The following is a 118994-nucleotide window of genomic DNA, read 5'->3' as shown; positions in this document are numbered from 1 at the left end:
CTCGGAGCCGCTACTCCTCTGCGAGAGGAGCCAGTTGAGGTGGATCGGGCATCTGGTAAGGATGCCCCCTGGGCACCTCCCTTTGGAGGTATACCAGGCACAGCCAACTGAGATGTGGCCCCGAGGTCGGCCCAGGACCCGCTGGAGGGATTATATCTCAGTTGGCTGGGGATCCCTCGGTTGAGCTGGAGGAAGTTACAAGGGACAGGGATGTCTGGGCTTCCCTGCTATCCCTGGTGCAACCGCAATCCTACTAGGACAAACGGGGGGGGGGGGGGGGGGGGGGAGATGGATGGATGGATGGATGGAGAATCACACCAAGAATTGGCTTCTGACAATTCTGGATGGTGCTTGAGTGTAGGAGTAGAACATAGGCTCGTTCACATTTCAGATTGTTTTTATTTCATATTCAGGGTTCTCTGATTACGGGACTCCATTTAGTCTTGGCTCAACACAAGTGGCTGGAGGTGACAGGTGTAAGTCTAGCAGCACAGGGGGTGAGTTTATATATAAAAAAAAAAGAGAGAGATAGAAAGGAGGGGGAGGTAGAGCATTCCCCTCTACCAAGACACCATCAATATGTCAATAGGTGTATGATTCAATGTATCCACAGCACTGGAAGTCACTCACAGTATATGAGGTGATCTCCACTCAGGCTATGGTACTTCTACACGGCCGTTACTGCACTACTCTGCATCTTAGTTCACTGGGAAACTGCTTTTATTTCACAAGTCTAACAATCAGCTAGAAAAACGGCTCAGCAGTAGAGCAGCAGCACCTTTCCTAATTGGAGCAGGAAATACCACGGCACGTGTGCAACACACACAAAAGGAAGCAATGCACACTGGGTGAAATTATAGGGTGGTACACCTGGCGGGTGGGCATCCAGACAAAGTGCTGACATACACACATAGTTAATGGATGCTGTGACTTCACAGCTTACCTGTAACTTACCTTTCCTTTCACTTGCATGTAAGAAGTGTGTTTAAAATGGTTTTGCCTTCATCTTAGTGGCAGTTACTTTATGGTAAGTTGTGAATCACATCTGCAGCTATAATGCACCACATTCTTTTCATATGTAAAAAGTGAACTGAAAGTTACATTTATTTAAGAACAAGTCCCTCCATAATGACTCCCAACTTGAGACACAAAAATTAATTATGAGGAGGGAGGAATCTACACTGAGTACAAGCTAAGTCGCACCGGAAAATTGGTTTAATACAAGAATGCAGGCAGTTACATTTGACAGTAAACAGTTGAATGATGTGAAGCTACGCAGATCACCGGACCACAACTAAAAGGATGTTCCCACACAAACACCAAGCAGCCCCAGGCCATCTCATCATGGAAGAAATAAAAACAAACACCACGCAATATTTCATCTGCTAGGGCAGCAGTAAGAAATTCACATACAGGGAACTAACACCTTGATGAGTCTGCAATGAATGCCAAAAAAAAAAAAAATATTTTTCAGAATAGGAGGAGTCCAGGGAGTACTGCGTATAGGGGTTTGGTTAAGGCCAGAAGTGTGTATGAGAGAGAGTGTGTACACGCATGTTTTCATGGGGAGTCCTGAGGATGGAGGTACATTTACTGGTGCTCTTTAAGGGAGGGAGTCATTTCCCAGCTCCTCTTTTCTACACTTCCAGCTCAAAGCCCATTCCCACCTTGTGTCCCCCAGCGCTGAAGTTCTTGCCATCAATCAGTGCAGAGAGTGTGAGCTTTACACCTAGGAGAAGACATTCCAGTTAGGCTCTTCTTCAGCATCACCCTTCAAATACTTCATTAAGAAACACTTGCACGTGTGTGCTGTTACCTGGTCGCAGGCTTTGCGTGTACCCCACTCCAATCAGACTAGCATTGTTGACTTTGGCCTGAAAGGGACAAACGTCAAATTCACACACTGAAATACCCATTTATTGCCTAGGAACATGGGAGAAAACTACAGTCCAGAGGAATTCAGAGCTCAGACCTCACAGGAGAGAGAGAGGGGGGGGGGGGGGGGGGGAAACTCACAGAAATGGAGGAGTCTTTGTCCAGCTGGTATTTCGCCGCGATCCCAAAGCGAGTGTTATTGCTGCCTGCTGTCCAGGCCAAGTTGACCGCAGTCTCCAGTTTACTGTTCACCTTCTGGTAAATAGAGCCACCAAACTCAGTGCCGTCGTTCCTGCACAACAGACAGCGGCAATCGTCCAGCAACTCAAGACTCTCGTTTGCCACATTTGTGCAAAAACAGAGAGAAAACAGCGACGTGTGCAAACGGAGCAAACAAAAAACAGTGCTACAACAAACTGAAGTGAGACGCACTGCCCGCGGCGTCGTCCACAGCATATGCTGCCCTCTGACTGTAACGGGACCGGTGGCTCCTGACAACGCAGATGTCGCGTTAACCGTTTCACCTTGTGAAAGACTGGTGCAAGAAGCAAAACGGCAGCCAAGCCATTACAAACTAGACTACAACATCTGACAAAATCCAGGCTCAGAAGGTGCAGCTGAGCCCATAGCACCTAAACCAAAGAAGCTGAAGCACATGGGGCGCAGCAGGTACGAGCACCACTGTGGGAAATACTCACACGTTGGTGTGCAGCTGGAAGTCACCGGCCTTGTAGCCGAGCGCAAAGTTGTTCTGAGCCAGCTTGGACTTGGCTGTGTCGAAGGCCATCTGGTAGCCGGCCAGCCAGCCCTCATAGCCAAGCACCGCGGCCGCGTGGATGGTGGGGCCCGCAAAATCAAAGTCGATGTCACAGCCCACGTTCATGTAGTCGCGCTTGTATCCGGTCTTGAGTTTCCCACTCTTCTTGCTAAGGAGAGCACATGACAGAGCATCCACCTGAAAGCATTGCTAATCAATGTTTAAGTTACTAATGGCCTTCACACTCCTTGTACAGCGATGCTGAGCTGCAGCTCACAGAGCTCTTGGTTTCACAGCTTAGGAGCCATGTAGCCATCTACAAGAACACTGAAAAGAGACTTGTTTAAAAGAACGTTTCCAGTGCACCAAGTGATGTCCTCAGTACTCGCTGCTGGACACGTTTTCAGCCTAATTCCGCTCCTTCTCGAAATGTCCCCTCAGTGTGGTCATCATTAGCTATACTCATCTCAATCATGTCCATTTCCTTCCGTCTCAGTCGTGCTGGAGAGCTCAGCGCTCTCCCCCATCACCACCGAGTCATTTGGAGACATCTAGGAGCAAAGGAAGGAGCCGCCCTTGGAGGACCTACTGCAGACCTACTGTACCACACTGGAACACCAAGCAGAGGTGGGCAGCTACTGCTAGTGCATCCCCCAGAGGGGTGTTTTCTCCAAAACCTGTAGCCTGGGACTTTTTCCTTTTCCTTTCCTCAATTACCTCCATTGCCCAAAGGTGAAAGAGCGCAAAGACACGAGTGGACCGTGATATGACCTCTCTTGCTTTGTAAAAGCAAACAATCGATACCCCTCAATATGCTTAACACCCAATATTGCATATTTAAACAGCATTTCCAACATTTAAACACCATTACTAAAAGGCAGTCAAGACAGACGCATGGCAATCTCGAGTTTGCCAACACCCCTCTGCGTGTGTGTGTGTATATACACGCACGCCTCGGAATCCACATGCCCACTGCTATTACAGACTTTTCATTCACTTTTTTTTTTTTTTTTTTTTTAACTGCGAGCAGAAGAAAGTACTTACCCCGTGTTTGGCACAAACGATGTATCGAATGTTAGTTTCAGTCCCTTAGCGAGCTGTACAGGAAGGAAGGGACATCTTTCAGTTTTACGTCACACGACTTGATACAGAGTCTTGTCTATGATGTCTGTGTAAATACAGCACCAGACAAACTGTTGAGTAAGCTTGCTGAGTAAACTAGTTTTTATCTCAAAGCACCCGGTTAACAAGTTTCAGCAGTAAATCACTTGACGTATCTCCAAAGCCCTTCTGCAACATTCCCAAGACACACGACACATGGAGGTTCCCTCATTTTCACTCTTCTGTAAAGTTCATCCCATGTAAGTACTGCCGGGTGTACCCAAACTTTTGACTGACACCAGACCTCTATAAAATTCTGCAACCACGTTTTCGCATTTATTCAAAAATTGTCCAGACTGAATGCTGACCGTATGTTTTGGTGACCATCCTACACACGGGTCTAGAAAGGAGTCTCCTTTAGCAAGTGAGCAGAAGTTATGGTCTGAGACAGTGGGTCTTCACTTAGTGACCAAGAGCAGGTGTCCAGCGGCCCATGCCAACGGTTTACGTCCATATTTCTCCCAGGTCGCCCGCTGATGGTCACAGCAGGCCCGAGGGAGAGCCGTCTAAACTTCTGACCAGGTTCCCATGAGGGAGGTCAGCAGGTCATTCTTCCAGGACGGCTCACCAACCTGGTCCTCCAGGGTGATCTCGGTGGAAAGCGTGTTGTCCGTGTTCCACTTCTGGTTGAAACTCAGGCCCAAGTCTGTGAGTTTGTACTTGGTCTCCAGGTGACCGCTAGCCTTTCCTGTGTCTGTGTTACTGGAGCCAGACGTGGTGAACTCCTGAGGAAAGGATGGGTGGAGGGAGAGAAGGAAAGAGACAGGGACAAGAAGGGTTAGTAAATGAATGGAAGAATAAAGAAAAGGGAATTAATGTTTTAAGGACAGGTGAAATGAAAAAGGATGGAAGCAGATGAGAGAAATGAAAAAAGAAAGAAAGAGGGGGTGAAAAGACATCCCAGCAGCAGCAGTAGACATGATGAACACAGGTACCAACAACGGTATGATGCATGAGGTACACAAGGACACTGGAGCTCCAGAGAGAGAGTTCCAACAACGTCCCTGTGGTACACCGACCGCAGTAACAGGCGGTGCGTGCCACAGCAGTGGTGACACAGGGGCCTATGTGAGCCACACACGCCACACACAGCCTTACCATCTGACAGAGAGAGAGAGACACATCCACAGAGGGAGCAGAGAGACAGAGAGAGAGTGAGAAATCAGTTCATGCACATGCAAAATATCTCATCAAAAAGTCAAATGCAGGAAATGTATTAAACCTCCATTGCAAGGACTATGAAACTGTTTATTGTAGCCTAATCTCCTAAAAGTCCATTAAAATGTAAACCATCTGAGAGAAAGAGCTCTCGGATGTCTTCCACGTTAAAATCTGTCACTTAAACTTCATGCAGCAATTTAAAGGGCGTTTGTGAAGGACAACTCTGCGAAGATACCGTCTCCAGCAACTGCGATTCAATCCTACCTGCTGACCACACAAAACATGTAAACGGTCATCTTTCAATTGAAGACAACACTCAAAAACACGGGCTCTAAAGAAGAAACATTTACGTTTCAAGATTGTCACATGAGCTGCAAGAGATGTGTAACGTGTGTGTGTACTACCGTTAAGCTCATAATTGCTACAGCGAGACATTTCCGCATCTCTGAGTGACACTGCTGTCAACTAAAGGTACTCACAACTCCACTCTGGGACTTGGTCTTCAGATCCAGTTTGATCAATCCGAAGCCTGAGAGAAGGGAAGGGCAGAGGGTGGAAGGGAGAGAGCAGTAAGGACTCGCAGCAAAGAGGCTTCCGTCCGTTCCGCATCACGGTGGATGGCTAACGAGCGACGCTCTGCTCATGGGACTGCAGCGCGTCCCAGACCCCCCGTGGCGAAGTGAGCTGCCTGTCCCTCAGAGCGCTACGAGCTTCTACAGTTTTGACCAACAAAGATGCTTTCGTTTCTGGGATTTGACGGGGACGTTTCGCAGCAAAGTAAATGCATGGTAAATGCTGTGCAACAACTCCCCGCATACAGCTCGCAGCTGTTTAGGGCAAAGGGTTCCACCAGCCGACCTCTTCGGGTCAAAACCTGGGCCACTTGATGGGCCAGTTGCTCCATCATCAAGGACTCCGCAGATTGCGATGGAGGTCAAGAGGACGGCACAGCTCGAGGTTTGAACAACCTGCTCTCAAGCGGTCTATGAGATCATTCTGCAGCGAAGCGGGTGGCTTTAAATGTGAACCGAGCGAGATGCAAGAGGAGCGCGGAGGACGATAAGCGCGGCGCGGCGCCGCGCCCTGGCCTGCCTTGCCGGAGCGCCCCTTCTCTACGGTGCTAACACGGACCGGCGGCGTCGCTGCGAGCGTGCTGTACCGTAGCCCTTGCTGAAGACGTCTTTGGCAGCCTTGCCCAGGTCAGCGTATGCAGGAGGAACAGCCATTGCGTCTGCAGAAAAACAGTGAAAATTAAAATCGATTAACTCATTTCTACAATGGACGCATTTACAAAACAAAACAAAACAAAAAAAAAAAAAAAAACCCTGATTGCCAAGTACAATTTAAAAAAAAAAAAAAGGGTTGAAACAGAACATCTGTTCCTAAGCAAACACAAAATACACTTTATTCATATTTTAATTAATACATTCTACACGTGTCACAAATGGCTCATCTAACAAGGCCACGAACATTGTTTCCCGGTGCATTTGTGAAGTATGACAGAAAGATGTGGTACAGCTCAGAGAACACGCTCGAGCTGCAGGCCACACGGCAGCAGTGTATGAATGTGACCCAGGCCCCTGTATGGGGCATCAGTCTTTTCCCCAGAGCAGGAGCAGAGCCCTGCCAGCGTCCCCTGCCAGCGTCCCTTCCGCTCCCCTACTTCACCGATGGCTCCTTTACTCGGTTTTATGTCGGCAAGAAACCGGTGTCAAATCATCTCGGTGTCCAACAGAGGATGAGAGCGGCGCGCAAGGGCAGGTCTCCAGGACGCCTGCTGGGAAGGAGATTCACCCACAATCCAGCTGTGCTGCTCTACACTGCTGTGCTGACACAGTACGTTACATATTAATACTATATTTTAGGTCTTTGGGTTCAACGTAGAGTAAATTTGCTCGTACGACTGCATTGCCTCCCAAGGGAGATGTTCAAGCACTTCAAGTGTCACTTTCACCACACTCGTGTCACTTTAATCCCTACATTTCAGCTCGCTTCTGAATGCTCTTCATTCGTAACAAATACTGTGGCGCATTCTTTCTGAAAACCCGCTATTGTCCATATTCCAAAGGGCAAAATGTGCTGCATTACACTTTCCTTAATCATTATTGAACTCACACCTTCTGCCCAAGGGGTTGTACATCGGGAGCTCGACGCACAAACGCACTTACGACGATTCGCTCTTTTAACCATCATAGTGGAGCAATTCTGGGAAAGCACTGTGCTCTGTGCTGTGTCGCAGCGCGGGTTCGAGCCCAGGGGAAGGCAATCGCTCCAGCCGCTGGGCTACACGCTCCCCGCTTGGGATTTGATCCAAAATCACACGGAGCCTGAGGCCCTGGGAGACCAGAGGACCCCCCCCCCCCCCCATCACAAGGCAGGGCTCAAAGTCACCTGTGAGTCGCTATTATTAGACGGGTCAAATATGATACTGAGCTTCATGTGACCACCCGCTTATGAAAGGAGGTGCTTCTAAAAAAAAAAAAAAAGTTAATTTGCTGTCATGTAGGAAAACGTTGTCGGTTTTGACAACATTAGTAGCTCTTTGAAGACGGAAACACTAAAGAACTTACACACACACACACACACACACACACACGTCTCTAAACTACAGTCCAGTTCCTTCTCCTGCGGAAAAAGGGAGCAAAATACATCTCGTAGAAAATGTAAAACGTAATGATGTTTTCATTACATCAGCAGGCAGAGACACTTAGATTAGTGATTCTAAAGTGCAGTTTGTTACTTTCCACCACATGAACCATTTAGGTGACACTTTTCACCAAAGCGACTGACAACACTGGGGTACTTAGAGTTATTTAGCCATTTATACAGCTGGGTAGTAATTTTACCAGAGTAATTTAGAGTAAGTACCTTGCTCATGGGTTCTACAGCTTAAGGTGAGATTCAAACCTGTGAACTTTGGGTCCAAAGGGAGCAACGCTACTACTATGGTACCAGTTGCCTGCGAGTGAGTGAGTGAGTGAGTGAGTGAGTGAGTGACAGACAGACTTCACTGCTGCTGTTGGCCACCTGCGACATGTTTCGCTGTGCAGAACACATAGAGTGCGATACATTTCCCTTACGTTTACATTTATTCACGTAGACGCTTTTCTCCAAAGCGACTTACAACGGACACTACGTAGCGTTATTAGCCCACACACCTTATTCACCACGGTAACTTACACTGCTAGATACACTGCTTACAACTTGCTACTCGCACACATCAGTGGAACACTCTCTCTCTCTGTCACTCACACACTATGGGGGGAACCTGAACAGCATGAGTGTGGGAGGCAACCAGAGCACCCAGAGGAAACCCCCACAGATAGAGTCTGAGCGGGGCTCGAACCCACGTCCTCTCGCACCACCGGGTGCGGCGTGAGACAGCAGCGCTACTAACTCGCCGTTCCGCCCCCTGGCGCCCACGACACAAAAAGGACACACACGGGACACACACTCTTCACACTCGTCCCTTCAGGCCAAGTTAGTGAGCGGCGGAAACGGGAGCGGGAGCGGGAGCGGAGAAAGGCCGAGGCCGAGGCCGAGCTCGAGCCCCTTCGAGCACACGCCCGTGACAGTCACAGTCAGTGTCACCGAGGGGACGTTGCGAGATCAAGGCGCGACGGTTTGAGCGACTTCCTCAAACGGAGCACGACGAGGCAGGCAGGCAGGCAGGCAGGCAGGCAGGCAGGCAGGCAGGCAGGCAGGCAGGCGCAGGCAAGCAGGCAGGCAGGCAGGCCGCAGCGCAGATGAAGATGAAGAGAAGCGACCGGCAGCGCGGAGCTCAGGCAGTGGATTCGAGGCCTTGCGGTGAGGCGGCGGCCCTGCTGCTGCTGCTCCTCCTCTCTCTCTCTCTCTCTTCATTCTCCTCCGCCCGGCGGCGCTGCTGCTGCTGTCAAAACACGACCTTGGAGCGCCAGCACAGGCAGCTGTCTCTCTCTCTCTCTGTGTCTATATTAATATTATATATTGTCAGCCTCAGCCTGCCAGAAAAACAGGCGCTCAAGACATCGCGCAGCAAGCAAGCAAGGCGTCCCCGCACCTCCGTGCGCTCCAGCGGGCGGCGCTCCGGCTCCTTACCGTTAAGTTCACCGCCGCTGTACGAAGAACACGGCGCTTCTGCGGGTCCGGCGCGAGGAGAAGGAGGAGGAGGAGGAGGAGGAGGAGGACACAGTAAAGGAGAAACGGGCGCGCAGTCACTACTGAGCATGCGCGACTTCTCTCCCTCGCACGCACTGCGTGCCCGCGTCACGTCGTTGTGCCTACGTGCGGCGTAACGTGCGAAAATGGCTGCCACGTCACGTGAGCCGCCGTCGCCACCAAATTATTTCTCTGTACGGTACGCGTAATAAGTAAGTATGACGCTTACGTTGCTATGCAGTGTCCTCAAGCCATCTTGTAACTGACTGTGCACGTAAATGCAGCAGAGCGACTCTAGCGATACGCAGTTGTTTCACACGACACGACATCTGCGGAGCTATCCAGGGCTGCATTCTCGCGCTGTTCTACCTGTACGTACTTGTAGCGCCGAGAACTGAGAGGTGCGCATGCGCATCGCAAGCCGTTACCATGGATACGGCATAGTGTCCGTTGTGCGGTGACGTCTCCTAATGATCGGTGGGTAAGAGCGAAGTGCGGCTCCTTCTTTACCGTGTTTACGCGCTCGGACGGACACTCAGCGCTCCGTTGGTCCTCATACGTTCCGCTCTCTGTCTGTAGAGGAGCTCCGCTTGCAGCCTGGAGTAGAAGAGAAATTAATCACGTACAGCATGAGAGATTGTGTGCGTCGATTATTATTATTATTTTAGACTGTGCTCCCGTTGCCGTCCTCTCGTGAGCCACAGTCCCTTGTCTTTAACCAAGGGCAATTTGGCCAAAGAAAGGTCAAAGTTCTTACGTACAACACCTGCAGTTTGCAACAAGTTCATAAATAATGCCGGCGTGCGTGCGTGCGTGCGTGTAAAGTCACAAACGTGAATGATGTTTAAACAGCTTGCTAAAGTGTAGCACTTTAACTGTGATTTGTCCTGTTGCAGCCAATAATGTGCGAGGGTCCCTCTTCGATCTCCGGCCCGATCCCTCCGGACCCCTCGCTCTTTCCGGAACGCTACAGACAGCCCGCCTCCGGTGAGAGACGTGCGGAGTTTGGTAACCCTTGCGCCCTGGAAAGGGGTCGATGTAGAAACAGCAACTCGAGTGCATCGCTCGCCAAACCGCCCGAGCTGCCGTGCGCCCCACTGTGTCGCCGTGTCATTGTTTTTCCCCTGTACGCTGCTCATCCCTCATACAGAGGGAGCCAGTACTTGAAAGTATAGTGGCTTCAGTGGAAAAAGGCTTCTGTGAGCATGACAGCATGAGCGTTACATTGTTTGTCAGTCGAGTAGCGCTGCGACCGCCACAACGTGTGATGTGTAAGGTGAGGCGTCGTCTCCGTTCACTCTCGTGTCTCCTATAACCCACACCTCATGTGAATGTCGAGGTCAAGCATCTCCTTCATCTGGCTGTTCAGTCTTGAAATGAACGTGAAATCCATCCTGTTGCCTGTTCTACTCACAGGGGCAAACGATTTCATGTATTTTTCTATTTTCTGCGTCCTGTGCATCATTACGTGGCATCATACTGCAGCTCCATGTCAAACCCTTCTCTCTGCTTTGCGTTCCAGCAAGAGGGCGTCTTGAGGGGAACCAGGAGCCGCCGCCGCCGCATCTGGCCCTGCCGTCAGGGCCCCTTGCACCCGATCCTTTACTGTATCCCGGATACTACAGCGCTCGAACCCCCGCCCCCCCTCGCGCCGGCGCCGCTGCCGCCCACATCCGCGAGAGGAGCCAAAAGGGAATGGTGGGGCTGCTGCTCAAGATGGAGGGCGTTTCTCTCGGCTCGACCCCCCCCAGATCCCGTAAGAACGAGCGATGCTGCGATCCACATCTTGCACGAGAATTTCCATGCTCCCCAGCATTATCATGATCCTCGTACCTGAAGAGGACGTGGAGCCGCCGGTATACGATACGTCCTCAGTTACTGTTCAGCATGCAGCTGGACCGCAGGATGTTTCTTGCACCTGACCTCATAATTATTCAGAACAGAATCCGTGACCTCACCTGTTCTGACACAGACCCACAGCCACGAGATTATGGCAAGGAGAATGTTCGCAGGCTGAGGGAGATCCAGAAGCGGTGCAGGGAGCAGGAGGCCGAGAGGGAGCGCACCAGGCCCCTGCCTGTCAAGGCTCTCTGGACTTCTTCCAAATACCAGAATGTCACGTCCAAAGTGATGATTCAGCTGCAGGTAAGAAATGGTTTTGTCGGAGCATCGCTGTACTTCTGCAAAGTAAGAGTGTATTGTAGTAGGTCCATTTTTGCCTAATTGTTAACGTGGGGAATTTCTAACTTGTTCCCTTGGTTGTCTATAAGATACATTATCTGATGCGTAATATTCTCATTTGTGATTTGTTCCTGACTCTTGCAAAGCAAGTCATCATGAAACAAACACTTCATTACTTTTAATTTAAATAGGAAAAATATACATTTTCTTCCTGAGGCACAAAAGGTTCACCCATTTTTCTCCCATATGTAGAAAGTTCCTGCTTTATCTTAAACATGGCTGAAAATCTTCTTGAAAAACACTGGTGGCTTAGTGGTTACAGCTGTTGCCATTGGACCCAAAGCTCGCAGGATCAAGTCTCATCTCCTGCTGTAGTGTACTTAAGCATTGTGCTTACCCTGAATGCTCCAGTAAAATTACCCAGCTGAATAAATGGGTAAATAACTGCAAGCAACTTAGCATTGTAAGTCGCTTTGGGAAAAAGCATCAGCTAAGTATGTAAATGTAAAAGTCCAGAATATCGGAACTACTGTGGACACCTTTAAATCCAGCCTTAAGACCGCCGTGTCCAGAATTACTTACACATAACACTTTAACGTGCTCCCTTTTTCTATCCCCCTACCCCGTGCTGTCAGCATTTGTCATTATTATATTCTCTTTATTTTGATGTGTTTTATTCCAGCAACCGTACTCCTCACTACCACCCATAACACAGAGAATCGGAAGTACAGCAGGATTGTTTTAAAAGTCCCATTTAGCTATTTGAGGTTGGTGAAAACGTGAAGGTGGTGAAGGTGATACTTAGACAGACATGGTGTGCAATCTGTAGATTTCTGTTGCATTTGGACAAAAACCACAAATTAATCAGACCTATTTTTGCCTGAACATTACTGTTTGAAGGCTGCGGATGGCGAAGCAGATGGAGAGATGGAGAGCGCTCTAACGTCTTTCCCGTATTCTTTGTGTGTGTGGAAGGAAGCAAACCCCCCCAAGAAGCCAGAGTGCCAGAACTTCCTGAGAGCTCACTCTGGGAGCAGCCCGACGAGGTCTCTCCTGCTCCAACGCTGCCCGTCATCGCAGAGCCTGAACAGCTGCGATTCGGAGGTGAGACCATGGCCGTTTTCGCTCTGTCGTACCAGGGAGGATCGCTTTCAAGTCACGAGAACTACGAAGGAGCTGTTTTCACACAATCGTGCAGCGATGTCGCTCACGACTGCTGACTGCAGCCACTTAGGTGGGGTTTATAAAACGTTGGCTGTGTTCTCGGTGCAGCACAGGACTGGTGCGCTGCTCAGCTGTACAGCAGCAGGAACGCACTTGGGTTGTGATCCTGCGACCTTCAGCTTCCAGTGCTGCGTTCGTCACCTGCCTGCTGCCTTCGGTGTGAACAGCATTGTTTTGGGAACCTTGCGTCCAGAGCTTGGCAGTAGTGCCCTACTTGTACCCCATTAGCTGCACTCTGCAATGTTCAGCGAAAAGTGTCTGCTAGAAGAATAGTTGAATAGATGAATAAATGCGACCTTTCATTGCTGCATCTCGTGCTGTCTCTGCGTTAGATGCAGGTGTGTGGGAGAACGGTCGATTTCGTGGGCCTCAATGCTCGGGCTGCGGGGAAGACCGCTCTGCGTCGCTCCCGCTCCTTGCAGAACATTTCAAGGGAGCAGCCGAAGCCCGTCTGTGCACCGCGGGGCCTCGTGCCGCACTAGTGAGTGATGCCCGCGCAAAGCCTGCGTGGCTCCGCTTCGCCTCCGAGAGCTGGACCAGCCCTGACCATCTCACTCGCTGTGTTTCTCCTCTCAGCCTGGAGAAGAGGAAGAGGCAGTGGCGGCAGGAGGAGGAGGACAGGAGGAAGAACATGCCTGATCCATCAGTCCCAGCTGGTCATACTCTAGTACCGGAGAAGGAGAGGCAGGAGATGCTCCAGTCGCTTAAAAACAGTAGGAGTCTCCTGTACCGGCACACCTTTCACACCCTTCACACCCGTCACATTACTGGCAAAGTCCCCTCCGACAGCACGGTGTCCTCAGGTGCTTCAAGGCGCTTTCAGCAACTGAAGGGGGACAAATTAAAGAAAATGTGTTCCTGAGCCGCGAAAAGTCGGCCAATTTTTCCTGTTTTGTGAACGCCGAGATGGTCTAATGCAGCACGAGGTCCAGAGGCTCATATTCTCGTATCTACTGTGGACACCTTTACGTGTCAAGAGTCACACGTTCGAAAGCGCTTACAAAATTTCTCCCCTGGTGCTTCCAGCACAGCAAACCCTGGTGAAGGAGCTGCTCGCGCTGCCGATGCGCACCGACACGCTGAGCGTCCGGTCTCGTCGCGCGCACCTGGACTGCAGGCTGTCGGAGCTGGACGAGGCCATCAAGGTCTTCTCCCGGGACAAAGTGTTTGTGAGGACCGACTCGTAGCAGCTTCTGCTTCAAGAAGGACCAAGAGGCCCAGAAGCGCAGTTGGAACACAGATATTTTGTCCACTTTAGTTCGGGTAATTTAAAGTGTAATGTGGAGGTGTCATTCCTGTCGGCCTCACCTGAGCTCTCCGTCAGTCAGAGAGGCGTGTATCTGGACGCCGAACACAGTGAAAAGTTTGCCGAGCGCATCGCGAGTTGTGCGCTAATACCCTCAAGTATGAACGTACGTGTCGCGTTAAAAACTCTGTAACTTCATAACTGCTTGTAAGGCCGCTGTTTACACTGTTTACATGCAGAAGAAGCATCATGAGCTGTTTTTCATTAGCGCTCTTGCTACAGTCCTCGGGACACCTGGTACCCTGCGGTCAGTTTGTCGCTACGTCACGTTCAGAGGCCGTTTTTTCGTCTCATACGGTGAGAAAACCACACCTTCATTATGACATTCAAAGCGTTGGCGTTCTGCTCACGTCAAACATGAGAAATGTGTCGCTTTCTACGCGTACAAATTACAGCAGTGCCATAGTGTGACTTTTTACCCCTATGAAGTTCGCGGGGAGACAGAGACGCAGACGCTCGATGCTCAAAGCACCTTCCGTTGGTCTACGCTGCTGTTTGAAAGAGCCCGCAGTACAGGGGCAGCGGTGCGCGGCGCTGGTGGAGAACCGTCGTTTTTGGGGGACGGATAATAACGTTACACGAGTAGCAGCCCATGGAACCGCTAGGAAATACGCAGGTAATTATGAGAGAGGATGGAAGGCGAGGGAGAACGTAGGGAGAAGATAGGAGATCGGGAGGGAAGTGGGTCTGAAAGGTGGGTTCTGACATTTTGACGCTTCTTGAGTCGGGGGGGTCACAGATATCACGTCTTATTTGTAGATGCTGTATGTGCATAGATATTGGGGAGTAGATCCATCGATGCTTTTGTAGACTGCAGTTATAGTGCTGGACTCGATGCGGGCAGATATAAGAAGGCCGGCGCAGAGAGACGAGGAGAAAAAAAACTAGTCGTACCGCGGTATTCTGTGTCACGTGGACGGGTTTTATGGCAAAGGCTGGAGGGCCTGAAAGCAGATCAAACGGCTGCATCGTGGGTTTCTTCCAGGTGCTCGTTTCCTCACCCACAATAAATAAAGATGGGTTCCAAACTAACTGTGGATTCTATATTGTTGCCCCCTTTTTATTTTAATTAATAAGAAGTTATCGCTATATTGAACACACAACATGTCATGCTGGAAAAAACAGGTTCATAACATCATCACAAACTGAGTAGCATCAGGATTTAAGCTATTTAAGTATTATACAAATTAGGAACTAGACAGTTACTGAAAAATGACAAAGGAAAAACGAACTGACAAGGAAAAGATGAATAGAGGTGAGTAAATAAGCTCTCCCATAGAGAAGATATCCCTGTGGGACCAAAGTTTCAAGACATTTCTGCAGTTTTAGCAGTTGCCTGGAATGAACATGTTCCGTAGTAGAAATTCCTCACCGACTGGGTCCGCCGGGAGAGGCGCGTTGGGCTGCTGGGTTGCTGCGCCGTTGCTGTGCGCCGCTGCTGTGCGCCGCATGGCCGGAGGGGGGCAGCATGACGCTGCTCGTCGCCACAAACTACCGCAGAATCCGCCGAAGAAGGACGGACCGTTATGGTACGTCGCTTTGTGACGTCATTGACGTAGCTACGTGTCACCCCATTGTTGGAGTTGCGCCTGGAGAAGCGAGCCGACGAGTATTGAGCAGTTCGGCGGAAAAAAGCTGTCAATTCTACACTGGACTGGGTGTATAGTGAGGACAGCGATGAGTAAGAGAAAGGCGCCGCAGGAAACGTTAAACGAAGGAATTACAGACTTCCTAATCGGTAGGCGACTTTGTGTGTTCGGTAGCTAACACAGCTGCTAGCCGCGGCGCGTGCACGCGCGTCGTCAGTCAGTCAGTCAGTCAGTGAGTGAGTGTTTGTGCAGCCAAGTTATTAATTATTCTACTTTCTTAAGATAGTTCTCGTGTGACAAACGCGCTTCAGGATCACGGTCGGTGTTTCACAGACTAAGACTACGTAGTCTACATGATAAATAATTACTGCAGCTACGTTTCTTTCGCGACCGGAGACCCGAGACTCGAGTCAGTCAGTCCGAATCCGAGTCCGAATCCTTCTTTCCTCTTCGTTATTCTGTTTTTCCCGCAGGAGAAGCACAGATGGTGCAAAGAAATGTTCAGTTGTCAGTCAGTGATAGTGGTTGGAGCCAAAAGGTGATTCCGAAATGTTTCTCTCTCTCTTGATCTTTTGTTTTAAATTCCTTTCGCTACTATATATCGTTAGAAAATGTGAAACACGTCGTTGCGTGGCGAAGGCTGGACGGAGGAGGGCGTGCGTGCGTGCGTGCGTGCTTGTTTGTTTGTTTGTTTGTCCGTCCACACACTGCTCCGCTCCGCTCCGCTCACTCTTGTCTGTCTGCTCTCTCTCCAGAGTTGGCCAACTATGAGAAAAACGTGAACAGGGCCATTCATAAGTACAACGCTTACAGGTGAGGTGAGCTTCCTCAGTGCTCTCGTATGTTTGTTAAACTTGAAGATGCCGATAGTGCAGTGCGGTGGTTGGAGCCGCTGCCTTTTGGAGCCAGAGGTCACAGGTTCGATTCCCACCTTTGGCTCTAGTACGCTGGAGAAAGAAGGTACTTACTCTAAATTCCTCCAGTAAAATTACCCAGCTGCATAAATGGGTAAACAACTTTAAGCATGTTAACGTGGTAAGTGGCTTTGGAGAAAGCGTCGCTTAAATGAATCGGTGAATCAATCTGTGCGCGTGTGTGCATCTTCGGTGCATGTAGCTGCGTTCCTGTTGAAACGTACAACTTGTTTCGATTTCAGGAAAGCAGCTTCTGTTATTGCCAAGTACCCAGAGAAAATCAAAAGTGGCGCCGAAGCCAAGAAATTGGTATGTGTGACACATGTTCGTTATCAAGGCATCTTTTCGCGTTTCCCACCTTGTAAGTTAGAGATAATATTTTCCAGTGATCTTTTCACAGGATGGAGTCGGAGCAAAAATAGCTGAAAAAATTGACGAGTACTTGGCCACAGGAAAGCTAAGAAAGTTGGAAAAGGTAATAAAGATTTTCTTAAAGATATTATGTCTAAAGGTGTACATTTTGAATGTGTTTATAAATGATTAGCATTCTAATGTTCTTCAGCCAGTGTCACTTGTTTACACCTGCTTTGTATTGAAACATATGTTGAGTTAAAATACCTCCCAAGTTTTCATGTTATTTTATTGCTCTTTGCAGATCCGGAGCGATGACACCAGCAGCTCCATCAGCTTACTTACCAGGGTTACAGGCATAGGGTAAATGTGGGTGATTGTTTGTTGGTATGTGGGCTGGACAATTCATCACATTTTAGATTCTCTACAATAATTCACCAAAGTAAACAGCTGGGTAATTTTTATTTGAGCAATTTCTTTATTTTAAGTACTTCTACTATTAATGTGGAATCTGCTCCTGTGTCTCCAGCTTGTTCGTTGCCTTGCTTTGTTTGGTCTGTTAATGTACATTGCAATATATTATTAATATCACCAGTCTTACATTTGGCCTCTTTCTTGGTTATTGCGCTTGCTCCTATGATGAGTATGGAGTGAATTTTTTTTTTGTAGTCATGGATCAATTGATATGTCTATATTCTTTCCCCACGCTTCGCAGACCAGCCGCTGCTCGCAAATTTGTGGAAGAGGGTGTGAAAACTCTGGATGGTTTGTTCTGTTAAATCTTTACTCCTAACAACCTGAATGTTCAAGCCTGGTGTTATACAAAGTTGGTCTACCACGATAAATGTGTGACAGTGTGAAATAATAAAACTATCCAGGGTGTTTTTCCTTTCATTATTATGAATTTGGGTTGTGGAAGGTCATGAAATGGTATACATCGAGTAAATGTGCATTATGTGTAGATCAATATCTTATATTAATTTTAAACATTGCTGGAATGGAAATGTATTGGTGACATTGTACAGATCCCCTCGTTTTCTACTTGTTCCACTTGCAGATTTAAGGAAGGTTGAACACAAACTCAATCACCACCAGAAGATTGGACTCAAGTAAGTGTCACTCTGAGTTGTTTTGAGGGCACAGGCCAATTATGTAAATAAATGTGTAAGATAATGTATTTTATTAACTGCAGTGATTCAAGTAACAGTAGCTGTAGGTAGCTTTGAAACATTGCTCTGCTCGTCAGGTACTTTGAGGACTTTGAAAAGAGAATTCCACGTGTTGAAATGGAGAAGATGGAGGTGAGTTCCACAAAGCCACTTTTCCTTGGTTAATATCCTCAAGTGTTGATTGTTAATATTTAACTGTTTTACGTAACTGCAAAGAAAAGATGAACTGGAAGGAAAAGCATAAGATGTTTGTTGGTGAGATGCAGTGTGATTTAGTGGAATAATTTCTATGTTCCAGGATTTTATAATGCCACACTCATCATCAATTTAGGGGAGCTTCACTTTAAAGACCTTGCAGTGTAGGTTGGCTCATGCAGTTCAGTTGCACCATACGCACGTTTGACTTGCGGGATGTCTGCTTACCCCAGTTTGTTGGGGGTGGAGGGGCGGGATCACAAATGAATTTCCAGTCTTCATCCTTATGAACGGGTAGAGCAGTGTGTTGCACAGGAAGCTCGGAGCGATCCGTCGTCTGTGGGCATTTGGTGAACGGACGGGGAGGTTGAGCCAGTCTGTCCCCGTCACCTTCACCTGCTTTCTTGTCTTCTGGTTAGCAGAAGCATACTCTCCTGGAAGCCTTCTGTTTGTGCAGGGGTGTGTGTTTTGTCCCGCTGTTGAAGCCAAAGTTGTCTGAGGTTTGTGGTAACAGCTGAAAATGTCTTGAGCAATGCTGCTCGGTCAGGGACTCGAGAGGCCGGTCATCTGTTCTCCACAACGCTTTGTGCTGCTCTAGCACTTGGTGGAGCTGTATGACGTCCCTTCGAAGAAGCAGCCGGATCTCGGTAGTTCTCTGGCTTATTGTGGAATGCCAAGGTGGCACTTGTGCTCCTCTGCTCTCGCTCACCGTCAGCTGTTGTTTGTGCCACACTGGGGTGTTTGGGATTTTACAGGGCCTGTAGTGTGCGTATGTATGCAGCGTGTAGACTCTGCGCATCACTATGCGGAACAAGTCAGAGGGATACTTTGGTCTCCTCACCGCTGACAATCTGCTGTCACTCTTTACAGTTTATGAAAATGACACTGGACACATGAAGTGGGACAATGTGGAAGTTGAAGTTTACGAAATACTGCTTCTCTAGACTGGATTTGTGAAAGCCCGCATACTTTAACTGTGTACAGCGTTATTGAAGCATGTCATACGTTTTCTGAGTGGCGTGTGCATCCCGCTGTTAATTCCTGGACTTGATCAGACAGAACGTGGATTTGGATACTGTTTCCAACTCAGTGAAGGGTGACTTGGGGGAATTTGTGTAGCAGAGCCTCCGGCTCGGCGGATGACTTCAGTACGTCCACAAATCCAAAAAAAAAAAGCAGAGGGCCAGGGTCTGTGGCAAAGTGTTGAACCAGTCACTGTTTTTCACCTATCTGCTCACCTGTATAAATGCGCATGCACGCGCGCACACACACAGAGCGTTAACCTCGACTGGTAATGAAATTTTTGCTCGTAATCCTGAGCGTAATCATAATCCAATCTTCTCCTGGAGTAGTTTTTTCTATTTAAATCAATATAAATAGAATTAAAACTTCACAGAAACCCACCTTGGGGCCAAATTTTGAGGAACAAATTGGAGATTGTTTTTGTGCAGTACTATCTATTGTTTCTGTCCATAATCTGTGAAGAAGCACTCAAACAAGAATTTCGTAGTACTTTGTACACGGTACTTGTACTTATGACAATAAACCTTGAACAAATGCTAGGTGGGTCTTGAGGGTTACTTTTTCTAAGCTGTCTCACTGCTAGAAATCCTGAGGGCCTTTTTGTTGCACTTTTTGAACAAGATGCTTAGTCTGCTGTAATTTACAGTGTGTCGTTTACAATTATACACAGACATTGATTTTACTGTTAGTGTTTTTTTGGGACAAACCATTATTTCAGTTCAGCAATTAATTTTACCCATATGTACAAAAGTAAAGCTCGTGACATGTTCTTACAAACTTTATTATGAAGTCTTCCATAGAAAAGTGCACTTTGACCCATGTATTTTCCACTCTGTGCCTGATGGGTTGTGTCATTAGGCTCTAATTCATGGGGAATTGAAGCTGCTGGACTCTGAATACATTGGGACCATCTGTGGAAGCTACCGGCGAGGTGAGCACACACTGAGCTGTCACGCAACTGTGGTAAAAGGCATTATTTACATGAATTATTAGAGAACACGCTGTAGACCTGGTATAGTGGGGATTGCTTAAAATGCAATGGCTGGACCCTGATTCCTTGGGATATGGGCTCACTTTATGATTCCTCGCTATACTGGTAATTTCATGTCTATCTGAGACGAAATGGACTCGCTTATAATGCCATCGCTCTGCGCTCCCATCTTCAGTGCTTTAGGAAGGAGGCCAAGGTCAGGGTGTATGTCAAAGCTGACTCAGCTGACTGGGCCTGTCATGTTCGAAAGCTGCTCTTGCTAACTGTTATTGTCATATATTGTCAGGAGCTGCGTCCAGCGGGGATATTGACATCCTGTTAACTCACCCAAGCTTCACCTCCCAGTCTGAGAAACAGGTAATGGCTATTAAAAAATGTTTTGTCATGTGATACCTAGAGACTTGACAGAAGGTTATGATGTGTGATAATTTTTGTCCAACGGAGGCAGAAAGGCAAATATGTCAGTTCAGATTCCTGCCCTTCAGTGCATGTGGAGAAGAAAAGTGGGCCATTTCATTTTTGTTCTCATTTTCTTTTTCCTTCCATAGCCCAGACTCTTGCATGCCGTAGTGGATCACCTGGAGTCAGTCGGCTTCATCACCGATACTCTGTCAAAAGGAGACACCAAGTTCATGGTCAGTCTTGCTGTTGAGCACTTCTATTGATAATAAGTTTTACTGCTCTCTATCTCTTCACAGCATTGCTCATTTTTCTCAGTTTGTTCTGCCATGTGCTCATGGTTCAGGGTGTGTGTCAGCTGGATCGTGGTGAGGAAGAGGAGGAATATCCTCACCGCCGCATTGACATCAGGTAGACTTCCTTTAGGGTTTGGCTTCTTCTGAAGTCGCACGGCCAGCACTGTTCCGTCCTCTAGAAGCATCAGAGGCTAATTTCAAGAGACCTAAATACAGTTTAATAAGGTGGTTCTAAGAAAATACTGATTAAAAACTAATGGATCCCAAAGGAAATTGCACAAGGCAGCTGCGGCAGCAGCAGCAGCATACATCCAGCAAATAGACGGAAAACACCTGAAGACTGCGCGTGCAGTAGAGGAGTGTTTTTGTTCTTCAGAGAGGCCAAGAAACTCAGGAACTTGAAAAATGTTTCTGTCCAATCATGTTTTCCCCCAGTGGCATTCACATCCTCATCTTCTATCTAAGGTTAATTCCCAAGGATCAGTACTACTGTGGTGTGCTCTACTTCACTGGGAGTGACATCTTTAACAAGAACATGAGAACTCACGCTTTGGAGAAGGGCTTCACTCTTAATGAATACACTATCCGTCCGCTAGGAGTCACTGGTGAGTTCTTGCCACATGATTGCTCATCTGAGCTAATGGCCTCCTGTGGTTTGGGGTCAGTCTGCAGCGTGTCATGCAGTCACTTGCACTTCGTTACTTTGATTGTTTTGCTCGACATGTGGAACGTTGGACCCGTCATGTTCCCTGTAAATGGCACATTTGTGCACCCGGTGTGGTTCTGGTACATGGTAGACTCATAGTAAAAAGTGTTTCTACCTAAATGAGACAGGCACGAAAGCCCACATACTTGAAATGTACACACTGTCACTGAAGCATGTCGTGCGTTTCCTGTGTGGCGTGTGTCTCCCGTCATTAAAGCTTAGGCTCTTGTCGTAGGTGTAGCGGGAGAGCCGCTCCTCGTGGACAGTGAGAAGGACATCTTCGACTACATCCAGTGGAAATACAGAGAACCCAAGGATCGCAGCGAGTAACAGTGGAATGGAGATGAGGAGGAGGGAGGCGGTCTCAGGGAGATGCTTTCGTGTGCCCCTTTCATGTTGTTTTAGCTTATTATTACTGGAATCAGTGTCGTAGGCATTGACAAATGGTCAAAGAGATGTGCTAAAATGGTCTTTTTTGCTTTTCTGGTGTGTGTGTGTGTGTGTGTGTGTGTGTGTGTGTGTGTGTTTTACTTTAGGATTAGGTCTAAATCGTGTAGCACTGAGAGCGTTGGGGTGGGAAGAACAGGAAAAATAAGAAACCTCATACAAAGTTGGATTTTAGTCACTTGTTTGTTTTTATTGCCTTCATGGATATTGAAGGAAATATATTTATGGTCTAATTTATGCAGCATTATTGAACATAATTTGTCATTTAGGATTATAGTGTGTTTTGGGAATTTCACATTGGATTTCTGTATCTGTGACTCGATTTGAGCCAATTAAGAAACAGAATACACCCGTCCCTCACATAATGGGGTCGCGCTCTATGAATTACATGTTGATGAGGGACTCGATATGGGGAAGGTCTGGGAAGCTGATTCTGTCATGGAGAAGCACTCTAGTCTAATGCTCAGGTTCCCATGTTTTCCAACTGCCAGGGAAGGTTCAACAAATGACCATGAGGACCTGGCCCCTCCTCACTCCACAGCCAAATACTGCTGCAGCTGCTTCTGTCTGGTCTTCCAGCTCCTGCCATCAGCCCTCTCTAGCTGATACAGAAAAGTGCGGTATGAGTTGTTTGAGCTGAGAGAGTGTTCCTATGCACCTCCCTCCCCTCTCCTTTGGCTTCCTCTAGCTGTCTTAATAAGTTCCAAGACTGGTTACAGCCTTTGAAACCATCAGCGGATCTGTTCTGATCACTTGTGCTTCTCCACCTCTGCCCCCTTGGTGTTCCCATGCACAAGTACAAAATCAAAAACTCACCCAAGCATCGTGGTTCAGCTGTGGCATAATGATCGCCCTGTCTCACTCGGAACTGCTGAATCCCTCTCAGCATTGAAGAAGGGTCTCGAAGCACATGTTTCAGACCCACTTTTCTCTTGATCTCCTGTCTCTATTATGAACTTTGCATTATCTGTGTAAAAATACTCTGAATTCTCAGTGCAGATTTGAGTGAAAATGAATGTGGGGCTAAGTGACTGCTCTTGGAGAATCACGTGTCTGCATCTCTGTCTGTTGGCAAAAGGCACTTCTGTTTACTCTTACTTTGCTGTGGAGAAAAGAACCTGCTAAATGGACAAATGTAAAGAACACCCTTAACACTAGCATAAATAAAGCTTTGATGTCAAAATGAAATGAGGCTCATCTAGCGCGAGACCTTCGTAGTGCTAGGGCGCAGCTGGAAGAGCCTGCTGTTCATGTGAATCACAAGGTGCCAAAGACGATGTTCTTAGTGACGACACTTCTGTGAATCATCAACGTCTCTCAAAGTTCTAGGGAGGTGGAGCTCGCCCTCCCCAGCCCACTGCCACCTTGCAATGGGCAAGGGCTCATTCGTTGTGAATGGAAGTGTGACGTTAAATAGCAAGGCATAATAATGTTACAAATTGTTGACACCACTCATGCATACAAATACCTCTGTTTAAATTTAGAAGACATTTTTCTTCCGGGAACCAATTATTTCTCCCGAACAAATGCAGACGTTAATTGTATCCCCTCCCGGGGGCATGAACCTAATGGGCCCGTTTCCCGGACCACTCCCCCCTCCCCCCCCCTTTTCAAACATTAAGAAAGTTCTCAATAAAATACACAACCAAAAACAAACAAACAAATCCACAATGAAACGAACCCAAAACCATTTTCCTACAGTGGGTCAACAAAATTACTAAACAGCCATTACATAAAATACATGATGATTGTCAAGATGGTGAGTGACAGAGTCTTTCCCATAGCTGACCCATGTGACATTTTCCCCACACCAACATACCCACAGGAAAAGACCACATTAACCCATTAAGCAACAGATGGATGGGTCATGGGTGCAACAGTGAAATGGCATCACCTGTGTATAAATGTATTTATATTGTAGCGTCCCCCACAGAGCTACCACAAACTGGCTTGACAGACAGTGTAAAAGAAACGTGTTCTTTATCGAAAGCGTACATATCTCCAACAGCAGTCTTAACAAAGACGCTTCAGACAGTACAAGGCACAGAACACCTCAGAATCCCCCTGGGTCACTCCCAGCCCCCCTGCCGCACCCTATGGTTAAGGGGTTCCCCCCGGGACTCCCCAGAATCCCACTCTTGAACACTGAACATAAATAGGACGACAACCAATCAGAAACCACACACATAAACACTAACGTCAACTATTTACACATTTACTCCCCTCAGCGCTGTTACAATATGTATGATGACCTTTTAACTGCAACGCCAGCGATGTCGACGTTACGCAAACAGTTAGCGACTGACGGGAAGAGCGAGAGCGAGCGCGTTGCGTCATCAGATGGCGACGGGAAGCACTTCCGGAGGAAGTCAGCTGATGGGCATCTGTGGGGCGAGAGCTCGGAGTGCAGCACTTATCTTATGTAAGTACGAGTTCTCCTTCCTCCAGCACTTGTACGTGTATTTTTCCTCTTTGCTTGGTCTTCAGAATAAACTCGAATTAACTTTTCACTGTCTCTTGTGTCGAATCCATGATTCAATATTGTACTGTAAGCTGCCTGCCCTGCTGCTACCAGTAACCGTAAGTAACCAGGCTGCAGGCTAACGCAAATTATTATCCGCGCCAGCTGAATGACGGAAATTATGCGCTCACGTGCCCTTTTTTTTTGTTATTGTGTGCAGTTATGCATTTATAATTTATTATTAATATTTCGCTGACATTGAAGATTCACACTTTTAGTTTTAAACCCTAAGATCTTGTTCTATTATTAATAATCCTCTAGGTGAGACACTGACTTGTAAGTTTCTCCAAACGCGCAAGTTACAGTTATTTACCTTTCTTTCTGTGCGTGAGCCGGGTCATTTTGTACTGGAGCACTTCAGGTAAGTACCTTGTCACGAGTAGAGTAGAGCAAGCACATCACGTGTGATTCGAACGTGCAACCTTGGGGTCTAAAGAGAGGCTCTCTAAGCGCTGCGCCACCTGGCGTTTGCCCTCACGTCCCTGCGCCCCATCCTGCAGTCCAGCATGTCCGCGTATCCCAGGAGCCGCAACCCGTTTGCCGACGATGGCGACGAGGAGGAGGACGAGCCGCAGGACTGGGCCGGAGAGCGCGAGCGGAGCCCGCTGAGCGAGGCGGACCGGCGACAGCGTCAGCTGCAGCAGGAGGCGATGCGGTCCGCGCAGTCGGCCACGGACAGCAGCAATCGCTCCCTGCGCCTCATCTACGAGTCGGAGAAGATGGGCACGGACACGGCCGAGGTACGGGGACCGAGGGGGTCTGGCGGTAGCCCGCTCTTGCCGATGAATAAAGACACGCCGAATGAGGGCTTGTGAGGATCATAAGCATCAAAGAAAGTAAATTACCACTTTAGTATACTGTCCTATTTGCAGTGCACTACAATGTCTACTGTTCTGCACTCCACGCTGTACCATTTGCTAGGCTTCGAAGCCTGAGGACGAAACGTTGTTGACTAGACGGCACTTAACACCACATACGGTGCCCACGCTTTCTTGCCACAAACCCAGGTCCTCCTTTCACGGATCTTTTTGGTCAGTCGTAACCTGATTACTCTGGTGGGTGGAGGAGGAGAGGTGGCCGTGTGGATCGGATAAAGTTGCCGGACAGCAGGCTTAACCTGCAGAACGCAAGCTTTACTGTCAAACCAACGATAAAGCGAAAGCAAAACGGGCAACGTGGCCCCTTTACATGGACGCACGGGTCATAACTAAAACGAGCACAAAAAAGCCTGATATTCAGCCCTCATTGGTTCTTGCAACTTTGCCATCTGATGTTTTATATGACAAAAGCTAAAGAAAAATTATCTGAAAGTTTATGAGTTGTGAAACCAGATGATGAGTTTTGAAACAAGCAGACAGCATGTGGTTCTTGAAAATACTATAAGCATGAAGGAGAGAGATGCTGCAATAAAGTGCCAGTTTAATACTGCTTTAGCCGAAGTGTAAGTTGTGCATGAATGACCTTTGCTGCACATTTCTACTGACTTCTGCTTTAAGAAATGCATCGGTGAAAGCTTGTGTGTGTGTGTGTGTGTGTGCGTGCGCGTCGCACACGTGCTTTAGGGCTTTTGAAATGCAGTCATGCCAATCACAGTATGTAGCATAAGTACAGTAGGCACACATACAAACTCATTCAATATTCAAATTGAATAATGCCAAAAAGGTCAAGTTTTCAAAGTATATTTTCTTCTGACTTCTTTGCTTGTTTTTCCCTTTAAATTCTTAACTTGTGACACAACAGGAAAACTCTCCTTGTGGTGTTTGTTGTTATTTTGTCATTATTATTATTCTATCATCCAACTAAAGGACATTGTCTTGGTCAGGTTGAGCAGCACTAACAAACAGCAGTTGGAACCAGCTGTGGTGGCTGGTGCAGGAACACACTGAGTTTCTTACAGTACCATACAAAACTGGTACCTGCATGGTGAGTGAGTGGGTGAAATTTTATTAACTGTAGAGGGAAATTTACTTTGGTTGCTGCAGCATACAGAGTACAACACACACACACACACAACTTATAGGCACATACACACAAAGCTAAAGTAATCAAGCATATAGTTAAGAGTGATTACAAATTAGAGGTTATACCCAGTTTGATTCCTGCTCTTGCTGTAGTACCCTTGAACTGGTACTTGCACTGAATTACTCTAGTAAAAAAATCAACCAGCTGTGTAAGTGGTAAATAGTTGTAAGTAGTGACTGAACTTTATAAATTGCTTTGGAGAAAAGCGTCAGCGAAATGAATGTATAATAAGTCGTCCCAGTCGCATTCACTGTGAAGAACCGCCCGCTCCGGTCAGGGTGTTGATCTGGAGTGTATCGCAGAAACACAGGGTTCACCCTAGATGGAACACCAGTGTATTATAGAGCAACCAAACACACATATTCACTCACATAGTAACACACACAGGGCAGTTCAAACACACTGCTTATCCTGAAACACATGCCTCTGGACTGTGGAAGGAAACCAGAGCAAATTCACACAGACTGAACCTAGCTAGTCAATAAATTAAGCGATATCTCTGTTAACCATTTCATTGTGTAGATAATGAAATAATCAGGTTCTGGCCAATTTTTAACAGACACGCATAGATGTTAGTCTGCTGTTCGGAATGCTGGAAGGTTGTAGAAATGATGGATTTTTTTTCATTTTTGGTCATATATTTTAATGTTATTTGGAGTCATAATCAAATAAGCCTGACTGAATTAGTTTTAAAAATATATTGTTGTGTTAGGATTTGCAGAACCTGTCCAGTGAATAAATCAAGTGGTGTCTGTATTAAACTTTTATTGATTATGACTTGGCTGTAAAAGTGACTTTGGAGTTACTTCTGGTCCCGCTTGGATTTGTAAACCCAGGAGGCTGTGTATTATTTTTCTTTGTGTGCTGTCTCTTTACTTGTGTTTCAACTTTGTTACAGTGTTTTGTTGTTGCAACACTAAATGTGGAAGCTATCACTGTAACTCTGGAATAATTAATAAACACATTAACGCATGAAAAGCAGTTCACAAGAAGGTAAAAGCCAGGAAGGTCTATTTCAAGATGCCCAGTTCCCGGTCTGAGTTTGTATGCGTGTTAAATAAGGACAACTGATGAGCTCTGCTGTCTTCAGGAGCTAATGCGCCAAGGGGAGGCCTTGAGAAGGACTGAGAGGATGGTGGACAACATGGAAGAGGACCTGAAGACAAGCCAGAAGCACATAAACAGCATCAAGAGCGTCTGGGGGGGCATTGTCAACTACTTCAAGGGGAAGCCTGAGCCCAGGGCAGCCCCGGAAGAGCCGGTCGGGTACCAGGCCAACAGCAGGTTGGCGCGTCCACTTTGTGTGTCCTCTGCTTTTTGGCTGAAGTCCTTCTAAAGCACAGATTGTTGTGTGGGGCCTGCTGCATTTGTGCCTGCGTGTATTCTGAGTTGTACTTAGATTTACATTTATTCGTTTGGCAGACGCTTTTGTCCAAAGCGACGTACATCTCAGCAAAAGTACAATTTATGCATTACGTTAAAAGGAGACATAGCTGCAGACATGAAAGTCTCAAGTACTCCATAAGAAGCTGTAAGGAGCCCAATACACGTTATTTCAGAACAAGAGAGGAAAAAGATTTAACATTTTTAAAATGAAACGTGTGTACAGAAGTGTTTGACAAATGGGAAATGCAGCAACTGTGACTATTACGGATGGACAGGATTGGTTAATTGAAGCACATGCTATATTGTTTATTTGCTTTATCTATCCATCCATCTATCTGGCTAGCTAGCTACTCCTAAAGGAATTTCTCGTCTGTGTCAGATTGCAGGCTGCACTTAATGAGAGCAAGGAGCACGAAGACAAATACCAACAGAGCCATCCCAACCTGAAGAAACTGGACACATCAGGTAAAGCCTAAGTTTGGAACCCGTGCGGTTCTGCCCGTGTGAACAGTGCCCTCGTGTAGATGCTCAACACTGTGTCCTTCTTGTTCGGTCCAAAGGCTTTGGGGTTTCTGGGATTTCTCCCGAAGGACCCACATCAAATCAGAATGGCTACCCGTGGAATCAGCACCTCAGAGCCACTCACCAACAACTGGACAGCAACTTAGGCGAGTCATCAGCAGGCAGCACAGTGGTGCATGGGCTGTGGCTTCAGTCATGGGTTCGAATCTTGCTCCATTGGTGCAGTTTACTGTCCTTTCCTCACACGCCCTAAAACAAAGCTCTTACTGTACCAGTGTAATTTCCGTGTATGTTCCACTGCTCCGTTGTTTGGATGTGTCGATAATTTTTAAGTAGCTCAGTGTAGTGTATCTAGCATGGAAAGTTACCTGGTACCAAGGAGTCTGCTAAAGACAAGTCAATAATAATAGTCACCAAATGAGTGGTGCCTTTGAAATATACACACACTTGTACAGATTCTGGACACTGGCTTACCAAGTGCTGCTCCTGAAAGAATCATTAACCATCGATTTTACGCTTACAATCAAAGTATGGTTATACTGCATTGAAACTCAAACGTCAATGATAAGAAAATGGTAAAGATAAGAAATACTGCAAAATCTCGGTGGCAGCACTCTAATCCTCACCACTGTTGATATGAGTTGCATGTGTTCTACCTACCATAATCTTTCTCTGTTGCAACTAATGGAAAATCTTTAGCAAATAGCCACAGCACACATGAGGAGCCATTGTTAATGATTAGCTCGTCCTTGTTGTGCCCTCCAGATGAGATGAGCCTGGGCCTGTCTCGGCTGAAGAACCTCGGCTTGGGCCTGCAGGTGGAGTTGGAGGACCAGGACTCCAGCATTGACAACCTTCTCGGCAAAGTGGACAGAATGGATGGCAAGATAAACGCCACAAACCAGCAGATTAAAAGTCTTAAGTAAACCAGAGCCTGGGACCGGTGTGCATTCTTAGAATTGTACATTTTTGAAGCTTCCTTTTTAAATTAAGTCGGGCTGTTATAGAAGAGCACAGACACAGAACTGTTTTAAATATATTTCCATGGAATAAAAAAGAATCATCAGTACAGTTTCATGTGCAAAAGCAGGCAGGGAAATGTCATAAACTGTGCTGTTATTGTGCATTGTAACACCAAAACGGATTTGGCCGGAATTGAAATTTTTGATTTTATTTCTGTAGCGACTGAGTCAAAAGCTATGATGCTCTAGTAACACGGTGTGTAATATTTTTTTGTTTGCCTCTGTATAAAATGCTGGGCAGAACCACACATGCCACGCTGTAACAGACAAGCACCCCTTGCCTTATGCTTCTGGTTCTTTTCTCTTATAATACTTGATATATACAGTGTACTATCTTCCACTGTTTCATGTAACTCCAGTCATTCCTTGTACATTAATGTAAACTCAAAGTCTTGATCTCATAACTAAACATAAGTGAAGTTGAACTTGTTAATGGAAAATACTGTGTCTGTTCATTAAAGGCTGAATGAGATGAGCTAATTGCACTTCACGTTGAGTTGTCTACTGTTACTCTGTGGCATGTTACTGTACATATTGTAGCGGTGGCACGCTCAATATTCAGGTTTCTCTTTTACGATTAAGGCTTCTTTTACCAGGGTTAGACTGAAGAGCAAATGCACTTTTTGGCATGTCAGCTCCCTTTTATTAAAAATGTCTCGCAGAGAGCAGACATCTTAACGTCTCTATCAGGAGAAAAATGGGTATGAAACGGATGGGTTTTGAGACCCTTCTAGAATACCGGGAAGGATTCAGCAGTTCTGAGGGACAGAGGGAATCGGGGCAAAGACCAAGAACCAAATCATGATGTTTGATTTTGGATCCCCGGTTAACTGAAAAGTTTTGAGAGTCCTCCGAGGTCTTCTAGTCATTTTGAGCGTAGTGAAGCACCATCAAGTCTCTTACCTCTTGGCAACTGCTCACGTCTATGAAATGCAAGGCTGCACCTCTCACACTATGCTACGTACTGGCCCTTAGAGGAAAAAAGGCCTTCGCGCTGCCTTCTTCCGAGCATGTCGTTGGCGTGTTGGAGGAAAGGCACGCTCACGTGAGAAGAAGGACATGCAGCAGCAAGTTCTACATTGAGAGTCAGAGCTGGACTCGATCCCTGATCCGAGCTGAAAACACAAGAGTTTTGAGGCACCGACGTTAGCTGCTGTGACAACTTTACACTCACAAAAGTTTCCTCTCTCTTCTTCAATCTGAGTTCTTCCACTATATTTTAGTACATTCGTGTAGAAATACCGAAGTCACAGTCAAGCCAGTCAGATGAGTTTTTCCTCTCCACGTGCACGCGTTCTGTTTGGCCCCCCAGGCTCTCCGTACCGCCGAGTCCGAGGCCGCTCTTCCGGCTTTGCGCTGCCTCCGCTCCTGTCTTCCGGTGTTCGATGGAGACGCAGTAGTAATGTCGGCGAAAGGGGCTATGCCGAGAGGCTTCTATTTTAACACGGTGTTGTCCCTCGCTCGGTCTCTGGCCGCACACACACCGGCTCCGCTCGACAAGGTTTGTGTTCATCGGAGCGAAAAAAGGGTTTCGTTTCGCTGCCTTAGACTACTAGTTTCTCTCTGTCTTGTCTTGTCTGTTTCGCCCACGCACGCGATGAACGACGACGTCCGACTCCGTCCGGCGGCTCTGTGACAGACAGAGAGAGAGAGAGAGAGAGAGAGAGAGAGTGTGTGTGTGTGTTTGCGCGTTGTGTTGGGTGCCGCGCCGCTACTAATTCATTTGCTTCGGCTTGAGAAACTGCCCCGCCTCTGTCCTCTCCGAAGCAGGACGAGCACGACGACGAGCCGCTCGAGTCGCTGCTCCATCATCGTCATCATGATGATCACGTCGGGACGGAACGGGCGGCACCGCAGCGCAGGTGGTCGCTGTGAGGTGGCAGGACTCGGACTCAGTCAGGCCAGGGCGCCCAGAGTGACGCGTTCCGGCGCGCGCCCAGTCACCGTCTAGTCTGTCACTCACTGTCACCGCGTATCTAAATGGCGCGTCCGAGCGGTGCTGCCTACTACTGTCGGACCCCCCGCTGACCCGCCGCTGACCCTCCCTGTGCTGCAGGTGCAGAAGCTGCAATGCATGTGTCCCGTGGACGTGCGAGGCGTCTTCCAGCTGGACGAGCGGCGCAGGGACGCTGTCATTGCGCTCGGAGTGTTTCTGCTGGAGTCTGAGCTGCAGGTGACACGTGACGTGCGTGCGTGCGTGTGTGCGTGTGCTGGATGATCGCCGTGTGTGTAAGCGTGCGGCGCAGCTCATTACAACAAACAGGGCTTCCCGTGTTGCGCAGCACAAGGAGTTCCTGGTGCCCTACCTGCTGGGTCTCCTGAAAGGACTTCCTCGCGTCCAGTGGATCGAGGAGGGCTCGGCAAGGAAAGGAAAGGGTAAAGACGGCCGCTCTTGCCATGCCTGTCGCACGCACGCACGCACGCGAGCAGAGCGGCGTTTAAGCTGTTTTTCGTTGCACTTTGGCCTCGATGGGCCGTCCCGTCATTCTCTTGTCCTCCACGTGGCAGATGTCCTCCCGGTGGCAGAGAACTTCACTTTTTGTTTGCTGACGTTGCTGTCGGACGTGGCCCAGAGAGACGCGTCTTCCAGGGGCCAGGTCGGTGCTGCCAGGGGGGCCGCTGGAGCGCGTGTGCGCGCGACTTGAGCGGTTTGATGCCCAACAACCGTCTCCCAAACCCTCTCACTTGGTGTTTGCACTGCATTCTCGCGCACTCTTATTTTAATCCATTTGTTGAAGGGTTATTTCGGTTTCTTGTGGCTTCCCACACACCCAAAGGTTAGGGTTAAAAATTTGAAAAGCCAAAAGGAAACGGTACAAATTAGTTGGCTTTATAAACAAGATTGTTTAGTAGACACTCTAGTATTTTGTCACCCTGCACAAAGCTAAACGATGTAACGAGCTGAAATACGAAACAATAAAGACAATTGTCGTTTCCCATACAAAGTGCAGTGGAGCCCGTTTTCCGACTCGTTTTCCATGCGTTGCACTGTAACCGACTTCGCTCTTATCATCATTGCCAAACTATATACAATTGCCATTTTGCATTTCCATATTTCACTTTGACGTTCGATACACTTGAGGTCCGTTGCACTCTTACATTCCTTATACAGTCAACAAGAGAAGCTGCTCAGCGGGACTCTTGAACCGCTGCTTCTGTACGACTGCAAACGTTGTCGTGAAACTCTGTTGGCAGTATATTTATGGTCCATCAAGCTTACACCAAAAGTAGTGCCGTGTGAAGCTTGATCATATTTGCAGATAATTGAATAAGGAGGCTGTGTTTTATAAAGCTTAGAATAATGTTGTCAATGAGTGTCTGTTTCGTGTCCACTTTGAGTGAATTTGCATCATTCAGGGAGCCATTTTCCCACAATAAACAACAGGAATAGCTTCTTTATCATCCAAGTGAGGGCCTTACAGATGGATTTTCAAGAACAAATTACATTTTGGATAAAGGTGGACGGCTGTATGTTGTGAGTGTGTCCGAAAGAGACACTCTGTGATGTTCCGCTTTTGTGTGCCGAATCCAGCTCAACACTCATGTAACTTGACTGTTTTTGTGCCTAATGTAGATTTTGGAAGCTGTCATCAGTGTTATGCAGACATTGCTTGAGATGTGCCAGGCGCCAGAGAATCACGATAAAGGTGATTGACTGTCTGTTCATGGTTTCCAAGTGTTGTGGGCTTCGTTTTTTAACAGCCTTTTAATTTTTACAGAATACCTGTGCAAGTACACCATTCCTTGTCTGCTGGGTGTGGCCAGAGCCTTTGGTCGCTACAGCAACACAGACGAGTCTTTACTGTCCAAGCTCTTCCCCCGGGGGGCGCCGCAGGCCCTGCGGGTGACTGATGAGTTGGAGGGTGTGCGGCGGCGTTCCTTCAATGACTTCCGCTCCATCCTTCCCAGCTCCCTTCTCACAGCGTGCCAGAGTGACACGCTCCGCCGCAAGACAGGCAGCGCATCAAGCCTCTCCCAGGTACACGCCGCCTTGCCGCCTCCCACACAGCTGCGGCGTGCACACACACACACACACACACACACACACACACACACTTGCGCAGTCCTGGGCCAATGAAAGGGACAGTAGGCTGATTACTGGAAGAACTGATGGGTCCATTTGGTCTTGAAACAACGGTCTCAGAAAAAGTGCTATTTGAAGTGGGTTTGGTCTGTTCAGCGGCACCGTGGTTCACCGCATTATGTAGCTCATTCACGGCTCCGGCGCTGTGGTTTTGGACCTGGGTTTGATTCAGACTCTGCGCGCCGAGAAGAAAGAAATGCTCGGCCGCTTCTGCGGCTTCCCCTACCTTGAAAATGATGCGAGCGGGCACCTACAGTCCACCTTGACTCGACGACACTGACCGTCCTCTTAGCTGCCCTTGCTCTCTTTCTTTGCTTCGTCTGCTGGAAGCCTTGGGGAAACGCAGAAGATGCGAATCGTGAGCCGAAGTATTAAAGTACCTCATAAGTGACGTTTCGCTCTGCCTTGTCTCTGCTGTGCAGCTCAGTCCAGAACGAAGAGGCCCGTCTCCCATTTCCCCGACTGGACTGCCTGCACAGTATTTTGAAGGTAAGACTTGCAGGTGCCGCGTGTAAATTGGGGTCCGTTCAGATGGTGCAAGACAACAAGAGATCTCTTGACGCCAAGTAGGTTTGTGTGAAATCCTCCATGCCCCCTTCGCAACCCTTTGGGCAGCAACGCCTCCCTTGGCGAGTAGCAGCTGTGCGTCTCCTCTTTCTCACGTGGTAAGAAATGTGCCGAGACCACTGGCCTTGTGGACGTTGGGGCGCTGCGCGCTCGTGAGAGGGGACTGTGCTGGTGCCACCCGCATTAAGAACATTTCTTAGCAGATTAGAGTGTATCCTGAGGGAAGGGACTGCAACATTGCAGTGAAGGGAGACACTGGTGTGCTCTGGGACAGAGGAAAACAATGGTGTGTTGTGAGAGGGAGAGCCCCACCCCCCTCCCCCTTCTCTTCAAGCAAATCCCCTTGTTTTGCGTGGGGTGGGTGGAGAACTGAGAGCTACTAAATGCGTTCATTTAATTTTACTATGAATCTGCTAATGGAACAGCAAGGGACAGCTGGTAGCGTAGTGGTTAGAGCTGCTGCCTTCGGCCCCAAAGGTTACAGGTTTCAATATCGCTTCCGGCCGTTGTACACCTGAGCAAGGTACTCACCTGAAACTGCTCCAGTAAAATTACCCGGTTGCATAAGACAAATTCCTTGTATGTGTAAACATACTTGGTAATAAAGCTTATTCTTTTTCTGATAACTGTAGGTACATTAACAGTGTAAGTTGCTTTGGACAAAAGCGTCAGATAACTGAATAAATGTAACATCAACTGAATACAAAACGGACGCTGATACTTGAACAGCTGAATACTGAGTCAGTCCTTACTGCATTTTATAGTGGTATTTTATAGAAACATGGGCAAAGTGAGAACACTGGAATTTAGCAAATTTGCCATCAAGTTTTATCACGTCTTAATGAAAATAACTGTTTATTCCAGGGTGCTTGTAGAATATAACCTGTAACAACCAAATGAGCATGCAGTCCTGGTCCTGGAGGACTGTGTGAGATAGTTAAAGCTGCTCTTTGCTCTTTTAGTTAGTAACATGACTCGGCTCATGTCAGACTAAGGCAGCTGGGGACTGTTTTCTGGTGCATGAAACAAAATTTGTTCAATCTCCTATGCACTGTAAAGAAGATACTAGGAAACTTGCTGGTACGTTTGCCCTAAAATGTAAGCATCTGAGAGTGAATTAATATTTTACATAAATGAAGGATTGATGCGTAATCTCTCATTGCTCAGATCCCAACGATCGTGTGACTAGTGGAACTTAGGTGCCCATTACTCACTGTGTGCTCTTCCTTGTAGGAACCTATCTTCCTGATGGCAGTGCCTTGGATCCCGATTACTACTTCTCCACCATCAGCTCGAGCTTCTCTGTCTCTCCGCTCTTCACGGGTAGCAGCAGCAAGGAATTCGATATCCCTCTGGGCGTGCTCAGACTGCTGCTGCACATGGTGCGAGAACTGCTCCTGCAAATGCCTCTAGGCACTTATACATTAAAGAGCACGGGAGGCCGTCATCTCGCACCAAGGTTTCATAAACCCGGAGCTCTTTGGAGCTGCATTCGCTCATCTGTTTTGTACGCCTGTCTCCATTAGTTACTCCAAAGTGTCCTTAAATAGCGATTAGTCCCTGAGCAGTAGAATGGGGCAAATTCAAAAATCTTTACCGTTTTGTGTTCTTCATCCGATGCTGATTTTGTTCTGTGTAGGTGAGACAGTTTGTTTCCGAACCTTTTCTGAAGACCCTGGATGCAACCATGGCAGATGTTATGGCGGTGTGTATGGCTATCAGGGCCTTTTTCCACTTCTGATTGGAGAAGTTGTATGGAATATGAGCATTTTGAATGTGTTTTATCTTGTCGTTTAGGCGAATCTCAACGTTGATTTGCACTACAAAACCTTCAGTGACCCTCTGTATGTGGACATGTTTAAAATGCTAAGGGATACCCTGTATTATATGAAAGGTAAGACTGTTTAAGGTGTCAGTCAGTTGCAAGTTACTGGAATATTGTGAAAATGGAGGCCTCACAGACTGCTTGGTTGCTGCTTTGTGTAGGAGAGTGTAGGACTTTGTTCTTTTGCATGCAGATGAGCTTGAATCGCTCTTACGCTCCTCTCCGGCAGACCTTCCCACCGCTTTTGTGAAGGAGGTGCATGACTTTGTGCTGGAGCAGTTCAGCAGCAGTCAGTCAGAACTGCAGAAGATCCTGCACGATGTGGAGCGTCTCAATAACGAGCTGAGCCCCCTGAAGCTGCGCTGCCAGGCCAGCGCTGCCTGTGTCGACCTCATGGTGTGGGCTGTCAGGGACGAGCAAGGTATCTGCTGAATGTCCTTTAAACCCCGGGGGGAGGAACAGACTGGACACTAACTCTCGAGACCCCTCTGGAGCAATTGAAGTCTGCGGTTCAGCCAATGGTTTTGAACCCTGGACCTGGTACCTCCTTGTGTAACCAAGGTTAATCCGACAGACGTGTTACTTGCTCTCGGTCTTTCCTTTAAGTGAATGGCACGATTCAAATGATCGAAAAGCCAAAACTCTGTAACAATCTGCCATATGTATTAGTCATTTTGTTTCCTCAAATATGAAAGGTTTTTACCTTTTTGTATTTAGCTTCGATAAGTTTTCGGTACCTGTTTGATGCAGAAGGCCCATGTGCAAGCATGCCTTTAGTGCCTCTTCCCCACACCCTAGGTGCTGAGAATCTCTGTACCAAGCTGTCTGAGAAACTCCAGTCCAAGACCTCTAGCAAAGTTATCATCGCCCACATGCCTCTGCTCATCTGCTGTCTGCAGGTGAGTGGTATAGGATGACAGGTTGCCATGGGGATACAAAGGAATTGCAACGAATTAAGACTAATACTTTTACCGTGCATAACACATGTACATTGCACTTCAACAGATTATGCTGATGCACATTTTCATTGAAATGGTTCACATTTAAGCTGCTCGCTGAAGCTGTTGTCGCAACTCCTTAACCACTTTCCTAACTGCAGCACATCATGAAGTTGCGTAGTAATAAAGATACATATTTTTCACGTACAAGTGCAAGTCAGGTTAGTCTGGTGTGTAGTTTTGTAATAGTATAGTAATAAGCTTGGTGGTCTAGCCTGCACTCTCCTCTGTGTGCACCCCCTGTTGCAGGGTTTGGGGCGACTGTGCGAACGCTTCCCTGTTGTGGCCCACTCTGTGACCATGTCTCTGCGAGACTTCCTGGTGGTGCCCTCACCTGTGCTGGTGAAACTCTACAAGTATCACAGCCAGTATAGTACAGGTGAGGTAATGTTTGGGAAAATGTCAGAGTTTGGCCAGTCGGTATTTTCTTCACGTTACATCATCAGTTACCTTGGACTGTACGAAGAAACTTGATTGGACTCAGTGTTTTTGCTTTTTTATATCTGCAATATCCTTAGTGTCGCATGTTTCTTGCAGGGACAGGAGAGATCAAGATCAGCGTGACCAACGAGCACTCGCAGTCTACCCTCAACCTGCTGTCTAACAAGAAAGGTCAGCCCTCCATGTACGAGCAGCTGAGGGACATCTCCATTGACAACATTTGCAGGTGGGTGCCCTCAGTCATCTTGTGGCCAAGTTTAAAGTTGCACGGTACTCCAGAACCTCTGAACCTGCACCCAGCTGGTGAAGAGTAGTCTTAGTAGTCCTGCAATACCCTTTTCCGCTGGAATGTTGCTCTGCTGCCACGAATCAATAAGCGAATCCACCCCTCCAGGAGTATTGTCAGGGTGGGTTGTAGCAGGAAAGCCACGTGGAATTTTGCAGCAACTTCTGACTTCACGCACTGCCAGTTTGGAATAATCTGATGAGGCGAGATAAGGAAGGCAGTGTCACAGTGTGAATGTGTGTATTCAGTGGCTGCGTGCTGGTTGAAAGAGTTTGTAACCTGGCTAATTGGGTTTGATTATTCTGAGATCTTTTTCTTTCTTTTTTTTTTTATTTATTTAAAAAATACCCCATTCCCTTTACAAATCGGATCACATCTTTCTGCTTTGTCACACTCGCTGTGTTTTACAGAGGCGTTTGTCATTCTTTGCCACATTTTTGTCAAATTTCGAACCGTCTCCACTACTTTTGTCAACCTTCATGTAATTGTCCACTTAATCAACCCCTGAAATCTTTGACTCACCCTACCCCTAAGACCCTGTTAAGACATTGAACAGGGGTAAACACTCATGACCTTGCTGACTTTACAACCAAACAGGCCCCTAAAGTGTCTAATGCTAAGCCCCCCTACTCTAATGATGGCAGGATTTTGTGCTGGGGGATTTGTCGTCTTGGATTTTTACTCAGAAATGTGACACTGCTGCTCTTTTCAGGTGCTTAAAGGCAGGACTGACCATCGATCCAGTGATTGTTGAGGCCTTCCTGGCCAGCCTGTCCAACCGCCTGTATATCTCCCAGGAAAATGACAAGTTAGTCTGACTTCGTAACCTTTCAGCTCTCTGCTCAGCTCGCGGTCCCAATTAAATTGGCATGGAGAAATTTGTCTACAGAGCTTGATATGATGAGTGTAATGAATGAAAAGGCTATAAAAGACTGGCTTTATGATTTGATTCTTTTATGGTTGAACAGTAGCAGTACATTGAAAATATACAGAGGCCACACCGAAAAGTAAAGGACACATCTAAAAGTGAAGGCCGATGCATTTTTATCACAGTATTCATATGTGAATATGGCTAATAATGGTGCTGATTGAGTTGTGATGTTGACCATGATGATGATGATGATGGTGGTGGTGGTGGTCATCCTTAGGGAAGCTCACCTGATCCCAGACCACACAATCCGAGCACTGGGCCACATTGCTGTGGCACTGAGGGACATGCCTCGTGTGATGGAGCCCATCTTACAGATCCTACAGCAGAAGTTCTGCCAGCCCCCCTCCCAGCTGGATGTGCTTATTGTGGACCAGTTAGGCTGCATGGTCATCACTGGCAATGTGAGTTCTCAGAAGGAATACTAGATGTGCGATTACCTCCTACACACCAGTATGCACAATTAGACCTTGCTAATTTAAATCCTACATGTTTAACCACAGCTGCTTTCATGGAATATTTACCTTTCTCTGCTCTGCATCCAGCAATTTATTTTTGTGAAGTTAGAATGTCTTTAAAATTGTAAATAGAAGCCAGGGGGTTTTTAAAAGGCTGAAAGTCAAAAACACTAATCTTAGAAAGTCTTGGGCAGTGAAAGTTTTAACCACTTACAGAAATTTGCCTTTTGCCGTCAAAATTCCCATCGGTCTTCCACATCTAACTAAGAGAAATGGGCAGAAAAGTTACTTCTTCCTTTTGCACTGTGGATTCTCTTGAAAGACTGAGCTGTTTGTTTGGATCAAGACTGTTCACCTGCCAGTTTAACCAATTTTGTGAATGGCTTTGGAAATCATGTAGTTGGGACTGAACGTGGGATTCGCACAAATCATGAATCAAAGCTGAATCAATAGCTACCCTGGAGAAAACTGGGACGGCTGGTAGCGTAGTGGTTTGAAGTGCTGCCTTTGAACCCAAAGGTCACAGGTTGAAATCCCACCTCCAGCTGTAGTACCCTTGGCAAGGAACTTACATTTACTCATTTATCAGACACTTTTCTCCAAAGCCACAAACATCTCATAGAAAATACAATGTGTTCATTACATGAGCAGAAAGAGACACTTGGATACAGACGTGTGATTCTTAAGTACAGTTAGTTTTTCTTTCACCACATGAACAAATTTTCATCACATGACTAGCTGCATAAAAGTTGATCCAAACTTACCCTACCTACCCTAAAATTGCTCCAGTAAAATTACCCAGCTATATAAATGGGTAAATAACTAAGTATCTTAACATTGTAAGTCTCTTTAGAGAAAAGAGTCTGCTAAATGAATAAATGTAAACATAAAACATTGAGCTGTACAAAGTGGAACGTAAAAGCCATCAATTTCATTTTAGAAAGTGTTTTTCAGTCAGTTTGATGGCTTAGTCCATTTGTTCCTTATGAGCAGTCTGAAAAAACCTTTCTCTTTGCAGGACTACTTTTTAAAAAAATTAATATGATCGTATGTCCAGCCCTAACTTGTCGTGTTTTTTTGATCCCTAGCAATACATCTACCAGGAAGTGTGGAACCTCTTTCAGCAGATTAGTGTGAAGGCCAGCTCAGTAGTTTACTCTGCCACCAAAGACTACAAAGACCATGGATACAGGTGATTCCCCAAATAAAGTATTACGTGTGAGTGGTATTGCTGATGGGTCTTTGTGTTTCAGCACAGATCTTTTTGTTAAACTCTGTGATTTATAGAGCTCATCTTTGACTGACCCACTATGACTGCCCTCTGGGTCACTTAATTTGATTGTAGTGCAATGTAGGAATGAAAAAATCCTCTGATGGATTGAAATGTGTGCGGACAGCTCATCGGAGTGATGGGTTTGGATTATGTGTAATTGTAATGTTAGATATGTGGACAGTCAGTGCTGGGCAGGAGTCAGATCATGTGGAGAAGAGCATCAATTGCAATGAAACCCCTTTTGGGGGGGGTGGTCTGTGTGTGTGTGTGTGTGTGTGTGTGTGTGTGTGTGTGTGTGTGTGTGTGTGCGCGCCCACACAGGCACTGTTCTCTGGCTGTGATCAATGCCCTGGCCAACATCGCCGCCAACCTTCAGGGGGAGCAGATGGTGGATGAGCTGCTGGTCAACCTGCTTGAGCTGTTCGTGCAGCTCGGCTTGGAGGGAAAGCGTGCCAGTGAACGGGCCAGCGACAAGGGTCCCGCTCTCAAGGTGGGGCCTTGCACCTGCTTTCATATACCCAGTGCTTTGTGAACACACTAGTGTCAGCCTGTTTCAGAGAGACATGAGCAACCAGGATATCTCTTTTTTTTTAAAAAAAAAAAAAAAAAAAAAAGTGACTTTAACATGAGCTCAATAATAAATGCAGGTACTTCTGCTACAAGGTGTGTTTCTGAAACGTGTGGTAAATCGCACACCCCGTTCCCCAGCACATTCACGTTTTATGCTGCCAAGAGGAGCTGAGCGCAGCAGGATGTGGAGGAGTCCTGTACGTGGTGTCCACTCGCCCCATGTTCTTCATCTTTGCTCGTTTTTGTGCCGTCTTGGAGTGCTTGTTGCTCTTATTGTACCATATTTTGCTAAAGTTCTTTTTATTTCACAAATACAGCGGGAGCGAAGAAAGTGCAACAGAAGCATCCAAATGGTAGAATTTGTGCTACTGAGCATAAAAGTAACAAACAACAATTGCAGAAAAGCAGTTTGAAACAAATGACAGTTTATTTACGTACCTGCTTGTGTTTTTTTTTTTTTTTTTTTTTTTTTTTTTTTTTTTTCTCCTCTCTTCTTACTGAGAGGTCTGCTCCTGTTTTTCCCACAGGCTCTGTTGTTTTCAATATGCAGTTTTCATAAGTCAAGAGTTTTCAGGAGCACCTCTGTGTGTAGCAGAGTATTGCGTTGGAATTCCGTTCACCATCACCAGCTGTAGGGCACTTTTATGCATGTCATACACATGTGGATGTATGTTACTGTGCTGTCGCCTTTGCTGCCAGTGTCAAACATAGAAATTGGCACCAAGGTAGTCCTTACCATACGAAACCGTCTGTAGGCCCTTGTTATTGACTCTACTATGTAATACCTGGGCAGCATATTTTGTGCTTGATCTGTAACTGAACAAGATGGAATTCCTTTCTTTACAGGCCTCAAGTAGTGCGGGGAACCTAGGAGTGCTTATTCCTGTTATCGCTGTGGTAAGAGCACTTTTCCTCTGGTCTTTTCACTGTCTTTCAGTGCCTCTCTATAAGGCCACTGGTGTGATGGTGACAGAAGACTTGGATGTTAGGAAAGCTGCCTTCTTGGCCCCAAGCGCTATGTATCTCCCCTCCCCCCCCTGCCTGCCCGCACCCGGGTGCAGGAGGTCTCTGGTTTTCCCTGGACTCGCTGATCCCATCATGTACTCAGTCCTCCTGTGTCAGTCAGTCACCCTTGTCGATCCTTGCAAACACTTCATGGCGTTCTCCCACATTTGTGATTGAATCATGTCGTCATTTAAGTGCAGTTTTCACAAACAATTGCTTTCAAAAGTTGCATACGGGAATGTCACTTGTATAGGTACAGAATGTACTTTGGTCCCGTGTAAGATTAAAAAAGCATAAATGAGTAATTTGTCATTTGTCTGTTAAAGTCTAAGAAGTCAGCAAATTTGAAAAAGTTGTCCAGTGATAGTTTCATTCTGTTTGTTTAAACTTTTTCAGATCAGCTAATGTTGGTGAAACCTTGGTTACTCTTTAACTGGTTTGACAAATATTTACTGAGCTTGCAAAACAAGGAGACTTGCTGTGCTGTTGATATAAAGTTTATTATGTCAACACTTGAGCCTCACAAATTCTGTAATGGGTCTTGGTAGAAATGAGATTATTCCTTTTTATGAACATGTTTTGCTGAGAGGATGTGAACATTTGTCATATGCAAGGCATTCCGAGAACCTTAAATGAGCTCTTTCTGGCAGAGGGCTGCTAAGAATCTAAATCGGTATATATTTTTTCAGTGTAAAGCAGATGAACACATTTTTCTATATACTTGAATAAAAGACACTTTACTGTCTTGAAGAACAGCTGCGCAGCATTGCAGAATGACCTGTTTCCAATGGTAACGTGCTTTTAATATCATAATAAATGTGTCATATTTGTCTTATCATTTAAGGCAGCTAATAGATACGGTTCTCAGCACAGATGTTAAGGTGTAGCTCCCACCATTTGAACTAATGTGGCAACACTATCTAACAGCAGCTGGATATGAACACTTGAACTCCTGTACAAGAAGCGCTACCAGACTGAACTTACTTTAGAGAAATGTGGCTACAAGTTGTAGGCCTGCTGTGAACTCTTTATAGGAAAAACCTGTAGCAAAGGGCTAGTTCTTGGTGGGGTTTACCACTCGACCCATGAAGACCAGACAGTTGGTGCGATGCTCATAAATGAGGAAGAGGAAAGGGCGGTCAACCATAAAGCGCATTTGAGAAGACAGGGGCATAAATCCAACGTGGGTAAGAGATGCTGCTTCTGTCCCCTCCTCATTCACTGTGATTTTTCCCTGGTGCTTAAACTGCAACGGGAGGAGAAGCCAATCAATCCGTGAGTTCAATTCTACCCATGCCCCAAAAGTTAATGTCTTACAAGAAAAAGTCATCTCCAACCAGGTCAACTATTTCTTGCGTGATTTCAAAAAACACAGATTCAAAAGATGTAGGAAGTTATGTGACTCATACAGTTTCTGAAACATAATTAGAACTGGCCACAATTCCGCCGATTCAAGGTTAAACTGTGGCTGTTCCTTTGACAGCCTGCCTATCAGAATAAATTATTATGGTTAAAGTTTGTTACCCAGTTTATTGTGATTTTCTCCGGTGACATCCCTGAAAAGTCTCCTTTCTCTTCAAAGGTGTCTTTGAGCCCCATTTCTTTCAGGGCCTCTATCAGATCATATGTTTGTTCCAGGGTGAATTTTGGAAAAATAACTTCCCTCGTCCTGTTGGTGGGGCAGCAGAAAGAGGACAGTTAAAGTAAGGTATATTGTGTCACTGCTTCGATGTCCCCCTCCAGGGGCACCTGTCTCACTGGATTCCGTCAAAGTGGCAGTACCGCCAGTTCTGTGTATTCCAGGATAAACCTACTGTTGTTGTAGTCGATGGCATGACTTACCTGTTGGTCATATTGCTGAGCCATTTCTTTATCACGGATGGGGAGATCTCTCTTTCCAGCGTGCGCATGCCAGAAATCTTCCGTGGCATGGCCACCAGCATGCTGATGTTACCTATGTATGGCATCTGTAGGATGTCGCACTGCAGCTCATGATCAGCGGCAACCTGGTAGTTTCCCCGGTTCTGCATCATTGGCACTCGTACTTGCTGTTTCTCGTTGATGCGGAAGTTCTGGTAATGTGTCATGTCTTTTGGGAACTTCTGCTCCCAACTACCTGTTTGGAGATTCACCCCTGCTGGTTAGTTTAATCTGTCCACACACACACTGTTTCTTGCTTTTCCCATAAGTTTGACATGAACGGCTGGGACACTCATTTTAACTCAGTCTTTACAGTTCAAGATTTGTTAACGCAGAGCTTGGTGGAGGTCATTGCTGTGTGATGTACAGTTAATCAGACTGTGGAGACAAAGTGGTGTTTTTCAGAAGTACAAATGTCTTACCTTTAAAATAGAGGTAGTTTAGCAGAATCATTACCGTGTTAGGGTCTACATACTTCAGGGGTTCCTTAATCAAACCTTTGGTCAGTTTTTGAATTCGCTGGTTCGCTTTCTCCAGGAAGCCTGGGTCACTGAAGTCCACAGACTGTGGCTCAGCAAAGTAGTAGTTTTTCACATTGCGTTGAAAGGTCTCTTTCAGAGCAATATCTTTCTTCACATAGAGGTCATTGACAGAGCGCAACATGTAGCCAAAGTTGCGGCGGAAGAGCCGGTGAGTGAGTTTCCGGAAGAGTTTGTGCACAGTGATGTCCTCATAATGTGAACTGGCATTGACAAAGTCTGCAAAGCCCAGGGTGTGGAAGAGCTGCTCGTGTGTGCTAGACCCCGTGCCGAGGGCCATCATCCCCATGGCAATGGAAATACCCACCGGAGCCAACAAGATGTTGTCTGTCTGGTTGAGGTGGTTGCGCACGCTCCGATAGAGACTGAAGCCAAAGCGGGCGTTGACCGTGCTGAGCCTCTGAATGCGAGAAAGGCCATGGAAGAGGCGTAAGAGCCGGGCCCGTCGAGCCTTTGGGTCGGAGGGTTCGGAGGAGTGATACGCATCCGGGGCCGGGGTGGCAATCTCGTCAATTTCATCACCTTCGCTATAGTCATCGCCCTCTGCAAGAATTTTGTCAAAGTCAATGTAGTCTTCATCTTCAATTCCGTCTATTGGCAGATCGTTGGTGACCGTGTTCTCCTTGTGGTAGTCCAGTGGAATGGCCTCCATGTCCAGCAGTTTGGTGTTTGAGAGACTCCGCAGGTCAAGAGGCTCCGACTGGTTCTGCTTCTGAGAGCTGAAGTGCAGGCTGAGGTCCTTGATTCCTCCATGAGCGGGAGCTGGTAGAAGGCAAGACACTGCCACAAGCTTGAGGAGCCACATCCTGACAAGACTGACCAGAGGCATAGCATGTCAATGCAATTTTGTTTAAGCACGAGAAATGTAAAGTTTGAATACCTTTCAGAGACACTTAACCGAGATACTGACTCCTTCCCTGTAAATGTTTCAGTTTGAACAGTGTAGTGAAGCTACTCCAATAATGTCAGGCTCTACGGTACTTGTGCCTCTTCAGGAAACACTTCATTTTCAACGTTTGAGCTGACTACTGAAAAACTGGCATAGATCTTTAGAAGGCTGTAGCCAGAAAGAGAGCACCGGATTGTTTGCAGCACATAAGTCCTACTTATATTTAATTTTGTTCCCATTTTGCGCCCTAATGATTGATTTGGAGATATTCACAATGATTTGAGGCTTACCTGGTCTTTGGTCCTGGTCACAGGAGCCTGTTCGGTCTGTCTGTTTTGAAACCCTCTTCAGAGAAGTTCCCGTTAACTGAACTTTGATGCCTCTTTCCCAATACAAACACTGTCCAGTTCAAATAGCGCAGAAATACCATATCTCTTTGAGAAGTTTAACTCTTCTGTCCAAAAGTATGTTGAAAGAAACAGTAGCAAAGTTCTTCTTCCCTGGTACCAGTTACAAAAATCCAGGCTAATATATGGAGTAGAAGTAATAAATAATGAAGAGGAGAACTTGATTAATGTGACAAAGCATGAGTATGTAATATGCCAAACAATGGGGTGCAGCTGTAAGTACATGTAACATTTCAGACATTATTCCAAGTTTTTGTCAGCGATGGCATCATCTGCCATATTTGCTCATCTATTGGTTGTTCTTCTCTTCATCTGACTGGTGTCCACTCAAGATTGGTGGCTTAGTCACCTGTTTTGTACCCTGTAGCTGACCAGACGTCTGCCGCCGATCAAGGAGGCAAGGCCCAGGCTACAGAAGCTCTTCAGGGACTTCTGGCTTTACTCTGTGGTGATGGGGTTTGCTGTGGAAGGTTCAGGTAAAGCCTTGGTCCATGGGCTCTGCTCACAGCATTTCTCAGCGTGCTGACAGTGTGCTCTAGTGCTGCTTCATTCACGATTGCAGTCCATTTGCCAGCTCAGTTTTAACTAACCAATTCGTATCAGTTAGTTTTGGGGGCAAAACGGTGCTGTTTCATTCACATGCAGCCTCTCATTTGAAGCGTATCACATTTTTAGTGTACCACTGAAAAATTTGTTCACTTTTCCCTTTTAGTACACCATAAACGCTGCTTTTCAGTCCCACTACGTCCAAAGTTTCAGATGAATAATATGCTTTTTGCTGTAAAACAAATCTTTTTGAAACTGACAGATGCATTACTGAGACTATATTTTGTCACTTTATTTGAAAATGTAATCTTTGGCAGGTCTGTGGCCAGAGGAGTGGTACGAGGGAGTATGTGAGATTGCCACCAAGTCGCCCCTCCTGACCTTCCCGAGCGGGGAGCCCCTGAGGTCAGAACTGCAGTACAATTCCGCCCTGAAGAATGACACCGTCACCCCGGTAAACTCCCACCTTCGTAATACAGTAGTGGTTGTCTGGTGACATATGCCCAGATATGTGTACTGCATGTTTAAATGCTGATGGAAGAAGCAACGTGGCACATTGCGGGTAATCCTCATGTTTTGTAGACCTGGTTCTGGTGAGGTTCCACAGATTCCTTGCTCCAAACGTCTTGCATCACATTAATTCATTTCACTGACACTTTTCTCCAAAGCGACTTACTATTATTTACCCACTTATACAGCTAGGTAAGTGTCTTGCTCAATGGTACTACAGCTGGAGTTGGGATTTGAACTTGTGGGTCCAAAGGCAGCACCTCAAACCACTACACTACCAGCTGCACCATGTCATTATAACAGAGAATGACAAGAGGTGCTTGAAATAAGTTTCTGTGATCTATATAAAATAGTTAGTTAATGCAGTCAAGAAATTGCTAATGATCACTGCTGCGTAACTTGTTTGGTCATGAAGGTTACTGTAAGGATGTGTGCTATGACGTCTAAAGAGGAATGCCTCGAAATGCCTTCATAGCCTGCAGCATGCGGCAGAGTCATTGATCCCAAAGCAGTCCGAGCCAAGCCTTAGTGCTCATACCCGTCTCTTTGTGGACCCCCTCAGGCGGAGCTTAATGATTTAAGGAGCACCATTATCAACCTGCTGGACCCCCCTCCTGAGGTGGGAGCACTCATCAACAAGCTGGACTTCGCCATGTCCACCTACCTGCTGTCTGTTTATCGGCTGGAGTACATGAGGTAACGAACTTTGTACCGGGAGTAAAGAGCTGTGTTTTAGGATATTTTGGAAGAGCCTAAGAGCCAGCTTGGACTTCCAAATCTAAGAGAGTAAAGTCTGGGTCTAGAGAGCATGAGGTTAGAGGTTACGGTTTGATTTCGGGGCCTGCGGGCTAGAGAAGGAAAGGTGACGACGGGGCCCTCGGACCGTCTGGAGCTATAGCGACAGGAGGCACGCCTTCACTTGAACATCTAGTGAGATAATCGCTCCGTTCCCCTCTCCAGCGCAACACGAAGACATGGAGTTGTGGGAAAATGGAACGATTTTCAGTTCCGTTGTCATTGTACGCAGAGTAGTGGTCAGAGCTGCTGCGTGCCGTGTAAAAGGGCCGCCCACCACATGCTGTAGTACTCTGGAACGGGGTACTTGTCCTGAACTGCTCCAGAGAAAGTTACCCAACTGTGTCAATGACTAAATCACCGTCAATTGTTGCTTCACATTCAAAGTTGTTGTGGACAAAATTGTTCGATCGATAGATAGATAAATAAATAAATGTGGTGTGCCAGCGAGTTTTTAAGCACACATGTGGCCTGTCTCAAGTGTCCCCATACTTAACTAAATCCTTTCCACATATGATCCATGTTCTGGCTTGAGATGCATTCTAGCAGATAAGTAGGTACAATGCAGTGCAATACAAGTCCTTCTTGCAAGGCTCTCTCTCCAGAAGTATGTGGCAGTATGTGTGCAGTTAAAAGGGAAAATAAGAAAATTTAAAAAATTTGTCATTTGGTTCTCACCGCTTTTTCCCAGGGTGCTGCGTTCTGTTGACCCTGACCGTTTCCAGGTGATGTTCCGCTATTTTGAGGACAAAGCCATCCAGAAGGATAAGTCAGGTAAATGCAATGGAGACTGGAAGGGTGACTGCGGACTGGCTGAAGTCCAGTCCCCTGTAGTACAGCATGTTTGCACTGTTTCAGCGAGACACTTTCCTCTATGAGGAGAACGGAAGTGTGGCATTACACATCAGTGTCATTCGACACGGTGGCACAGCGAGTAGTGCTGCTGTCTCACAACACCTGGGTGGTGCGAGAGGACATAGGTTCAGTCCCCACTCAGTCTGTGTGGAGTTTGCGTGTTCTCCCCGTGTCTGTGTGAGTTTCCCCCCGAGACACTGTTTTCCTTCCACACTTCAAAGACATGCTGTTCAGCTTCCCCCATAGTGTGTGAGTGACACAGAAAGAGTGTGTGTGTTCCACTGATGTATGGATGAGTGACCCAGTGTAAGCAGTGTATCTAGCAGTGTAAGTCACCGCAGTGAATAAGGTGTGTGGACTCATAACACTACATAGAGTTCATTGGAAGTCGCTTTGGACAAAAGTGTCTGATTAAAAAAAAAAAAAAAAAAATGTATTCCTTCAAGACTCAACACATGAGCTGCATCCTTTTCTTAACTGGTAATGAAGAAACTACTGCTGGTTCCTTTCATTTTAGAACTGTTGTAGCACCTATTGGACCAGCAATAATATTGTGACTGGTAGGAATATTAATTTAATGAAGGAATAAGAATATATACTGTAAAATTAGAGGAATAGCAATGATGACCTAAAAAACTATTGTAAATATGCGGTTTATTCTCATCAAAGATTTTCTCACTTCTAAAATATCTGAGATGAGCTTGTCAGGATGTTTCATTTGAAATTATAGTCTGAAACTGTTGCCAGTGCAGAGATAACGAAGCAAAGTCGTTTCCGGGTACGAGAGATGCTCCTGTTGTACGAAACAAGGCGGCTGAAGGACTGGCTCCGCTATGAGCACCTTTGTCACAAAGTGAAGTAACTGTGCGAGCGAACTTTCCCAGCTGGAAAGTGGAAGCGAAACGTCATTAGTGCTAAATGTTTCTGCTCCACCAGTCACAGTCCCTGCAGTGGTGCTGGAATGAAGTCACGTGCTTGCAGTAAAATGTGTGTGTGTGTGTGCGCGTGCGTGCTGTGTTTGTGTGGTGTGTGTGTCTGTTGGTGTACTTGACAACGTACAGAGCTGTAGAGAAATAAATTTCTGATTTGATTTTTATGCTCACTTTGAATAAAGCTTTCCATCCACCTTTGGTACTTTACCTTCATGGCTTGTTCTCACATTGGCTCAGACTCTTGGTGTGTATGTGGGACCTGGGTCTTTTGTGAAGTCTACTCACACTGTTTCTCTGCTCACTAGGGATGATGCAGTGTGTCATAGCAGTTGGCGACAAGGTTTTTGAAGTCTTCCTCCAAATGATGGCTGAAAAAGTAGGCCGTTTTGCAAGCTGCTAACATGAGGCAACATGGTTTCATTCATGCAGTGTGGTTGATGTTCCTTTGCTTCTTTCCCTCTTTTTGCACTTCCTCTTGACCTTGCAGTCCAAAACCAAGGAGCACGAGGAAGAGCTGGAGCGCCATGCCCAGTTCCTCCTGGTGAACTTCAACCACACCCACAAGAGAATCCGCAGGGTGGCCGACAAGTACCTGTCTGGCCTGGCCGAAACGTGGGTACACACACTCGTGCGCGCACACTCGTCAGCTCCTGTCTGTCCAGCTGTTCTCAGATTCATTTTGACCAGCTGCAGTGATGATGTGAGGGCACAGCAGCGCGCGCGTGTGCGCAGGAGTCAGTCTCCCTGAATTGTGACTGCCTTTTCTGCTCCCTCCAGGTTCCCTCACCTACTGTGGAGTGGCAGAGTGCTGAAGACCATGCTGGACATCCTCCAGACTCTCTCCTTGTCCTTGAGCGCTGTATGTATGTAGGGTTAAGGCCAGGCCCATGAGCATCCAACCCCCCCAGCAGAAGGCTTTCTCTCAAATCAGTGGAATCAAGATGCTTAACTTCTCACTAAAATTGTTTCTATTGCATTATTCTTGCTGTCGTTTTTGTGTTTTGGTAACTTTTTTTTTTTTGTACCTATCAATGACCAGGACATCCACAAGGACCAACCTTACTATGACATTCCAGACACGCCTTACAGAATCACAGTGCCAGACACTTATGAAGCAAGAGAGGTACAGTAACTGTGAGACACTGCTGTCACGCAGCTTTGTGACATAACTGTTGCTACACTTACTTTGTGTCTAAAAACATTCGCCACCACTTATTGCCATAAACTACCACTTATATTTTGCAGAAAACTGGTTCAATGAAATGTACTAATTTTATAATTGGTCGAATTAAGTGTCTTTGTGCTGTAACAGGAAAAAATAATTTATTGCAAGTCTGCATTATCCTCCAAATAAACTGCTTGTCCTGGGCATCTCAAATTTAAGCCCAGCGGCCTCTTTTTACCCCAGTAAGTGGTCTTCTCTCCTGGTGCAGAGCATAGTTAAAGACTTTGCGGCTCGCTGTGGGGAGATCCTAAAGGAGGCGATGAAATGGGCATCCTCTGTCACCAAGTCCCACCTCCAGGTGAGAGAGCCAGCTGAAGACACAAATGAGGGATCTCCCTTTCTAAGTGCCTCACCTACAGGAAATGGACTTTACCTTCTATTTGGTCTAAAAACAATGAGGAATTAACAGTAGCTTTCTTTGGGCACAAGAATTGCCACCTAGAATTTGATCCAGCTGTGAAATGATGAAGCATGTGAGGTCGTCGTCGTCCCCCCCCCCCCCCATGTCTCTCTCTCACACACACACACACGCACACGTTGCTGCCTTTTAAACATTACATCAACAAGTAAATTTTCAGGCATGTCAGTTTTCACTTCCTGTTTGGTTAACTCTACTGAGCAGCACAATAGTACTTCCCCATAGTGTGGTTGAGGACTGGAGCCATGGGTCTATCAGATGGTTGATTCTTGGTGAATTCTCCCCCACCTTCTTTTAGGAGTACCTGAACAAGCACCAGAACTGGGTCTCGGGTCTGTCGCAGCACACAGGCCTGGCCATGGCCACTGAGAGCATCCTGCACTTCACTGGGTACAACCGCCAGAGTACCACGCTTGGGGTGAGCACCAGAGCAGCTGGGCAATTTTGTCGTTTGTTTACTCGTTCGTTACTTATTCTAAACACTACGCTTGACCCTTGCGCTACCCTTGGACTGCACGCACGCTGCATAATAGGTGTTCACACAAAGCCCCCAACTTATTATGACAGGTTTACAAGAGCAGAGTGTTTGCAAAAGAAAACCTTTGCTCATACTGCGCATGCGCGCACACACAAACGCACACACGCATGCCCATTGTATTGCATTCTACTGATGACACGGCTCTATTTCGGACGACCATCTGCGTTCCTGCAAAACACAGTTGACTTGCATTTCCATTAACATTTATTCCTTTATCAGAGTCTCTTGTCCAGAGTGAGATGCATCTCGAAGAACAATAAAGAGGGTTCGTTAACAGCAACAGAGGGAGAGATTTGGACGTGGACACGTGACTCTAGAGTACAGTCCATCCATTTGTCACATCCCACCATATGAACCGGTGTAATCACACGAGTAGTTTCACAAAGGCTTTTCCATTATTAAACATAACTAAACATGTACATGACTAAACATAAACAGGTACACATTTATTGAGCACTTTGGAGATTTGGAGAGAAGAGAGTTCAAAAGAGGTGAGTTTTGAGACCCTTGTTGAATGTATAGAGAAATTCAGCAGCTCCGAAGGAGAGGGGGAGCTCATTCCACAACATTGGAACCAGAAATGAGAACCTTCAGGTTTTTCATTTTGAACCTCTTCTGTGTGGGACCACCAGTTGGGCAGAGGTGGAGGAGCGTAGCAGTCTGTTTTGGGTGTAGCGAGTGACCAGGTCTTGTTGACACTGGGCTCCAAATCCACTGATGGTTTTGTAGACCGTAACCAGTGGAGTGTTGAATTTGATGCAGGCAGCTATATAGTTGTATCCCTGTGCTGCACATGTTAGAGCAGTGAGTTTTCTGGCCTGCGTGCACGGTTAACTAAAGGTTAACTAACTGCTAAATAACTCTGACTCTGGTGCTGGGCTTTTCTAGGCCACGCAGCTCACCGAAAGGCCGGCCTGCGTCAAGAAGGACTATTCCAACTTCATGGCCTCCCTCAACCTTCGCAATCGCTACGCAGGAGAAGTATGGAACCTCCTTGCCCCCTTTGTCCCAGCTTTGTGTTGTTTTCTTAGCAGGCTTTCAGTGATCCAGCTGTGTGTGTGTGTGTGTGTGTGTGTGTGTGTGTGTGTGTGAGAGAGAGAGACTGAGGAGGGCTGCAGACTTCAGGTGTGTGCGTGTCTCGTAAGAGTCACGTCAGGTTTAAAATTGGTGACATTCTGGCAGGTCGCAGGGATGATCCAATTCTCAGAGGCCACACGTAGCACCTCAGACCTCAACAAACTGACGATCCTCCAGATGGACGAGGCTCTAGAGGCAGGCAAACCCGAGGACTTCACCCAGGCCATGTTCAAGCTTACCGCCCTGCTCATCAGCAGCAAAGGTGAGTCCCGAAAGTCTTCCAGCAGCCAGTCGATGCCTCACCGTACTGCAGTGGGAGCTTGAGCGTGTGTCTCCTTCCTTCCTGTAGACTGTGACCCCCAGCTGCTACACCACTTGTGTTGGGCTCCCCTGAGGATGTTCACAGAGCATGGTATGGAGGCCACCATTGCTTGCTGGGAGTGGTTCCTGGCGGCCAGGAGCAGCATGGAAGTCCCGGTATTCCTGCGAACATCACCCGCTACCAAGCAGCCAGCTTCTGATATTGCTTCCTCGGCAGTAGTCCAAATTTGTAAACCGTTTCAAAGAGCTGCCTTCGGTTTCAGGCTGCTCTTGGTGCCTAAAGTGAAGTAGCCGAGAAGGTGTTTGTAGTTCAGCAAAGAACCAGCTTTGTCCCTCGGTCCAAGCGGCGCGTCCTTGTGACGGCCATGCGCTTCCCACTTTGTGTCCTGCAGTTCATGCGCGAGATGGCAGGGGCCTGGCAGATGACGGTGGAGCTCAAGATGGGCCTGTTCTCCGAAGCGAGGGTAGAGGCCGACCCCCTGGCCGCGTCTGAGGAAAGCCAGCCGATGCCGTGCCCCCCTGAAGTCACTCCCCACTTTATCTGGATAGAGGTGAGTGAAATTGCCCACTGTTGCGAAAAGCCTTCAGTTGCCATGTATGTAGAGCCAGAGACCCACTGCTGCTCTGACCGCCATCCCATGTGCAACTGTTTCTCACGTAGCAGATATGCACGTGTCATACAATACGATACGTGTCTCTGTATGGGACCTTGATACAGTTTGATGCCATGTAACATGCGTGACAAATCTAAATGTACCTCTTTTGTATGATGTACCACTGTATATTTTTAAAATTGATTTTAACGATTATATTTTTAGTGTATTTTTCTGTTTATTGGTGTCAAATTATCCTGATTAAATGCATTGTAACTTAGTGTTGTGAAACAATAAAACATGGAAAAGCCCAAGAGGAGTTAGTACTTTCGATAGCGGCGTCACCAACATGAATGTTTAGGTCATTGCAGAATCATTACTGCAGGGCGGTGAGTAAAGAGGACACATAAAAGAACATGCTGGAAGGAGATGATGGCAGTGCTCAGTTCAGTGACGGTGCTCCACTCCCGCAGTTCACAGCCCTTCTCTACTCTCTTGTCTTCCTTCAAGTTTCTCGTGCAGCGATTTGAAATCGCCAAATACTGCAGCGCCGACCAGGTGGAGATCTTTGCGGGCCTCCTTCAGCGCTCTCTGTCCCTCACCGTGGGGGGTCACAAAAGCAGTCTGAACCGCCACGTAGCGGCAATCGGGCCGCGATTCAGGTACTGCGCTCTTCGGCCCCCTGCTGTGTCTCATGTGGCTCTTGAGCTGCAGCCGTTCTCTGGGACACCCTTGATGCATGTGCTCAGGGTTTGTTGAGGCATTATTGGTGGCTTGAGGTTGCACATACTTCGGGTCAGATAATATCTGGGATCTTGGCTCGAGTCACCATTTTCCCTGTAAGAAGTGTTTTGCTCGACTACAGTTGCACACAGCATGTGCTCACACTGAGAGAGGCCCTTTAGGCCAAAATGTGCTCTGCCCTTGGCTGTGTGCTCCACTCTTTAAATGAGCACTGCGCTTTGCTTCAGTCCCGCTTTCACCCGTCGCCCCCACCTGACACAGCTCGACCCAAAATGATGCCTTCTGCTTGCACCCCTACTCCCAGACTCCTTACACTTGGCCTTGCCCTTCTCCATGCCGACGTGGTCACCAACGCCACCATCCGCAACGTCCTGCGGGAGAAGATCTACTCCACTGCCTTTGACTACTTCAGGTATTGCAGTTCCGAGGGAAAGGCTGTCTACACCTGCTCTTCTGTCTCGTTTTCCTTGTCATGTATGTCACTCAACACATGTATATTCGCACGCACAGAAAGACACATGTTCCCAGGAGTGCCGTGTTTGTCGTTCGTTTATCTTTAAGGATAGTTTTCTCGTTCGGTGTCTCATTCAGCTGTGACTTGGAGAGCTGTGCAGGATGTCTTTCCACTAGATGTCAGCAGTGAAATGAAACACAGCTATATTTTATATGCCACACAGCCACCTGCCACAGAAGCATGATGCACATAAGGTTTGAGTTTTTAGCCCAGTGACATTCTGTTGATCTACATGCGGCTTTTAAGCATATATTTCATGTTTTCCCTCCTACTGTCAAACACTGGCTCTGCTTTTACCACCTTATCGGATTGTCACGTTTTGCCTCATTTTACTGTTTGTTTTTTGCTCACCCCCCTCCCCGCTCTCTTCCAAGTGTCTCTGCCAAGTTTCCCACCCAGGGTGAGAAACGGCTCCGTGAGGACATCAGCATCATGATCAAGTTCTATGCCAGCATGCTGTCAGACAAGAAGTACCTGACTGCCAACCAGCTGGTGCCTCCTGGTGAGCTGCGGTCAAACTGGTCCCCCCCTTCTACTGGCACCAGTGAGGTCCCAGCACCATGTCCCTCTAAACACCACTTTGCGCTAATGTGCTGTGGCTCCTTGCTGTTAATTGTTCCCACCTATCATGTGCTACTGCTGGATGTATGAACATCTGAGATCTCAAGCACATCGCAGTACGAGTGTTCGACGACACCCTGCTACTCTGTGTCCTGCTTGAGTGCTAAGGCGGGTACCATGTGCAGGGATGTGCGCATCCTTGAGGCTCTTGATGCCATTTGGGAACATTTTAGACAAATGTTTTTTTTCTCATTATAGTAACAGTTTGTGTTTTGCTTCTGTAGAAGCTTAATTTCCACTTTCCTGCAGAGTTGAGTTTTGTTTAACATGCAGTTTTGCACTAGGCTCCTTGGGCTGTATAGAATGGTAGCGTGTTACTGCGATTGTGTGGATATGTGCTTTGGCTGTGCGTTAATTCTCATATGTAGTGTAACTTGAATCCCATTCCAACATGCCGGCGCCGTTTTCCTGCCATTATGTCCACGCTCAGTGCATGCAGGTGTCGACATCTTATCGCTGTGGTACTCTATTGGCAGTCTTTCCTGCTGCCCCCTAGTGCTTTTCGTAGTTTACAAAGTTGTTTACGTAAATAGAAAAGCCGTGGTAAGTAACATTCTTCCTAAGCCATTAATTTGCAGAAGCTGGACTAGTCAGAACACACCCTAAAAACACGACTGTTTTCGTACTACATTTCCCCTCTGCCGAAAACAGATGGTTTTGCTGAAGTGCTGCTCGCACAGCATGTGATCCTGACTGGAGTGAACAGGAGAGGACGTCGTGTAGGACGGTGTAGAGTTTGCCTTGGTGAAAATGTGCAGGGGGCCCGTTCGGGCTCTGCGTGGACACGGGGCAGCAGGCCGCCCTGCAGTCGTGTGTGACCTTGCTGAAGGAGCTCTGCTCTGTGTCCTCAGACAACCAGGAAGTGTCGGTGAACAGCCTCTCGGTCATGACTGTCACCGACTCCAGGAACAGCCTGGACGTTGCCGTCGGCCCCCGTCAGCAAACCACGCAGGGCTGGATCAACACGTACCCCCTGTCCAGCGGCATGTCCACCATCTCCAAGAAGTCCGGTACGTTCTGCTGCCGTATCATTGCCCTCTTCATCGAGGAGCTGAAACTCTGCAGTTTCTCTGCTAGATGTTAAAAGTAACTAGTGTCTCATTTAAGCTGTACAACAGCAGGTCAGGTCACCTGCTGTGCAAATAATTACTTCATTACATTTACTCATTTAGCTGATGCTTTTCTCCAAAGCGACTTAGTGTTAATCTACCTACACTACTTACTCATTCATACAGCTGGGTAATTTTACTGGAGCAATTCAGAGTAAGTACCTTGCTCAGGGGTAGGTACTTCAGCTGGAGGTGAGATTCGAACCTGTGACCTTTGGGTCCAAAGGCAGCAGCTCTACCCTGAATGTCACTACAGAAGTCAAGAGCAGATGCATGTTTGCCCTCGCACACAACTACACACGTCACACTCGTACCTCACTACCACACTTAGAGAACTGATTGCTTATAGACTGAATTGCAGAGGGAAATACATGACGTGGCTATTGGTTCAGTCTTTTACATTTGTTGATCTATCAGCCTTTGAAGAAAAGAAAGAGGTAGAATTCCAGCCCTGTGGAAAAGGCCAAATTGCCGATAAACTTGTGCGTTTTTACTGCACATACAGCACTTGTACTACAGCGCTGTTTCAGCGCCTCTGCATTACTGATGCACAGCAGACGGAGTAATGTGCTTTTCTGCCTCAGGGATGTCTAAGAAGAGCAACAGAGGAACCCAACTCCATAAGTACTACATGAAACGCCGGACATTGTTGCTGGCTCTGCTGGTAAGACTGTACGCCGTACTCTGCTTACCATAGTTGAGTGACCTCATCACCTGCGTTTTTGCTTCAGTGGAACTGATGTGTTCTTTTATTTCTTCCACGCCACCTTTATGTACACCCTCAGCTGATTTTTGACCTTTACCCTTAACCATACCTGTACTGACATTGACACGCACAGACACACGCACGCACTGTGTGTCCAAACTCGTACCGCATGAGCACCCATTTATGCCTCACTCTGTCATACCTGGCAGGCTAGTGAAATCGAGCGACTGACCACGTGGTACAACCCTCTGTCGGCGCAAGAGCTCACCATCTCCACGGAACAGTCCGTGGAGACCAGCATCGCCAACTGGAGGTCCAAGTACATCAACCTGAGCGAGAAGCAGTGGAAGGACAATGTCAACCTGGCCTGGAGCATCTCGCCTTACCTTGCTTTGCAACTGCCTGCCAGGTACAAACAGTAGCTTGTCATGTTGCTGTGCAGCTGGTTATGTAGTGGCTAGAGCTGCTGCCTTTGAACCCAACAGTCGCAGGTTCGAGTCCCACCTCCAGCTGTAGTACCCTTGTGCAAGGTACTTACGCTAAATTGCTCCAGTGAAATTACCCAGCTGTGTAAATGGTTAAATAACTGTGGGTAAATGAACAATGTATTATTATGATTACTATTATTAAACCTCCAGCGTTCCCTGAAACGGCAGTGCCCTCCCTGTCTGCCTTTTCAGGTTCAAGAACACGGAGGCGATCGTCAATGAGGTGACCCGCCTGGTGCGCCTGGACCCTGGTGCCGTCAGTGATGTTCCCGAGGCAGTAAAGGTGAGACACATGAACTTAGTCCGCATCAGCTACAGTCCTACCACCTCCAGAATGCATCAATACGGACACTTAACCGGGAATAATCTGAGATAAGTCTGTGTCGTAAGCTTTTATTTTTGTAACTAAGCAGACAGCCCTGGATGCCCTTGTGGAGAGCAGCAACAAACTACAGAGCATCTGCTGACTTACTGCCCCACGTACATACCCACGCCAGTGGATCTGACAAACATCGATGACACAGACATTAAACTCTAGCAACATGAAGCCAATTTTACAGCTTAAAGCTTGCCCTATGTTGCTTAAGATCTGTTTTTGATCATACGATAAATTAAAAAAAAAAAAAAATTGTAAGTAAGTGGTAAACGTGGCAAGTTTTTCCGTCGGAAGCCGTTATTGCAGAGATTAACTTTGTGTGTCTCAATTCACTCTTTGGATTGTAATGATTTTGATGAAGTGGTTGTTGTGGGCTCTGTCTGCTATCTCAATGGACAGCGAGCGTGGGGGACGGGGGGGGGGGGCTCATGTTTCATCTCACATCACCCCCTGCAGTCCCAGCTGGCCCTCTGTCTGCTGTCTTTACTTCTACCTCACTGGTGTTGGCTAATGAGGCACCGCTTGGGGCGAGGACTGCCATGCGAGTGCCGCCCCTGATGTCCTGGGGGATTTGTACTCTGCTCCGCATCAGGATCCTTGTGCAAGGAAACATGAGAGTCTAAAGCAGAGGGCTGCAGAGCTCGCAGTCTGAACTAAGTTCAGAAAGCATCTCGACTTTCCCAGCTTATGTATATTGTTGATCCAGTTAACCTTCATGGCCTTAATATGCATATTGCAGCAAAGGATTTACTGTGTTGTACAGTTTCTACAGTGCTTTCCCTGTTCAACTGACCTGGCTACTGTTCTGCACATTTACATTGTTTTACCACATCTGCTACACCTGTGAGACACTGCGCAGACCTCTAAGGTGCTGTAACTTTTCAAAAGTTTTAAATGTACATTTATAGCTTAACCACCTTGCAAAGGTAATATGTTCCTAAGAAACCCTTCCTAATGTAAACTCTCATATCGCTGACATATTTACATTGACATTAATGCCAATGTTTTTCTGTGTTCCTGAGCCCCTAGAATTGACACCCAATTCAGGACAATATCAGCAAATCCCATTAAAAAAAATTAACATTAGTTATCATAACAAGACAATTTTCCTTCATTAATTACTCTATTTTAACACTTATTATTTATTATAATAACAATTGTAATAAGTAGTAGTAGTAGTAGTAGTAGTAATAATCATAATAATACTGTTGGGGTGCGGTGGCGTAGCGGGTTTGACCGGGTCCTGTTCTCCAGCGGGTCTGGGGTTCAAGTCCCACTTGGGGTGCCTTGTGATGGACTGCTGTCCTATCCTGGGTGTGTCCCCTCCCTCTCCAGTCCTGCGCCACGTGTTGCCAGGTTAGGCTCCGGCTCGCCACGACCCCGCTTGGGGCAAGCCGCTTCAGCCACTGTGTGTGTGTCTGTGTGAGGTAATACTGTTACACCTGAGCTAGTTCAGCTCTTTTTGAAATACTACATTCCATATGCCAAAACTTACATACATACAGTATTCAGTGTTTCTGTATTTCAGCCAGTGAGAGAGAGACACACACACACACACACACACACACACGTGTGCACGCACAAACAGATCCGGTAACTTAAAGCTGCCATGTAAACCTCAGACACGCGTCTTTGGTTGAAAATCCAGGGGAGCGCTTTGGTAGGTCCAGCGCAACTCTTAGCACGGTATTCTCTTTCAGGATTCTGTGTACAAGTACGTGCTGCATGCGGCAGTAGAGGTAGGATGTCAACGTGGCCTGGAGCACGAGTTGTGTAGATTATATCGTGGGCTTGGGCCACATTCTGCAGATCCTGCAGCTGTTGCACAGGATGTATCGGCAGGACCAGGTTGCGTCTTCGATGTGTTGATACAAAGACGGTCTTGGCTCCATCTGTACTCCCAGGCCCTTAGCTGATAGAGTTCGCGACGTGAAGGAAGAGCCGCACTCTGGGGAAAAGGCACGTTTGTCGTACGTTTATTAACGCTTTTCCTTTTCCGTGCTCATCTGGGCGCATGCAGTTCCTTGTCACCTGGCACACGATTGACGCAGACTCGCCAGAGCTCACCCACATCCTGTGCTGGGCCCCAGCCGACCCCCCCACTGGGCTCTCCTACTTCTCCAGCATGTACCCCCCCCACCCCCTCACTGCCCAGTATGGTGTCAAAGTGCTCCGCTCGTTCCCGCCGGTAAGTGTCTTCTCTCTGTACGCGCGCGCACGCACACACGCACACACACACTCTGCAGTGGTCTCACAGTGATCCACTGCTCCTCTTCTCCCATTTCAAAAGTCCCTTTTTTTTTTTCTCTCTCTCTTCCTTCCTCTTGCGTTGACTGAATGGAAGATATGTGTTACTAAATCAGGCTATTCACATGTCATGATGATCAAGTTCTCTACTTTTCACACTCATTGAGACATCCTCAGTGCATCTTGGGTTCATAGAAAGATCTGGTACACGTTAGTGCAGATGCAAACAGTGGAAACTTGGTAATCTTAGCAAAATAGTAAGCTATGGTAATAAAAACATCAGTTCTCTTCATTTATCTTTTAAGTTTTTGACAAGAGATACCTTGCATTACACTTGTGTACAATTTAGGTGGTTTCTGTACCCATGGAAACTGAACTTGTCATTATCCTTTACTCGCTCTCCTTCTCTGATGTATTTGTTTGCTTTTTTGCAGGATGCAATTTTATTCTACATTCCTCAAATCGTTCAGGCACTTCGGTATGACAAGGTGAAACAATTTGTTCTCAAAAGTGTTTTGTGACCAGAAATGGTATTGGAATATGGTGGAATACAGGCAGACCTAAAGGTTGTGCAGCAAGCCATGTAGTGTTTGGTCATCTCATCAAAAAACTTCTTTTTTTTTTTTTTTTTTTTTTTTAAATTAAAAACTGTGCAATAGAATGTTTAGATTTGTCCCAAGTGTAAAGGGAGGTGTTTAATCGTTTAACTGCTATCTTTAAACACTGCGGTTTATTTTAACTATTGTTGGAATTACAGAACAGCAGAGGATTGCAGCGCAAACAGTCCATCTGTGCCTGGCAGGATTTTGGAATATTGTTTCGCTCCAGTTATCTCTGTCTATTTTAAGTCGCTTTCAATCTTCCAACACTCAGAACATTACACAGAATTATTAGTCTGCAAATGCAGTATTGGAAGCAATGCTATGGTATTGTTTGCACCAGCCTCCTCCCTCTCATTAAGACCATCCTAGTGGCAGGATATTGGGCAAAAAGTAAATCCCAGTTTGTTTAAAAAAGCGTACCCAAACCCTCCCTCACTGGTCCATCCATGTGAGAGTGAACTGTGTCAGTACTGGGCTCAGAGTTGGGGGAAGTCTGTGCTGGTGTTTGGAATTGAACAGAATCCCACAGTAACCGAGACAGAACAGGCTGCAGAGCATGAGGATGAGCTGAGTTTGGATCATTGACCTGTTCTCGTGATCACACTTGTAGTGTTCTTCTAGGCTGCCTTGATGCTGAAACTCTAGGCTGCGATGTACACTTAACGTGCTGCTTGTCTCCCTCGTCTGCTCCAGATGGGCTATGTGAGGGAGTACATCCTGTGGGCAGCACAGAAATCTCAGCTGCTGGCCCACCAGTTCATCTGGAACATGAAGACCAACATCTTCATGGATGAGGAAGGCCACCAGAAAGACCGTAAGTCTGGGTCGATGTGTCTGCAGTCAGGCCGACTGACTCAGTCCCTAAGGCATGAATACCAAGCATTGTGCAGAATTTGAATATCGAATTCGTACATTTGTCTTCGGTCTAACCGAACATCAGTTTTTCTTTTTTCCTTTTTTTTTGCCTTGTAAGTGATGATCACATGATCGTTTGGGGAAAAGAGACCTTTGTGCTTGACAGAAACAGGAAATGCTTTCTGGACAATCAAATGTACCACTAACAGGGAGCATTGAGGTCATTTATTGAAATGCCTCCATTTGTTCTGGCACCTTTCGAATAAAGCATGAAATATTGCAGTTTGATTCAAGTGCACATACAGCCTCCAACTGTGTGTTTTCAATGCCCTTATGTTACAGCTGACATCGGCGAGTTACTGGAGCAGATGGTGGAGGAGATCACCAGGTCCCTTTCAGGCCCTGCTAAGGACTTCTACCAGCGAGAGTTTGACTTCTTCAACAAGATCACCAACGTTTCTGCCATCATAAAGTACATAGTTTTCCTGCCTGAAACTCTTGAGTCATTAACCTTGATCAAGTGTGGAGGTGTTAGAGCTCTAAGCCATGTACCTTCAGCCTTGTGTTACCTTAACTTGGAGATGTGAGCCTCGCTGCTACACTGAACATACTGAGGGACAGATGATGATCATTTTTTCATTGTTGTGTCCACAAGTGACGCACTGCTGAGACACTGTTTTCCTCGTCACTGTTGTGCCGGCAGCCCCAGTGCCCTTGTTGTCGTCTCCTGGTGTCATTGTTTGTGAGAAGAATGACACCGCAGTGACTGTCACTAGGGGCGGATAGGTAGTTGACAAATGACCACAGTGACAGAAGAGTGCCTCTCAGAGCTGGGACAGTGACTGTAGTGAGAGGCACCGTGAGGCCTGGGAAGTCAGCCTTGAAACTTGTCTGCGCGCAACCCCTCCTTCCTGCCATGACCCTCAGGGTGTAATTACGGTGCTGCTTGCCTGATAAGAGCAGTAATTACGGTACATTATGGTCTGTCGTGTGGAATCAACTCCAAATCCGCAAGGCGTGGAAATCGTTCCCTGTGCGCCTGCATCCCCTTGGTGGCCTGGGTAGCCTCTCCGGTGGTGCTTTTGATCACGTATGAAACATCTTCCATTGTAGCTGTTTATCTGAATGGTGCGTGTTTGTTTTTTTTTGGGGGGAGGTGTGGGTGGGGGACATTTGCAAGGTGCTCACTTAGAATTCAAATTTTTTAGAGTGTTCAGACTTTAAAGTTTATAGGCTATACAGGCTGTAACAGTTGATGGGTTCACCTCACTGCTGCTCATCCTTTTGTTTCACATCTATTTTGTGTAGTAAGAAAAGCCGTTTGTTTTCTTCGTCTCCACAGCACACTTGAATCTGCTAGAAATTGTGCCATTGTATAGTTTATGCAAAGTAACTGCTTGCATATTGTTAAAAACCGCTAGTGATACACAGAGCAGTTCTTTCATATTTGTCTCTGTAATTATAAGGAGGTTTTTGTTTTTTACCATTTTCCTTTCAGGCCGGTCCCTAAAGGAGATGAGAGAAAAAGGGCCTGTTTAAAAGCCCTGTCTGACATCAGAGTTCAGCCAGGTAAGTGAATTCTAGTTATCGAAACTGACCACATGTCCACTCATCACCCCTTTTACAGCTTATGTTTTACTATGGGAAAAAAACACCCATGTATGTTATTTATGACACTTACATTCTGTGATACAGTTATTAGGCGTGACTACAGAGTTACACCCCAAATTGCACGTATTTGAATGCCGAAACTTGACTTTACGAGGAGCTTTATTTTAAGTACGGTTTTGTGCTCCTCCGGGGCGAATTAATCCATGAACACAGAGTACGGTATGGTATTGTAGCGTCCCCTGGAGCCCCACTACAAACTTACTTGACACAACTTAGTTGATGTGTGTCTCTCTTGATTATTGGAGAAATATTTGTATAAGTAAGTGTCTATGGACACTGCTGTTTGTGGGGGTTTTCCATTGTATGGTTTGGATGTAACTAGCTGGGAACCGTAAACTACACAGCATGTGCTGCTAATGTGGAGAATTCCAGCAGTGTGTTAAGTTGGCAGCATTTAGGGTATTATTACACCCCTACTGGCACGGCAAGTGCTACCTTTTTTCTGCATTCAACCCAGCCCGGCTGTACTTGCTTGCTGCCTCGTGTTTTCTTCGTCTCCATTAGGGACATGTGGTTTTTGTGTTCTTCCCATCGGTGCCCAAGGCCTCAGTATGTATGTGTGGTGCGTTTAATTGTACAGAGCTGCAGGAGTGCAAGTAGACAGCCATACAATATCATAGAGTAATTAATGAAGGGAAACTGCACTCTTGTGTTATGGTAACTAGTGTTGACAATCAACTGTGTCTGTCCACTTTACCGCAATTTGGTAACATTTTGCCATTAATGGCTGTCAGTGGAGGAACACTCTATAAATTACTAGAAAGGCAGAGCACCGCAATCTTGTTCTCAGCACACACTTGTAGTGTTCTTTAACTGCCTTCACTGCTCTAACATTTGGGTAATGTGATTTACCCTCAAGTCTGTGTTAAAGCAGCAGTGCCTCTACTGTCCTGATTGGAGGAGGGCTGCTGTGTTGTTACTGTGTTTACTCTAGAGGTGGTGCTTTATGTTTGCAGGCTGCTACTTGCCCAGTAACCCAGAAGCCATTGTGCTCGACATCGACTACAAGTCCGGTACACCAATGCAGAGGTACAGCATACAGTGAATTTCTAGCAGAAAGTTCCTAAGTAGCCCTCATGACTGCGCTCTCCTGTTACACAGTAGTACTCCATGTATTTCTTGAGCAAGTGTTTTTGTGTTTTCTCTAAATGTGTCATGGTTTTGGTTTGTCAATTTCCTTCAATGTTTTCTTCAAGTGCTGCTAAAGCCCCATACCTGGCCAAGTTCAAGGTGAAGCGCTGTGGAGTCAGTGAGCTGGAGAAGGAAGGTCAGTTGGCTTGTGAAGAGTGTCACACTGTGTCAGTGCTGGTGCATTGAGTTGTGCTCTTGGTCCTGCTGCATCATGACCACTGCACTGTTGACCCTGATTGAAGACTGTGGAGGTCTTCACTTGCACTGGGTGTGAAGTCCTCGGCTGTATAGCATTACAGAAGGGTACTGTTCTGTCTCACTGCTCCTGATGTTGTCTTTCTCTGGCCACAGGGCTGAGCTGCCGTTCTGACTCCCTGGAAGAGATGGAGGATGGCGAGGGGATGAAACGAGTCTGCTGGCAAGCTGCCATTTTCAAAGTGGGAGACGACTGCAGACAGGCACGTGGTTACTTGTGTCCATGCAAGTGTTCATGTAGTGATGAGCCTTAAAGCTTCTTCCAGAATGTCACCAGTCCCCACTTGGCCTTGTTGGCTTAAGTGTATTGCTGACTTGTAGACCAAGCGTTTTTCTTTATTTATTTTTTTTTTTTTATATATATAAAAATAAATTATACATGCTTTTATCCACCTTACGAAGGTAATGCATTCCTGAGAAACACTTTTGGAATGCAAAAACTACTGTATCTAGGAGATATAAGCACCCCTGGTTATAGTGGTGCAGCTCTACATACCTTATGCTTAAACACACAGACATAACATACATGCATAAGAGATCCAGTGTCTATGTATTGACTCAGACGTAATGCAAAAACCAGAACGATATAATATTATAGAAGTGTGTGAAAGCAATGCAAATGAATTCCTATTCACTGGATAAGCTGTCATGGTGACTCACAGCAACTGGACTTGTTTGTTCAGCTACTGTCATGTTTATGGAAGCATCCTGTGATGTGTGCTTTTTCACATGGTTACTTGGTGCTAAACAAAAATCAGTGTGACAGAAAACATGCCCCACAGCATTATACCACCACCACCACCACCACTCTGTACCTTTTGGCATAAGGCTTGATCAATCCCTGCATTCTTGTTATTCATGCCAAATTCTGGCACTACCTTCAATATGTCCCAACTGTGTGCATGTTATTTTTCCTTCATAATACTATTCTCTCAAAACTTTTGGATCTGCTGTTTGGCTGTAAATCAAGATGTGCCACATCTGTGTCACTATATAAGAACAGCGCTCCGTAAAAATTGAATCAAACGGAGTGAAACCTCTAAAGGCAATCAGAAGGCACTCTGGGATGTATTAAACAGTGCTGTTGTAATGATTGAAATTGTTTCTTATAAAAATTTCAGAAGTTTTTGACAAGTCTAATATTGCCTCATAGCTGTCTTCATATCACTCCTTGCAGGACATGTTGGCCCTTCAGATCATCGGTCTTTTCAAGAACATCTTCCAGTTAGTTGGCCTGGACCTGTTTGTGTTTCCCTACAGGGTGGTGGCCACGGCCCCAGGAGTAAGAGAGACTTTACTATTTACCCTGTTTCTTTCTTGGCCTCTTTGTGTTAGCTGCACCCTTAAGAAATTGTGGTTGAGCCCTGTATAGTAGTCCTCCACCCGAATGGGGTGATTTCCCAAAACAAACATTGTTTGGTAAACAGGGGAGGGCTTTGAGTGACTGTGTCGTACACACTGATGTTACGGCAGATAATTCTAGAAATTGTCCCTCTTGGATTCAGTAGGGCTTCTGCACAGCAGCCTGTTTCTTGACTGACCCTGGCCTTACGGTTCAGATTGTGAAAGGAAAAGACCTGTTTTTGGTACACGCATACATTGAGTTGAGGAACAGTGAGGAATACTGCAAGCCTCTAATGCTCCCTACCATTATGCCTGAATTGTTGTACCACCCTCTCAGTCAGCGGATACTATATGGAGAAGAAGACCAGTCTCACATGCAGTTCGTTGCGGTGTTTTCAATGCTCTGTGCTACGAGTGCCGTTCCTTGATCTTTGAAGATTACGTTCAGAATTCCAGCTCGAGTACAGATCATCTATCAAAAACCGTAGGCTCCCGCAGTTATAGTCAACTGACTGGAGGTTTTGTTCTTCTGGATTACACCGCATATGGGACATTAAAACCCGGTTCAGCGATATGAAGGAAACAGCGCAAAGGGAAAACACAGCGGGGGCACCACCTATTAGAACCACCCGATATGACCTCTGACCCCGTTCCCGCCCATAAATACACCCTTCCTCGTCAAACACGCCATTTCACATTTAACCTCCACAAGATGTGCTCACACCCTGACGATGCTTCCAACAAGAGAAGCGAAACGTCGGCACCAATGTCCCGTACGCGGTGAAATCCAGAAGAACAAAATCTCCAGTACAGATCATATAGTCTGTTATATACAAACACCTGTCTGACGGTTCAAATGTGTTGGACTGATCGCAAGTTGCTGAAATGAAACTGAAGCCAGTAGTGATTTTTGTGTACAGTTTTCCATTTCATATTCACTCATCATTTTTAAACTAGTGTGGAGTCATTGAGTGCATCCCAGACTGCAAGTCCCGGGACCAGCTGGGCCGACAGACTGATTTTGGGATGTATGACTACTTCCGGAACCAGTATGGAGACGAATCCACCCTTGCTTTTCAAAAGGTAATATTACAGATTGTGTTGTGGACAATGTTGCCTTAGTTAGTAAGCACTGATGCAGGCCTTAAAACTTGCTCTCTCCACTTTTTGAGTGGGTTACTAGCTTCCCTACCTCACAAGGGTAATTTGTTCCTGAAAAACCCCTTCGTAGGGTGAATTCACATAACTTGAAGTTCATGCATTCCTGGGCCCAAGAACTGATTCCATTTATGCAGAAAGAGCACCAAATCCCGTGAATGTAAACACCTACATTTCAACTGTTAACATTAGTTATACAGTAAGACGATATAACGGTGCACTTTCCCTTCGTTAATTACCACTGTAAATGCATTTACATGTATTAATTTCACAGACACTTTTCTCCCAAGCAAGTGTCCATCTCAGCTCGCTCAGCTCTATAAAAACTGTGTTCATGTACAAATGTAAGCTTTAATGTAAACACAGACCAGGTTAGTAAAGAGAGAAGAAACCTATGAAAACAGTGCAAATGTATCACAGTGGCAGCACATACGTGTGCGTTGCTCTCTATCAGTACCAATATCAGTGCATGCCACTAATCGGTGCACGAGCCCTTATTCTGTAAAGCATTGTAAAACGCTGTTAAAAAAAAATCCCACTGCGCTTTCTGTGCTGCTCCTTTCAGGCTCGCTACAACTTCATCCGCAGCATGGCAGCCTACAGCCTGCTGCTCTTTCTGCTGCAGATCAAGGACAGGCACAACGGAAACATCATGCTGGACAGCAAGGGCCACCTCATCCACATAGGTCAGTGACGTTGCTCAGGTGCCGGAACCCCTCCGGTCACATCTCTGCCCATTTAGCGCCAGGGAGCCCTTTCTGTTGTCCTCACTACCACCAGCTCAACTCACTCCGTAACTTCCATGTGTCCTCCTGTTGGGCTTTGGACTAAGGACTGGGGACACGGATCGGTGCGGGGGGACTGCGGCAGGAGCTCGGCATCGTCGGGTATCAGGGTTGCCGTGGAAGCGCCCGCTTCCGCTGCTTCCTCGTGCCCGTTTTCAAGAGGTTTACCGTGAGCGTTTTGTTTGATCACAGAAAAAGGGAAATCCGACTGGGCAGCAATCTATGATCATCTCTACAAACCGTTTGTGAGTTTACTTGAGCTGAGCTGCACCTCTCTTTCGCTTCATCAGAACCGTGTGGAGCTGCCCTTTACGTCGCTGTGGCCCAGGGCCCCCCTGCATTTACTTACACTTGTTACTGTATTCATGTGAGGAAACAATATTTGTGCAGTGTGTGTGTGTGTGTGTGTGTGTGTGTGTGTGTGTGTGTGTGTGTGTGTGTGTCGTCTTGTCAAGGTGTTCATTGTATCCATGTTACAGTTTGCCTGTGGCTTGTTTTTTTCCTGTTATTTTTTTTGTATCTGTGTCTTGTATCATCAACGGATTTGTACCCATGTATATTCTGAGTGTGTGAGAGAGAGAGAGAGAGAGAGAGAGAGAGACTTGTCACCTGTCTCATGTGTCTTTCAGACTTTGGCTTCATGTTTGAGAGCTCTCCTGGAGGGAACCTTGGCTGGGAACCAGACATCAAGTTGACAGATGAGATGGTGATGATCATGGGTGGCAAGATGGAGGCGACGCCCTTCAAGTGGTTCATGGAGATGTGTGTGCGGGGATACCTGGCAGTCAGGTGAGGGCTAAATGTCCTGATCACGTCATTTGTTACGCTCTCTCCTTTGCTCATCACTGTTAACTTGTGTTCTTGTTCTTTAAAACTGCTAGAATTGAGACATATCAAGGAGTGTTTTTTTGGTGTGGGGGGGGGGCCGTTCTCTGGAACAGCGTTCTTTGTATTGTGAGTGCACTGGGCGGAGAGCATTAAGGTGGATCTCAGTGACAGCGTTTATCTTTTCCTTGGCTTCCTGCTTACAAACTCGTCATTCAGCTGCTTTTTGTGCTTATTGTGGTGATTTTTTCTTTTTTTATTTTTTATTTAAAAAAACTAGTTAGGAATGTCAAACATTACTTGACATTATGCTTAATGAAATGAGTTCAAGATATGTTGGCTTCATAAGTAATGCATCAGGTAATAGTGGGGCAGCTGGAAATGTAGTGGTTAGAGCTGCTGCCTTTGGACCCAAAGGTCCCGGGTTCAAATCCCACCTCCAGCTGTAGTCCCCTTGAACCTAAATGATTTACTGTAAATTTTCATCAGCACTGAGAGAACGCGTTCAGCCGCCGGCGAGTGTGTTCTTTTCGTCTTTTAAAGAGGAGCATTTTGACTTTTGTTTTGCTCCTTACAAGTGACAGCTGTTTGCTAAAGTGAGTTATTCTCTGAGATGTACATTGCTTTGGAGAAATGTAAATTTTGCAGTATTCACAACCCCCCACCTTTTGCATTTCCAACTCAGGCCATACATGGATGCAGTTGTTTCCTTAGTGACGCTGATGTTGGACACGGGGTTGCCATGCTTCCGTGGACAGACTATAAAACTGCTCAAGTAAGTGCTGTGCATCTTCGTGGTCATGCAGCATCGAGGTTCTCCTTCATTCACCGTAGAAAACTGTAGTAAAACTGTGTAACCTGGTGAGGTGCACAGACCCATGTGAAGAATGTGATTAACTGTGGAAAACGTGTTGTGAGAGATCACTTTGTTTTCACTGACCTCTTTGATGCCCTCTTTACGTAAATTCTACTGTCTTGGGAATGACCGTGTTGTTGTTGTTATTATTATAATATAGTACCACAGTAGAGAGCAGTTATGCAGTTATATAGAATTTCCAACATGTGAACCCAAAGAAAAGCATAAGGAAGTAGTTAATTTAGAGCAACAACACGACGCACGTGTTCCTCGTACAGCCAAATGCCAAACTCGCGCAATGAGCCGTATCTCACGTGCCGCTTGTGTGGCCTTTGAGCCCCTCTCTCGCAGCAGGCCGAGTTCAACGCATACTGTACGTTAGTCGGATGACGAGTCGACCTTGTCCTTTTTTTCCTTTCCTTTCCTTTTTGAAAACCGGTGCTCTTGGATGCGAGTTACTGCCCCTCCCGGGTAACGTGTGTCACGTTGCTCCACTGCTGGGCGGTGGCCTGTGGACTGAGCTGGCAGGGAACGGTCTGTGTCCATTGACAACCCTTCAGCGTTTTTCTTCCCCCCCACACATACGTGTGCAGGCAGAGGTTCAACCCCAACATGAGTGAGAAGGAGGCGGCTGCCTTCATGATCAAGGTGATCCAGAGCTGCTTCCTCAGTAGCAGGTTCGTACCCTCCTCGCTTGAAGTGACCAGAAATGTGGGAACGCATATATTCCTGATCTCGTGTTCACGTGGCGCCCTTGTTCTGCTCTCTTCTGCTCTGCTGTCTGTCAGTCAGAGGAGGAGGAAAAGCTTAGTGAGGTGCTATAAACATGGCTCTGAAAAACACTGAAGATCCCATGAATTTATTGGAAGCATTAAAAAAAAAATTACTTTTTATCATGGTGTATTGAACATGTGTCAAAGCTACAAAAACAAGAACTTTATCATCACCTGTGCGTGCGTGCCTGCGTGTGTGTACGCGCGCACACCTTTATGTTCCTGGGTGACTTGAGGACGCCGCACACGCTCCTGTATGGTGGGGAAGCGCGACCAAACAAACGACCTCTTTCTCTTCTTTCTTCACCAGGAGCAAAACGTACGACATGATCCAGTACTACCAGAACCAGATACCGTACTGAGGCTGCTGGGAAACGCAGCCTGCGCCACGCTGCCTCCGCCCCCGTTTCTTATACGTTTCTCAGATCGAAACTGTTACACTAGCAATGATGTGCACTTTATGAATACTTAATTGTTTGTGCGAATAATGTCTGCATGTGCGTTCTCAAGAGGACCTGCTTTCCGTGACCTTTCTGGAAAACTCTAACCCAGTGTATCGGAGGACATGCGTAGCTCTTAATTGTACTTGAAAGGTGAGCTTTGGCTCTGGTCTCGTGGCCTTACTGAGGCACCTTTTCTATGACCATTGACTGTAAGTGTGCTGTTAAACCATGAGGATTCACGTTTTTTTCCCCTCCTCCTTCTTTGTTCTTTCTTAAAACCCTCTTTTTATCTGATGGCTTTGACAACCAGTGCTTCAGCTGATCTGTGTGTGTGTGTGTGTGTGTGTGTGTGTGTGTGTGTGTGTGTGCGTGCGCGCACGAAGTTTGTGTTTTGATGACAATAGAGAAAACATAGTTTTCTATTTCCCTATGTTTTAGGGTAAAACTGCTAATGAAGTGTTAAAGCTGATCTATATATGGGTATTAAATAAAAAGTGTGCACAAAAAGGTGTGTCCTGAGTGTTTTCTGCATTTTACGTCACTGCAAATCTGCATATAAATAATTTAAGTGCAGGTCTAATGCAGTAACTACAGTGAAAGACATGACCTTTTGTAAGGAGTCAGGATCCACTGTGTGTGTGTGTGTGTGTGTGTGTGTGTGTGTGTGTGTGTGTGTGTGTGTGTGTGTGAGTGAGAGAGAGATGTCAGAGTAGTTAAACATGTTGAACACCAGAGGGCAGTTTGTATCACAGAATCAGTGTTTTAGTAAAACGTTAAGGTCCTTCTGGCTCTCTTCATTGGTCTTTCCAGATCCCATTTTCGACAGTTCACTTACTTTGTGCATCAAGGAATCTTTCGGACTCTTAATTTTCGTACTCGTGGTGATTTTCTGTATAAGAGGTCATGCTTGCGACGGGAACGACTTGGGTGCGACGGGAATGACGCGTACAGACAGCACCATCCTTCCTGTTAAACCTTTTAGACTCCGGTCCCAGGATGTCGGAGGACATCGGAGTTCTGTCTCGTAGGTCACTAAGAGACTCGATGCTGCTGCTCCACGTCTAACTTGGACATTACAAAGGAAACTATGCAGAAATAAAAAAAAAAAAAAAAACATGAAAATGCTTTGGCCGTTTGCAAACTTCTGAATTGCTTGATATATTTCAACTATATCCAGGGCTCTTTAGGAAAGAATGTCTTCAAACACGTGTGTCAGGACCAGACAACGCCCAGCTTTAGCTCAACGGACAATGGTGCTTTAGTGCCAGGAGCACGGTAAAGGACGCGGTAAAGGGAGCCACTGCAGTGCCGTTTGCTCGCAGTGATTTACCCCCTTACGCAGCTGGGCAATTATTTACTGGAGCCGTTTCAAAGTGGTACTTTACTCGGGTGCGGCAGCGGGAGGTGGGTAGGAGCTCTGGACGCGCTCGGCCCGTGCGGCTTGTACGCGAGAAGGTGTTCAAAGCGCGGTAAATGGCTAAAGTCATCCCAAGAAACACTGTAAGCGTGATGATGATGATGAAGAATGTATGCAAAGCTTAAACGTGACATCTTGATTCTTTCTCCCTCTTCGACTTCGCCGCTCTTGTCGCCACAGCAAGGAGTTACTGTGTTCTTTCGTGGTAAAGCACCTCATTCACGTATTGTGTGCGTGTGTGTGTCTGTAGAGGTTCACGGAGGGAACCGTCCATGACCAGGAGGACGTTGTGCACTGTATTTTCAGGCTATTTTCTGTGTTTTCATACTTTCAGTTTGGCCTTTTTACATCACCGAGCACTTCTGTCTTGGACCACTTCACCAGACCAGACCTGTGGGCCATTCAGCCGGGACACCTCTCTCCCTTCCTTCCTCCCTCCCTCCATCCCTTCTCTAGTCTCAATTGATCCTCCGAGCCCCCCCCCCCCAACTTTCCAGCACAAAAAGACTCGAGCTGCAGGCCCCCCCATCCCCATCCCCATCCCCATCCCCATCCCCATCCCGCTGCCTTCCCTGATGGGCTGCTCCTCCAGCCGCTCCTGGGAGTCGCTGACAGGAGGATGGGGGTGGGGGGTTGGGGGGGGTGTACCCACTTGATATGCAGCACCTAGGCTCTGCTCTGTGGCTCACTGATGAATTATTCACCAATGACTTGAAAGGGGGAGGGGAGAGGAGAGTAGGGGGGGTACGATGCTGCATAGCCTGCGATTCATCCCTAGACAGAAAAGGAAGCCTGATCACAGCTGCAGGTGTAACGATGTGTCCCGGGACCTGCGCCCCGGGGGGGAGGGGGGGCTGGGTCTCCCACTGGAGCGGCGCTGCCCCGTGAGCCTTGAACCCATGATGCGGAGCTGTTGTGCCTCCCTCCCTCATCACATGTCCCTTTCATGTGGTTTTCACGGGGCGGTACACAGGTACCTGCTGGGCTTCGTATTCATACCTGACGACCGCAGGCGTTTCCTACAGTCCAAACACATGCAGTTCAGGTGAATTGGTAGCACTAAACTATGTGCGTGTGCGTGTGTGTGTGTGTGTGTGTGTGTGTGTGTGTTGTTATCATCATCATCATCATCATCTTCTTACCTCACAACTGACTGCGTCCAACTACTTGTCCAGGCCATGGTGACATCTTGTCTGGATACTGCAACTCTCTCCTGTGTGGCCTTCCTACTACTGCCATTAAGCCTCTGTAGCTGATACAAAACACTGCTGCTGCACGAGTTGCGTTTGATTTGCTGAAGCGTTCCCATGTACCTCCACTACTCATTTCTCTGCACTGGCTTCCCATAGCTGCCCGGATCACATTTAAGACCCCGGTTATTGTCTACAAATGCATCAGTAGAACTGCTCCCAGCAATTTACAGGTCTTGATCAACTGCTACACCCCAACCAGACCCCTTCGCTCCTCCACATCTGCTCGCTTGGCAGTCCCACGCGTGAAAGGTAAAGCGCGGAGGTTCTCGGTTCTGGCTCCGTTGCGGCGGAACGACCTCCCCCTCTCACTCAGAACTGCTGAATCTCTGTCTACATTTAAAAATGGTCTTAAAACTCTTAAATCTCTTCCAAACTCACTCCGCCTATGATCACGTTAGGGGTTATTCATTCATGTAAGGTGTTCATGCGTTCATGGAAGGTGTAAATGTTCATGCACTATAACTTTAAGATCATGCCTGGATAAACCTTTATACAGCTACTCCTGTAAATGTAAATGTTTATATGCATCTCATAAAAAAAGAAGTGCTAGGAAAGTGATCAGGAATCGTTGCTATTCTGATACAGTTTTATGCAGCTACTCGTGTGATGAACGTCGGTTCATTCGGTGGAAAGAAAGAAACTAACTGCACTTAAGAATCGCACGTCTGCATCCAAGTGTCTCTTTCTGCTCATGTAGTGAACATGTTTGTATTTTCTATGAGATGTTCGTCGCCGTGGAGAAAAGCGTCTGATACATGAACACATGTAGATGTAAATATGACAAAAACAGACTAAAGAGCTGCAGAAGAAGCCCTGAAAGCAGCTCCGGTCAAGCGTACGGTATGTCCTGTAGCGCAGCGCTCACCTCTTCCTGCTGCACTAGGACAAGTGGCCAGAGCCATGAATTATTGATAGGAGAGGAAGCTTTTTGGGATGGAATCTCATTACATGAAATATTCAGCGCTTGCGTCACGTGCGGGACGGTTGGCTGGAGGGGCCTTCGGAGCGGACGGGCTCCGGACCGCGTCGGACTCGGCGGCGCCGGTCGCTCGCGGCGGAAGACGATGGCGACGGAGCGCGGACGCCCACCCGTGGCCCTTTTCGCCGCTTCCTGTAGCCGTTACGTCCCCGGACGCGGTCATGTTATTTATTACTATTTGTACTCGGAGCTGAAACTTTTCTCTCCCGAGACACTTATAGGATGAGCTTTTCACGCTGATTTACCCGCTTCTACAGCTGGGTCATTTACTGGACAATTCGGGATGAATAAGTACTTTGCTCTTTAAACCTGTGTCTTTCCGCTGCAAGACGCCGAGTCTCAGCGTCGCGCGTTGCCACGTACCTTTCGGAATCGCCCCGTTCGCCGCACGGGAAAGTGAAGGCAGGCGAAGGAGAGGAAAACGGAAAACTCCGCGGTACGAGTGAGCGTAAGAATGAAAGGTGACGTTATTGTCGTTATTCTCGATGTATTTAGTTTCTTATAATTTTCAAATATAGGGCAGGGCGGCATATCAAGCGAGAACGACGACGGCCCCAACGCTGAACCTTTTCAACTTAATTGTGGAGCCAAATAGGAGCGCAGCTCAGTTTCTCGTAGTTCTAACGAGCAGTAAATGTAAAGATGGAAAAGCGAAAAGGTCGTAATGAACTAAATACTGTATATTCAACTTTATTTTCCATAAACCTGCTGCATTTGGTACATAGTATTTTTAGGGCAGGAAAGCTTCTTCGTGCGCAATTTTCTTGCTTTTCCTCCCGAGGCACCGATATGGGCACGAGCATCCGGCGGAACGTGGCCCGCGCGAAAAGCACGACGACGCCGTCGGGTTCGACCCGGCGGTGGCCGAGCCTCATCTTTCTTGGTGGTCGCGGCGCCCGAACTTGAGACGGAGCTGTAGGCGCCGAAGATGGAACGGAAGCTCTGATGGATTCCTACATCTTCTCCCTTGAATGTTTCACACCATCGATGGGTCGTTTACAAACTAGCGAAGTTTCTCGACAACCGATCTGGTCCCGCCGCAACAGTTCGGAGGATCTACGTGTCGATGCAGCGGGACCGGACAGCCGACGTCCGGAGCCAGATGCCGAGGTGGCGCCCGATGGACCGCGGCACTGCTGACGCTTTCTGCTCTTCTAGGCATCTTCTGCAACATTCTGCTCTTGATAGCATCCGCTGCATCGTTTTTGGACCGATTTCGCTACCCGAAGGCGGAAAGAGCTCTTTCTCCGCCCTCCTGCACGGACCGTCGACGAGAAGAAAGGGGAACGGAGCTCACAGATAGAGGCGAGTTTTCGACCGAGCGGCACGGGCAAAGTGAGTCGAAGTCGACGGTGAGCTCATTGCCTCCGAGTTTCCCTTGAGCTCAAACTCGGTGCATTTCGCACCGTTACCATCATATCGACGTCACGTTGCTCCGCTTTGGCTGGAAGAGAAAGGGCACTTTATTACACCTTGGCGTTCCGTCAACGTCGTGTTGAAGGGCAAAGGCCGCCGGGCCCCCGGAACGGTGTCGGTCCTGGGTTCGACCGTCCCGAGTTGCGCTCGTTCTCCGTGAGCCGCAGCCGCTGACGGAGAGCATCGGCTCTTGAGTGGCGTCGTCATCCGGGGGCCGACGTGGCCCTCGCGGGGGCTCGTGCGTGACCTCTGCGAACGCTAAACGCGCCGTCATGAGCACCGAGCGAATCGAGTGCAGCGCTGCAGACGCCCCCCTCGCTCACCCCCCACACCCCACGTGCCACGCTGGCTTGCAGCCAGAAGGAGCCTCGCACCCGGTCTTCCCCCTTGGCAGCTGGCCCAGCGCTCGTACATAAAGAAGAGCGCGGAGCGGAGCGTGGCTCTGTTTACACGACTGGGGTCAGGGAACAGGCAGCAGCCCGACGCTCCACAGGGTCACATGAGCCTCCTGTGGGAAGGGGGCGGAGCTCCCGCCTTGTCCCGTCTGGCGACTGAGGGAAAGACGGAGCGAGAAGAACGAGGAGAGGGGACGACGGAGCGCCGATGACGCCGAAGTGTCGAGGCTCCTGAAGGCCAGTGAGCAGCGGCGCCTCTCTGTGGAAAAGGGACACACGGGGCCCACGGAGAAACGACTTTGGAACCCAGGCGTGAGTCGAGTGTCGCCGCGGCACTCGAGGACAACGTGTCCGACGGGAAACGTTAGCACCGATGTCGTTTCGCGCACGTTGTCCGCCCCCGTGTGCGCGCGGGGGGCTCTTCTGCCGTCAAGCAGGCCCCTTTTCCATGGCCCCCCGCGGAGCCTCCCTACCTCACAAGTCTCCCAAAGTGCTCATTGTTTTGGGATCGTGCCCAGTACCGCGGTGAGCCGAGGCATCGGGCGCTTTCTTGCGCCATCATGAAAGGCCAGTCGCCATGACAACAGGCCAGCCCAGCGCTGCACACTAGGATGGGGGGGATTAGTTGCTGTGCTGTAGGGGAAGAGAGAGGGAGTGGGAGCGTGAGCGTGAGCATGAGCGGGGGGGTTTAACAAAGCAGGGTAAGGTTCAGGATTAAACGTGCATCTTGACATCCCCTCCGACCCCCCAACCCCCTCGGCCACAGATCTGGACTTTGCGCTCGGTTTCGGACGCGTCGCCGCGATCGTCGCACCTCGGCCAACGGGACTTATGAGCTCCCATTAGCCGTGGGACAAAAACGAGCCTGACAGCGTTACGAGAGGAAGCCCGCGAGGCCGGGGCAGCAGAGAGACCGCCCGTCGGCCCCGTCCCAAAAACGCACATCGCAGTCATCCGTCATGTTGCGCCCTCCTTTTAACTTCCGCTCACCCGCATCTGCGAAACTACGGCAGATGAGCGTAAATGAAGAAGCGGGACGCGAAGCTTTCGTTCCTCAGTTAAGGTCCGTCTCCGAGCGCCGATTCAGCACTTCGTTCACGTCAGCTCGGCGCAGGTCAGCGGGGCACGAGCGACGGACACCGGGTTTCTCTGCGTCGCCGCAGATGATCAACTGTGCGGGGGAGACCGGCGCGAGGCGTCTTACCGAGTGGCTCGAACCCGCGAGGAGCCCAACGGACCCTCTCGACACTTGAGAAGGTGCCGCGCATTCGTGAAGCGGGGCCAAACCCGCGGCTGTGCGTCGAACCCCAGGCGTACGGGCGCCGGCAGGCTGACGGAGACGGATGACGCGAGGCCCGAGGAGGAGCCACGGCGGCCGGCGGCCGTTGCCACTCATCTACATACAGTTGGGGAAGAGGAGTGGAACCCATTAATGTTAATCAAACACAGCTGACAGCTCCTAATGAAAATTTCATGGGGGGGGGGTGTCATCCATCAGCCCCGGTGAGAATCGGCTCATTCTGAGCCGTGAAAAGCTGAGCGGCTTCGCCAGGGGAGCGGAAGGTGCACGGAGCGCATCTCCTACCGCACGTACTACGGTACAGCGGCAGAGCCCGAAGCGTCTCGAGCCTCAAACATCACCAACAGAACCGTTTCTCTTGCGTTTCTCTGTTGTACCTTCGGAAAAGGCTTGGAGGTTTTAGCGCAGCGTGAGAAGAAGCTCACTAACGCTGTACTCTGCTCACGGTTATCGACTCGCTCGTACCGCAGCGTAAATCGCTTCTTCGGGGGTCTTACGCAACGGGGGGGGCCTTCAAACGCAGGCCTTCGGGTTATTGGATCGGCTTCCGTCTCGCTCACCCGGGCAACGCTCCTCGCACGCAGCAGGCGGCGATTCGGAGCGACGCGCTCTTTACGGCGCCTCTTCGCTTTACCGCGCCTTCCGCAAACAATTACCGCGGCGTGTCGGACCGAAGTAAACGTGGCGCAAAAAACGGAATTACACCTGCAGATTGAGAGAACGGTTGCAAAGCCGAGGGTGCGGGTTCCTCCTCGCGTTTCTGCGTCGCGCCGTTCTTTCGGCCTCCGCCCTCCGCCCTTCGTCCCCGCAGCGACTCCACAGCTTTTGCTGAAAAGCGCGGCGTCACGACACACGTAAGAGCGCCTACGGGGTGGAACTCGACTTCTGAACGCCCGAACAACGTTCCGGGCTTCGACGTTCACAGCGGCCTGTGTCCGACAAGACGGAAACTGCGCGCGCGATCAACAGACGCCCTTTCGCGCTTCCAGCTGGGGCTAAAGGCAGCGTGGGCCCTCGCGAATGAGGGGCCGTCCGTGGGCCGGGGGGGGCTGGCGAGCCCTGCGCGCCGGAGCCCGTTCTCCGTCCGAGCGACCGCCGCGCGTCACGGCGTCGCACGCCTGCGGCACCGGACCAACGGAAATATTATTCACGGCCGTCAAGTTTCCCTCTGACGCCCTTTCAGCTTGCGAAGGTCTCCAGGGCAACATTTCGCCCGGTTGCAGGAGCACTCGTGCACTCGCTTGAACGCGGGAGAAACCGATTGTCCCCGATTGTCCCCGATGGTCCCCGCCCGTCCCGCTCGCCTTCGCCTTCTCCTCCGTAACAGAACGATGGCTCCGCGAGGTCCAACAGACACGACACCACTTATGTGGCGCCACGGTGAGGGTGCGGTTGCGGCGGAATCCCAGCCTCTTTCGCCTTTCGGTCGGGGCCCTTCTGGACCGGTGAGGAATAATTTTCCCTCCGAGCCTCTCTTCCCGGCGGCTTCAGGCCCCGGAGGGATAGGGTACGAGGCAGCAAGGAGTGCGCTTCTGCAGTCGCATTTTGCAGCAAGAGCAACGCAAATGTAAAAAGCGACGTGCTGTCTGAAACGCCAACAAACACTCAGGCCCTCGTCGCTCCGCAGTCCAGTCTCGACTTGTCTCCTTCGGTCCGTCCTCGAGGGCCTCGGGCTTCTCGGCACCACCTGCTTCTTACCTTCCGCTCAGGTGTGGCTCGAGGGGCTGGGGGCTGGGTGTGTTCTGAGCGTCTGCATTCCACAGCGTAGTATATTTCTTACAATGCCCTTCTGCTGTGGCGTTACTTCATTTATCAGACACTTTTGTCCAAAGCGACTTCCAGCGGATACTACTGTAGCGTTATGAGCCCACACACCTTATTCACCGCGGTGACTTACACTGCTAGATACACTACTTACACTGGGTCACTCATCCATACATCAGTGGAACACACACACACACACACACACACACACACACTCTCTCTGCCACTCACACTAGGGGTGAAACTGAACAGCATGTCTTTGGAGTGTGGGAGGAAACCAGAGCACCCAGAGGACACCCACGCAGACACGGGGAGAACATGCAAACTCCACACAGAACCCATGTCCTCTCGCACCACCCACACTGTGTCACTGTGCCGCCCATTGTGTGTGTGTGTGTGTGTGTGTGTGTGTTAGTGACGATTTCTGGGCATAAATGGAAAAGGCACACAATATATTATATGAAATATATTATTAAATATAATATCCTAGGTTGAATTTATCTTGAGTTTATCTCTGATTTATGTCAAATTTAGATCTTGTTTATCCTGGATTTAGTTTCAGTCTGTTCTGGATTCATCTTGGATTTGTTTTGAGCTGATGTTTGATTTAGCTTGGATTTAGTTTAGGTTCACATTGCCTAGGATTTAATCTGCACCGAAGTACAATTTCGGTTTAATTTATGCTGGATTTATCTAGAATTTATGTTGGGTTTAACTAGAGTTTATCTTAGATTTAGGTCGAATTTTTCTCGGACTTGTTCATCCTGCTCGCGCCTGCTTGGTGCGGAGCTTCGCTCGCAGACGGCGCCGGGCTGATGAGGTGCTCCGTTACCGCGGTACTGCGTCAGTCTGCATCACGCAGTTCGATGGAGCGGCGGGGGGGGGGGGGAAGATTTGTGATGTGTTTAATAGCTTTAAAAGTCTAAGAGTATTACAAAGAGAAAATGCTGAGCTCCTGACGCTGACGTGGCCCTTTCTAGAGAGGTCAGTCGGTCAGTCGGTGCTCTGCTCCACTTCCCAATCTGTGCGCTTGTTTCTCCGAGGGGGGGTGTGTGTGTGTGTGTGGGGGGGGGATCCACTTTTGTTCCACTGAACATATGAGAGCTGCAGTGTGTCGTCATTCTGCGGCCCTCCCTCTGTGTTTCCTGATGCTGAAAATTGCCCTGTCACCCCCCCCCACTGCACCCTTCACTCTTCTATAACCACAGGCAGTGTGTGTAACAGTGTGTGTAACACTGCGTGTGTGTGTGTGTGCGTGCTCCTCCTGCACCACGCTAACCCTTACTATGGGTTCGTCCTGCTGTAATTAGAGCGTCTTCATCATCCAATAAAGGACCGCAGAAAAGGTGTCGTTACGGACGTGGGGGGGGGGGCCGCAATAAGGGTGCGCGGCGGACGGGGTGCGTGGCGGCGGACTCTCGCACCGATGCCGCTCGCTGTGACAATGGCAGCTCTGGCGTCTCTTCCAGCGCTTGTCTGCGCTTCTTTTTTCGGGCCTTTCTTCGCAGCCCCGTGCAAATACCAGTGCGTCTTTTCTCGTTTCGTGTAACCTTTCCTCGTACATCTCTACCCTCCTTCGCAGCACCAGTAGAGCTTGGGGTCGAGTACGGGGAGAAGAACCCAAGAAGTCGTCGCCGTGGCGACACCGATGAACGTCGTGCGCCGGGGAGGTGGCGGAGCAGCGGCTCTTTTACAGACACGGGCCGCGCTTCGCGGGTCAAAAGCGCACGCTCTTCCCGTGTTCGCCTCACGGCCGGCGGACGCCTCCGTGGGCCTCCTGCCTTCCGGCCATCCGGCCCCCGCTGCGCTCCTCTTCGCTCGGGCACCTGGGGGCAGAGCGCCGTGTACTGCGGTAACGTTGCGGTGCGGTACCGTACCCCGGAAGCGCTCTTGCCCGGTTGGCTGCGGGAGGGCCGGGGGCCGAGCCGGAGCCCCCCGCGAGGGTGGGGGCGGAGCCGCTTACGCCGAGGCCGATTATGCGCTAACGCTCGCCTGCGTCCGTTGTGACAGCTCAAGGTGGGCAGGACGAGCTCGAAGTCGGGGAGCCCTTCGCCCTCCGCCCGGCACGCCCGGCCCTTTCCGAGACACTGCAGCGAAGCGCTCGTCGTACGTTTTACACTCTGTTCGCCACATTTCCTCGCGTCCAAAGACGCGCAGAGTTTCGCACGGCGTCGCCTCTCAGGAGGGGTCAGCGGCCCGCAGGGGAGCTTCTCATCGCGGCGTCAGTACTGCGCTGCGTCCGCTGCGCGGCTTCTCTCCTGCGTTCATGTGCTCAAGGTCCCTTTTGCTGGAACGAACACACACACGCGGCTCTGCGAATGAGCTCAGATTAGCCTCTTTCAGGCACACGGTTTAAATAAATAAATAAATCGATATTTATGCGAAAACCAAACCGCTCTTACGGAAAGACACTGGGAAATGCACGTACGGTTTGTTCCGATATCGAACTCTGTTCCCGCGTCGCTCAGAGGGCAAACCATCAGCCGTGCGACATATCTGCAAAGACATCGTAAAATAATAAGTAGAACTAAAGCGGAAGGAATAAAGGTTAAGGAACAGGTGTGACTGAACACGTGAATCGATGTAACGGGTACCGATGGACATCGCAGCACTTTCTCACGAGGAAGTGGCCAGACGATGAAGAGGAGGAGGAGAAGAATCCCTCGAGACTGACGTGAAGTTGGAGAAGTCTTCGTGCACCAGCTCGCAACATGCAGTGACCCGGCTGCCCACCCCCACGCCGGCTGTAAGCGTAACAGCCGGAGGCTTTTCACGGATCTCCAGAGTCCCGAAAGCCTCCCGTATCACAACATCTGGAGCATTCTGGAACTCTCGGTTGCCGGTGGCCTCAAAGCGCTACCGCGGGACACCGGCAAAAGAGGGGGGGGGACAGGACTACTGCAGGTTTACCGCAGGCAGGACGTTACGTGAAAGGATTCACGCGGAGAGGCTTCACGAAGTAACGTGTGCTGGGTACGTGACCCCATGGGGGAGGGGCAGGAGGAACGTGACAAGATCCCATAATAAAATAGAGGACAAATCCTGCCAATATTGTGTACTGTGCCTGCAGCTCAAACGTCTGGTTTTCCGCAAAACCCGTTGAGCTCATTAACCAATTAAGGGAGATTTTTTGCGAAATGCGAATCGGGCGAAATCTCCACACTCCACATACGTTTACTTCCATTTCTTCGTTTTCTTTATCGGACAGACGCACGTACGGCGCCGAACGAGCACGACGGCTTCTTTCTGTCGTTCTGAGCTCAGGAAGCATCTCGCATGCGTTGGAAGGACCGCAAGGGCTCCGTTCCACCGGAAGCTCCTGTTACGCCGCACCCAAATGCGCCGCAAATGTCTCCGCGGCCCTGACAGCTGCCGGGACTGAGCGGCAGGCCGGAGGGCAGGACGGGACTCCCGAGGTTCAGCCGCGACTTGCTCCGCGGCGTTCCCCACGGAGCCCTCGGCATCGGGACGCTCCCCCGAGCCGTCGTTGCTCGAGGGGTCAGATCCCGGCCACGACCCCGGTCGGCCGCCCCGCTCCCCTTGGCGGCACGTCGGCTTCCGGCACCGAGGTCCGTCCGCGAGCGCAGCCGCGGCTCGCGTGGGGTGAGCATCGCGTTCGGAATGCCGAAGGGAGAAGACGGCGAAGAGGCACGAGACGCGGCGTCCTCAAAGGTATCGCATTACGAGTGTTCCGCGAAGGTCCGAGAGGGACCTCGGAAGGAGCCCGGGTCAGCAGCTGTGTCCGGACAAAGGGCCCTGAAGACGACGCTGCGTGAAGTTCGGTCTCTCCGGGAAGCGCCTCCGCTCTCCCCGGTCGAGCTGCTGCTACAGTAGTGAGTGCGATTTGTTCCTCGGGACCTGCTGCTCGAACCAACTCCTGTTTTCCACTGATTTATGTGGGAAAAGTGAGTCGCGAGTTACTCGGACACACCGGGGTCCCCCACTTTTCCACTAAACATGCAAATTTCCGCCTTTTCTTTGGAACACATTGAAAACGTGTTGGAAAACCAAGTTCTGCCGAACGTGTCATAGGCACGGCGCTATGATTTACGAGAAGGTTGACTGCGGAAGGATCGCCGGAGGGAGCCGATCCGAAGACGTGGAGAACACGCGAGCTCCGCGCAGACTGCGCCGAATCAGTAGCTCCAATCCGGAAGCAGCGGCACTGGTGCTACCTGCTGTGCCGCTGCCTCCCCGCATCGTACGTCACCTCAGTCGGCTCCGCTAGGCTTTCCCCGCCGAATAGGACCGGGAGTGTACTCGCAACCTCGTCTCAGGCCTGGGGGTCTGGGTCTCGTACGCGAACAGCCCCGCGATTCGCTTCTGCCCCTTCCTGCCTTCCTTCGCACCTCCATCGTAGCGGTTGAAGGCCGGCGTGGAAATTACGCTCACACTCAGTCCAGCTCATCGCACGCTCGCTCCTCAACTTTTGAAAACAGCTGGAAGCAGAAGTGTGTTCATAACTCGATCTGTTTGTAAATTCGGGCACCACATCAGAAGCGGTAGAAGCCGAGCAGCAGAGACTTTCCTCCGTGTTTTTCCGCGTTCGGATGCGTCGAGAACCTGAGTCACAGCTATAATGAGCTCAAAATACACGTTGGCCTTTTTTCCGTTCATTGCACTTTCATGAACCACTCGTGCTCTGCAGGCTGCTCCAAAATGCTATTTCAAGGTGAAAACAAAGAACGGAGCACACACACACCATCTGAACCGCTTGTCCCATACGGGGTCGCGGGGAACCGGAGCCTACCCGGTAACACAGGGCGTAAGGCCGGAGGGGGAGGGGACGCACCCAGGACGGGACGCCAGTCCGTCGCAAGGCACCCCGAGCGGGACTCGAACCCCGGACCCACCGGAGAGCAAGACACGGTCCAACCCACCGCACCCCCGCAAGAATGGAGCATCTGCAACTAATTTCAACCGACTGACAATAAAAATATGCGATCGCCATGAATTCCTCCCAGACGCTCGCTGTTGCCCGCAAGCAAACACGTGAGACATTCGTGATCTTGCGGTCCATCCATCGCAGGCGCTGACAAAGGCCACGCAGGCAGCCGAATGAATTCGGCAAAGTTAAGGAACGAAGGCGAACGACGCGTGCTGCTGAAAAGCACGGAGCGGGATGGCGGGCGGAGCGAAACACACTCGTGTTCACGCTTCTGTTGGTCGGGGACGTTCGGGAGAACGGAAGTCCTTCCGGAACAAACGGGCCATTTGTTGCTCGGGGCGGTCCGGTGGCTCTCGTGCGACACTAACTGGACCTCAAAAGTTTGGAAGAGAGTCCTCGAGACGGACCGTACGTTTCGGCTCCGTCGCATCGCGCCGCACGCGTCCAGCGTCCGGTCACACGGTGGATGGATCTTCTGAACCATCCGGGAAACACTGCAGCGCGTCCGGCTGCTCCAGGTGCTCCAGGTGCTCTGCTGCTGCACATCTAGGGTCTCGCCGCTGCAGCTCAGCACGTCCAACACGCCGAATGCAGTGGCGAGAAGGAGCAACAGACACCTGCCTGGAAAGGAGAGCAAACAGTTGGTAAGAGTGATGCGTGAGACAAACCGCTCGTGTCTCCAGGCTGCGGGCCTCCAACTGACGGCTCCGCGTAACGCATCGGCGGAAAGGGAGGGAAGGGTCTGCGTGGGGCCGTGTGTGCGCGCGCGTGTGCGCGCGCGTGTGCGCATCAACACCGACGCGAGGGCGACTCCTCGGTCTCCAGCTGAAATGGTCACAGCAGCTCACTGAAATTCCTCCAGGGTCCTTCAGTTATTTAGCGCGTGTGTCTCCCCTCTTCCTGTCATCGAAGGCCCGGGATGGGCAGTGCTGGGAGATTGACTTTGAGATGCGTGTGTGTGTGTGTTGCCAGCCCAGGCATTCGCCGAGCCCCTTTATGAAAGTTTCATAAAACATGTAATTCGCATCAACCTGGGCCTCACTCGTGAAACATTCATTGGAACACATTTGAACGGACACACACGCATGCGCATTGCGGATGTGATGCAGCGCACAGATGTGTAACGGTGAAGAAAAGCAGACCGTGGGGGGGGGGGGGGGGGGGGGGGCAGCAGCTCCTGGGCTCTGGGTGCAAATGCAGCTCTGCGTGTGTGCGGTGTGAACGTTCCAGAGTGTGTGGGGTTGCTCATCGATGGCCTCGAACCCAGGACTCCAGAACAGACGAGTTTTTCTGTTCCCTGGGCTTTATTCTGGAGCAGTGACCCTAAAGTGCAGTAACGTGAGGTTCTGAACACACATGTAAGGTAGGTGTGTGTGTGTGTGTGTGTGTGTCTCGCCACCTTGGTGTCCCGCTGAGAGCAGGTGAGCAGAAAGCACTCGTGTCACAGAGGGTGGAGGTCCAGGAGCCCCCTATTGTGTGTCCCCGCAGCACACGATGGCACAATGTGGATGAAGGAGAGAACGATGAGGCGGAAAGAAGAGCCCAAGGCGGCCGCCAGAAGGGAGAGCGTGCGTGCGTGCGTGCTTGCTTGCTTAACCCTTTGTGTACCGGTGCCCCCACCTGCACACCTTTCCTCCACTTTGTGCTGCCAACACAGGAAACTGCGCAGCTCCCTTCACTGAGCAAGAGGAAGAGAATAAGGGGAAGAAATAAAAAAAGATTCATTTCTGGAAATAGAGAGCGAGAGAGAGAGAGAGAGAGAGAGAGAGAAACGCAGGTATTGTGTTTTCACACGTATCTCATGTTTAAAAGAAGCAGCTGCCACCTGCTCACAATGAGAAGCGGCTCCACATTGTGTGGCGACCGCAGCCCCAGGCAGTTGGCCCCTCTTTTTCAGCCCCCTCAGCAACAGAGACACACGGGTGGCGGTTCCCCCGCGAGGACGTGGAGGGAGGGAGGGAGGGAGGGAGCGCCGAGACCCTGCGCCGTCGCGTCCCCGGAGCCACCGAAACCCCGTTTCGGCTCCACCTGCAATCGGCCCAAAGCCCCGTCCCCGGTTCCGGTGTACCCTGTTCCCAGTGTCCCTTCTGTCCCCACTGTCCAAACCGACTTGTGCCGTTTCAGGCTGCGTTACTCACCAGTTCTTCCTTACAAAAAATATTAAAGCGTTTATTCCATTGGTGAGATTATTTGTTAAACTTTTCCAGGGAGCAGATGGAGACACTCATTGCTCAACTTACATTTTTATAGTCTTTCCTGTCACCTGCAGCAAAATTTTTAGTAATAACCCAAAAACGGTTTCACCCGGGTGAGGACTGGGAAACAATTTCAGCAGTAAATATGAGTGCGAAGTGATGGGGGGAAAAAAAAAACAACAAAACGTTGCCATGATACACGTTTAGCGACACCTTGGTCCAGGAGAAGAACGCGGACGCTGCGGTATGAAACTTCCCGTCACAAACGAACCTGCTCCGGGACAAGCAAGCTGAGGGCACCCGGGAGTCACCGTGCACCTGGAGCCCTTGCGAAGCACCAGCGCTACCCGCTGCTCCGCCGTGCAGTATTAGGGTGGTAAAGTACACAGGGCACACATGTATAATTTACCATGTGGTTCCCATTGTAAGCAGGTGGCAGCTACATAGAGGGCTGCTGGTCAGGGTGTAAATGTCTTGTTCTCTGCAGCTTGTGGCGTTTCATTTCGGGGGTCAGTATTTTCATTTCATTCTATTTGTCAATTATTTGACAAATACAGACACCCTGGGTTACGCTGTTCCCGATAAACGGCGCAGTCGTCGACGCTCCCGATGCCGAAAACCAATTTGCCATTATTTTAAATTGGAAAAATGAGAATTCCTTCATGTCCACAAACCCCAAACTTATTTTTCCAAATATCAGGAAAGAGTGCAAAACACCTGTATAACTACCAAACCATGATTTCAGCACAATTTAAACACATTTACATTTACACACGTTCTGCTCCGGGTTAATTCCTACTTCTTTTCGATCGCTCACTTCCCCACAGCGGTGCGGCGGGTCGAGTCCCGCTCGGGTTGCCTTGTGGAGAACTGGCATTCCGTCCAGGGCGTGTCCCTCGGCCACGCGTCCTGTGTTACCGGTTTAGGCTCCGGTTTGGTGCGACACCCCCCCAGGAGAAGCAGTTGTAGAGTGTGTGTGTGTTCTCCACAGGAAGGCAACAAAATAAGCAGAGATCTACTGAGCATGTTGTGTTCATTGTACAACCGCACACTGCTGCTAAAGTGCACATCTGTGCCCGAAAAACCATCAGCGGATCCTACCGACGTAACAAATTCTGCCAGTTGTGCTGCTGTTTCCATTACCGTTCAATGAAGTAACACACCGAGTGGAGCATTTCACACACACACACACACACACACACACACACACTTCCCATCGTGCACTTCCGTCTCGGAGCAAGGCTCTCGCCTTCCCAACACACCGACGCATTCGGAGACCTGGATGCACACGTGCCACTACGGTACACCGGTACAGTACCGCGCTCCTGCTTCACTCGCACAGCCGCGAACATTTTTTTGGGACTCACTTTGCACGAATTTCAAAAGCCTGACTGTTTTGTTCCATAAATGTAAAACCGGGTATCAAAAGGCCAAAGGCGTTATAGCGAAATGTTGGATCAAGACACTTTGTTAACGAAGGGATGCCCGCGTACCCAACGCGCTTCTGTGTGGTACAATGAAAATAACTGGAAATAAGCTCTAAGTGTCAGAATAAAGAGCAAGAAAAGGAAGCAACTAAAGCTTCATCCTTCCTAAGGAGCACAAAGCACAGCATAGAAGCGAAAAAGGGCTTCAATAGACTCCCGGTTGAGATGCGTACGGTGTTACGGCAAAGGACTGAACCTGCGTTTCTGGCGCTACGCGGTCGGTGAACGCGGGAAGTGCCGGGAAAGCAACGCGTCCACCGAGTCCAAACCGCACATTAACTTGAGGAGCTTCACGTTCGGTGGGATGAAGGCGCAAGATACTTGCACCGATTATTCAGCCCAAAGCAATAACGCGAAGGAAATAAATGAGCCCGGACCTGAAGAAAGAAAAGCGGTTAATTCCTGCGAACGGTAGGGCTGGAAGGAGAACGCGGCCTCGAGGGAAGGACCGGGTCCCCAACTTCGGAGTGCATCCGAGCCCTAAAGACGTGACGCCCGTGCTCGGATTCGCTCCGCGGACGAAACGCACCGTAGCGAGCTCATTACGGACAAGCGCGTGGCCTTGAACGCGGAGACGACGTTGCACAGGTTGGCGGGCGCGAGCGTGCGCGAGGTGCAGCCGCGTGAGAGCGAGGCTCATCCGAAGGGGACGTTCGCGTGCGGCGCGGAAACGGAGGGGGGTCCCGACCCCTTCGCTCTGCAGCCGAGACCTCGAGGAAGGGCAGCAGGAGAATTGTGAGCGAGAACCGACATGCACCGCTCCGCTGCCCGTCCGCCGCCCGTCAATACCGATGTATTATTAATGCGTTGACTCCTCGAAAATTATTACACACTTTTGATGTTTCCCCATCCGGCACAGAACTCGAGGCTGTTTGAATGCCACGCGGGGGGTAAAAAATCAATTGGAAAAAGAGCCGTTGCCTGTAGCATCATCAAAATTCTGCTCGAGACCCAGGGCTTTTCTCAAGAGGGGGGAAAAACACGCGCGTTCAACTTTGTGCCGTGTTTCAGCCGTGCCCCCGCGCACACTTGGAGGCGAGCCGCATCGCACGGTCACCGGAAGACTCGGGTTCGAGTCCCCGCTCCCGCCGCTCGCGTCGGGGTTCGAGCCGTAGGCTGCGGGCTCAGATCCTACTTGCGACTACGGAGCCCTCGAGCAAGACGCTCACCTTGAAAAGACACACGTGCGCAAATAACCGTAAGGACTTTAGCGGCGCGAGTCGTTCCGGAGGACCGCGCTCGCCGAACGAACAAATGCGAGGGCCACGAAACAATACGTTCGGCTACAGTTGCACATTCGTACTAGGTGGTGTCGGAATTCCTACGGCCGAACTAAGAGGAAAAGCCGAGCGATAATTCACTGGGCCGGCGAAACCGTCGGTCCCACACACACCCCGAGGCCCAGGAGGCCACGCGGGGACCGTCCCGCCCCGGCGACGAGAGCGGCCGAAAGCCCCCTGGGCGCCACCGGAATACTCGTTCCGCACGCACGACAGCATCCCATCGTCACAGCGACCGCTGGAACAAGTGGGAACTGCGAATCTGTAGTGAATACGTATTATAGTCAACATATATTTCTAGTGTATATATTGCAGTATATACTCACAGAATATATAACAGTGAAGAGTCTTAAAACTCACCTCTTCCAGACTCACTTCGTCCATCATCCCCTAAGTTCGTGTAAGGTGCGAATGTTCAAGCACCGTAAGATCATGTCCGGTTACGACCTTTACACAGCTACTCCTGTAATGTAACATAAATGTTTATATGTATCTCAAATAAGAAAAATTAGTAGGAAGGTGATGAGGAATCGTCGATATTCTGATAGTTTTATGCAGCTACTCGTGTGATGAACGTTGGTTCATTCGGTGGAAAGAAACTAACTGCACTTAAGAATCACACGTCTGCATCCGAGTGTCTCTTTCTGCTCATATAATGAACACATTGTGTTTTCTATGAGATGTTTGTCACTTGAGAGAAAAGCATCTGATAAATGAACACATGGCAAGTATATATATATATATCATACCCTTTGAAAGAAACCATCAAGGTGCAAAGTTGCTGCGCTTCTCTGGCATCTTCATTCCAGGAAAGAGAAGCTGAAACTTTCACTGAAAACGTGATGGAGTGTCAGGAATTTTAAATATTTTAGGTAGCGACCACGTACGAAATGCAAAGCCACGTTTGTGACACATTGTGCGCAGTTGCAGTTTCCATTGCCCCCCCACCCCGGCTCAGGATTTAACAGGGTATGGGGGGTGGGTAGAGTATCAACACCCATCTCATTGTTTGGCAAATGACCCCATTCAGGGTCATTTAGCATGTGACACTACTTGGGGCACTGCTGAAGGGGCCATGGCGTGTTGTAAACCACACAAGAGCTATAAACACGCCAACCCCCCCCACCAGGAAACAAAGGCGAACTCTTCAGTTTTAGCGTCTGGGAGAGCAGGACTGACCCGGTAAAGCCGGCTGGGCCGGTGCATCAAGTCACAGATAGGCGAGCGCCGCGAGTGCCGCGTGCTGCCGGAGCCCCTCACCCAGCAGCCCCCCCCAGGCCGCTCAGCCACTAGCCTCCATGGCCGGCGCCTTGGGGGAGGACCCAGCAACTGAGCACCAGCTGTCTAGTGGAGAAGACACCCCGGCAGCTGCATCCAAGTGAGGCTCAATGAAGTGATGCTTCTCCAACAAACAGGCCTTTTCAGTGTGGTTAAGGAGCTGCTCGGAGGTTCAAATCTCACCCGGGCAAGAACCATCGAGGAGGTTCCTACGCTGGATTGCGCCAGAAAGATCCAGCTAAATCAATAGGCATTTACAATAGATATTTCCACACAACTGAGACTGAACAAAGCTCATCATTTCCTTTGCGTTTCATTGAGCTTTTTGGAAGGTCGACTGCAAAAGCTCACCTTAGTATGGGGGGGAGGGCGATGACACCCTCTGTGCATGATAGGCAGACAGCAAAGGGAGCAGTGTCCTCTGAGTGGACTTGTCCACAGGACTCCATAGGTGCATGGAGTCTGAGGTGTCTCTCTCTCTCTCACTCTCACACACACACACACACACACACACACACACACACTACTGATGAACGAACACAGTTTTTTCAACAAACTTTTTAATGAAAAGATCGTAAAATAACAGTTTTTCACTGCTGTACATTAAGACCGAGATACAGTGACGCTGAACCCAGCTGATGTTTTTACACTGAATTACATCGCTATGACATTGAGTTTGGGGACACGTTACCATGTCAGCCCTGACCTGAATTCAAGCTCTGAGGAGGAGATGACCGTTCAGCCGGGGTGTTGCCATGAGCAGGACAAGTTCAAAGCATCATGTGTGGACGTATGTGTGTGTGTGTGTGTGTGTGTGTGTGTGTATACACACACACACACAGAGAGTAAGGAGGAGGTCTGGTGGGAGCTTTACCATGACTTCACCACATTACTGGACGCAGCCCCAACTAGTGGTACAGTTAAATCTAATTTTTTTTACATTTTCAAGTAGTAGATTAGCAGCCGTCTTTATTTCACCATGTTGAGTGCATTAGAAAGGCATTGTGTCTTAGCAGAAAGCCATCGGTAGGTAGTAGCATGAAGAGCGACACGAGTTCAGGCGGTAACTGGAAACGGTGTAAACGACTAAGGGTAAACAAAAACGTTGAGGTATGTGTCGGTTTAGTCGGCACGTACGGCTGCCGAGAGCAGAAGAACGAGTTCCGAACGGCCAGCAGAGACCCGTACGCACGGGTACGGCGAGAAGAGGGATCGAGAGACGCGAAGAAGCACAAGAAGTCAAGGCTCCACAGCACCACAGAACGAGCGAGAAGCGGAGTAGCTTTCGGAAGCGGTAGCAGGTCTCAAGCACCTGGCGCCACCGGAGTTAAAGCTTTATAAACACAGCGATTGGGGGGGACAAACAAAAACGAGCGGTACTAAAACGAGGTAATGGTTACGAGCCGTTGGCGTGAACCAGCGTGTTCGCACGTGGGACGTGTTAGATGCTTCCTAGTAAAAAGTGCATTTCGTAAAGCTATTCGAGTCGACGCCCCGACACGTCGCTGCCGACTCTCTGCCGGACAGGAGAACGGATCCTTGACGAATTTCCTACGCAGCTTTGGTGTTAAAGTGGTTTGTGACGCACCAAAACATGAGCTCTGAACTTGTGCTGCTGGGAAACTCTCCGGCCGACGCAGCGAGTTACGCCGGACGCTCCCGTCACGGCAACGGGAAGGTCGCGCAGCAATAGACGGAGCCTCGCCGAGGGAGACTCCCATGCGATCTGCACAAAAATACTGTTGGAGTAGCAAGGAAATGGGCGCCTTTCCCACAGTGCACAGCAATAACGCAGCACAGAGAAAAACATGCGAGAGAGAAGAAATGGCCACCGGGCGCGTGCGACCAAACAACTCGCTCCCTGTAGCAACTTCACACATTGTGGTTTATGGCTATGCTTTGTGTCCCGTTTCTCAGCTTGAAATCCTGAAAAGAACAAACATGAAAAGAGAGCGAAAAGACCCTGAAAACACCTTGTTCAAACAGAGCGGTTTCTCCAAAAAAGTGGAAACAGGATCGGAAAAATAAATACATTCATCACTGACAACAATAGACATCTGATACAAAAGAACACTGTCAATAAGTGTTTGCACCAACTTGGGTTGAAGTGAGTCCAGAGCGAGATTTGGTTTGCTTTTCCCATAGAAAGAGCAGGCAGCTTTCAGGAAATGATCGTGAACACGCTCAATCACGAACACGCACGCACGCACGCACGCACGCGTATGCCGTCATTCACACTCGGAGCCCGTTCTCCAAAAACGTCCGCGTGCAACACAGCGTGTCGTACGGCTCTTGCGAGGCTTTCCGAAAAGCAACGGATCCACAGCGGATTACTGCGAGGTGCCGTTAGTTCATCCCGACACCACCACCCCTTTGTGTAAACGAGCTTATTTACATATTTGAAAGGTACATCCAAACACAGCGGAGCTTCAGCTGAAGTACGTTCGGGATTCAAAACTGACCGTCGCGACAGAGAAGCAAACGATACCCGTCGTTCGGGACGCCTGCGCCTCGACGGAGCCGAGGGCCGCGCCGGGCAAGAGGAGTCCGGAAAGCGGGCGCGGCCGGTTGCTCGCGGCCTTTGGAAGCAGCGGAACCCCGTTCCGAACGAGAGCGCATCTTCTCGGCGGGAACAGCGTCCCGCAACGCGGTAACGGTATCGTTTTGGCAGCGACCTACGGGAAAAGCATCAACACTCCCGACTGGTCTCACTTCAAATGAGGTCTGAGACTGTAAAAGTTTATGTAAACAATGAGATAAATACATACATATCTTTTTTGAGCCACACAAGATTCCATAATCATTCAAAATGTGCTTTGGTTTAAAAAATAGTTTGCGAATTTGGGTATGAGCTTCTTTCTTAATTCTATATAACTTTGACTATTTCTGAACACATTCTGGAATTAAATTACTAAAAGAAGATGTAGCTTGTTTTCAGCTGCCCTGCCTTGTGTCAAAGCCTTATGTTAAGTGAAAAAAGTAGACCCGACCCCCCCGTAAAATTTTACATATGAAACTAGTGTTTTGTTTTTTTTTTTCTTTCATAATTAAAATACAGAAATCGATACAATACTATGTCTTACAAATGTAGCTGAAAGTCCCGCCCGCAAAGGTGCGGAACCATCCCTGAAGTTGAGTAGTAGTATTGTCACAGTTTGGAGTTGGTTGTCTTTCAGAGTTTGTGGAGCTGAGGTGCCCTTGTCTTTGCAGAGAGCTACACCCTCCCGTACCACACACACGCCGCTGGTGTCACAGACAAGTGCTCACAAGTACGGCCGTTTGAAGGCCGCGCGTCCTGGACCGCGGAGCGTCCGCAGCCGAGGGACCTACTGTCCACCGGAGGTTCCCAAGTCGATCTAGAGCTTCAATCCTGCTTTGTCAATGAAGCGAGCGAATGACTTCGGGCAAAATTTCTCCAAGCAAAGCTGAGCTGGAGCGCAAATAAAAGCCGAAGTGTTTTGGTTAAGACGGCGGTCAGGGGGTCGACCACACCCTTATTTGCGTTTGTGCATTTATCACAGGATATGGTCACAATGTTGGAAGTTGATGGCAAGAGAAACTAGCAAAGAAAATCCAGGAAAGCAGGTGCCTTCAAACGCACTTACGAGCGAAGTGTGATCGTAGCTGAACCCCAAAGACAAAAGACATTTTTCACAACTTGACAGCTGGAGGAGGAAAAAAAAAAAAAAAAAAAAAAACACCACACACCCACAAACATGTTGGAATGCCAGTACCAAAGACTCGTCCCTCCACACGACGCGACGGGGAATAAGAGAGCGGACGCAGCTTTTCATAGGTACCGGTCAGCACGCGCGCCGTGAGATACCTGCCAAATGTTTGTCTTGCAAAGTCATTTCTCGCAGCTGAGCGTGCAGGTTCCCTACGTTTGCGTACACACTGAGAGCGGCGGCAGCAAAGAGGAGCGACCCCCAGCGCTGGCGCTCACGATACGCCACGTCACGTCACGTCACAGCAGTCAAGAGCACATTGATGACAAGACCACATTAGCAAGCAGTCCAGCGCATCCCTGACCCGTCCTCTGTCCTGCAAGAGAACGTCCACAAGTCCGGCCCAAAGCTAACAAGAAAACATAACTTCACTTGCAAAATCTGATTATAATTTGAAACTTTTTTGGTCTGAAGTCAAAATAAATGTCTTAAAATCCAGATAAAAACAGGTAAAGTTAGGAGGACCTGGGAACAAAAGATAGTTGAGGGAACACTGTAAACATCTACATATGTGAGCGTTTACAGTATTACCAGCCCACCAATCAGCAGAAGTTTTACTTGCAAACCACAAAAACTGTCCTTGGTTATAAATAGTCACTGGTCAGGATTCCAACACCATCCCATAACTGAAGTTCCTTTTTTTTTTTTTTTTTTTTTTTTTTTTAAATCTAAACCTAGAATAAAATCACAATCTGCTTTTTACAAGGAAAAAAAATTAAGAAAGAAATAATTTAGTCTGCTATATATTTAAGCACATCTCTTTTCAACTTTGGTTATGAACTTCTCTAGCAAAGCTTGTTAGTTAGCTCTTTCCTCCTTAACATTCATCAGCTCTTTGGGACACACTTTAGCACATCTAACCTACTGTCAAACATTTGCTCCAGGCAAGGAAAGTACAGTACATTTTGAGCGAGGGAGGGCAGCACCCCCAGAAGCTCTCTCTGGTCAAGAAAGTCCTCGAGAAATTAACCTCACAGAATCAAGCATTAAAAACCTTTGTTGAGAGATGGGCAGGTTAAAGCATCAGGTTAAAAGTTACTGTATTCTACACACTTTATACAATTAATTACATTTATGAACTTCCACTAAGCAATGTATTGTTCTTAAGAATAATTAAGAGGTAGTGAGACTGCAGGTCTGCTCCGACAGACGTGCCGTTTTTGTGTAACGGGAGGAAAGCTATGCGCAGACACGAAACTTAAACACATGTACCTACAAAAGGTCTGTCCTACACCGACAAAAGCCCCCTCGCCCCCTCCCCTCCCCTCCCCCGCAGAGCCCAACAAGGACAAACAACCCATAAACTTCCAGATCAGACATTCAAATAAACATTACATTAACCCCCCCCACACACCTGATCCCCAATAAATTCAGTACCTCTAATATTTGCTTTTCTTCGAAGGGAAAACAACCCTTGAAAAACAGATTAATGCAAATCGAAAAGCTCCCCGGAACCCCGTCTCACTTGTACGAGAGACGTCGAAGGACAGCAAGCAGGAAGCGTGCGTTGGCGATACTACGAGAACCACCTCGACCACAGCGCAGCAGCACACCACACCAAGCTCCCAGCGCAATACCCTGGATTTGCCCCACACCGCAGGCGTTTGGGCACCTCGTGCGTAGTTTCTACGCCGGGGCCGGGGCGCACAGCCGCTACGAAATTATTGCCTGCGTGTCCGCTTGAACACAAGTGATACGGGGACCACGGGGAGCCTCAACCAGGATTTCACGCACCACCACGAGGGCAACACAAGTTCAGCATTTTTGCCCGGCGTGACAGGAATGTGAGTAAACGAAAGAACGCAAAAGACCACGGAGGTGAAGATGAGTTGGCTTCCGGTGGCTCCGGGGCAGCGGAGGGGCCCCGGTCGCAATCACAGCATGTTGTTTCGAGAACACCCGGTTGCTTCTGAGGAGAGCATCTTGCACCGCGGTTCGCTTCGAGGCGACGCTGACGGCTGCCGCAGTCTGACCACAGGCTAGACGGCGCACATGCAACCACGCGCAACAAAGCGTGCGCGGACAGGCGGGCTGCGCGCGGCGCGCACGGGCGTCAAGCCGGGACAGTGCGGTCTTTGGCTTCTATGTGGGAGAGGTGTGCATTCGCAGGTGGCTGATGAGGTTGCGCTGCTGGGTGAACTTGCCCCCGCAGAGCTGACATTCGTAGGGCTTCTCGCCCGAGTGGACCCGCATGTGCTCCGTCAGGCGGTACTGGCGCGTGAAGCGCATGCCGCACTCTTCGCAGGCGAAGGGCTTGAGGCCGAGGTGGCTGCGCATGTGGCGCGTCATGGTGCCGCGCTGCGTGAACATCTTGCCGCAAATGTTGCAAGGGAAGGGCCGGCTTAGCCAGTGGGTCTTCTCGTGCTGCCGCAGGGTCGCCGGGTCCTTGTAGCTCTTGGTGCAGACGGTACACTTGAAGGGCCGAGACTCGGAGCCGAAGCTGGCAGGCGCCACCGTCGCAGACAGGTCCTCGGCCTCCTCGCCGTCCTCCTCCTTGACGTAGGTGCCCTCCTCCTTGATGTAGAGCTCCTCCTCCGTGTGGCTCTCTACGTGGGCATTGAGCTGCTCCGAACTTGGGAAGCCCTTGCCGCAGGGGATGCACACGTAGAGGTTGTCCCCAAAGGCCGCCTCAAAGCCCTCTTGCCGGTACACGTAGTTGGCGCTGGGGTGGCTGCTCTCGCCGTCACTCTGGCCGCTGTCCTCGCTGTGGCCGTTCTCCACGTCTTCTTCCTCCTTGCACTGGAAAGAGTGGTCGGACGCGAAGCTGCTGCTGCTTCCCCCACCACCGCCGGCACTGCTGCCGCGGCCGCTCAAGTGGTGCTCCCCCGTTCGAGGTGCCACAATAACGCCGTTGGGCACGGCCCGCTCTTCACCCTTGCTGCCCACCTCCCTCTTTGGCCACTCTTTCTTGCGGGCGACCTGGCGGGAGCTCTTGCGCGTTTGGACCGGCTCCGGCAGCGGCTGGCTTTCCTTGCCGCCACCCCCGGTGCCCCCACCCACATCCATAGGCTCCCCGCCATCCAGGCTCTGGGGGTTGATGGCAGAGTCTTCAAATGAGGCACTGTTGGTTGTGGAGACTGAGGCAGATTGTGGAGATTCCTGGGAGTTACTGTTGGGGCTCACCTCCTCGGTGGCGGTGCTCGCAGACGGGCTCTTCTTAGAGAGGTCGAGGCCCAGCTCCTGGTCACCAGCACTTCCGCTACTGATATTGCCGTTGCTGCCATTTTGTCCTGCTGAGCACTGGAGGGAGTTGACGGAGCCCTTGTGGAGGGGTCCACCAATGAAGAGCTCGTCATCCGACAGCTTGTCCTTCAGCGATTCATCTGCTGGCTTCTTCCCGCACTCCACCGAACCAGAAAAGCAGTTTTGGGCAACAGGGGTAGAGGAGAGGCGCTGGCTTCGGACAAGCCGGTTGACACACGGAGAGGACAGCTTGCTGGGCAAGGCCTTTCCGCTGCGTTTCAGCTTCTTCCTGCACAAGGCCGCCAGGTCGTGCAGTTGGAGGTAGCTTGCTGCTGTCAAGAGGGCATTGAAGTTCTGCTCGCTGGCCTGGTCGGTGGACAGAAGCTTGCCCGTGTAGATAAAGTCCAGTATCTGACGGAAAATGGACGGGTTAACCATCTCTGTGTCCAGGTTGATGAGGTTGTCGTGGAGCACGAGGGATTTGAAGTAGATGCTGCTGGCAGCCAGGATGTTCTTGTGTGCCCGGAAGAGGGCATTCTCCACTACGATGATCACGTCACACAGGAAACCCTTAGCCCTCTGTTGGTTGAGCTGCAGCATCAACTGTTTGGCATGATTTGGCAGTTCCATTTCCACCTTCTCTTCCTACACCTGCACACACTGGAGCAGAAGAACACAGTGATCACATCAGAGTTGGACAATCAAGAAGCATTCGGTTCACAGCTCTGAACTTCATTTGTGTATCTTTTTCCTACTACACGAGAGCAGGTGAGCGTTTAACTAACAACTGTTGCAAAATCTGTTTAAGTAAACTGCATTGCAGAGGGAAATTTTGTTCATCTGTAGCCATGACTTCACCAGAGAAGGGCATCCGGCCAGCTATTCATGGCCAGATACCTGAGGTGACATTTTAGCAATTGCAACACTAGAGAAACTTTAGAGATACTTTGTCTAAATGACTTCAACACACATCGTTCTTTCATTTTCAGGACTGCATTCTGGCCAGTTTTCGCTGTTGCACCTGACAAAAATAATAACACGAAAACCCACCGCAGGAAGGGCTACAAAGGCTCAAGTGAAATTTTCATTGAAGCATCAAAAAAAAAAAACAAACAAAAATACACAAGCCAGCTGTGCATGAAAGGGCTGGACCAATACTATAGTAATGGTATCACAGGAAGGCACTTTCCTCAGACCACACCTTACCGGTGAAGCGTGCGAACGAGGCCAAAGGAATGCATCAGCCATGAGCAGTGAAGAATCAGAAGCGAAACCCAAACACAGTCAACGACAACTTAAGTATCAAAGTCCTTCGTGGAACTCGGCACTAATCCAGCAATTCCACGGGACCTCAGCGAGAACTCGCGCTCTCTGGAAGGTCAGACCCAGGAAGTCTTTGTCCTTTTGCAGATTCACACGCACATAATGCCATCGTGTTGCGCGCGGTACACAAGCACGATGCTCAGACGCTCGGCCGGAGACGGGTCCCCGGGAGCAGGAGGAAAACGTGAAACAAGTTACCTTTCCCCAGCCTCCCTCTGTAGAGGGCAGCGATTGTTTTTCAGGGAGCAAACGTCATGTTTCTTTGCCATTCATTTGGCTCCGCTAACGTCAGATGATCGGACCAGCCCCCATCGTCCGCCCTCGGAGGTGCGGACGCCGCTCGAAGCCCGCGAGGGGGATTAGGTGCAACCTGAGCCGGGAGACCCGCGCGCGGAGCGGGGATGCGGACGGGTGCGGCAGGGAGCAAAAACGCACCGCGCGATCCTGCTCCGACAATGGCCCCCGGCAGGCCTCGGCTTGCTCCCTCCTCGGCTTGCCGCTTCTTGCCTCCCGTCGAGCTCTCGGTCGCAGGGGGCAGTTTGTCCCGGAGCGACGTCGGTTAACGTCAAGTGTCACTCCTCGGCCGAGAACGACACGCCGAAAATTAACTAAACTGCAGTTTGCGTTCTCTCTCCCAGTCTTGGCAGTTCCATTCCAATCTCTCTCACAGCCTTTTAAATTATTTCCAGACTCATGTGCAACGTGTACATGGCTGCAGTACTGCAGGTAAGGTAGCGTAGCGCCCGATACAATCGCAGCTGAAGTGGCGTGCCAAGCGCGCTCCCTCTCGCCGTCCGCCTGTCCGTCCGTCAGGATCAATACGCACGTACTTTGGTTGAGACGTATCGCGCGTGCAAAAACCACGGCTAAATACACAAGAGCACAACCACGCAGCGCAGCCACATTTTATGTTCATAATGAAAGCCCCGACTGAACAAAGTTCTTCAGGCTACAACTCCACTCTGGCCTGTTGGGTTTCCTTACATAAAGGCAGCTGTGTTATGCTGGAAAACAATGAATAAAAAAATGCTCTCCAGTGAGCAAGACATGTGCTTTCATCTTTACCGGCAACCTCAGCAGACGAGTGCAAGAGCACAAAAACACGTTCCATTTTTGCGTGCGTTTAATGCCCCCCCGCCCTCCGTCTCCCCGTCCCCCCGGCAGCGCAGGCCCTCGTGACAATGAGATATTTCTCGGTGATGAAAAATCTCCCCAAAACACCAGGTGAAGAAAACTCCTGACCGCTGGCCACATACAAGGGTATGAAGGTTAGGAAGGTTATGTTCAGAGGCTCCCTCTCCGAATTTGGAGCGTCCAGCGTCGCGCCGGCATTCCCGGCACGCTCGTTTTCCCGTCACCTGGACTCGGGCCCCGCCACGAAACGAGTTTCTAGATGGCGAAACGACTCCGACACCGAGGTTCTTGAGGCGTATTGACATCTCTACGTATGCATTCCCTTCTGATCAATTCCCATGTTTACTAAAACTTGTACTTTGAAAAATACAAATAAATGAAACACCTGCCACTGGAATAAATTCAAATTTATCATTGTGAAATTTCGAGCTCTGAACTTTACAGCAGTCCCACCAATCAACCGCAGGATTTTACTTTGTATGAGCAGTAAGCGGTTGGTAAAATGTGACTTTACACTGGCTTTTCAGAGAAGCTCTCATTCAGAAGCAGTTATTACAGATTCCGGTTGACCGAGTTGTCAGCTCTGGTCCTTGTGTTGGTTAGCGTTACAACTTCTTTTGGAACTAACTTTCCTTGAACCCACATTCACTAAAGCAACGGCACAATTCAATAAAGTTCAGACGAAAGTGTTAGTTCACAACTGAGTGCAAGTGTTGTACGAATCAGAGACTACAATTTATATCTTTTAAATAATGTAAATCAATCGATCCTCATGTCCACTAGCACGCACAATTTTTCCAGTAAAATACCCAGCTGTATAACAGGTAAATCACAGTAAGTGCAACTCAGGGGCACAGTCAAAGTGCTCCTCCCCCCCCCTTTTTTTTCTTTTTTTTAAAAATACTTTAGCATTAATGCATCACTATTATTCCACCTGAGACACACAGATATGCACAATTGTGCATGGGAAAGTAGATTAATTAAGAATTGCTGATGAACTGAGAAACGTGTCATGCTCGGGTCAGGACTGCGGTATCATCACATGACCAGTTTGTCCCTCTCACAGAATATTACTGCCTGTGCTGAGGTCATTCAGCTAGACAAGAGTCATCTGACACACAACAAAATCAACATCACACAAACTAAGTTCGCTGGGAGGGAACTGAATTAAGAAACAAAACGAAACAAGAAAAATTCACGAGTCCTAGAGGGAAATTCTTTGCTTTGGGAAACTGGTGCAGTACACAATGTTATTTATACTTATATTTATTTTTCACATCATATCTCTTATTTACTTTCCCTTGCATTGTATATAACATACCTGTACAAACATATAATGTCTAGTGTCTTTTTTTTTTTTATCTGTGTCTTACTTTTTTGACTGCAGAACCAAAAGCACTTTGGGAGGATTTAGCCTCTTGTTTTTACATGCATTACAGGTATTTACTCACTACTAAAGAAATCATGATGTACTAAAGACAGTACATACCTCACAAGTGCTCACAAGTGAGTAAATAATTGCCTCCAATATATGTAAAAAGTCCATTGTTCATTTAATTGTGAAATTTTATAAACATAAGCAAAAATGTAACTAATACACCTCAAAGCCATATTGCTTTCAAAATAAATAATGTAACCAATTTATCTGAAAATAGCTGCAAGAAAAGGAAATTAAGCAGATAAAGGACTATTCATTGATACCCGTCATTTTTGTGTGTGTGTGTGTGTGTGTGTGTGTGTGTGTGTGTGTGTGTGTGTGTGTGTAGGAACCTTGAACACTGGTGCTCAGATAGCTGGGGGCCCTTAAGGGGATGATGATAAAACCGAACGAACCACTTGGCTATCTTTCCTCACCTCTCTCTCTCAAATCTTCTGGCAGAAGACGAAGAACTTCAAGGACCATCAATAATTTAGAGGTAGCCTCAGAAAAAAAAAATCCCAAAATAAATTAATAAAACAAGTGGTACATAAATGCATATATGAAGTGCTGGAGCATCATGCCGCTCACGAACGCAGCACCCAAAACGCCCCCTCTTCGTTTTCATTCCCAGTTCCGGGGCCACTGACAGGCTGAGCAGATGCGTGAAGCTTTCATCACTAGTTAAGGCATCGAGCTGAAGGCGGACACATCCATAGGAACCTTTCGCTTTCCTCCAGCTCTGAAATGCAACAGTAACACTACAAGTATAAACAAATAAGCAGCGCCATGAAGGGGGGAAACGTGGCAGGACAGGCTCCCGGTCGGCGTCGTCGCAGAGGGGGACGAAAGCGCCACAAGACAAAGGAAGAAAGCAGCTCGACGCCGAGCGCAGAGATGAGAAAGTCCAACGCCACGGAGTCACGTGCACGCCGTTTTCCGCAGGTGCGCAACTTCAACCATTAAAACCGGTTTTTAAATTTTCTGCAGGTTCATTTACACCAAGACTGTGTGTTTGCGTGTATATTTATGGATACCGTTAACATTTTTAACAAGTAGAAACAACTTCATATTCATAACTGTCAAGATTCAAAATAAATCTGTTCCCCAGTGAGCCTCGTGAAAAGAAACAAAGCAGAAAGGTTTGTGAGCATTACTAGTGGAACAGCAAATCGTTACGTCACCAAGTCACGCGACAATGTAAAAGCAGTGAACAAGCTCATTTATTTACCATAATAATACTTTCAAATTCAGTACTTATTCAAAGCTCTTACAGCACAAAGATGTAAAAAAGGACAAATTAAACTGAGAAAATACCAGAGCAAAGCAGCAGATTTTCTGCAAAGATTACGCTTGTTGGTCCTTGGCTCAGCAGCGAGACCACTGGAGCAAGGGTCAAGGGTCACAATGCACTTGCAGACAGTTAAAGGGATCAATAAAACAAACTCTAGAGCAGGAAAACAAGTAGCGCTGGTGCAACTTAACATTTCACTGCTCTTCCATTCAGCAAACTGCCATTTACCTTTATTTCACATATTCTACTTGCTCCCCTTCGAAAGACGCCTCTAAGTCGGCCCACGGCGCATTCAAGAGGAAACTCATTTGCCCCCTTCGTGCATTTAAACACACGAGAATTTACCACGTTGTACTTGAGCTACTGGGAACTGGCTCAAGAAACATTTTTAGGATGTGAAAATGGAGGTATGCCGAGGCGGGGGGAGGTGGCCGCACTCCGCCGTCAGTTTACAGCTCTTACTGCGGTCATGTCCAGGCACGAGGTGCCCAGAGCCGCTCGGAGCTGCTCTCGCCTCTTAGGGATTCCTTCCAGTGCCATGGCGCCCTGCCTGGAGCGGAGCACGCAGCCACGCCGCACCAACGAAGAGCCGTCACGTTTCACCGCTTCTCCCTGTTCCTGTTCGTCTCTGGACCACGTGCAGAGACAGACAGACAGACAGACAGACACTGTCCCTCGCCTCCACTGCACAACTCTGCCGCACACAAGAAGTGCACACACCACACACTCCCCTAGGGGAAAGGAGAGTCTGCAAAGGGCGGCTACCATTCCTCACCTGTTACCGATGTTATGAGACCTCGCCATTGAAACAAACGCGCCACACTGACCTTTGCTTTACACGCTTATTTCCTCAGGTTCCTAATGGCCGGGGCTCTGGCCGGCAAGGGGAAAGGCGAAGTCCAGTGTCGGATCATGTGAAAGAACAAGGGGGGGGGGGTTACTGCCAGTTATCTCACGGGGGCCAGAAGATGAGTAAGTGTAGCGAAAAGAAAAAGCCATCATGTAAACAAGCATTTCCTTGGAAGCCCCGCCCACTCACCATGAGAGCACCTCCCCCCAAGCTCTGGTCAAGGATGGAGAGCTTGTACACATCCTCCTCACATTGCCATTGCAGGCACTGGAGATTGCACGTTTGTGGACTGCTGTGAGGGGGAGGGGAGGAGAGGCGAGGGGGAGGGGTGGGCTGCGAGCTACGAAGCACAGCGAGCTCAACTCAAAGGAGCAGAGTGCCCTGAACCACCTGGTTCCCCTTTCAGGTTCCCCGTGCTCCCCAGTCCAGCCTCCGAAAGCGCAGAGCTTCCCTCCCCGTTCCAGAGGCTGTAAAAAGAGAACGCTGTCATAAAGCCCAAAGAGCGGCACACTGACCCGTCCGAAGCGCGTCCATTGTAGGCAGCCAGCGCTTGGGACCACAAGGAGAAGCGCGATGCATAAGGCTGCTGGGCGGCAGGGTGACGCCGCACTGAAATGCGGCGAGAGTCAGGGGAGCAGCAGAGCAACCCCACCCCCGCTGACCCGACATCCCTGAACCGCAACAAATGCTTGGCATTCCAGCTCAGGTGCCACCCTTGCCGAGAGAGAAAGGCAGCGGCGGAACATAGAGCGTCCTGCGGGTGACGGCAAACGGCGCGGAACCTCAGCGCCGCTCCCCTTCTTCCACTCCGAGAATGAGTGACCCCACCCCCCAAAACAATCTACATGCCCATCTGTCTTCGTGAACGTTCCCCATTCACCACCAGAGAGGCACATGCAGGAGGGTGCAGGGCCCCCGTCGGTCTTGTACTCGTCAAGTAAAACGGGCGGAGAACAGTTAGGCGCCGCGACTCCTCGATATTAACACCGACTCCACGAAAGGGAAGGTACGGGCTAAAATGATGACCGGCATCCCAGCAGCTCACTTTTTTTTTTTTTTTTTTTTTTTTTTTTTAACAGATGAATATCCCCTTGGCCACAGGACGCAAACCCGCGGCAGACAAGCCGAGCGCGCACGGAACACCGGCCGCGGCTCGCGCGCCGCAGAACTCGGACGGCTCCGCGCACCTGCCTTGAGGCCGGCGCTCCGGGGGCAGCGCGGGGCACAGCCAAAGGGCGAGCGACGCTTTCGCAGCGCCGGCGCTACAAGCTGCTCCTACTCGCCAGCCGCGACGCACACGACAACGGTGCGACACCCAGCAGGACTGCAGAAGGAATCGTCGCAGTGGAGTTACTCGGAATGGACGTTTCTGAAAAACTTACTTTCCAACTTGCCTGTTCCCAGCTCAATAATAATAAAACATTCATAAAGGCAGGGGACCGAGCCTTCACGAAAGCGACGTGCTCACGAACAACTCCACCTTACACTTAGTCGTTTAGCAGTCGCTGCTTTACATCTCGGAAAACACGTGGTTCTTGAGTGCATTTGAATGGAAAATTTGTATTCAATTCAAATTACTATTCAAATACATTAGCCAAGAAATGACTTGGAACTATTAACTTCACACCAATGGAGAAACAAGTTCAAAATTAGGCTGATAAATGCTGATGCCCTGAAACATGCTTTCGTTTGCCTTTAAGCCCTCTGCATCATGTACTGTAAGGAGTCAACATTAAAACATATTTTCTTCTAACTTTAGTGAAAGTTATAGTACACTAAGGGGGGAGGGGTTGGGTTGGGGTGTGGTGTGGTGGCGCAGCATGTTTGGCCAGTGCCCGCTGTGCGGCAGGTCCGAGGTTCGAGTCTTGCTTGGGGTGCCCTACGGCGGACTAACGTCCCATCCAGGGGGGTGCCCTCTCGGCCTTGCGCCCTGCGTTTCCAGGATAGGCTCCGGCTCGCCGCAACCCCGCTCAGGACAAGCAATTGTTCACATTAGTTGGTAGGTACAGTACACTATAGTATCTTTTCCCGTAAAACAGTAATGACACATAAATGTGGTTCTCAGATGAGTTCTGAAGCTGCGAATTACTTCTGAGCGCGTGTAACCGGGCAACGGTTACTCGGTGACACGGCAGCGACATTCAGGCATCGGAAAGTAAACTGCAGGGAACAAGGCGGCAACTAAGTGGTGTCACCGGAGCTCAGCGTGCCACGCCTTCCCCGGCTTCTCGGTCACCACTTTCGTGGATGTGTGGCATTAGCCTTGGGTTCGAGGGGCCCGGTGAGCGGCTCTCCTCTAAGCCGGTTTTGGCGTCGGCCATCGAGTCACTTGGGCGGCAACATTCCGACAGCAGCGAACGACGGCGGAGCCTCGAATGTCCTCGTGAGCCCACGTGCAGTTCTCGTCCTTCCCTTAAAGTGACTGCAGAACCTTCTTCTACACCAAATATGAAAGTGAAAGTGACTGACACGGAAGGTGCCTTGAACACCTGAGAGGTGTGAATGGATTTCTCAACTATACTGTGTGAAGAGATTTCCAATGGTTCACAACATATTCGGCCCCTTTTCATTGCAATTATTCTCCTCCCTACACACCACACGTATTTATCAGACGCTTTTCTCCAAAGCGACTTCCAACGAACTCTAGGTAGTGTTATGAGCCCACACACCTTATTCACCGCAGTGATTTACACTGGTAGACACACTGCTTACACTGGGTCACTCATCCATACATCAGTAGAACACACACACTCTCTCTGTCACTCACATACTATCGGTGAACCTGAACAGCATGTCTTTGGAGTGTGGGAGGAAACCAGAGCACCCGAAGGAAATCCACGCAGACACGGGGAGAACACGCAAACTCCACACAGACTGAGCGGGGATCGAACCCACGTTCTCTCTCACCACTCGGGCGCTGAGACAGTGCCGCTCGCTGTACCTCACACACACGCACAGTATGTATCAGAGAATCCCGAGACCTCGCCAAGGAGGAAACACTAAGCACGTTCTGTGTGAAGACAAGGATGTATGGCCATGTGAACTTCGCCACTCAACATGCACCCCACACACACACACACACACACACAAAGGTAGAGCTGCGCAGTGTGGACGCAGTGCCGCAGTACGGACCGGGACACGTGCCTGGAAATTAACGACACCTCTGACCTCAGAGGAAGAAGCGCATGATCAACACACACAGTAGTAATACAGCATAGTAAGTAAAACAGACGCGGGCGCCTCTTCTTCCCACGACGCCACGCGCGACGTCCGCACGGATCCGGGCGGCCCGGTTCTACATGACTGTCACTCCAGCGAGAAGAAGAAGAAGAAGAAGAAGCCTAGGAGCCGGAGCTCCGCGCTGCTCCTCCATCCATCCATCCATCCATTGTTGTGTCCGCGGCACCGCAGGACACACAGTCAGAGTGAGAGTCGCGCGGCTCCGGCAGGGGCGCCTTTCAGGAGCTCCGGCAGCAGCGGCGCCGCGAAGGAGCAGCAGCTCCCCGGGTCCCACTCTGGCTCTTCTTGCGGGACTGCCTGCAGTCGGAGCTCCGTGCCGTGCGGGCGAAGCCCCTTGTGAAGCCCTCTTGTTGGCGCGCACAAACACGCACACACACACACGCGACCGCAGTGAGTCCGGCAGACCAGACCAGTCCAGACCAGTCCAGTCCCGTTTCGGAACGATCCGCGCGATCTTTGGGGCCCCGGAAAGCCCGAACCGCCGCCGAACCGCCACGGCTCCGCCGCCGAGCCCTTCCGCGCGTGTAGACGCGGCGCGCGCGCTGCTTCGTTACCTTTTTACACGGGAAGGAGCGTCCTCGATTCGCCACCCTTTCTCATCTCACTGCCTTCCCAGCGCCATCTTGCCAGCTTGTGACGTCGCGCGCTCACCCCTGACCCACATTTGAATGGCAGCCAACGGGGGCGGAAGAAAGGGCACGAGGAGCGCTGGGGGGGCGCTGGGGGCGCCGTCGTCGCACCGCAGGCCGGTGGCCGAGTGAGTGCCGAGTGCATACGTTTAAGTCAAACACAATTTCTGCCTATTAGATACATTATATGTACAAAAGGGAGGCCACTGGTTGGAAAATGGGTTCAGAAGAAATCTATTAAAAATGGAAAAGCGCAGCTAAATTGAAAAAGTCTCCTCAAACGTGCGGCCTCCTGCGCATAATAAGCAGCACTATTTCACAAAGCATTTTCTAATCTTACGCAGAGAGATACGCTTTCTCTCACACACTCACGCAAACTGCGTTGTTGTGTTACCAGCGCACGACTATCACGAAGACCCCGATAACAGATGTTGGGGGCGGAAGTGACGTCACCGGGCACCTCACTCCGCCGCCCCTCGCCGCTCGTCCCTCCGGGGCTATTCGTTCAACGTTCGCTTGTGACAGTCGTCGAAGTGCGACGCAGTTGTTCCTCCTGTGTCTGAACGTTGGTCGCAGATTGAACCTGCGGCCATGGCTGTACTCTAGAGTGTAGCTGTGTTTCGAGTGCATCTCCGTCTGTCTGTCGCCGAGCGCTCAAATCGTAGGAAAGTGCGGGAGGCTGTAATTTTCGCACCGTGACCTATCTCATCATCATCATCAATGATGTATCATGTATGTAGCAGGCCCAGCTTACTCTAGTAACTGACGTGTGTGTGTGTTTCAATTTGGCCACCGTAACAAATAGCAGTACTAGTATAAAGAGAGCCGCACGTCTGTACATCTGTGTCGCTGTGTTGATTGAACAATCGCTGCTGCACAACAGCGCCGGGTCGTGTTCATATGTGACTGAATACAATCGGCTACACGGCGGCCGGAATACAGCCGCGTTGCGCAAAATTCAATGTCGTATTTTCAATTTTGCGGCCCGTTCACTCCCTCAGGAATAAGGGTCGCATCACTTTTGTTACGTCGGAACGCCTACATCCCCACATGCGACAAACTTAATAACTGCTCGCCCGTGTGTCTGCCAGACGTGTGGAAGTGCTGCCCTGACACCGCGTGGTTGCCATGGAAACTGCATCTGGAGACAAGCGCTCGCATCCCTCTTCCTGAGCCCTTGGAACCGGCGGCGTGTGTGGAACATCCCTGTGTCTCGGTCCTGCCGCGTTTCACACACGGAGCACACACTTGACTCCGTTCGTTCATTTACTCTTTTATTGCGCTTGTTTTTCAGCAGTTTGTTGCACGCACACACTGTATAAATACGAACAAATGAGGAGTGCGCGTGAGGAACAACCTGTAACTCCTGTAAAACTGCTCCACAAATAAATCAAACGACTTAACGCTTCTAACAGGAAGTTGTCTGAATGAAATAGCTTTGCAACGGGTGTTCTACTTGATTGAACAGTTATGTTAAATTCTGTACATTTTATCACTCGCTATTTTCAGATTTGGTGCACTTGAATTGGGCAAAGTTCCCTTTCTAATATGTTGCTTAGGTTGTGTAACAGAGCATAATAAAATAAAAACAGCACGTCTAGACGAGGAACAATCGAGTGACGTTAAATTAATAAAAAGGCACATTTTAATACAAGTGTAGGAGAAAAGGTCGATATGTGAAAGGAAGTCGAACTCCTGGAACAGTTCCAGGAAGAAAAAAAAAAAAAAAAAAAAACTCTGGAGGTGCAAGGCCAAATGGTGACCCACCCCACTAAACAAATAATAAAAAAAAGACTAGTGATAAAAGCTTAACGTACAATAGGAAAGGGCGAAAAGTTTAAAAATGTCGCTTTTGGAAAACGCAGACTCAAAAACGTACATTATGATCACGCGAGGATACTTAAATTCACCGGGGCGATGAAAGTAGTGCTATATTCAATATTCCATTGATTGTTCTACTGTAAACGACGTCCCTTTATTTATGGACACGCTCAAGTGGTGGGAGAGACGAAGCTCTTCATAATAAAAGTGTCGCGCGAGAGCGATCGGCTGATCAAACTAAGGCGCTCTGATCGGTGACCGTTTTCTCTTTTTTCGGACTTCATGATTCGGTCACGATGACCACACCACAGCTCCGCGGTGGTCTGGCCAGAAGAGGAGCGCGGAGGCCGAAAGATCGCGGAAATCCATTCAATTGACGCACCGACTCGATAGATAAGAGCCACATTTTTTTTTTCGACTTCACAAAGAAACAAAGAGAAAAGAAACACACGTTATCCTGGCACTACCAGTAGTATGTTTTACTCTTACTGCGCTTGGCGTTGCCTTGTGCTTTAGGTTCTCACATAAATAATATGGTTTCTGTTTAAAAATATCAACAGAATAAATTAGTTTCCGTTTAAAAACATATATGTATTTAGTTACTATTCTTGTACGTGATCTCAAACGCCCTGCAGCCTCAGTAAAAGCAGCACCTACGCATTTTTACGAATTACATTAAAAACCCGACCACTGACTTTAGTTCCCTTGCTAATGGGGAAACACGAATCGAGTCAGAAAATTAAATATAATAAATGTTTATTATTGTATTTATTTAACAAATATAATAAATAAAATGTATTTCCCGTGCAGATTACATTACACCAGTCTGTTTCTACACACCTTTACTTTTCACTGCTGGTTCACAACGGGGAGAAAGTTTCAACTGTTCTTAACTACTCCTCCAAACACAAATATACATAACATACATGTGTATATTTCCGGCATCACGCGCGCATTAAAGGATACTTACAGTAGAGTCGCAATTGCGCAAGAAAACGTGCGGAAGGAAACACGCTTAACGAGTTTACTTTTTCCCATGTTTACCGTTCATGAGGGGTAAAACGGTGCGGGACACAGGCGGCGCTCCGGCTGAGAAAAGAAAAATTGCGATAAAGCGCAATAAGTGCCTCTGGAAAGGAGCTGTGCGCGCGCCGTGCGTAAAAGAGCTGCGTTTCCTGCCATCATTTCACGGAAAGGATGTGCAAATTTGCAAGAATAAAAGTAAAACGCTGTCAGTAAAGTTCCTTTCTCTCAGTTCTTCGCTTTCCTCCTTATTTACTCGTTCTCATTCCTTGTGTGGGACACATGATGATGTGTGTTCGATGCCCGGGGTTCCAGAACAGTCGGGGACGGGGCGGCCGTTCAAAGCAAAGTCCGTACTTGTTGCCGTGTTTTCTCCAGCATACGGTCAATACAGTACAGTACCATTTTATTACCATGGATTGCAGTAATTTCCGTCAGATAAAAAAGGCCCGATTGGGCCAGTTTTGACAGGATTCCATTCCCGATGATGTGTGTGTTCGTACGGTCTCGTTTATCGCGGCGGCTTCACACAAAACGGGCCACTTACACTTATACTTCCTACTACAGTACAGTACAGTACAGTACAGTACAGTACATAGGTGTGTGGGACTTTTGTATGAAATATACACTTGGAGTGTCTCTTAAATCCAGTGGTATTAACAATAGCGCTGGGGGTTCGGCGGGGGGGGGGCTTCTCCGCCTACATTGTACAGACTGAGACAGAGTGTATATTGAAGTACAGAGTTAGTAGCACGGGGGGGGAACTGAAGCGCCATCTGTTTACAGCCAAGAAACATGTGGAACGTTTCGAACTGAATCATTGGACACAAGGAAAAATTAAATACTCAACATTATATTGACCCTCTGTGTTGACATGCATAATTAAGTACCAGCGAAAGAGCACATAATGAGAGCTTTGGAGCGGCCGCCTATTTAAATGTCCTCTTTCCTCGCAGGTGACGCAGACGCACGTCCTCCGGGACCGAGCGCAGCAGCGCTTCACGGTTTGTGCGCCGCGCTCGTCGAGTCCCCCGCCGCTCCGACTGCGCGTTTGAGCCTATAAAAGAAGGAAAACCAAAAGCACTTTAGAAAGAAATGAACGCCAGCAGCCCAGCTGGCCATTATGCGACACTGTGGTGCGATGTTCCGAACACAGATTTGACCGAGAGCTCGAAGAAAGGACATTTTTCGTTCAGAGAAATTTAGTCCGTCAGCACTTACTTTGCGTGTCAGCCGTGACGTCACATTAGTCTGCACTTTACATTCGTTTGTGCTCAGGGTACATTAATAACACACACACACACACACACACACTTTCTGAACCGCTTATCCCATACGGGGTCGCGGGGAACCGGAGCCTAACCCGGCAACTCAGGGCGTAAGGCCGGAGGGGGAGGGGACGCACCCAGGACGGGACACCAGTCCGTCGCAAGGCACCCCAAGCGGGACTCGAACCCCAGACCCACCGGAGAGCAGGACTGCGCCACCGCGCCACCACGCCCCCTACGTTAATAACATTTCTAGTTAATGTTATCTTTATGAACTTTCACACTGACTTGTACTACCGAACCCCTCCTGGCCGGGGCACTTGTTCGGCACAAGCGGCGGTTCCACCAGGTAAACTTTCACACAGTAAAGCAGCAGCTCTAAGCACCACGCCACCAGCTGTCCAAACAGAGAACAGAAGGTACGAGTCCTGCAGATGTTTACCGTGAAAGTCCTGAACACCTCTACGGTTCAGGTGTTTGAGGAGCAGTCGGTGCGTCCTCACTACTGCTTCCTCCCCTGCCTCGGAGGCTGTGTGCGCAAAATGTTTTAGTATTTGCTGCAATACTGTATGTGCGCCGCGATAAACAGTGTGCGTATGGATGAGTGATCCAGTGTAAGTAGTGAACGTAGCAGTGTAAAAGTCACTGCGGTGAATAAGGTGTGTGGGCTGAGAACACTACGGAGAGCTCATTGGAAGTTGCTTTGGAGAAGTGTCTGCAAAATCTAAACGTGATGACCGTAATGTAAAGTTGTGCGAGATGATACAACGCATAAAAATGATGAAAAATATGCATTTCTCTTATTACGTGTAAGAATATTTCCTAAGATGTGTGTATGGATTCATATATCATGATTATATACAAAACATATGTAATGGTGTCAGTGAGAACAAGAAAGGAACTAAGAGCGGATACTGGCTGCAGGACCGCAGACCGCGCCACGGACCCCACCACAGACCGCACCCCACTGACATCGAGCGCTTAGGTCGCATTCGTGATGACCGGAGGAGCCCGGGCGGGAGCTGCGTTCAGGGGCCCCCGCTCCTCACCTCCGACCTCCACAGCAGCAGCCGGGTCTCCACACCTTGGCCAACAACGTGGCCCTGAGGGCCGCACAGCCTCGGACGTACAAGAGCGGCGTGAGGAGCGCGTTCACGCGCGGCAGAACCCGCAGGGGGTCCGTGCCCTCGTTGCGAAACACGTAACAAGGGGAGCCCGCAAAGTTACACGCGATGACGTGGAGAAGGAAGGGCAGCCACGTGCCGAGGAAGAACGCGGACACGACGACGACGAGGTGGACGGAGGCGCGCTTCCGCTCTCGCTCCCGCGACGGCGGCTCCCTCTCCAGCTGGAACTTGGCGATGAGGAAGAGGCGCACGTTGAGGCCGATCATGATGAGCACCGAGAAGATGTTACTCACGAACGCGCCGATGCTCGAGACCTTCTTCGCCACCCCCACCGTCACCAGGTTGTTGAGCGCGACTATGAGAAAGGCGTACAGCCAGTAGGCGGCGATGATGAGCAGAGTGCGCGTTCGCGTCATCCTGCGCGCGTACGTGAAGGGAGCCGCCACGGCGTGGTAGCGGTCCGCTTGCGCCGCCAGAACGGCCATGTAGGAGATGCCCAGGAAGGTGGGTGCGACGTAGTAGGTCCGCGTGGCGGAGTCGTACACGTCGCGCACGTCGAGCGCGCCCACGTAGTAGTAGGAGACGCCGGTGCACGTGTCGCTGCAGCACGTGCTCAGCATGTACATGCAGCGGTTCTGGGCGCGAAGCGACCGGTTGAGCAGGATGGACAGCAGCACGGACACGTTGAAGAAGACGATGGCGGACGCGAGCGTTACGCTGAAGAGGAAGAGCAGCACGTTGCCGAAGCTGTCGAGGGGCACGAGCGCGGAAAGGCCCCTTCCGGGCGTCGCGGCCGCTGCTGGCGCTGCCGCGGAATCGTTGATGATGATGGTGATGCCGTGGTGGAAGGCCGACATCACGAATGATTCGTGTGCTGCAGCCGTACTGTACAACGCGCCGCTTTGTGGTCGCGTCGCACTGAGTGAGGAGGAGCGGCACTGCGGCCCCTTTTATATTATTGGCGTGAGCTCTCCGCAGGTGGCGGCGCCCGACACCCATCGCATCCCGTTGGGGCGTGGCTCACGCAATGCGTGTGGTGTGGGAGGTGTAGGAGGGGCGGCGGTGCGCATGTCTGGGGGGGTCGAGCGAGGGGGGCGGCGGGACTTGTTCTGCTTCTTATTCAGCCTCCCTGTTCAAAAAGAAACAAGAAACACTAAGCACACACAGAGACACTGACCTACTGTTGCAGGCAGCCACCCCACACACTTCCACAAGTCATACTGCTGGAGACAGGTACGCAGTGGACCCAATCGCGGGTTAGTTTCGTTCTTACTCTCACGATCCCAAGGGCAGAACGCGATCGGGTCGGGGACAGGCGGAGGTCGTACGAGGAGCAGACGTCAATACACGGGCAAGGCTAGAGTCATAGAATACAGGCAAGGATCGATAACCAGAAACAGTTAAACCACACAGGCCACGAAGACCACGGTAAAGCTGCTGAGACTGCAAGACCACAGGGGCAATTGCAAGAATCCACATCGTAACTCGTTCCCGGAGCTCCTTGTGTCCCGGCTGTCATCGAGTAGCCGCAGGTGCTGCCGCTCTGCTCGTTCCCGGGGGCGTGACAGTTGTCTTCATTCTTGAAGTCCTAAACTCTCATGCATGTTGGGACAATACACTGTTAAGAAGGAAAAGCTCCAGTTATTCTATCTATCTGTCTACCTGTCCATCCATCCGTCCATCTGGCACCTTTCTCAAGACTTTGTGCACAGGTTAATACAGCCATGCACCATGTGACGCACTTTTTGTTTAAAATAGCTTCATATGTGATATTCAGATACATACTGGACTGTATTTCTTTCATTTCTCTGTAGTCCATATGAAACAAGTTGAACAGCTGGTGATAGTCAGTGTAGGGTTAATGTATACAGTGATTTTCTCCAGGCCTGAACCCACTAGGCTGTTACACTAAAGTGGTTCTTTCCCAGTGTTGAAGGAGTCCAGGTTTTGTACTCAGTATTCCAGCTTGTTATTTGTTTGTAAATTGCTCTTAAGTTTCTGATCTAAGCTTATGTGCTTTGTTGTGTTTCATGGACATCTTGTACCTGTTCTGTGTTGCAATAATGTGTTAATATTAACTGATGCGGGGGTGCGGTGGCGCAGTGGCGCAGTGGGTTGGACCGGGTCCTGGGGTTCGAGTCCTGCTTAGGGTGCCTTGCGACGGACTGGCATCCCGTCCTGGGTGTGTCCCCTCCCCCTCCGGCCTTTCGCCCTGTGTTGCCGGGTAGGCTCTGGTTCCCCACAACCCTGTATGGGATAAGCGGTTCAAAAAGTGTGTGTGTGTGTGTGTGTTAACTGATGCTGTCAAATGCACCAGCACACAGGGAAATAATGCTTCTCCCCAAGGACCTGCACCTTCAGCCAGTTTGCTTATAGCTCCCCTCAAACAAACACAGTCACCCCGTAAGTTGCCCCAGCGATTGAACACTTCATTTGCATCTTACCCACAATCCAACTATTTACAATAAACACCGTTCCCGCTCAAACTCTGGGTAATGCTGGTCGTTACAATATATATACTGTATATATAGTCGGTACAGCCTGCAGATGTTTTCATTCCTGCTGTTTTGTGAAACTTGCGCTTGTGCTTTGCTTGCAATAGACAGATGCTTCCTCATTGCACCATCTGGTGGAGAGGAGTTAGACTGTATTTTAAGACAATCTCATTTTTGTTTGTTCATATGAACGTGACTGCAGACATGTGATATGCATTCAAAGATTTCAGCTGTATGGAATAAACAGCACACTCCGCATTCCAGAATGTCATATGAAGGTTGATAGGGGCAGCAGGTAGCTTAGCAACACTGTATCAGCAAAACAGCAAAAGGAATAAATGCAGAGTCTATGTGTAACGTAAAGATGTTTACACCTGGTGACTGGAAAGACGTTTAATTCCATCCTGGTGTTCAGAAAAAAAAAAAGAAAACATTTTCTAGTTTGTAAGGGCTTCATTATAGTTTGGGGAATCACAGAGTCTAGAAATGGTTTATAGAAAAATTCCCCAGCTGTTATCCAGCACTAGAGAATAATGAGTGAAGACAGTGAGCCCCACGAAGAGGTTCTCCAAACCCCTTCAGACACAATGTGCTCAAGGGAGCAACTTTTGCCTTTGCACAGGTCTGAAAAAAGAGGAAAAAATGACTCATCGGTCTTTAATATTTTTTCTGTTACTCAGGGTTTCACAACTTTGCAAACGGACCTTGGACACATGTGTGTTTCTAAACTTCTGTCCAACCGTAAAGCTCATGGCATATTTTGGTGGAATATCTGGGTTGTATGGTACTTTTCGAATCTTTGCCATATGCACTTTACCAGCTGTGCTGCTAAGTTTCTTGATAATAAAAACAATTATTAGTCTCTTTACCGCATTAACTGCGCATTCTGCTGTGGCGACAGAAGACCTGTGTGAACTTTTGAGCATGACAATCATAACAGCAGCATACAGTATTTTATACTACCTGCAGCAAAAATCACTTCTACCTGTACACCCTGGAGAGAAAAATTTGGCTCATGGGTGATTATGATGTAAAGAAATAAAGTTATCAAAATCACTGTGTAAAGCATATGGACACTGTGCTTTTAGAGGTGCTGTGTAGAGAGAGGAAAGGAGCCCAACCATGACCACTGAAACCCTAATTATAGAATACGCTAGCAGCCACTGTACGGACTAATGTACACATTAACACACTGGATTTAGCCACAAAGTAGTCAGACTGGCACCAGTCTGGGTGAAAAACCTTTTGGGTATGAGACACCAAGTGTGTATCTCTGAATAAACTGCCTGCTTTGGAAGCAAAATGACCACATAACGGGTAAAATGCTGTCGCATTGAATAATACACCTGTTGTATGAAAAAGGAAATATACTTTATACAGATGCTCCACAGGTTATTCAATGAGCATCTTACATAAGCAAGGAATTCCGCATCAAAATATCAAGGTCTATATAAAAGTCAAAAGAAGACAGATGATGCATCCTGGCAATGATCCAAAATATCGGAGTAAATCGACAACCGAGTGCCACGAAGAGAAGACATTCCGTGATTTAGATGGGCCAAGTCAGAGTTCTCACCTCAGTTCGGTTGAATCGCTGTAGTGTGATCTGAAGCAGGTCGTTCATCAAGACATCCCCAAGATATACATGAACTGAAACAGTTTTTTGTACAGGAGAACTCGCCACCAAACTGGACAATTTCTTCTCTTCATACACTTTATTGGTCAGCAGCCTGGGAGTATCAACTGACTCAAGCCTCTGCTTCCCCAAACACATTGAAGCCACAACCCAATCCCACAGATACCTCCTGTATAAAACTCACAGGATCCACCCATATCTCACAGCACACTGTGCACGAGCTCATGGTCCCGGCCATGGTGATATCCTGCTTGGACTAATTACAATGAACATACTTTTTATCCTTTTGTCAAAATTCGCTCAGGCTGCTACTTTAGCGGTGGCAAACATATCTTTGGACTATGGGAAACCCATGCAAATACGGGGAGAAGGTGCATGCTCAGCATAGACCGAGCAGCGATTGAACTTGGATGCTCAGGTATTGTCAAGGTGCCGGGAGACGGCAGCACTATCTGCTGTGCCACTGTGTCCCACCCAACTACTGCAACCCCTTTGTGTTCCTCTTCCATAGAAGATCTCCAGTTGAACCAGTACGCAGCGCAATTTGTGTCTGACCTGCGAAAACATTTCGCATTTCTGCGTCCAAGTCTCTCTTTCTGTAATGTACTCATTTTTTTCTCCAAGATGTATGTTGCTTTGGAGAAAAGAGAAAGCCAAATGAATAAATGTAAACGGACAGGTAAATTTTACAATTTCCATATCCACTAGTCATCAACTTTCATTGGCTTTCTGTAACTGCCTCTACTAAGTTCGAGACTCTAGTTGTGTTGAGACATTCCAATCCCCAAGAACCAGTTTCTACCGTGATTGTCTAAGCTATCTAGGTTTGTACCACAAAGTCCAAGTGGAGAGCTTATAATATGGCTCTGTGGTCTTTTGGGCTGATTCAGGCCGTCACCCAGTCGGCAGACATTTGGCAGCGCACACCACCCCCACGCCTGGCTCATAGTACGCTTATTTACTATTTTGTACTTTCACTGAGGTATAGTATTTTTCTAATATAGTTTAGTCTGGCCCCTAATTTTTGCCAAATTTGTTGATAGTGACCCTACCAGGAGCACAACGCTTCAAACCATAGTCCTCATAATCCCTGTGGCGCTTGGTCTGGAGTTTTACTAGAGCAAGCAATGCATTTACATTTACATTTATTCATTTAGCAGACACTTTTCTCCAATGCAACATTCATCTCATAATCCATCCATCCATTTTCTTAACCACTTAGGACAAGTGGGTCCTGGTGGCAATAGGGAGAGCAGAGAAGCCCAGACATCTCTGTCCCACGCAACTTCCTCCAACTGCTCCCAGGCCAACTGGGAGATATAGTCAACGGTCTTCTTTGTTTCTTTATCTGATGTATTTATTTTTTTTGCCTTATACCTGTGTTAAAGTGCTCTGTGTCACTGCGTGAGAAGAGCACTCTATAAAAATACATTGAACTGAACTGAATTGAATTCTGGGCCAATTTCAGGGTCTTGTCCCAGTTGGCCATGCCTGATAAACCTCCAAAGGGAGGCGCCCAGGGAGCATCCTTATCAGATGCCCGAGCCACCTCAACTGGCTCCTCTCAATGTGAAGGAGTAGCGGCTCTACTTTGAGTTCCTCCCGGATGCCCGAACTCCTCGCCCTGTCACAGAGAGTGAGTCCCAGCACCCTGCGAAGAAAACTCATTTCGGCCGCTTGTATCCACAATCTTATTCTTTTGGTCATCGCCCAGAGTTGATGACCATAGGTGAGGGTAGGGACGTAGATCAGCCGGTAAATGCAGAGCTTCGCCTTATGGCTCAGCTCCCCCTTCACCACTACAGTCCGATACAGCGACCGCATTACTGCTGCCGCTGCTCCCAGTCTGTGGCCGATCTCACGCTCCCTTCTCCCGTCACTTGTGAACAAGACCCCAAGATACCTGAACTACTCCACCTGGGGCAAATTCTCCCCCCTTACTTGGAGGGGGCATGTCATCTTTTTCCGTAAGTGACCCATGGACTCAGACTTGGAGGTACTGATCCTCATCCCAGCCGCTTCACACTCGGCTGCAAACCGTTCCAATGCGTGTCGGAGGCAACTATGTGACGGTGCCAAAAGGACAACATCATCCGCAAAAAGCAGACATCAATTCAATTCAATGTATTTTTAAAGAGCGCTCTTCTCACTCACGAAACAAATACATCAGATAAAGAAACAAAGAAGACAGTTGACTACAGGCTGTCATAATATAATTCTTTTTTGTAATGCATTTTTATAATGCCTCCTTTCCAGCACCCTGACATAGGCTTTCCCAGGGAGGCTGAGAAGTGTGATACCCTGATAGTTGGCACA

General features: G+C 48.8%; 8 protein-coding genes across 15 annotated transcripts; 4 read left to right on the top strand and 4 right to left on the bottom strand.

The window, feature by feature from the left end:
• Nucleotides 1-1079: 1079 nt before the first annotated feature.
• Nucleotides 1080-9128, bottom strand: vdac3 (voltage-dependent anion channel 3). Of its 3 annotated transcripts, none has more exons than XM_018728726.2 (10): nucleotides 9032-9128; nucleotides 6114-6185; nucleotides 5434-5483; nucleotides 5084-5086; nucleotides 4366-4518; nucleotides 3677-3729; nucleotides 2574-2801; nucleotides 2017-2167; nucleotides 1817-1874; nucleotides 1080-1729 (listed from the first exon to the last, which is right to left on the bottom strand). In XM_018728726.2, exons 2-10 carry the CDS (start codon nucleotides 6178-6180, stop codon nucleotides 1638-1640), a joined length of 855 nt encoding a protein of 284 aa, XP_018584242.2. In that variant the 5' UTR covers nucleotides 6181-6185; nucleotides 9032-9128; the 3' UTR covers nucleotides 1080-1637. The 3 variants fall into 3 exon arrangements, with proteins under 3 accessions (XP_018584242.2, XP_018584244.1, XP_018584243.2); XM_018728728.2 differs by lacking the exon at nucleotides 9032-9128 and adding an exon at nucleotides 8722-8739; XM_018728727.2 differs by lacking the exon at nucleotides 5084-5086.
• On the top strand, nucleotides 8698-14821 carry enkd1 (enkurin domain containing 1). 4 transcript variants are annotated; one of them, XM_029247284.1, is made up of 8 exons: nucleotides 8698-8761; nucleotides 9988-10078; nucleotides 10614-10847; nucleotides 11064-11236; nucleotides 12248-12376; nucleotides 12829-12977; nucleotides 13073-13209; nucleotides 13523-14821. In XM_029247284.1, exons 2-8 carry the CDS (start codon nucleotides 9994-9996, stop codon nucleotides 13681-13683), a joined length of 1068 nt encoding a protein of 355 aa, XP_029103117.1. In that variant the 5' UTR covers nucleotides 8698-8761; nucleotides 9988-9993; the 3' UTR covers nucleotides 13684-14821. The 4 variants fall into 4 exon arrangements, with proteins under 4 accessions (XP_029103117.1, XP_029103115.1, XP_029103116.1 ...); XM_029247282.1 differs by lacking the exon at nucleotides 8698-8761 and adding an exon at nucleotides 9159-9303; XM_029247283.1 differs by lacking the exon at nucleotides 8698-8761 and adding an exon at nucleotides 9343-9568.
• Nucleotides 14822-15366: 545 nt separating this feature from the next.
• On the top strand, nucleotides 15367-23497 carry polb (polymerase (DNA directed), beta). Its single transcript, XM_018728642.2, has 14 exons — nucleotides 15367-15540; nucleotides 16147-16204; nucleotides 16548-16614; nucleotides 16706-16780; nucleotides 16961-17019; nucleotides 17372-17421; nucleotides 17714-17765; nucleotides 17903-17957; nucleotides 19902-19974; nucleotides 20321-20391; nucleotides 20583-20669; nucleotides 20780-20844; nucleotides 21195-21334; nucleotides 21671-23497. Exons 1-14 carry the CDS (start codon nucleotides 15480-15482, stop codon nucleotides 21763-21765), a joined length of 1008 nt encoding a protein of 335 aa, XP_018584158.1. The 5' UTR covers nucleotides 15367-15479; the 3' UTR covers nucleotides 21766-23497.
• A 585-nt stretch (nucleotides 23498-24082) lies between these two features.
• On the top strand, nucleotides 24083-29846 carry snap29 (synaptosome associated protein 29). The gene is made up of 6 exons (XM_018728702.2): nucleotides 24083-24304; nucleotides 24904-25143; nucleotides 27516-27709; nucleotides 28191-28276; nucleotides 28372-28479; nucleotides 29099-29846. Exons 2-6 carry the CDS (start codon nucleotides 24910-24912, stop codon nucleotides 29257-29259), a joined length of 783 nt encoding a protein of 260 aa, XP_018584218.1. The 5' UTR covers nucleotides 24083-24304; nucleotides 24904-24909; the 3' UTR covers nucleotides 29260-29846.
• An 835-nt stretch (nucleotides 29847-30681) lies between these two features.
• pi4kab (phosphatidylinositol 4-kinase, catalytic, alpha b) lies at nucleotides 30682-85658 on the top strand. Of its 3 annotated transcripts, none has more exons than XM_029247354.1 (56): nucleotides 30682-30856; nucleotides 31412-31528; nucleotides 31638-31731; nucleotides 31864-31952; nucleotides 32930-33002; nucleotides 33075-33334; nucleotides 33862-33928; nucleotides 35240-35388; nucleotides 35646-35711; nucleotides 35804-35900; nucleotides 36061-36252; nucleotides 36630-36730; nucleotides 37079-37208; nucleotides 37367-37496; nucleotides 38269-38364; nucleotides 38705-38888; nucleotides 40031-40134; nucleotides 40537-40705; nucleotides 41632-41682; nucleotides 45913-46021; nucleotides 46409-46545; nucleotides 47164-47297; nucleotides 48088-48170; nucleotides 49489-49559; nucleotides 49671-49795; nucleotides 49961-50042; nucleotides 50223-50306; nucleotides 50617-50706; nucleotides 51125-51244; nucleotides 52253-52345; nucleotides 52547-52703; nucleotides 52791-52918; nucleotides 53155-53313; nucleotides 53866-54017; nucleotides 54404-54511; nucleotides 54988-55115; nucleotides 56086-56244; nucleotides 56928-57007; nucleotides 57259-57458; nucleotides 57730-57820; nucleotides 59934-60101; nucleotides 60595-60648; nucleotides 61456-61576; nucleotides 61960-62089; nucleotides 63116-63186; nucleotides 64245-64317; nucleotides 64485-64555; nucleotides 64771-64877; nucleotides 65852-65956; nucleotides 66976-67101; nucleotides 67742-67862; nucleotides 68591-68750; nucleotides 69472-69561; nucleotides 70236-70319; nucleotides 70726-71223; nucleotides 85638-85658. In XM_029247354.1, the coding sequence occupies exons 1-55, from the start codon at nucleotides 30758-30760 to the stop codon at nucleotides 70775-70777; spliced, it is 6291 nt and encodes a 2096-aa protein (XP_029103187.1). In that variant the 5' UTR covers nucleotides 30682-30757; the 3' UTR covers nucleotides 70778-71223; nucleotides 85638-85658. The 3 variants fall into 3 exon arrangements, with proteins under 3 accessions (XP_029103187.1, XP_029103186.1, XP_018584214.1); XM_029247353.1 differs by having other exon boundaries at nucleotides 31412-31540; XM_018728698.2 differs by lacking the exon at nucleotides 85638-85658 and having other exon boundaries at nucleotides 31412-31540; nucleotides 70726-71356.
• serpind1 (serpin peptidase inhibitor, clade D (heparin cofactor), member 1) lies at nucleotides 42272-45529 on the bottom strand. The gene is made up of 5 exons (XM_018728700.2): nucleotides 45429-45529; nucleotides 44133-45064; nucleotides 43633-43906; nucleotides 43315-43459; nucleotides 42272-43036 (listed from the first exon to the last, which is right to left on the bottom strand). The coding sequence occupies exons 2-5, from the start codon at nucleotides 45052-45054 to the stop codon at nucleotides 42845-42847; spliced, it is 1533 nt and encodes a 510-aa protein (XP_018584216.2). The 5' UTR covers nucleotides 45055-45064; nucleotides 45429-45529; the 3' UTR covers nucleotides 42272-42844.
• An 8533-nt stretch (nucleotides 85659-94191) lies between the features above and the next one.
• Nucleotides 94192-107312, bottom strand: hic2 (hypermethylated in cancer 2). Its single transcript, XM_018728759.2, has 2 exons — nucleotides 107234-107312; nucleotides 94192-98081 (listed from the first exon to the last, which is right to left on the bottom strand). The coding sequence occupies exon 2, from the start codon at nucleotides 98049-98051 to the stop codon at nucleotides 96321-96323; it is 1731 nt and encodes a 576-aa protein (XP_018584275.1). The 5' UTR covers nucleotides 98052-98081; nucleotides 107234-107312; the 3' UTR covers nucleotides 94192-96320.
• Nucleotides 107313-112465: 5153 nt separating this feature from the next.
• On the bottom strand, nucleotides 112466-113404 carry LOC108920147 (beta-2 adrenergic receptor). The gene has a single exon (XM_029247507.1). The coding sequence runs from the start codon at nucleotides 113402-113404 to the stop codon at nucleotides 112466-112468; it is 939 nt and encodes a 312-aa protein (XP_029103340.1).
• Nucleotides 113405-118994: the final 5590 nt, after the last annotated feature.

Source organism: Scleropages formosus, chromosome 21, assembly GCF_900964775.1.
Source record: "Scleropages formosus chromosome 21, fSclFor1.1, whole genome shotgun sequence".
NCBI lineage: Eukaryota > Metazoa > Chordata > Actinopteri > Osteoglossiformes > Osteoglossidae > Scleropages > Scleropages formosus.
The sequence above is the reverse complement of the archived record's forward strand: the minus strand, read 5'-3'. Positions and strand labels throughout refer to the sequence as shown.

What these genes read in the sequence shown, in the direction of transcription:
- vdac3 (XM_018728726.2), bottom strand. Translation starts at nt 6,180, where the DNA reads ATGGCTGTTCCTCCTGCATACGCTGACCTGGGCAAGGCTGCCAAAGAC. An exon ending in AGATCACCCTGGAGGACCAG is followed by an intron (nt 3,730 to 4,365) that starts GTTGGTGAGCCG and finishes CTTCCTGTACAG; the next exon opens with CTCGCTAAGGGACTGAAACT. An exon ending in TCGTTTGTGCCAAACACGGG is followed by an intron (nt 2,802 to 3,676) that starts GTAAGTACTTTC and finishes TGCTCTCCTTAG; the next exon opens with CAAGAAGAGTGGGAAACTCA.
- enkd1 (XM_018728725.2), top strand. An exon ending in TGAACAGCTGCGATTCGGAG is followed by an intron (nt 12,377 to 12,828) that starts GTGAGACCATGG and finishes TCTCTGCGTTAG; the next exon opens with ATGCAGGTGTGTGGGAGAAC. An exon ending in CGGGGCCTCGTGCCGCACTA is followed by an intron (nt 12,978 to 13,072) that starts GTGAGTGATGCC and finishes TTCTCCTCTCAG; the next exon opens with CCTGGAGAAGAGGAAGAGGC.
- polb (XM_018728642.2), top strand. Translation starts at nt 15,480, where the DNA reads ATGAGTAAGAGAAAGGCGCCGCAGGAAACGTTAAACGAAGGAATTACA. An exon ending in CACCAGAAGATTGGACTCAA is followed by an intron (nt 17,766 to 17,902) that starts GTAAGTGTCACT and finishes TCTGCTCGTCAG; the next exon opens with GTACTTTGAGGACTTTGAAA. An exon ending in TTGAAATGGAGAAGATGGAG is followed by an intron (nt 17,958 to 19,901) that starts GTGAGTTCCACA and finishes TTGTGTCATTAG; the next exon opens with GCTCTAATTCATGGGGAATT.
- snap29 (XM_018728702.2), top strand. Translation starts at nt 24,910, where the DNA reads ATGTCCGCGTATCCCAGGAGCCGCAACCCGTTTGCCGACGATGGCGAC. An exon ending in GAAGAAACTGGACACATCAG is followed by an intron (nt 28,277 to 28,371) that starts GTAAAGCCTAAG and finishes TTCGGTCCAAAG; the next exon opens with GCTTTGGGGTTTCTGGGATT. An exon ending in ACAACTGGACAGCAACTTAG is followed by an intron (nt 28,480 to 29,098) that starts GCGAGTCATCAG and finishes TGTGCCCTCCAG; the next exon opens with ATGAGATGAGCCTGGGCCTG.
- pi4kab (XM_029247353.1), top strand. Translation starts at nt 30,758, where the DNA reads ATGTCGGCGAAAGGGGCTATGCCGAGAGGCTTCTATTTTAACACGGTG. An exon ending in TATCGGCTGGAGTACATGAG is followed by an intron (nt 47,298 to 48,087) that starts GTAACGAACTTT and finishes GCTTTTTCCCAG; the next exon opens with GGTGCTGCGTTCTGTTGACC. An exon ending in ACACTTATGAAGCAAGAGAG is followed by an intron (nt 50,307 to 50,616) that starts GTACAGTAACTG and finishes CTCCTGGTGCAG; the next exon opens with AGCATAGTTAAAGACTTTGC.
- serpind1 (XM_018728700.2), bottom strand. Translation starts at nt 45,054, where the DNA reads ATGTGGCTCCTCAAGCTTGTGGCAGTGTCTTGCCTTCTACCAGCTCCC. An exon ending in AAACTACCTCTATTTTAAAG is followed by an intron (nt 43,907 to 44,132) that starts GTAAGACATTTG and finishes ATCTCCAAACAG; the next exon opens with GTAGTTGGGAGCAGAAGTTC. An exon ending in CTCAGCAATATGACCAACAG is followed by an intron (nt 43,460 to 43,632) that starts GTAAGTCATGCC and finishes CCCCACCAACAG; the next exon opens with GACGAGGGAAGTTATTTTTC.
- hic2 (XM_018728759.2), bottom strand. Translation starts at nt 98,051, where the DNA reads ATGGAACTGCCAAATCATGCCAAACAGTTGATGCTGCAGCTCAACCAA.
- LOC108920147 (XM_029247507.1), bottom strand. Translation starts at nt 113,404, where the DNA reads ATGTCGGCCTTCCACCACGGCATCACCATCATCATCAACGATTCCGCG.